We start from the raw sequence: 144,179 nt of genomic DNA, 5'->3' as shown, positions 1-144,179 counted from the left end.
TGTGGATCCCTGTTCTTTGGGCACAAAGCACCCTTCTGCCCTTCTCCAGCTTGTTGGAATGGTTCCCTTGGACCAAATCACCCGCATGAGCTTCCACAGCCTTCGTAGAAGCTTAGGGCATTTTTTGTATACTTTATATGGTATACCGCTGGGACCTGGAGCAGAAGATGATCTTGCGTGCTTGACTACCTTTTGGACCTCTCTCCATGATGGACACTCTGTGCTGAGGGATATGGTAGGTGGATCGATGTTAGTCAGCCCTTGATTACTTTCAGAAGGAATATATGGAAGATATGGAACACACAAGTTTGCCAGTCACACAAATCATAAAGGTGCACAACAGAGAACAGACAAAGGGCTATGGGGTACAGGGGTAGACACAGGTGAACTTGATTTGGTGCAAAAGAGATAAAGGAAAACGAATACACACGTAGACACACTAGGGGAAGACGAAGCGGCGGCTCAGTAATCCGCCAGATTTTTTTCCCCAGGACTGTGGCGGCTCAGGTGCGAGAATGGGGAAGGGACCAATGTATTTGGGGGTAAGTTTTCAACAGGGAAGGTTAAGGTGAAGGTCCCGTGTCGAGAGCCATACCCGATCGCTTACCTGGAGCAGAGGACTTTTCCTTCATCATCTATCACCAAATTTTTTTTTTAGTGGCAGGCTAAAATAGCAGCTACGTAGGTCCTGAGAGTACTAGGGCACAAGCCCGAGGACAACTTTTCCTGCAGAAACTCCAGCACTGAAACAATTCGGCAGTGGACTGGGTCTACCTGCTTCATCATGAACCAACTTGCGCACCCCTGCGCCTGAGACAGAAGATCCCTCACTGGAATCAACCATGGTGAGCCATCAAGGAGAGATATTAGATCCAAGAACCACACTCTGGTCGGCCAACAGGGTGCTATCAATAAGAGGTGCAGACCCAGGGGAGCTGGAAGAATCGGAGAGTAGTAAAGTGGACATTTGCTGTTCTTGTGAGAAAAAGAGGTCCACTTCTGCTACCTGAAATCTCTCCCAGATTGACTGACTACTTTGGGGTGGAGTTTCCATTCCCTGTGTGTCAGAGCTTGACTGGACAGCACAACTGCTCCCACATTCATATACCCTGGAATGTAAATCGCCCTGAGGGACAGAAACTTGTCCTGTACCCAAAGAAGAAACTGGTGCGCTAGCTTATTTAGCGGCACAAGCGCAGTCCGCCCTGGCGATTAATATATATGAGACTGCCGTAGTGTTGTCCACCTACACTAGGACATGGTAGCCTCTAACTGCTGGATGAAGTGCTTTAGGGCCAGACATGGAGCCATCATTTCGAGGCAATTGATGTGCTGTGCGAGAAGATGACCTCTCCAGCTCCCTTGGGCTGGACGGTCATCTAAGACCGCACCCCAGCCCGTGAGGGAAGCGTCTGTCATTAGCATCTTGCGATGACAAGACGGACTTAAAGTGGGGCCCAGAGTCAAAAACCGGGGTCTGAACCATATAGAAAGGGTACAAAGCCCCTGAGCGGCTTTTGGCTTCATCTCCTGGCCACCTGACAAAGTTTAATTTTAAGCGTTTGGGGTGGGCTTGCTCCTGTGGCCAATCAATGTGCAGCCGCTCGACTGCACACGTTTTGACTTTAAGCGGCTCCTCATACTCTCTAACTCCTTTAGAGTAGCGTTATGAGGTAGCTACTTTCATTTCCACAGAAGCAAGAGAACGAGTCTCTTCTACACACTCATGAGAAGCACCGGAGTGCACTTGTGAGGTGGAAGGAGACACTTCGCGATCAGAAGAGTGAGCGAGAGAAAGGAGAGGAGATTCCGTATCGTGCGCCTCGGCCAGCTCGACTTGTGATCCCCAGAAGTGCAGCGCGGCTTGTTGTTCTCTAAAGAACGCGAGGCGCGCACAGAGCACTTTTATGGGAAGAAGATCACAGTGTTCGCAGTCTCCTTGGAGCCCTTGGAGAGCGTGCTTTTCACCCAAACACTCAAAGCAAAAAGTGTGGTGATCGCACTCCAAAAGGAAATTTTCGCAAGGGGGGCATCTCGCGTTAAACTTCGCCATTATATCAATAAGATGAACACTTTGCTTTTTAATTAGCTTTTTAGTTTGCTTGTAACACATGCGCACAATGCGGTCTAAAGATAAAAGATTTGAGAAATGTTCCCGGTTTACTCCTATTTATAACCTGCAGGTGCGTCTCATCAGATGACGTCACCTGACCGAGGTTATATATGCCAAAATTTGCAACCGGCAACACGAAAAGATGTTCCCATAGTTTTTTCAGCATCGAGTGTAGCCTTTGAAAAGGAACCTAATTTGGAGCAAAAGAGATAAAGGAAAACAAATACACACATAGACTCACTAGGGGAGACAAAGCGTCCCCAGGACCGAGGTGGCTCAGGTGTGACACTTGGGAGATTTTGCAACAAACTGTCTGCCAAAACCCCACAGCTACCAGTAATGGAAGATCAAAACAAAACATGGATGGCTCAGAGGCAATTCAGAATGACATCAGAGGTGTTTTTTTGTTGAAAGGCCATTTAGAGTTACCTGACTCCGCACCTAAGATAAGAGCCTTTATGAAGGCATTACAGAGCATAAGTAGCAGACACATCTCAATATCAACTGATGAATGAGATTATTGCATATTTTCGATGCCATTAGCATTGTTTTAGGAGTCAGGGGTAGCTCAGTGGTTAAGGTATTGGACTACGGTTCAAAAGATCCCAGTTTCAAACCCGACAACCACCAAATTGCCACTGTTGGGCCCTTACCCCTTAAATGTGTAATGAGATAAAAATCCAAGTTGCCCTGTATAAGAGCGTCTGCCAAATGACTAAATGTAAATGTTTTACAGTGTGGGAAAATACAGTAGACTGATTACCTGATTGTACTAATCAATGTGTAAAATCAAATGGACTTATTTCTATATGGAGTACTGTGCTAAATTTGGGTCCCCCAGGTCTCTGTAATTAGCCAACTTTTATTTTCTCTTCTCACCATTAACGAAGGTGTAAATTGAGACGGAACAGATATTTCTGCTTATTACACGGTCTTGTACAGTTGTGATCCCTCAATTCTTAAACTACAGTCTGCTTTTAACATTTATAAATATCTCTAATAATAATAATAAAAACCTGTCTACCTGTTCTTTTTATTTGTTTTTCTGACTTTATTTGCAACAGAGTATTGCTTTTTATAATCTAAGTAACTCACCACTGTGTTCTGTACTCTAGACTCAGCTGGCCAAGTTATTGGTGTATATTAATCCACAAGGCAATGTAAGATACATTCTCTTTTCTCTCACTCTCACTCATCATCTATGCTGCTTAATCCTAAATTCACCTAAGGCAAATCTATTTATAAAAATGCTTGATTAAATAAATACGTTTTTAGCCTAGATTTAAACACTGAGACTGTGTCTGAGTCCCGAACACTATCTGCATCAATTACATTGTCCGCTTTTAAAGCCTCAATTTTATGCCTAATATTTACAATTTTATTATTTAAAAAGTTCATAAAGTCCTCCTATAACCAGAGTTCTTTCAGGTTTCTCAGCGGGTCCATCACTGAGGAGAGCAATCTTGTTGGACATGTGAAGCGCAGAAGAGGTGTGCTCCGGTGGGCTAGCCTTAGCGTTAGTTTTGGCTAAACAAGTAGTCGGTGGCTGGTTATCTCCGCCTGCGGCACCCAGACTTTCCGCTACGAGAATACTGCTGCTTTCACGCTCTCTAACCCTCTTTAAAGTCTGGATGCGCTTCTCTAATGCTGATATCTTCTCCATCAGAGTGCTCACTAACACACACCTATCACAAGTAAAATTATCACCAACGACGGAGGAAGAATGTCTAAACATCCTGCACTCCACACACTAAACAAGCTGAATATTATCCATTATAGCGTACCTGAGTTGAAGTTTAGTTGTTTGGAGCTGAAATCTGTTTGTTGTTCTTAGACGAAGAAACTCATGCGTTCTCCAAAAACTGCAAAAAATGGAAAAAAGAAAAGTCCAATAATATGAAAAACGTAAAAACTGGTTGCTATTAATATTGTTATTGTATAAACGAAAAAGCTCTATAATTTAAATGCTGATACAAACGTGAAACTTTCGCGGCAACAATACAAATACAGGAAGCATACCAGGGTACCCTTGTAAAAAAAGGTTATTAATCTCAATGTGTTCTTTTAGGTCAATTCAATGTACAACGACATTTAGTGTTCTCATCTGTTGGTTCGCCTCCAGCGAAGGGAATCACATCGTTGCTGATTGGTTGGTGCGCTGTTGTAGAGATGACGTCTGTCAGGAAAGCCCTTTGGTGAGGCGTTGGTTGCCTGGTTACCGATGGCTGCGCTCTGGAACTACTCCTGGGGTTTTCTTCATTGCGGGACTTTGGAGTTCTGGCACGAAGTCTCGTTGAGAGTTCTTGAAGAGCGTATGACGCCAGCAGCGACGGCGCAGCGCCCCCAAGGGCGGGAGCCCGAGCTGCTTGGAAGATGTTGTAGGTTGCAGTTGTGATGTTAACTTCTCGACTACTCTTCACTTCTGTAGACTTCCTTAGGGTTTTTTGTCCCTTCGGGGTCAGTCCGTCCCACAGGTGATTGGTCCAATCGAATGTGGTTGCGGGGCTCAGCCACGCCTTACTTGGTTCCTCCTTTCATGCATTAATTAGCCCGGTGTTTCGGCTGTCATGTGTGACCCATCCGGTTGGAGTTTTTAATGCTTTATAAAAAGTAATTTTGCATGAGCTTTGTTCATGCTATCAATTTCCCATGTTCACCAACATTCTTGAAATAAAGCCAACTTGAGATTGACACCAAACATTACATATCTTACCCACTCATTCCTTCCATTATCTAATAAAAGGGTTTGTAAATGCTGATTACACCTTTAAAGTTATGCAGAATAATTAAACATATACACAGGAATAAAAGGAACTGAGTAAATATATGTGAATAGGTTTTGCCCTACTGGCACACTTTAAAGATGTTTAAAATAGTTTCCATGCCGTATGCCTCTGTTCATGGAAAGGCATGTCTTCTGGAGGTCAAGAGAGTGTCCAGGTGTTTCTCCCCCCCAGCTCGGGGTGAAGCTGTAAAACTGTCTTCTTTGTTTACCGGATCGCTGATTTACACCCTCGGTTTCAGGGACTACTTCAAAGCGTCTGGCCTTGTGGAGTTTCTTAGTTTTACAAACGTCCCCCTTAAAATAGGGAACCAGATAAGGTTATCAGTTTCAAATTTTGACATCTGTAAAGATGGCGCCGGTGAGGTCGGCTGCCGTCACGACTGCTCCGACCACCTTTTCTTTGTCTTAGTTTTTTAAGTTAGTTTTTGGTGTTTTAAAACCAGTCAAATTACCACCCAGAAGTACATTAGTTATCATAGAGACACTCTTGTTTATATTGGTGTACAATGTACTCACAAATCAACGTTTTTAACTCCGGATCCGAGGGAAACGAGCATCCTGCTCGCCAATGTCCAGTCACTGGAGAACAAACTCGAATGTTCCAGAGAGACATTCGGGGCTGCAATCTCCTCTGCTTCACCGAGACATGGCTAAACCCAGCGGTGCCGGACCACGCCATCCAACCTGCCGAGTTCTTCTCGGTCTACCGCATGGACAGGACATGGGACTCTGGGAAGTCAAGGGGAGGCGCTGTGTGTTTAATGGTGAACAGCAGCTGGTGCAACAGCGCAGGCTTTGTTTCTCTTACACGCTTCTGCACACCTGAGATCTCGCACCGCTGGGACTTGCGTCAGGGGACATGGAACCGTACAAGGCTACGTCATATAACGTGCGGAAGGTGGTGAAAGAGGCGAAACTAGAGTCACAACTCCAACAGCGTGACTCTAGGAGCCTGTGGCAGAGACTAAGGACAATTACTGATTATAAAGCAACAACATCCGGTATGACGAACGTGGACGTGACTCTGGCAGACGAGCTGAACACCTTCTATGCTCGCTTCGAGGCTGCAGCTAAAGATGCTAGCGATGCTAATGCTAGCAGCACTAATGGCTGCAGACAGGAAAACACTGCCAGCACCGGAAGCGCGTTCATCATTACTGAGCACGACGAGAGGAGAGCCTTCAAGAGAGTGAACACCAGGAAAGCAGCAGGACCAGACGGCATCTCGGGTCATATTCTCAGAGCCTGCGCAGACCAGCTAGCACCTGTGTTCACTGAGATATTCAACATCTATTTATCTCAGTCAGTGATCCCCACATGCTTTAAAGAGTCCATCATTGTTCCTGTCCCAAAGAAACCTCATCCTGCTTCCCTCAACGATTATCGCCCTGTAGCCCTCACCTCAGTAGTGATGAAGTGCTTTAAACGCCTGGTCAGCTCTGTATTTAATACCATAATTCCCTCCACAATTACCACCAAGCTGGAGCACCTGGGACTCAGTTCATTAATGTGTCAGTTGATCTCCAATTTTCTGACTGGCAGACCACAGGCAGTAAGGATGGGCGGACATGTCTCAGCCTCCCTCACTCTCAGCACTAGAGCCCCCCAGGGTTGTGTTCTGAGCCCCCTGCTGTACTCTCTGTACACCTATGACTGCATGGCCACTACCAACTCCACCACCGTCATCAAGTTTGCTGACGACACTGTTGTGGTGGGCCTGATCACGAACAACGATGAAACGGCCTATCTAGAGGAGATTGGAAATCTGGAGAAATGGTGCCAGAGGAACAATCTCCTGATCTCTTGAATGTCAGCAAGACAAAGGAGCTGATAGTGGACTTTTGTACAAAGCAGGAGAGGAACTACCAGACCCCAGTCATCAACAGGAGCCCAGTGGATAGAGTGGACAGCTTTCGATACCTCGGTGTTCACATCACGCAGGACCTGTCATGGTCCTGTCACATCATCACCGTGGTAAAAAAGGTCCGGAAGCGTCTCTACCACCTAAGACACTTGACAGACTTCAGACTGCCCTTCAAGGTGCTCAGGAATTTCTACTCCTGCATCATAGAAAGCATCCTGACGGGAAACATCACTACCTGGTTTGGAAACAGCACCATGCAGGACAGACGAGCTCTACAGAGTGCCGTACCGAGCTCCCTGACCTGCACTCAATCTACAGCAAGCGGTGCTGGACCAAAGCTCCCAGGCCAGGGGTAGCTCAGTGGTTAAGGCATTGGACTACGGTTCGGAAGATCTCAGGTTCAAACCCCACAACCACCAAGTTGCCACTGTTGGGCCCTTGAGCAAGGCCCTTAACCCTCAACTGCTCAGATGTATAATGAGATAAAAATGTAAGTCGCTCTGGATAAGAGCGTCTGCCAAATGCCTAAATGTAAATGTAAATGTAAAGCTAGGAAGATAGTGAAGGACCTCAGCCATCCCAACAATGGACTGTTCTCTCTGTTGCAGTCTGAGAAGCGATTCCGCTCCCTGAAGGCCACACAGAGACTGAGGAGGAGCTTCTTCCAGCAGGCGATACGGTCTCTCAACCACAACACAACACAGGACTATTTACCATCTTTTTGTAACTCCACTGCACAAATCACTTTAAATAAGACACTTTACAAAGTCACTTTTTATGATTACTTGCACTCCATAGCCATTTAAAGGTTCTAAATTTGTTTTTGACAAATTCCTATTTCTATTTTATTTTCTATATTTCTATATTTGATATATTGATATTTTGCTTCTTCTTCTTTTTTTTTTTTTAGATATTTTGTTCTTATTTGTGCAGTATATTTTACTTTTGTACTTTGTACAGTACATTGCACTAGTTAATCTTATTTTTCTAACGTATTTCTCTTATTACAGTATATTTTACTTTGTACAGCATATTTTACTAGTTAATTTTATTTTTTTAAGTATTTCTTTCATTTATATTATTTCTTATGTATAAGCTTTTACTATTTTTTTAAGGTCACTGGCAGTCATATAAGCATTTCACTGCATATCGTACTGTGTATGACTGTGACAAAAAAAAATTTAAATTTACATTTCTAATAATAATAATAATAATACAGGTCTATTTTGTTTCCTTGTTTGTTTTTATGGATGAATATATAATATTGAATAACCTACTAATTTTTATATCTATTTATGCATACAACAAAATATATATCACTTTATAATTATAACTTCTGCTGCTGGCAGTTGTCATTTAAGCATTCCCCTCTATCTTTCTACATTTCATGTTTTTCTTTTAAATATTATTTTTTTAAAGTTTCCATACATTGTATGTATTAAATGTTTATATTTTAATACGTTTGTGAGTATAAATTTGAGCTCATATTAATTTTAGTTTTATTCAAATGTAAAATATTTTATTTGTACTTTGTTTGAGGGCAAGGCAGACCTAAAAACATTTTGCTAAATGTTGTACTTTGTATGGCTGGTTGTGTTTGAATTTTAATTTGAATAAACATTTAAATAATGTCTTTTTAAATTGTGGTACAAGAAATGCTGCCAAGCTGGAATTGTAAAGATTACATGACAATTATACATCTGTTTTTCCAAAATGCTTTTCCAATTCGCTTTGTAACATGAATAAGTTGATTTGATAGAGTTAGGTTGTAATAAATGTTATTTTACTGTAGATAAAAAGACAAAACAGATGTTAATAAGTTTACTTTCTTTGAGACACTGCCTAAATTGAGTTTGTACAGAATTTTCATAACTCCTTAACGGGGTGGTTTGGAAAGTTCAGATAGCAAAAACTGTTGTGTTCCATTTTAAATGCAAAACTAAAACTATCTGTGATTTTAATTAATGTGCATGTCTAACTTTCTCTACATGGACAAGAAACATTGTAAACACAATGACTCTTTTACTTACATTTTACTAAGGATTTGTTCATAATGGGTGGCCTTAATTAAACATTTTTATTGAAATAATTTTGAGGGTCATTGGAACAGAAAAACCCTGACACCACAACACAGCTTGAAGATTAACCTTATTTAATCAACAAATTTAAATATTTTTACAGACATTTGTATAATGTTTTCTTGTGTGTTGTGTCATTGTAAATCAGTGTAAAACAGACTGTATAGGCATATTATTTATTTATTTTTAAAATTAATTTACTTTATTAAATTTCGTTTTTTACGGCTTTTTATAAATTGTAAAATAAATGTATAATTCATAAAATTCTTTTTTTATTCAGCTAGGCTTGGGCGCATGGATGAGTACAATCTCCTTTTGGCAGGTATTTAGGCCTTCTCGAAAGTACGAACAGATACGACATCGCCAAGAAATAAAGTCTATAAAATACAATAAAAATTTGGTTATTCATTCTTGAAAATAAACAAATTAAATTTACAAACAAAAAAGTTATGAATTTTCAAACATTTTTACCATAATCATTTTCCCATCCTGGATCTCGTAGGTCGTCGTCCCCTCGTTACCTTCCCACTTCTGCACCTCTATAAGTTTGCCTCCTTCCAGGTTAAAAACAGTCTAAAACAGTTTGACTTCTGTTATTTAATTTTAAATCAGTTCTGGTTAAGAATAAAAGATAAACTCATTCAAGCTAATTTTTAATCAGAAGTTACATTTAAAGATCCTCCTGTGAAACACCTACCACCTCACCAGTGTGGTTTGTATGAAAGATCAAACACTACAAATTGTACTATAAATATAATGCATTAGAAATGTGCTCTTGTCAGCGAACTCATATGTTTAGTATACTTACCCTGCAGGCTCTGAAGTCTATGGTAGTTTCGTCGAATTCCTGTCCCAGTTTGAATGAGACAGTGAAGGTTCTGTTGGTGTCCTCATACATTTTAACTTTTATGTTTATATATTCTTCATCTTGTGAGAATGCGTACAGTACTTTCACGTTAATTCCATATCTTTTCATTACATCGGGAAGACCTGTGAAAATATATACTTAAAAAATTCTTCACATTATAAACAAAATTTCTCTCTTTTTTCATGGCAAGGGACTGCCAAGCCAAATAATAATAATAATAAAAACTCACCTAGTGCATCCAAATATTTATCGAAATTGACACTATCAACCATTTTCCAACTGCCTAAAAATGCATCCATTTTCAATTTAGATGGTTCCGTGTGTTCTACTCAAGAAATAATAATACTTTTTAAAGCAGATCTCACTTCTCTAAATTGTGCAGTTCACCAAGAGTATTTATACAGTTTTTGGTGGGTGGAGATTTATTTGTCAGACACTTGATTGGTAACTAACAGAAAGCAGATCATAATGCACTTGGCTTCAGACAGAATTTTGCAACTCCATGTTTTTTATGTTCTCCAGGGATTTTTGTGTGATGTTTCTGAGGTGACACCAAAAACAAAATTTCCCGTTAATGTGCAGATGTTATCTCAAAGACAAAAAAAAAAAAAAAACCAGAAATACTCTAAACAGCAATATAAAAAATAGTAAACTTAATACATGAACAAAAACAGCGATAAACAACACTGATCATGCATTTCTCTGTAGGGCCACCAGTTGACGAAAATAACCCCCATAGTCTTTGTTCTTCTTTGGGCTTTGCAATGCTAAGCATGTGGTACTGAGCATTGGAACTGGGTGTGGGCTTGGCATGGGGAAGGAACTGTGACTTAAAATCTTTAAACCTGGGTGGTAAACCAGGCACAAAGCCCTCAAAGCCAGGCAGCGGAACAAGCACAAAGTCCTTGAACCATGGCTCAGGCATTGCAGGGTGTGACTCAGGTGGTGCAGGGCCTTCCTCAGGAAAGCACCTTTTTCAACTATTTTGAGACAAAAGAGTGCTCTCAGAACATAGACCATTGCAATTCATGCTATCAGAGAATTCAGGTATTTACTAACAGAAATTAGTAGTTCTTTTGCATCTGTCCCTCTTTGCCACAAGATATAAGGATTCTCATCAAACTGGACATCTTCTTTCTGCCCCCTGAAGGGCACATGTTTTTTCTAGCTCTGCTACGCTGCTCACCTCTGGCAGTCTCCATCAATGAAATTTGTGATGTGCCATGGCCATGTCCTCTTTTTCTGGTGGGTAAAGAGAGGACAGTCAACCTCTTGGAGGGGATGTTCCTGGTAATATGTTGATAGTGCTAATGTAGTGAGGATCAGGAAATTTCTCTTTGGGATGTGATGTGACAACAAAGGCAGAGTTGGGGCAGAATGACAGACACAAGAGGCTTTATCTGAAAATGGTGTTGCTTGTTCAGTCAATATGTGGGTGTCACAGGAGCCAGGGCCAGCTTATGACTAAGTATTTGTGTCTTTGCCAGAGACTCTTGAGGCCAGAACAGTTTGGTGGGTAATAGGTTCCAATGAAGCACCATCTGGGTCATCTGATGGTTCATAGGAGATGCTCAGGACATAGGCAGTTAAAGCACAGCTCAGATTTAGAGTCAATCAGAGCAAGAATGGGACTTGGGGTTTGTAGAAAATAGTTACAGGTAGGACAGGGTGATGATAAGGGCATTCCATAGTAGACTGGCCCTTTGTCTGTTGTCCAAGATTGTACCGGTGAGGTCGACTGCTGTCACAACTGCTCCAACCTCTTTTTCTTAATTTTTGTCGGTGCAGGAACAGGCTGAGAGCACATGCACACCACACACCTCTGCCTAGCATCCTGCTCACCAACATCCAGTCGCTGTGGAACAAGGTAGATGTCTTCAGGGCCAGTATAAAGTTCCAGAGAGATATTCGGGACTGCAATCTCCTCTGCTTCACAGAGACACGACTGAACCCAAAGGTGCCAGTCCATGCCATCCAGCTGACTGAGTTCTTCTCGGTTCACTGAATGAACAGAACATTGAATCGGGGAAGTCAAGGGGAGGCAGCGTGTGCTTAATGGTGACTATAATGCCGGACTTATGTCAGGTGACATGGACCGTACAAGGCTGCATCATTTAACATTCGAAAAGCGGTGAAGGAGGCGAAGCCGTGTTATGGGGACTCTTGGAGCCTGTGCCAGGGATTAAGGACAATAATGGACTATAAATGCACAGTCTCTCAGCATCGGTTCATTTTCCCCGGATGTTCTAAATGTCAGCAAGACAAAGGAGTTAATAATGGACTTCAGTACAAAGCAAGAGAGGAACTACCAGATCCCCCTTATTAGCCTGGGTGCAGATGGAAGGGCGCTAACCACACAGACCAAACTGTTACCTTCTTGTAATGTTCTAAATATAAACAAACAAAATACAGCTTTTTTTCAGAGGTAAACGGAAAAGTGAAGTTGTTCAGTTGTTTAGTGTCACTATGTCATAAACAGTGAAACAACGTGGACTCATCGCTGTGCTTGTTGTAACTGAAAAAACTGCTGCAACTGCTTCAAAGTCTTTCCACTCCGTGACCACTGAAATCCGACACGACACTACGTTAGGCTACATCTTGACCGAGGGCTCAGGGGAGTGTGTTTGTGTGTGTGTGTGCGTGCATACTTTTGTACTGTTATAAAACTTCTAAATATAAACAAACAAAATACAGCTTTTTTTTAGAGGTAAACGGAAAAGTGAAGTTGTTCAGCTGTTTGATGTCACTATGCAGATGTTACACCCAGTGTAGTTACCAAAATCTTTGATTTAGTTCTCATTGTGTGGCCACTTTCACATTTCCCTCGCTTTTATTACATTATTCTTATGTGAGCATAAACAGTGAAACAATTCGCAGGTTTATAATACACTGCGGCCAAGTGAACCACGTTCCTACTGATTAGGCGCGAAGTCTGTAGCAACACTGAACGAAACGAGGCATAATCGTGGTGTTTGCTTTGGTTATGACATAGCATAGTTCATTATCTGCGGTGGTAGATCTGATTTATTCAAACACAATAATAAAGCTTTATATCCTCAGGAGGGGTCATTACATTGTTTTCGAGATCATTTCATGGAAGCTTCAAACAGAATAAACAAACTAATGAATTGTCTCAAAATGTTAAAAATTAAGTAAAGCAAATCCCCTAAATTTCCTTACAAAATATCGCTGATTATCAACGCCAGAATGAATGGCGAATTGTCAATGTTTTACGGGAGCATATATATATGGAATGAAACTTAACATAAGTGAAAAGAACTTAAAATGCACTGTTATTTTTTTTATATACATATAAATGTAATATAACATTTGAATGTGTTAAGAGTCTACTTTTATTTATGTACACTCACAATATCAACAAAACACTGTGCTTTTGTAAAATAAACCAAATACACTGGGTGCACTTTCAGCCATTTCAGTAGCCACAAATCTTTCTGTAATCTGTTGCTAAAATAAACTGAAACTCAGCAAATACTTGCCACACAGACATGAGAAATATATACATAGAAAGCTTCAAGTGTTTACATGGCCATGCCCCACGGAGCGACATGAAAACATCAGGTTTTCTCATGGATTCAGTAAGTTTCCTACACATGTGGAAGATAATATGTTCTATACAGACAAGGAGGCTCTTCATATGGTTCTGTACAGTGAGAAAGAGTGCACAAAGCAAGGTCCATAAAGACATGGATGAGCGAGTCGTGACCTCAGCTTAATTAAACATCTTTGAGATGAAGGTGAGTCAGGCCTTCTCATCCAACATAAGTGTCTGACCTCACAAATGCAATTCTGGAAGAATAGTCAAAAACTCCCATAAACACACTTCTAACCTTGTGGAAAGCCTTCCCAAGGGTGATCCAACATCATATTAACCCTTAGGGGTCTGAGACCTTTCTGAAGACCCACAGTGATTCAGTGCTCTTCTTAGATTTGTGTAAATTTTAAATCTTTACCAATATAGCAGCTAATACATTTTCCCTCATTTATGTAGAGCACATAGTGGGCTTCCATTATGTGGCTAATGTAAATATGTCAGGTTCATCTGCAACTTTTGTTAAAGTACACACACATAAAAATACAATTTCAAACTCTAGCAGAAAATCTGAGAAAAGGAGAATAAACAAACCTGGCAGATTGTTTTGAACACAGAACTGAATTCAAATCCAATTCAAATTTTATTTGTCACATACACAGTCATACACAGTACGAAATGTAGTGAAATGCTTACACGACCGCCAGTGACCTTAAAAAGAGAAGAAGAAGAAGAAGAAGTAATAAATATCAATAAAAGAAATATGATAGAAAATTTAAATAAAAAAATAAAATTTAACTAGAAAAAATAAAACTAAAAATAGAAACTGAAAATAGAAATATACTGTACAAATAGAAATATAATGGTGTGCAAGTATGCATAGAAAAAGTGACTTTGTGCAATGGTTATTAAAGTGTCTTTGTGCAATGGTCCAGAATGTAAACGTAAACGTGATGTGCGTGGAGTTGTCCATAGTGTCCATGGATGTATAAAGATTGATTGATTGATTGTGAAAATTGTAAAAATATTGTGTTAGTTCTGCATAGTGGGGTGGTTGAGAGACCTTATCGCCTGCGGGAAGAAGCTCCTCCTCAGTCTCTCTGTGTTGGCCCTCAGGAATCGGAATCGCTTCCCAGACCGCAACAGAGTGAACAGTCCATTGTTGGGGTGGCTGAGGTCCTTCACGACCTTCCTGGCCTTGGTCCAGCACCACTTGGTGTAGATTGAGTGCAGGTCAGGGAGCTCAGTGCGGATGATGCACTCAGCTGATCGCACCACCCTCTGTAGAGCTTGTCTGTCCTGCATGGTGCTGTTCCCGAACCAGGTCGTGATGTTTCCCGTCAGGATGCTCTCTATGGTGCAGGAGTAGAAATTCCTGAGCACCTTAGAGGGCAGTCTGAAGTCTCTCAAGCGTCTGAGGTGGTAGAGACGCTGCCGGGCCTTTTTTACCACGGTGTTGATGTGACAGGACCATGCCAGGTCCTGCGTGATGTAAACACCGAGGTATCTGAAGCTGTCCACTCTCTCCACTGGGCTCCTGTTGATGATGGGGGTCTAGTAGTTCCTCACCTGCTTTGTACTGAAGTCCACTATCAGCTCCTTTGTCTTGCTGACGTTCAGGAGGAGATTCCTCTGGCACCAGTTCTCCAGATTTCCAACCTCCTCCAGGTAGGCCGTCTCATCGTTGTTGGTGATCAGGCCCACCACGACAGTGTCGTCAGCAAACTTGATGACGGTGGTGGAGTTGGTAGTGGCCACGCAGTCAGAGGTGTACAGAGAGTACAGCAGGGGGCTCAGAACACAACCCTGGGGGGCTCCAGTACTGAGAGTGATGGAGGCTGAGACATGGCCGCCCATCCTTACTGCCTGTGGTCTGCCAGTCAGAAAATTGGAGATCCACTGACACATGGATGAGCTCCCAGGTGCTCCAGCTTGGTGGTGAGTGTGGAGGGAATTATGGTATTAAATGCAGAGCTGTAGTCGATGAAGAGCATTTTCCCATAATTCCCCCTCCGAGTGTCCAGGTGAGTGAGAGATGTATGGAGGAGATGTTCGATTGCATCGTCCATGGAACGGTTTGGACGGTATGCAAACTGTAGTGGGTCCAGTGTGTCTGGTAGTGAAGAAATGATGAAGTCCCTGACCAGGTGTTCAAAGCACTTCATCACTACTGAGGTGAGAGCTACAGGGCGATAGTCATTGAGAGAAGCAGGATGTGGTTTTTTTTGGGATAGGAACAATAATGGACTCTTTGAAGCATGTGGGGATCACCGACTGAGATAAAGAGATGTTGAATATCTCTGTGAACACAGGTGCTAGCTGGTCTGCGCAGGCTCTAAGAATACAGCCTGAGATGCCGCCTGGTCCTGCTTTCCTGGTGTTCACTCTCTTGAAGGCTCTCCTCACGTCATGCTCGGTAATGATGAACACGCTTCCGGTGCTGGCAGTGACTTCCTGTCTGCAGCCGTTAGCGCCGCTAGCATTAGCATCGCTAGCGTCTTTAGCTGCAGCCTCGAAGCGAGCATAGAAAGTGTTCAGCTCGTCTGCCAGAGTGAAAGTGAAAGTGTTGGGTGTGTGTCCATAGCAAAACAACGAAATTATAACACCTCATCTATTATAAATAGAAAGACCTTTATTTGGGGTAAAGTGACTGATGTGCCTAACTTTTTTTTTTAGCAGAGTCTCTGTTTCACTGAATAATCTATGACTTTTCATGAATATGTAAGACTCATTCACACCTGGCTCAGGTAACATCAGGTTTCACCAGGACTCCTATTGTCTCTGCTGTTCACACCTACACATTTAGATTCCTCACACAAACAGGGCTTTTTTTGAGATAAACAAAAATAAAGCATATTTTATTGAAATATAATGCTTATGCACACAAAAGCATATTCATTGAAATACAATGCTTATGCACACAAAAACTATAGCAAAAATACGTTATAGTATATTATGACTGAAATAAATCGTCCTACATACGCATGCATTTTGGCAGCGCTTATTTAGCGAGTATAAATCTGTGTGTGTTGTATTTCTGGGGGATTATGTGATGAATCCCTTAAAAATCTCTATATCAATGCATGCATTTACCTTTTGATCAAAACTCCGCAAATGAAAGAGCGTGCACACCGCAGGCTCACATAAACATTTTACTTTTACTAGAAGGCCTATTCATAAGCACATTTCAACCATTTACAATATTACTGGTTTTATTTATGTCTTTAAATAAACTTCTGCAAATCTGCAATTAGACCATGCTTGCAAATATGTCAATTAAGTTGTGCTCTCTCTGACAATAAGACATTTCTTATAAGCAATTTATTAACTCAAACCACTGACTGATGTGGAATGTTCTCCTTAAAATGCAGACACAAACTCTGCTATAATCTAACTCCAAAGCTTAACCTCAAATAAAACAATTTATACAAACTCTAACACTGCTGTATGTTTATTTTTTTTATAATTCTCACCCAACCTCCATTTTGTTCTCACTGATTGAGATTTTTGCCCTCAGTGTCACCTCAAAAACATCATGCAGTAAAACCTCTAGAATATGGAAAACATTGTGGGACAGGAGACGCAAAATTCTGTCTGTAGTCAAGTGCATTCTAATCTGCTGTCTGTTAGTTACCAATCAGGTGTCTGACAAATAAATCTCCACCCACCAAAAACTGTATAAATAGTCTAGGTGAACGGCACAAACTACAGAAGTGAGATCTGTTTAGATAACTAATTAATATTTCCTGATTAGAACACACTGAAACATCTAAATTAAAAAGTTACGCATTTTTGACAATTGGAAACTGGTTGATAGTGTCAACTTTAATAAATACTTAGAAGCACTGGGTAAGGGTTTTTTCATAGTTTGCCTGGCAGTTTCTTGCCATTAAAAAAGTTAATAATTTCACTATTATAATAATTTTATTTATAGCATGAACAAACTTTTATTAGGTATATATTTTCACAGATCTTCCAGATGAATTAAGATGATAGCACTGATTTTATTCTCACAAGATGGAGAATATTTTAGCATGAAAGTTAAAATGTATTAGGACACCACAGAAGTTTCAAAGTCTCATTCAAATTGGGCGGGGAATTTGACCAAACCACTATAGATTCAGAGTCTGCAAGGTAAGTATACTAAACATATGAGGGTTGCTGACATAAGCACATTTATATCGTATTATATTTATAGTACAATATGTAGGTTTTGATCTTTCATACAAACTACACTGGTGAGGATGTAGGTGTTTACAACATTTTCACAGGGGCATCTTTTTACTTCAAATGGAATTCCTGACATGCTTGAATTCAATTTCAATTCAATTCAATTTGTATAGAGCTTTTAGCAATTGTCATTGCCGCAAAGCAGCTTTACACAGTCAAAAGAATTATTTAAGTTTGTATGAGATGTGAATTTGTATGAATCAAAATGGTCAGTTTGTCCCTGGTGAGCAAGCCGAGGGCGACAGTGGCAAGGAAAAACTCCCTGAGATGATAATAGGAAGAAACCTTGAGAGGAACCAGACTCAACAGGGAACCCATCCTCATCTGGGTGAAACACAGAGCAGTAAATGATCTGCATTTATACAGTGTGTAGGGTGGGAGGCAGTTCAGCTATAATAGCTGATGTTAATTGATGTTAATATGGAGTCCAGGTAGTTATTGAAGACCCAGGTAGACTTGTAAGAAGTTCCAGTCCTGAACTATCGAACTGTCAAGTCCCCAGAGAAACAGTTGCCAACACCAGTCAAGGCCAGAACCATTTTCTAGGTAGAGAGAACCATCCCCAGACACCAGACGCATCCCAGAGAGACACACGGGGCATCCATGTGACGAGATCTTCAGCCAGAAGCGGGGCACCAGGATGGGTCAGACAGGTCCGGAGGGCAGAGGGAGTCTGGATCACTGGCAGCTCAGGAACGACATGTGGAAAGAGAAAGAGGGGAGGAAATAAGTATATCTTTCAATCTAGAACTGACCTAAAATGAAATAACAGAAGTCAAATTTATTTTAGATTGTTTTTAGGCTGGAAGGAGGCAAACTTATAGAGGTGCAGAAGTGGGACAGTAACAAGGAGATGATGGCCTAAGAGACCCAGGATGGAAAAATGATTATGGTGAGAATGTTTAAATATTTATTACTTTTGTATGTAAGATTTATTCATTTCTTTATTCTTTATTATTATTTCATGTCAATGTTTTAAAAGATAGAGCTGCACATTAATTAACATCACACATAATTTTTGTGTTCATATAAAATTCATATTTTTGCTGTCTAAACTCGCTTACAATCTTACATCAACATTTCATCATTAAAAACAATTCATTTTCAATAGAAGAATGAGGGGTTCAAGTTAGTAAATTGCTTATATGAAATGTCCTATTGTCAGAGAGGGCACAACATAATTGACATACAAGCCCTGTTTAATTGAAGATTTGAAGTTTCTTCAAAGGCATAAATAAAACCTGTAATATTCTAAATAACCTCATTTTAATTTACAGTATAATGTGAGGACCATCAGTATGAATGAGGACCATCATTTCTTCAAAATCAACTTATTTATGTAACAAAACAAATAGGAATTTGTAAAATTTGAATATATTTAAAAGTGCAAACATATACTTCATCTATACTTTAATTTTTACATTCCAAGTTTAGCAGAATTTCTTTTAGCAGAATTTTCATTTAGCAGAATTTCTTTTTTGTTTTAGAACACTTGCAAATTTCTTTGTTTTTGTTTAGTGATTTATTTTCTACATTCTACAACAATACTGGGGATTTCAAAACTATAAAATAACACATTTGGAATTAGGTAATTCCTAATTAAAAAAACAACAACAAAAACAACAGTAAGTTGTTATTATAAGACACAGAGGTCAGCCTTTCTGTAATAGTTCTTGCAAGAACAGTATTGTCAAGTGCATTTGCAAAATCCGTCCAGCACCATAATGAAACTGGCTCTCATGAAGACCATCCCAGGAGGGCGAGACCAAAACCTACCTCTGCCCCAGACGAGAAGTTCATTTAGAGTTATCAGCCTGAAAAATGACCAATTAACAGCACCTCAGATTAGAGGCGTTATGAAGTCTTTACAGAGCAGAAGTAGCAGAAACATCTCACCATCAACTGTTCAAAGGAGATTAATGCATTTTTTTGGACGCCTTCAGCATTCCTTTACAATGTAGAAAGAAACCATCATAGAGTTAGAAAGTGTTCTAAAACTTTTGAACGGTGGTGTACATTACAACAAATTATATAAATGTTTATTCAAATTAACATGCAACACAAACAGCTATACAAAGTACGGCATTCAGCAAAATGTATGTCTTACTTGCCCTCAAAAAAAAAAAAAAATAGATTTGCATTCAAATGAAACTAAAAATTTTATATACATTAAGCTAAAATTCATACTCACAAAAATATTAATACATAACTATAAAAATATATTTGTGAATTACTGTGTCAAATAAGTATTTGATCACTTGCTTATCAGCCAGATTTCTGACCCTCAAAAGACCAGTTATTTTGCTTTTAAATAGTCCAGCTACACTCCAGCTATGCTCATGATTAGTCGCACCTGTTTGAGGTCGTTAGCTGTTATAAAGTCACCTGTGCACCCCACAATCAGCCAAAGTCTAAGTAGATACATGGGGTATCAATGATGCTAAGAATGGTGAAGAATCAGCCCAGAACTACACGGGAGGAGCTGGTCAATGCCGTGAAGAGAGCTGGGACCATCGTTTCCAAGGCTACTATCAGTAATACACTAAGACATCATGGTTTAAAATCTTGCATCACACAGAAGGTTTCCCTGCTTCAAGTCAGCCCATGTCCAGGCCCGTCTGAAGTTTGCCAGGGACCATCTGGATGATCCAGAGGAGTCATGGGAGAAAGTCCTGTAGTCAGATGAGACCAAAGGAGAACTTTTTGGTCTTAACTACATTCGCTGTGATTGGAGGAAGAAGAATGATGAGTATTATCCCAATAATACCATACCTACAGTAAAGCATGGGGCTGGGAGTATCATGCTCTGGGGGTGTATTAAGGAAAGAATGAACGGGGCCATGTATTGTGACATACATGGCCAGACGGTCGTCCTGTTTAATCCAGGTTTCTGTTAAACGAAGTATATCAAACTCCTGATCCGTGATAATTTTATTAACTATAACTGCTTTAGATGCGAGAGATCTAATATTTAACAGTCCTAGCTTCAGATCAGAGGTGCCGGCTGCGCATTCAGTGTGATTTGAGTTTGTGGTCTTTATGTTAATTAAATTACTAAAACAGACTTTCTGAGTTTTTCTAAATTAGTTTTTAGCTCAGGGAACAGACACAGTCTCAATATGATGAACCCTGAGTGACGACTCTATGCAGCTAGCAGACAGTTGGTTTAGCCTGTCTGTCTGTTCCCTGGCCTGGCCTCTGGATTGTCACCGATTAACTAGGCCTTTTCTGAGACTATGAGATATACTGCAAGAAATGAGAGCAGCACCTTACCGAGTGGGATGGACACCGTCCCGCCCTAACAGGCCAGTTTTGCCCTCAAAGGTCTTTCAATTATCACTGAAGCCCACGTTGTTTTCGGAGCACCACCTGGACATTCAGCGGTTCAGCGACCATAACCTGCTGTAAGTTATGTCACCACGTCTCAATACACACTGGATGGGAAGTTCAATGCAGGGCAGAATGCAGATCTTACAAGCAAATTTCATTTAATATGTTCTTTGTATATTTACCATTTTATTTGCTTCATAAGGAGCCATGTTTTGATCTTTGCAACACAAATGACTATGGCACTGTTTTGCATTTTCTCTAGGGCTTTTTACATTTCACACTGTGGCCTCATAACTCCATGAATCTCTGTGTGGGCTTTTTCTGGCTACACTGGTTTCTTCCCACAGTCCAAAGACATGCAGATTAGGATACTGTAACTGCCATTTTTAAATTGCCCTTAGTGTTTGAGGGAGTGTGGGTGTGTGTGGGTGTGTACATGTGTGCCCTAAGATGTATTGACATCCTAACTGACTTGTTGGCAGTAAGGTGGTAATGCACAATAATGTATAATCAAATACCCTTTAAAATTTGCAAACAGTGCAAACTGGGAGTAGATCTCTGAATGAGATACAGTTTTGAAACTACTTCCTAAGTTGAGGTCATGTTAATGGACAGGGAAGATTTCAACATCCTTAAAAATTAAGTTAAGTTAAGCCTTTATTTGTCACATATACATTACAGCACAGTGAAATTCCTTCTTCGCATATCCCAGCGTAACTGGGGTCAGAGCGCAGGGTCAGCCATGATACGGCGCCGCTGGAGCAGTTAGGGTTAGGGGCCTTGCTCAAGGGCCCAACAGTGGCAACCTGGTGGAGCTGGGAATTGAACCACCGATCTTCCGGACGGTAATGTCAGTGCCTTAGCCCTTTAAGCCACCACTGCCCCAAAACGATAGCCTTCTGTCACGGGGCGCTAGAGGGCGTGATGGATCCAAGCGCAGAGTTAGACCTTGGATCAAAGAGAAAGTGCCGGTTAAGCTCTGTGCTGTGGCGTGAGCAGAGTCTCGCTGGAATGCGGAAGCGCGCGTGAGCGCTCTGTGTGCAGCGTGGACCTGTGAGGAATGCTAAAGCGCTGCGAGTCGGCGAGAGCGCCTTGTGTGTCCTGCGCAGGAATGCGGAAGTGCAAAGAGCCGGTGAGGAAACTTGGTGTACAGCGCGATTCGCGCAGTGTTGCAGAGACGTGGAGAGCCGGCGGGCGAATGGAGACGCCGCACAGGTTGGTGGCTGGTTTTGCTAAGCTTTTTCGTGGTCGAAGGTGAGCAAGGTTCAGAGCCAGAGAGACAAGAGAAGGTCCGTGATCCGAATTTATGGTCGTTGAGGCAAATCCAAGGGTAGATAACAAAACTCCGTGAGCGTGGAATCCAAACGTGAGACAGTGGCGTGGTCGAGAAGAAACGAAGCGTGGTCGGTAACAGGTAGTCGAGACATGAAACTAATGCTGGAAAATTGGGCTACGAAAGGCACACAATAATCTGGCAACGTGACTGTGGCAGAGCGTGGTTTAAATAGGTAAGGAGGATGATTGGAGATAACGCACAGGTGTGTTGAGAGCGGAAGGTGAGGTGGCAAGAAGCAAGGGGTGGTTGGGAACGTGGAGCAGGAGTGCTTACAGTAGTTGATCAATTGGAATGGTTATTACCGTCGCGCTCACCGCCGCGTAAAAACGTCAGCGGCCAAAATAAATCAGTTGCATTTCAAAGTCATTCGTAAAATGGCCGCCAGGTGGCGCAAAGTGACATTTTCGCTCGTTGCCGTAAATACAACAGTGACTGTTATACAGCGTATCTCTGTATCGGTTTATTGTTATTTAAGTTCTGGATTATTTCAGGTACTTTAAACACATTGTTGGGTTGCTCATGTTGGCTCATATGAGATGTAGTTTACAAATGAACACCTGGTTGGGTTATTTTGACCCAAAAACTGGTTTATTCATTATTCTTTCGTTTCTTCAAATATCAGCCTGCAGAATGTTTGAAATATTACTGTTTATTGTGTTACAGGTGTAGTTTTAAGAGTTGTTTAGGCAGGAATGCGTGTGTATACAGCTCAAAACCTCCATCAGTTATTAAAGATAGCGGCTATTTAGAAAACATGCCCAGTGATTTCTGAGCTTCAGGAAATCTCCCGGCGCTCTGCGCATAACACCGGGCCAACTCATGTCGGAAAGAATTTATAAACGGTTTCTAAACGTGGGCTATTGTTTTTTTTATTTATAATATTTGTTAATTTAATTTAAATGAGGTTTGGGCTCAGGACTTCGACTCGGCATCGTGATTCTCCTCTTTAATTTACTCCATAGTTTTAATCAGCGCTCAGCCGCATGCATGAAGTTTTCCAGAGCGCACGGGCAGAAGTAGACTAATAATTATGAACGCGTCGGGAAAACAGCAAGCAGACTGACTCTGAACATTTAAAAAAACGTTTGCGTTCATTTTCTGACGCGCTCAAGTTCACCAAAAACAATACAGAGCAGCACAGCTTACAACACTTACAAAATCACAACACTTACAAAATCACAACGTTTTTTCGTTATTGTGAGTGCGCTTAAATAAAAGTTGAGTCTTATAAAGGCATGTAGTCTTATATAGTTTTATTATATAGTTTTTGCACATTAATCTGACACAGTTTTTTCAGCCTGTCACGGCCTGCACCCATATCAATATCGCTCCTCGCTCACTAGTTAGGCGGCCTCCCCTTCAGACATGCGAAGCAGCGGGACCGCAGAATTACACATGACTGGTGAGCTATCGTTGCTATCGTTGCCCGGGCTTGCACCCCGCGCTATAAAATACTCGGGGTTTGTTGGTCTACAGTGGATTTGACTACGCGCTGTGTATGCAGCGCGCGTGCAACAACGCGGAAGTGCGGCATGCAAGCAGGGCAAATGGAACGCGCCCCAGGGACTTTAAAGGAGCGAGAGGTGGGAGGGGGCCGGTACGGCCATCCGCGGAGAGCAGAGTCAGCGCGAGCAGACGGATGGCCATTGCACTCACACCGCGTACTAAAGTCCACTGTAACCCAACAAACCCCAATCATCACCAGCCGTGCCTTATTCCGTCATGTCATGTGGGCATTATAAGCTTTGTATTGAAAACTTCTAACTAAAAAGAGGCAGCTGGCACGCCTAAAAATAGACGCAGGTTATTTTTTTAATAGTCTAAAAAAAAAACCTCCGATTTAATTTCCTATAGTCTAACCAGCGCTCAACCGCACACATAGTTTTCCCGAGCGCGAGGAAGTTTTTTGTGCTAAATAATGTTTATGCAGTATAAGAATTCCTATTAATCCTGTGTTGTTCTTTTAGTGTCACTATAGTGCTTTACAATGCCAGACAACATTCAAATACAAATGATTCACCCTCCCCAGGTGTGAATCGGCTGTTCTCACCTATACATTCAGAGGAACTGAAATGCACTTCTCCCCACTTTAAAAACCTCTTGAATCTGAGGCTCTTCTGGAGACTTTCAGTGATTTCAATTTGTGTAAATTTTATCTTCTGGATTCTAGATCCTAAAGTTGACATTGTTACCGTTTTTAATCATTGGAATTGAAGAAATTGATATTTTCCTTATGAAAGCATAAATTGCATTGTTTTTACAAACTATTAATTCCACCTATACAAATGTGACAAATATGCAAAGGAAAAAATTAGGAAGGGGCAAATACTTTTTCATGGCACTGCACATGTAGTCAGATTGTTCCACTGGGATCCGCAGAAACATAAACACGCGCTCTTTGTCGGCGGCGCACTTGCGCATCCATATGCGTAGAAAGGAGATGCATGGTATTATGGTTTCCGTCATTTTTTAAATATACATTAAAAAATTTAATATACATATATTTGCGTACTGACTGGGCTGCCCCACATTGGCCAGCGGCCCACCGGGAAAACTCCCGGTGCTCCAGATGGCCAGACCGCCACTGCTCCTCTTTACTTTCCTATTGTACGTAGAATCAGTGCTTAACCACGCATAAAGTTTTGTAAATTCGTTTAACTTCTATTTTATAAGGGTCTTGCCAGCGGTGGTACAGCGCAACGGGGGTCATTATTTACTATTAAAGAAACTTATGATGATCTGTCACGGCGTGCGCCTTGATGGGTGGTCCAAATCTACTATCGATACTCGCTCACTCCGTAGGCTCCCTGAATAGGCGGCAAAGGGACGGAGCCGCTTATTCGTTTCGGCTGGCGATAATTAACGTTAATATGATCTCGGGCTTGCTCCACATTATAAAAGCAAGGCGCGGAGTTTAGTCCGAGGTCAGGGAAGTACGTGATGTGGTGGAGAATAGGCAGTGGCGGTTCTACACTGAATTGCTCCCCGGGCGAGGTTTCCCCCCTCCTCCCCGTCAGCGCCGCTTCTAACCCCCCCTGCGCGATGTGTATAAATCAATGTGGGTGTGAATAATATGAAATTTTATTTGATATAGGTATATATGTATATATTAACTTATGATAGGGTACTTTTACTATGCTAACTATGAAGTCAGATTTAATTGTTACCATTAAACATTTTATATCTACGTGTTTATTTTTCTATTTATGTTTTGCTGGCGAAATACATTTTAGGCAGAGACGTCTACTCTGTCTTGTTAATTTGTTTTAAAACCCCCAATTCTGTGAATTCCCCCAGCAGCGAAACCGGTTTGATGACTTCACACCTGTTGTAAAGGTGAGATGGGGGATTACAGTAACTGTGGGTGCGCTTCACCTCGGAGCGCGCTGTCGCGTTGTATTCAATGAATAGACTAAAACTAAATCATGTTTGCTTCAGCATTGGAAACAATATTGTATTAGGCTAACTTTATTAAAGATTATACACTTTTATATTCTTTGTTCACACACGTGGGCATCTTAAATTTTTTAGATATTGATCCTTTCTTGATGCAGCGAATTTTCTGAGCAAATTAATAATAATTTCCATAAATGAAAGGAGGAAGAAGAAAAGATTACTTCTTGAAATTATTGCAGGTTATGCTTCAAATGAACAGATTCTGCCTATAACAGGTCAGGGACAGTGAGGCTGGACCCAGCAGCGCACCACATCCCACATCATAATACACTGGCTCATTAAAGTGGAGATAAATTTTGAAAACTACTTACTATAAAAGTATAACACAAAACAAAAACGTAAAACAAAGTTTCACTGAACATATATTGGGTCATATTTGTAAAACAAAGGAAAGAATAATAAGTCAAACAACATATAAAACTACAATATTTTCAGTGTCCAGTAGCATCAAAATGGGCATAGAAATATGCGTACGCATTTTTCCACGCACATATCGGGATTTATAAAAAATAAACTTGGCGTAAATAAGTGCGCACCGTAAGGATGCTCTTGACCGTGCGTACGCACTCTTTTAGAAGAGTATGTGTTTTGGCGACACCAACTGGCCTAAATAGCAATAACTATTTAAAATAGTCATCACCCAATTAATCAAATTGCATCAACCTGAATTATCATTATCAGCATTCTTAACCAGGTGCAAATACTTTGAATTAACTATTTTTTTTAAATGAATGGGCTATAAAAAGGTATGTGCGTATATAACATATCATCATAATGGATGCTCTAGCGCTGTTAGAAGACCTTGCTAATGACGCTCTATGGAGGGAGCGTGTTTTCAGAGACCATGAAGATTTCCTTGCTCATGATGATGATTGGCTTATGAGGCGATTTCGATTCCCGAGAGCCATCCTCTTGGAATGGTGTTCTGAATTACGGCCAGTATTGGATAGACCCTCGCGGAGAAACCACTCGCTGCGTGTTCAAGTACAAGTATTGGCCACATTACGCCACTTGGCCACTGGTACTTTCCAGCGAAAGTTGGCAGACCGATCGGGTATGTCGCAGTCATCCCTGAGCCGTGTCATGCCATATGTATGGGATGCCATAGTGGGGATGGCACCCCGATACATCCGTTTTCCTTACACGCAAGCTGAACAGGCCAACATCAAAATGCAATTTGCAGCAATCGCCGGTTTTCCCCAATGTAATCGGTGCTATTGACTGCACTCATGTTGCAATAAAGGCACCATCTGAGAATGAATTTGCTTTCGTTAACCGAAAACATTTTCATTCTTTAAACGTGCAGATCATATGTGATGCGCATACTGTATGTCTCTGACAAATGTAGTTGCGAGATGGCCTGGGTCAACTCATGATTCCTACATTTTGTCCAACAGCAGTGTAGGGAACAGACTGCAAACAGGAGCTGTGCGTGATGGATGGCTTCTTGGTAAGTCGGCAAGAATGCGCATGTAATTGTAATTGAATAATGATGCAAATGTGTTTAAAGCATACCTTTAAAAATTTTTTTTCTTTTAGGTATAATTATAATCTCCAATGATAAACAACCCCACACTTATTTTAATATTTTTAATGCAAAATTTCACATCAATGCAAATTTTCAGAAAACAAAACATGTTTCATAGCGTTTAAAAATTAAGTGAAATGTTATATTGAATCAATATTGCCCTGGAAAAAACAAAAAGCTATCTGGAGGCTATTACAAGCATGTACTTTCTTTAAAGTATTTTTATAATATTGTTTCTAATTGTTACCTCTGCCTAGCACTTGAAATGTTATATTAATTGTCCCACTGTATTTACATTCATTGTTTTGTTATATTTCCTTTAAAAAAATTGTAAATGTTTTACCTCTCAGGAGACAGTGGTTATCCCCTTAGAACGTGGCTGCTAACTCCACTAACTAGACCCCAAACCAAACAAGAACGGCGTTATAACGAGAAACATTGCCAGACGCGTTCAGTGGTCGAACGCACTATTGGTCTGCTAAAAGGACGCTGGAGGTGCTTGGATACGTCTGGTGGCACAGTATTGTACACCCCTGCAAAGGTTTGCCGCATTGTGGTGGCTTGCGCAGTGTTGCACAACATTGCTCAAAAGAAAGGTATACCTGTTCCATCGAATGCCCATCCTGAAGATAATGAACCCGACCCTGGCCCTTCTAATGCAGTGCATAATGCTATGGCAATACAGCGGCGTATTAATGTAATAAATGCAATGTAAAAAGGCAAGTGAATTCAAACTGTTTATTTTTTCACAAGTTCTTTAAGTGAACCACTTATTTCTGACAAAATAGTTTTAATTTCTTTCAGTTCGGAACACACCGCATTAACAGCATGAACCATGTGACGTTGGGTCTGCATGACTTCTTCCGTCAGTACACGCCTTGAGTTACCAGCGCTCGGTGGTGGCACAAAGGATGATGATGATGATGCACTGGATTGCGCACAGGATGGGGTTGCTTGGGCATTTGATGATGGTGGCACACTGGACGTTGGTGGTGGCACACTGGACGTTGGTGGAGGCACACAGGATGGCGGCGGCGGTGGCACATAGGATGTAAGCCTACATCCCTTGTCTACCCCACTTGGACCACTCACCGGGCTTGAAGGCATTCCAGGATCAACTTTTCCTTTAAATCATTAAAAAAACGTTTAATTAAAGGTTGTATTGCATATCTGTAAATGTGTGAAATAAAATGTGCACTTGATGACTTGCTTTTGTCTTTTTAAGTTAAATTTTTTGCATATGAATAAACAGGAAAATCGTCTGTTTTAATAAACGTATCTTAAATACAGCTGCATTTATTGCTAGATTTGTCACTTGGATATTTTAGGACTTTCCACTTCCGCGGAATTTGAATTGGTTGATTTAAATTATCCACAATAAAAAAGCTGAATTTTAAACAGACAAAAACTTATATAATGTGTAGATAAATAAATTACTTACCATCGTCACCGCAAATCACATCCGTATCACCTTGGAATTCTGGAAGAACTCCACTTAATCCTGTTTCCTCTATAATCGCGCCCACCCTTGCATCAAAGGCTGAGAGGTCAGTGATTCCTTGACCACCACCAGTTGTTACGACACTGCGCCTGTGTGCACATATTCTTTTTTTTACCACAACTTTTAAGTCTGACCATTTTTTTTTTGGTCTCTTGGACTGTGCGAGGCACCGATGTAACAGCATTGACTGCTTCTGTTACTCGCTCCCATTCTACCATCTTTCTTTTATTTGAAATGCCCGCAGAGAGCCCACCAAATAAAACTTTTTTTCGGCCCTCCACCTCAGACAGCAGTACCTCCATCTCGCAGCCGGTGAAGTTTCTTTTTTTTGCTTTTCGTTTTTGTTCTTCCATTTTTAGCCAAACAGATCAATGACAATTATCGGTCGTATTAATATGCAGGGAGATCATACATATTCAAAATAGGCGGTCTTAACCTCCAAATATGGTTATTTCGGGAGGAGATTGGGGTAAGCTATAAGCACGTGCACCTGCGCACAATATTCAGATAATTGTGATTTATAAAGCGAACCTTGCGCAGGTTCTGGCGTACGTACGGTTTTATACATCTGAAAACTTTTGTGCGTATGCAAATTCTGCCTTATGTGCGTACGCACACTTTAAGGATGAAATCTACGCAAAGTTTTATACATGAGGCCCCTGGTGTTGAGGGACCAGCTGAGGTCCTTCTCTAGTTGGACACCCAGGAATTAGGTGCTTTCGACGATTCCCACAGAGGAGCTGTTGATGCTCAGTGGAGAATGGTCGCCTCGTGTCCTCCTAAAGTCAACAACCATCTCCTTTGTCTGAACCAACTCTATTTAACTGTCATATTTAAAAGTCATAACGTACAGTTATAAAGTTAATGTTTTGTACATCTTTTCAAATTGAGACCTCATTTGTAAGTTGCTGCTGGTGTAAAATAAAAATCTCCGTTTTATCCCGTTTGTCTTATGTTTCCTTCCTTCACAGAATTCTGTTGACCAGGGCTTAAAATTTTAATTTACTTGAGTTGGATCAACTTAATTTACAACTGAAAAATTTGTTGTACCAACGCTATTCATTTATGTTAACAGTATTAAATTATGTTGGACACAGCTGTAGTAAATAAGTTAAATGAACCTAATAAAATTAATTTGACTGAACCTAAGATCATTAAGTTGGGCCAACAAAATTGCTTAATGCTGAAAAAGAGCCATTAAATCAGGTGGCAGTTCTTTCCATAATTTAATTATGTTTATTCAACGAGGTATTTTTTTGAGTATACTTTTCAATTCAATTCAATTTTATTTATATAGCACTTTTAACAATGGTCATTGTCCCAAAGCAGCTTCACAAAAAAAAAAATTAAAGATTTTTTTTTTATAGAAAAGAAAAGAAAAGAAAATATTTGGAAGTGTGATAATAATGAAATGAATGAATGATGAATGAAATGTCTCTGATGAGCAAGCCAAGGGTGACGGCGACAGTGGCAAGGAAAAACTCCCTGAGATGGCAATAGGAAGAAACCTTGAGAGGAACCAGACTCAACAGGGAACACATCCTCATCTGGGTGATAACAGATAGAAATAACATCAAGTGTGTTGTGCAGGTGAAAGTTCAATTTATCAGAAGTTGTGTAGATTCAGTTCAGCAGTAGGTGCAGAGGGCAGATGGGGTCAGATCACTGGAAGCACAGGAGCAGGATGTGTAGCTCCAGCCATCATAAAGCAGAATCTAGCTGGAGCAGGTCCTTCTCAAGATGCCTTAGAAACCTCGCAGGGTTGGCCTTTGTCTACTGAAGCTGGCACAATCTCCAGATGTCTCAGGATGGGTAGAAAAATACAGAAAAGATGGAGAAAATTAGCGTAGTTGCCATTCAGGATAGGTGTACTGGAGTATGAGGTTATGGGATGAGTTACGCGTATGCCAGATTAAAGAGATGCGTCTTGAGCCTACTTTTGAATTGGAAAACTGTGTCTGCTCCCCGAACAGTGTCTGGAAGGCTATTACAAAGCTTTGGAGCCAAATAGGAAATTGCCCTGCCCCCTTTTGTAGATTTTAAAATTCTGGGAATTACCAGAAGTCCAGAGTTTTGTGATCTTAAGGGACGTGGTGGATTATAGCGTATCAAAAGACTGGTTAGGTATGAGGGAGCTAAACCATTTAAAGCCTTGTATGTAAGTAATACTATTTTGTAATTAATTCTAAATTGAACAGGTAGCCAGTGCAGGGATGATAATATAGGTGTTATATGATCATATTTTCTGGATCTAGTGAGAACCCTGGCGGCTGCATTTTGGACTAACTGTAGCTTGTTTATTGAGGATGCAGGACAACCACCTAGTAATGCATTACAATAGTCCAGTCTGGAGGTCATGAATGCATGAACTAGCTTTTCTGCATCAGATACGGATAGGATACTCCTAAGTTTGGCAATATTTCTAAGATGGAAAAAGGCTGTTTTTGTGATATTGGAAATATGATTTTCAAAAGACAAGTTACTGTCTAATATCACGCCCAGGTCTTTTACTGTTGAGCTAGTAGTAACAGTACATCCTTCTAAACGCAGGCTGAATTGTGAAAGCTGTTGTGTGCTGGTTTTTGGGCCGATGAGCAATATCTCTGTCTTATCTGAATTTAGTAAAAGAAAGTTATTGGTCATCCAATCTTTTATGTCCTGGACACACTCTGTTAATCTAGACAACTTGGGTATTTCATCTGGTTTTGTTGAGATGTATAATTGGGTATCATCAGCATAACAATGGAAACTAATCCCATGCCTTTTAATGATGTTTCCCAGGGGAAGCATGTAAATTGAGAACAGGAGAGGTCCTAAAACTGACCCTTGTGGGACCCCATATTTCACTGGCATTACATCAGACGGTACTCCATTTAGATCTACAAAATGGTATCGATCAGACAGGTATGATCTAAACCATTTTAATGCCTGCCCCTAAATACCTATATGATTTTGTAGGCGGTCTATGAGAATATTATGATCTATGGTGTCGAATGCAGCACTTAGATCAAGTAAGACTAGTATTGAGATGCAGCCTTGGTCTGAAGCTAAAAACAAGTCGTTTGCAATCTTAACTAGTGCAGTTTCTGTACTATGATGGGGCCTGAAACCTGACTGAAATTCTTCTAGGATGTTGTTTTCCTGCAAGAATGTGCATATTTGAGCTGATACTACTTTTTCTAATATTTTTGATATGAACGGAAGGTTTGAAATCAGTCTATAATTTGTTATTTCATTCGCGTCCAAATTAGATTTTTTAAGAAGCGGCTTAATAACTGCCAGCTTCAAAGGTTTAGGGACGTGACCTAGATATAATGAAGAATTAATAATGTTTAGAAGTGGCTCTCCAACTGTAAGCATCACTTCTTTTAAAAATCTGGTTGGTATTGGGTCTAACAGGCACGTTGTTGATTTAGCTGAGGTGATAAGTTTATACAGCTCTTCCTGTCCTATACCTGTAAAGCACTGAAAATCTAAATGTGAAGCTCTAGGCTGAACTAGATCATGAGATGCTATTAGAGGTTGAACCTCTGTTATTTTCTTCCTTATGCTATCGATTTTTTCATTAAAGAAGTCCATTAAATGTTCACTACTAAAATGTTGTGGAGTACTCTCTGCAGGCATCTTAGGTTTTGTTAGGCAGGCTACTGTACTAAATAAGAACTTGGGATTGTTTTGGTTTCTTGGCTAAGATGCTCGGTCCTAGCGGTTTTTAGAGCCCGTCTATAGCTGCACATACTGTCTTTAAACGCAATTCGAAAAACTTCTAATTTAGTTTTTCTCCATTTTCGCTCAAGGTTACGGGTTGCTCTCTTTAGGGTGCGAGTATGACTATTGTACCAAGGAGCAAGTGTTTTATCTCTGACTTTTTTGAATCTGATGGGAGCAACAGTGTCTAATGTACTGCTAAAAATAGTACCCATGCTGCTGGTCACTTCGTCTAGATCGTCTGCATTTAGGGGTCCAATAAGAATTTGGGACAGATCCGGTAGATTACTTGTGAATCTGTCTTTAGTAGTCGGATTCATATTTCTAACAAATCGATAACGTGGAGAGACACAGCTAATCTGTTCTACGGGTAGAGTATATATCAGGAGGTGATGATCTGTGATATCATCACTTTGAGTTAAAATCTCTATATTAGTGACATCTATACCATGAGATATAATTAAATCTAGTGTATGATTACAGCAGTGAGTTGATCTATTTATATTTTGTTTAACCCCAAAGGAATTTAGTAAGTCCATAAATGCGAGGGCTAAAGTGTCGTTAGCATCATCTACATGAATGTTAAAGTCACCTACTATCAACACTTTGTCAGAGTTAACAATTAGGTCTGATAGCAGATGTCCAAATTCTTTAAGAAAATCGGCATATGGCCCTGGGGGTCTGTACACGGTGGCCAGAGTGAAATATAGCGCGGGTTTATTATGTATTTCATTAAGTGCAACACTGATGACGAGCACTTCAAATGAGTTAAACCTGGGCCTTATTTTCTGAGTAACAGTGAGTACATCTTTGTAGATAGTGGCGACACCACCACCGCGACCAATTAGACGGGGCTCGTGCTTATAAAAATATCCTGACCGAGTAGACTCATTCAGACCAATATATTCATTTGGTTTAAGCCAGGTTTTAGTGAGGCAGAGTGCGTCAAGGCAATAATCTGTTACCATTTCATTAACAATAAGTGCTTTAGGCGTAAGGGATCTAATGTTGAGAAGTCCAAACTTTAGAGGTAGACTTCGATTACTTATTTGGCCTTTTTCTGGTTTAATGGTTACCAGATTGTTTCGGCTGGATTTAACGAATTTATTCTTTTTTCTCACTATTCGGGGAACAGACACAGTTTCTATAGTACAAGCTATGTGTGTGCGTCTATTAGTATGGTGAGTTGTATTGTGGCTGATATCTAAAGAATCTGAGGTATGACTTACCGCAAGTCAGATGGTTCGTAATGTCCTGGAGATGTTGTCAGAGAGGACCGCTGCTCCAGCTCTGCTAGGGTGCAGGCCATCTGTGCGGTAGAGCCTAGGACGCTCCCAGAAAACATTCCAGTTATCAACAAAGGGTAATCTCTGTTGTTGACACCAAGATTGTAACCATTCATTGAAGGCAAATAATCTACTGAACCTCTCGACTCCTCTCTGAAATGTCGGAAGTGGTCCAGATACGACGATCTTTGTCGTGGGTGATGTGCTGCGGACCTTCTCGACCAGGCTCCTGAAGTCCTTCTTTAGGATCTCCGTCTGCCTCAGCCTGATGTCGTTGGTGCCAGCATGAAGAACCACAGCTCGAATGTTCTTCCTCAGGGCCGCAGGCACCTGTGCAGCAACATCAAGAACACGTGCACCAGGTAAACAGCGTGTGTACGCCTTACCTTTAGCCGTGGTAGTACGCACGTGCCGGACAATGGAGTCTCCGATGACCAGCGCGTCGTGTGCCGTCTCACGGAGAGGAGCGAAGCGGTTTCGGGTTGAGATCTCGAACACGGGTGGTGGCGGAGGAGGAGAGGTCCTCGCCCGGGGCTTGGCGCGCGTCTTCCGCTGCTGCAGTATCCAGGCCCCGTGGTATCCCGGCGCCGGGGTGAAGGAAACCTGGGCGGGCTGCGTCCTCAGTGCGTTGGACCTGGGCAGAGAAGCACGCGGAGTAGAGGTTGTCGGAGAATTCTCATGAGAAGCGTCGGTTCCAGCGTGGCTTTTCGCTGCTGTAGCCGGGCCAGCTTCACCTGTAGGTCGCGGATCAGCTTCTCCACGGCCTCCATCTCCAAGTCCACCGAGTGCAGCTCCAATGTCTCCTCACCCATTGCCATAACAGTTTGCTTGAATGTCCTCTGCTGGATCTGTTCTCTCTTCAAAATGCGTCAGAGCCACACAGTCTTTTTCTGAGGTAAATGTAAACTTCTTCCACTGTCCAGAACATTCTTCAGAGCTTCCTCGGGTGTGTAGCGCGCGCCATCTTCCAAACGTGCAAAAAAAACTCACTGAATCTGTGTGTAAACTCTGTGTTTTCAAGCCGGTCTGTCTGAATTAGGAACTTTTAAGTTCCTAATTCAGTTCCTAATTCAGTTCCTAATTAAGTTCCTATTTCATAATCCCACACTATCTCCAAAGATCCTTCGATCCTGTTTTATTTATCCCCTCAGAAGCCCTGTGTTAGGGCTCTTACAAATATTATAACATTGTGTGGTGTAACTCTCCACACTGCAACAATTAATCAGCGTTAATTCCAATTTTTTGAAGAAAGATTCTTTGGTTGGTAAACTAAAGCATTATCCTAGTCAGAAATAAAAAAAAAAAACATTTCTGAAAACACTGGGCAAACACAACAATACACACTGGATGGGAAACCAATCCAATGCATATCAGTGCATGGATCTTAAAAACAAACATATTTCAATTATGTTAAAAATTGACCTTGCATATTAAGCATTTTATAACTTCTTAAAAAGCTAAGTTTTAATTTTTGCAACCCACCTGACTATGTTACTGTTTTGCAGTATCTCCAAGGCTTTTCACTCTTCACACTGTGGCATCACACCTCCAGGGTAAGAGCTCCATTCCTGCCTCAGTGATCTCTGCATTTGTGCAGTATGCATGCTTTTGGTGGATTTCCTCATGGTAATCTAGTTTCCCTCCATAGTACAAAGACATGCAGATTAGGCTAACTGGCATTTTTAAATTGCCCGTAGTGTGTAAGGGAGTATGTGGGTGTGTGCATGTGTGTCCTGAGAAGGATTGGCACCCCGTCCAGGGTGTACCCCACCTTGTGCTTCAAGTTCCTTTGGATAGGCTCCAGGTCTCAAATAATCCTGTTCAGGATAAGTCGTAGGTGAGTATGTTTAGGCTGTTGGCGGTAGAGAATGCTCAATGTGTAATTAAATACCCTTTAAAAATTACATACAGTATAGTGGAAAACTGTATCTAAAAGTAAATCTCCACACTTGTTGATCTGATACAGAGTTCTCAAGTTAGTTCTCAAACACAACTTGAGACTACTTGATAATTTACAAGGATCACCTAGCAAGTCTAGAGATCGAGTATAAAATTAATGGCCAGGGAAAACCCACTGAAGATTTACGACTTCCACATCCTTAAAAATTAAATTAAATTCGGTTTTACCTATAAAGCTGTCACGGTGTACATCTGTGATGGGTGTACACCCAAATCTGTTATCGTTCCCCGCTCACTTTATAGGTTCCCTACGCAGGCGCCCCCACCCTCTGCAGGTGTGCAAAGGGGGCAGCCACCAGGTCGGGCCGGTTGGAAAATAATCAACATTTACGGACCTCTAGCTTTCTCCACATTATAATTTAATTCAATTCAATTTGAGTTGTATAGCGCTTTTAACAATTGTCATTGTCGCAAAGCAGCTTGGAGGCCAGAACCGCATTCATGGTAGAGTGAAACTGTCCCCAGACACCAGACGCATTCCAAAGAGACACACAATCACCTCACCATCAACAAACCTGAGTGATCAATGAGAGTGGGGAGGACAGCATCCAAACATACCAGTTCACCATAATACTCTACGTCCATGAGTCCCCCAGATCTGCTCCTTTACCTAAGGCTAATCTATTTATAAAAATGCTTGGCTAAATAAATAGGTTTTTAGCCTGGACTTAAACACTGAGACTGTGTCTGAGTCCCGAACACTATTTGGAAGACTATTCCATAATTTTGGGGCTTTGTAAGAAAAAGCTCCGCCCCCAGCTGTAGTTTTCATAATACGCGGTACTGATAAGCAGCCTGCATCCTTTGATCGAAGTAGGCGTGGCGGTTCGTAAGACACTAGCAGTTCGCTCAGATAAGAAAAGCCATCTAAAGTTACAGTGTGATCTAAAATGTTACTTCTTCTTACTTACGGTCCTATGACTAGATCTTCTGTCTTATCAGGATTAAGAAGGAAGTTAATTGGCATCCAATCTCTTATGTTCTGCACACATTGCTCAACTTTAGTAAGCTGTTTTTTTTTTTATCTGGTTTTGCTGAGACATATACATTAACTGTATGTCTTCATCATAACAATGAAAACTAATACCATGTTTACAGATTATGTTGTTGGTGTTTAACATTGTACCCTTTTAAATGTACCTTCCTGCCGAAGGTAGTGTCAGATTAAAGTTGATTAAAGTTGATTAAAGTTGAACAGGTGTTACTTGCTTGAATTCATATACCCTGTTTACGTTTTTGCTCTTACTATGAGCCGTGAGCAAAAAAGAACATGTGTATGTTTTCAGGTGTGCATTACTCTCTGGTGACCAGTGCCAAGGTATCCAATAAATAACAAAAATGTTTGTGTGCATTATAACACTGGGTCTTTGAGCACAAGGGATAAACACAAATGCCTGTGGAGCTGTGATCCTTCACGATTCTGTTTTACACACCAGGAAACAATATTACTTACAGTATAAATAAAATCCATAATAATAATAATAATATAGGAAGTGGTAAAAGGGTTAAGGCTGTGGTTTACTGATCGGAACGTCAGGGGTTCGAGTCCAGCATCACCAAGTTGGCTCTGCTGAGCCCTTGAGCATCGCCCTATCTGCTCCAGGGGGCGCTGTATACTGGCTGATCCCAGCTTCCTAACTTGGATGTGTGAAAAAAATCATCCCACTGTTCTGTAAGGTACATGTGAATAATAATTGAATGAATTAATTAACAATAATCTTTGTTTTTTTGACTGTTCCCTTTTAGGGGTCGCCACATCTGCCTCCATCTAACCCTATCCTCTGCATCCTCTTCTCTCACACCAATTACTTTCATGTCCTCTTTCACTGCATCCATAAATCTCCTCTTTGGTCTTCCTCTAGACCTCCTGCCTGGCAGTTCCAACCTCAGCATCCTTCTACTGATATATTCACCATCTCTCCTCTGAACAGGTCCAAAACATGAAATCATTAAGTGAATTAACAATAATAATAATAATATATGATTAGGAATTTATAAAATAATAGATTAGATAAAATATTACCTCTAATCAAAAACCCTTTATGGTCAATGTTCTATGTATCTAGAAAAAAAAATCAAATATGAGTCATAGATCACATAAATCATCCTCCTCCTCCTCATCATCATCGTTCCTACAATGATAAAAAAAAAAAAAATCCTACTACAACTAATAATAATAGTTCAGAATATAATCTGTTTTTGTCTGTAATTCCTTGACAGAAGTAGATTTTCCTAAAGCAGGAGTTTCATGCATGATCTGCTCCTTGGTGCATAGTGCACAGGATGGAGGGGGCTCTGTGTGTGTGTGTGTGTGTGTGTACACACGCTTATTGTGTAACACTTCAGCACTGCAGCTGCTGGGAGGAACCTGAAGAGGAGCCTGGAGGATGTAGACGCTTTAAGATCAACAGGACCAGGAGCGAGTCTCCTCCCGTGTCAGAGCAGAAGCGGACAGCACGAGCGCGGCTCTGGTCTCTCCTCTCCTCTCTCCTCCTCTCTCCATCTCTCCTCTGGTCTTCTGCTCGGTATCTCAGCTCAGAGATGACGCTCCGCTTCCACATCACGGCGAAGAAGAAACGAAAGATCGCGAGGCGGTTCGATCCGGTTTACTGCTTTAATTAATTTTAATTGATGTTCCGATTCATCTTTAGTGAAACCTTCGGCGGATAAAGATGAAATTTCCGGCGGAAAATCAGAGGAAACCGAGCAGTAGCTTGAGTCCTCCTCCAGGTGGGTTTATTAACGCGCGCGCGTGTGTGTCTGTGCGTGCGTGCGTGCGTGTGTGTGTGTGTGTGTCTGCGCGCGCGCGTGTGTGTGTGTCTGCGCGCGCGGGAACAAAAGCGCGCTAATGCAACTTGGACCGCTCGCATTATTCTATTACTTGCACTTATAGTGAGGCATTGGATTTCACCTTCTTATAACCATACCCTAATGTGTGTGTGTGTGTGTGTGTGTGTGTGAGAGAGAGAGAGAAAGTGAGAGAGATTGACTGTAACATAAAATAGAAACACGCATGTATAAGTATAAACATTTATGTTATTTTTAATGTAACTACAGTGATTAAAACATGAATTATTAAACTAACATGAATATTATTTATCTTTAAATCAAAGGTTTATTAAAGCACTCCGTGTTAAGTATTAAAATGCCCCCCACATGATTGCTATAATATTACAACATATATATAACATAATTTAATAATTAATATATATATATTACAACGTATTTATCGTGATTAAATATTATGTTACTATTATATTGAGCCTTAGTCACGTGACACTCTTAAACATTAACGAAATTTTGGCACATTTAACGCAAATAAAAATAAGAGCTACAAATAAATGATCTATAAGATTTATCAGTATGTGCTTATGCATTCGTTTTGATATGCAACATTGTTTACTTTATAATAAAATATTATTGATTTTTTTTATCCTATTTCATATATATAAAGATGTTACAACTATGATTAGCATATTTATTTGCAATATTTATCAGCGGATTCTGAGGCCCATGGGCACTCACTACTTCTTAAAAACATTCACCATCATGTCCAAATCCTGATCAAAAAGTGAAAATTAATAAAACACGCTTAAGTAAATTCTGGAATCTTCCCATACAATCTGGCAACCCTGCTCTCCAGCTGCTGCATAATGACCCTGAGCTCCTGGTGCTGAAATCATAATGTGGAATTTCTCTAAGCAGCATAATAAGGTGTGTGTGTGTGTGTGTTGATTACTGCTCATCATCACATTTCTCATCAGTTGTATCCAACATTTCTAAAAACCAATTATAAATAATAAAAAAAAACTATTATTTTTTAATATAATCTGGCAACCCAAATGATTAGACCTGATCAGTAAACACCCCTGCGCGCGGGCTGCGTGTGGGATTCATCAGCACTGACCAATAAACCCAATCTGGCAACCCGGACACTACGGCATGAGCTCATGGTGTTGACATCAGACATGTCACTCACGTTTCTACCGCATTTCCCGCCTCAACTGGCCCTTTTTTCTTCTCTTTCCCTCCCACACACACACACACACACACACAATGCTATCTTCTTTTGCAAAATCTTACATCAAAATACAAAACAGTGAAAATCCCCTGAGTTTAATTAACACCTGCAGTGTGTGTGTGTGTGTGTGTGTGTGTGTTAAGTACAAACTGTTTCTGTTCTTTTAGATTAATGTTTATCTGAGCATGTTTCTTTAATTAATAATAATAATAATAATCACATTTCCCACCCAAAATATCTCTTATTATTATTATTATTATTATTATTATTATTTAGTTTATCTTTTTTTTAGAAACTGCAGTATTTTATGTGAGATGAAGTCAAAAAAGGATCATGTACAGTTAATAATAATAATAATAATAATAATAATAGTGTGTTATTTGCTTACAATTTGAATGAAGGTTTTTATTCGTGTGTGTGTGGGTGGGTGAGTGTGTGTGGGTGAGTGAGTGTGTTTCTTTTACGGTCTCTCTGGGTGTTAGTATGAGTGTGTGTGTGATCTCTGCTCCCTATTGTCTTTTCCAACAGCTTATAAACCCATTACAATCTCCATCTTGTAGATGTGTGTGTGTTTGAACCTAAGCGATGCACTGTGGTGAAGTGCTGGTGATGTGGAGCCTTTACACACGAGTCAGTGTGAGGTGGTAAGACCGTGATTTCTGCTACAGAGCGCTAGGAGTTTGTGATGAGCCCTTACGGCAAGGTCACTTAACGGTAACGGACTCGCTGTGAACTGGAGCTTGATGGAGTGGGTTACAAATGTTTGAAATGGTTCAAAACAAATTCATATCAGAGCTACAGCTTTCAGTGATGTATGTCTCTATAGGAGTGTTCATGGCTTTCTGCACACAACTGTAACGAGACATGACATTCTACAGCTTGCTACAAATTGCATGGCGACCACTGTAGCTTTGTCGTGTCATTAGATTGGATGAGTTTAATCTAAACAGTCATCATTTCACTGCACTGTTGTGTTCAGCCTTTAAAACACTGAACACAACAAAACCCGATTGTGTTGGCGCCGCTGGGGCGACTCGGCCCCTCGAGGCACGACTCCACAAGACCTGTGGGACTGTGCTGTGATGTCTGGCAGCTGGCGGCGGTGTTACTGTTGTGGCTGAAACACACAGTGCTGGTGAGAATGTGTGCACTGATCAGGCATAACATTAACACCACTGCACGGTGAACTGAATAACATTTATATACCAATTACATACCAGTGGAGACAGGACCAGGGACACCGAGGGCCAGAGGCGCCCTAATGGCACTAGGGGAACCTAAAACATAGGTGGATTTTATGTTATGCTTAGATGTGAACATGCCTTCCGGTACACATATTTATTTTTATGAACAGGAACACAATAATACAATAATAATAATAATAATTGGCTTGTCCATGTTGTGGACATTCTCATCTTCAATCCTTAATTAACTAGATGTATTTTTCACCAGCACTCTGCTCCCTGTGTTGGTTTTTTATCGCTTGTGCCCCAACTCATGACCTGATTTCACATTTGACATCACTAACTTTTAACTGCATAAAAAAAAATAAGTACAATATATAAATATATAAATATATAAATACTCCTCATAGTTTAATGTCTCAGATGTGTTAAACCTGTTAAACTCTTTGTACCTGCTGTCCTCACGCACTTATCAGTTTATTTGTAAGATAAAACGTAAGTCAGTTGCAGAGCTGGAATTAGATTGTGCATTATTAGTGTTTTACATGTGCACTTACGCTCCAGACATAAAAAGTTGTTTTAAACCTGGGCGTGGTCCTGAACACAGTCTGAGGTTCTCATCAACAGCACTTAGGTCTGAACGTGATCTGCTCCTGGGAGTGAATATCAAATGTCTTTATTACAAACGAAGTAAACAAGACTGAGCCCAAAGCGCTCTCACTGAAAGGCTGCACTGGAGCTAGTTAAACATGAATAAGAGTAATAAGGGATGTACCGGGTATTTTCTATTTGCCAAAACTGTGTGTACAGCAGTATGAAATTACAGTCAATATGGGGTTTGGAGGAAATTTATCGGTCTGTAAACAAACCTGTGATGATTACACCGACATCCAAACAAGAGCGGAATCGATCCTGGGTTTGAAGTTACGTGTTATAGAGTGAGTGTTTATAGCTGCTGTAGCGTAAGTGACAACAGAAACCGATTTGTGTTATTGTTGTTCTTTAATGAACACTGGAAAATGATTGGTCTACAAGAATAATTAATCACTGTGTGTTCCTGTAGGAAAATACTGAATGATGTAAGTGTTCAGATTAAATAAGCTAAAAAAAATCTGATTATTGATAGATTCTGAAAAAAAATTCCAACCTTTATGTGGATATTATGGGATGGCAGATGAGTTATAGATTTTTGATCATATCGTTTGTGTTATTTCCCACAGTGGAAGTCCAGACCAACCTCATGCCTCCGAAAAAAGTCCAGCCCGGGATGCTGCAGTCCAGCTTGGTCCAGGCCAGCGTGGCCACAATGCAGAACCCAATGGGATGTTCACTTCCTCGCCTCTCAGTTTCACGGCCTGCTAGCATGGTAGCCAGCATGGAGGCAGGGGCAGACGGCTCGGCACTTATGTCCGTGATGAAGTGGAAGACAGTGCTGGCTGTCTTCGTGGTGGTGGTGATTTACTTAGTAGCTGGCGGTTTGGCGTTTCGAGCCTTTGAGCAGCCGTTTGAAAGAAACCAAAAGGTCACAATTACAACTGAGAAGGCAGCGTTCCTGCAAAAGCATCCCTGTGTAACACCAGACGAACTGGAGATTCTTATTAAGGTAAGTTATTATTATGTATTTATATTTTATTATTATTACAGTTTATGGTTTGTCAGTTTTGTATTAATACTTTGCTAAAAAGTTATCTGTCAGCTCTTATTATATTAGAAAACATGATGCACGGTTGAATTCAATCTGTTAAACCATCCACCTTGTTTTTTTATTTGTTTAGTTTTTATACAGTATAAGGACATTTAGAATACATTGGTACATTGATATGATGATAAAAGATCTCACCTCTGTCTTATATGTAGATCATCAACATTTCAGTTGTGGCCTACTCAAAGCTATTTTGGAGTGTCCATGATAACATAATGTGCAATGAGTATCCGAATACATTATGCTGTACTCTATGATCCAACACTGATGCAAGCTTAACTCTTGGAGAGTTCCTCTAGGGTCCTAGGTCCAGAGAAACAAGAGCATCATATCGATCCGGAAATAATCTCACACGTTTGTCCAGGCAAAGTAGAGTGGTGGATGAAAATAAGTGGAAAGGAAGATTTGTGAGCATTCGATCTGTGTTTGGTCTGGTAATTAAAATGAAGAGGAAGTGTGTTTTGACTGGTGTTTGTATTAGACGGATGTCTGATCTGATGATTGAGGTGAAATCAGATTGATGAAGGTCATGGTGTTAATTAGGAACATGGTTCTGGAAGTTTCTAAGGCTCCTTTGAAGTTGTGAAGTTTTCATACTATACTTGAGTTCCACCAATTCCACTTCATACATTTTGCCCCAAACTGGGAATCGTACAAGACCGACATCTTCACAATGCCATCTAAAAAGGACATACTGTCCTGGAAAAATGTCTAAAGATGCTGCTTCTTGAGTCAGTTGAAAAGAACACAGGCATAGGCACAGCATAAATGTAGAGCCAAATTTCCAGATCTCCTGTGGAGCCTTGAAGAAAAAAAAAACATGAGTGTCTCAGCACACTGAAGCTAATCTCAATACAGTTATGGATGCAAAATCTGGCAAAAGATGAAAACATATGCAAAAGATGACTGTTGTCCTGAGTGATTGATGTAGGGGCTGTGTGTTTGGCCTTGTGATTGACGCAGTGGCAATAATTGAGGTAGGGCTCTGTATGGTGGAGGCATTCTTGGAGGAATAGAATAGAGGTAAAGACAACATGCTTAGTTTAAGGTCTGAGGTAGAGGCCGTGTGGTTGGATTAAGGACTGAGGTGGAGGCAGTGAGGTTGGTGATTAAATGAGAGCTAATGTTTGGTTTAGCAACTAAAGCTGTTGGTCTTTTGGCTGCTTATGTCAAGGGGTCACCACAGCAGGCCACCTGTTCTGCATACAACATGGCACAGTTGTTACACCAGATGCCGTTCCTGACACCCTTCTACCCGGTCTTGGAACTGGCAATATGGATGCCCAGCAACCAATACCTGGTTTGGGCCTGGGTTGGTAATCAAACCTGCGCCCTGCTCATGTGCCACCAAATCTGTCTATTATATTTTATTTTCTATTGCATTTCTTTTTTATTCATGTTTATTATGTATTCATAATCTTTTATTTTTATGGTCACTGGCGGTCGTATAAGCATTTCACTGCATATTGTACTGTGTATGACTGTGTATGTGACAAATAAAATTTAACTGTGACTTAATTGAAGGCAGTAAATGAGGTAGAGGCAGTATGACTGTTATAGGATTAAGGTAAAGGCAGGGTAATTGGTTTAATGACTGAGGTAGAGGCAGTGTGTTTGGAGTGAGGATTGCAGGTTAACAGTCGTGTTCTGTGTTGACCTCAAATGTTTAGACTGATCTTAGTTAACTATTAATTTTCACATTAAAACAAACATTGTATCTTTACCTGTTTCTGTTTTGACTATACATTTAATACCATAAAAGTAACTGTCTGCTTCTTTTATAAACATATATTCTACATAATTCTTACTTCTTACATTCTTGGGTAAGCATTGTGTAAATGTGTTACTGTAAGTAATACACCGTGTTAGAGGCAGTGTGTTTGATGGGAGTTAATCCCAAAAGCTGTCGCACGTTCCTTATCAACATCATGAGAACCTAAAAAAAACATTCTTGAGGATGCGGGTTAGCATTATAAGTGGTAAAGTTACAGATTAAAGGCAACTAAGTGATCAAAATAATGATTAATAGATTGTAATGTCTGTCTAAAAGATGTTATTAATCAAACAAAATTTTCATAATAGCAATTTTAGGTGTTATTCTTGTAGAAAACCAGACAGAATTATAAACGTGGAGATCAGAACTGTGTATAAAACCATACAGTGATGATGTATGAGTTAAAACAGGACTGATACATCATCACTGTGGGAAGCAGCAAAAGCTTCTTAATGCACAATGTCCTGAACTGAGCAACAGCTTCTAACTGAAGGGAAAAGGTAGCGTGGTTCCTGTAAGTATTGATTTCTGTCTCAGAGCAAAATATTAGCTGTCATAGTAACTCTAGATTTCTACTCAGGAAAAAAGTTCTGAAAGGAGGCCACTTAATTTACAATCAGGGCTTAAATTCTGTTGGAGGTAGAGACTGCTTCTCATCCTAACAGCGCTGGGATTGTACACGCATGAGTGCACTAATGTAGTCAGGATTATACATTGGTCGTTAGGAGACATTTCACTGGCACCCCTTAACCTCACTGATTTGGTGCTTCTTAGTGTTTGCAGTGAGACATTGATGGATGCATCATAATGCACTTTAACCTGAACTACAAGCTGAGGACAAACATAAAAAAAAGAAAAAGATTTGCCTAAAAATGGGGCCTGTGCGCCAGTATAGCTTGACTTCTAGCCATACCCCTGGTACTGGTACAAATCTGTTTACTTGATATTACTGGTCTCTAAAAGAGCTTCTTAAATCAGTACAGTACAGTTTCAATGCACTGCACATTTTAAACTCGCCCCATTTCCCCTACCATAGCTCACTACTGGCCAGTTGTTGTGCAGGTGAAACCCTTGCTCAGACTTTTACCTCCAAAGGATAACGTCTGCCCCTTTTGTAGCAGATGGCAGAAGCAGCAGTGAACAGCTGCTGGAGTCACCTACAGACACCTGAGGACCTGACTCTCCTCAGGAAGAATGACAGCTCAGAAACTTTTCGCCCTCAGCATCTGTGTTATCAGTCTACTCAAGTCTGATATGAAACTGTACCCTGAGCTGTGTATTAGTCATAAGTAATTCAATGTCCCCTCCATTACGCAGGACAGCAGACAGAGGTCCCTGAGGTCCTTCTTGAACTCAATGCCATCTCATTTATCTCACTGATGCTGAGCTGCAGATGGTCAGGCTGTGTCATAGACTGTCACGCAGTGAAAATGCAAGAGTTATAAAAAAAATAATAATTATTATGATTATTATAATACAGTCATGGCCAAAATTGTTGGCACCCCTGAATTTTTTTTTATAAAAATCAAGCATTTCTCACTGAAAGGTATTACATTAACACATGGTTTGCTATACACACGTTTATTCTCTTTATATGTATTGGAACAAAACAAAAAAAAGGGGGAAAAAAAGCAAATTTGACATAATGTTACACAAAACTCCAAAAATGGGCTGGACAAAATTATTGGCACCCTTAAATTAATTTTTGGTTGTACACCCATTGGAAAATCAAACTGAAATCAGTCGCTTCCTAAAATCATCAATAGGCTTTTTACACCTCTCACCCAGAACTTTGTACCACTCTTCCTTTGCAAACAAATAACACAAAAAAGTAGGCTACATATCCTGTTCATACTGTATTTGTACCCCATTTTGTATACTGCTTTAAATTGCTCTTTATTGTCACTTTAATCAACTAAAATAAGCACACTTGCACTATTCTTTTTTGCACTGTTCCGTTTTTCTCTATATCAACCTTCTGTGTTGATAACTGTCTCTTTTTCCAGGACAGAAACTCAATTAACTCAGCTCTGTTGTTGTGTTTTTTTTGTTATTTGTAACGAGGAAGAGAGAAACACAATTTCGATTCTCTATATGTATGCACTGTACATGTAGAAGAATTGACAATAAAGTTGACTTTGACTTTGACTTGAAACTGCTCCAGGTCTCTCATATTGTAAGGGCACCTTTTCCCAACAGGAATTTTAAGATCCCTCCACAGGTGTGGTTTAATTGGATTTAGATCTGGACTTACTGCTGGCCACTTTAGAACTCTACAGCGCTTTGTTGCCATCCATTTCTGGGTCATTGTCCTGCTGGAAGACCCAAGATTTCAGACACAAACCCAGTTTTCTGACCCAGGGCCCTACAGTGCGGCCCAAAATCCTTCGGTAATCCTCCGATTTTATGATGCCTTGCACACAGTCAAGGCACCCAGTGCCAGAGGCAGCAAAACAACCCCGAAACATCTTTGAACCTCCACTACTCCACATACTGTACATCTGGCCAGGACTACGGTTCGGAAGATCCCAGGTTCAAACCCCACAACCACCAAGTTGAGCCCTTAACTCTCAGATGCTGGATAAGAGCGTCTGCCAAATGCCTAAGTGTACTTGACTGTAGGTACTCTCTTCTTTTCTTTGTAGGCCTCGTCATGTTTTTGGTAAACAGTAGAATGATGTATTTTACCAAAAAGCTCTATCTTGGTCTCATCTGTCCACAAGACATTTTCCCAGAAGAATGTTGACTTACTCAGGTACATTTTGTCAAACTGTAGTCTTCCTTTTTTATGTCTCTGTGTCAGCAGTGGGATCCTCCTGGGTCTCCTGCCATAGCGTTTCATTCCATTTAAATGTGAACGGATAGTTCACGCTGACACTGATGCTCCCTGAGCCTGCAGGACAGCTTGAATTTCTTTGGAACTTGTTTGGGGCTGCTTATCCACCATCCAGACTATCCTGCGTTGCAACCTTTCATAAATTTTTCTCTTCCGTTTATGCCTAGGGAGATTAGCTACAGTGCCATGGGTTTCAAACCTTTTAATCATGTTGCGCACTGTGGGCAAAGACAAATCTAGATCTCTGGAGACTTGTATCTCTGGTTACTTGTCTATGGACTTGTAACCTTGAGATTGTTGATATTTTTCCACAATTTTGATTCTCAAGTCCTCACACAGTTCTCTTTTCCTCTTTCTGCTGTCCATGCTTAGTGTGATGCACACACAGACACACAATGCAAAGACTAAGTGAACTTCTCTCCTTTTTATCTGTGTTCAGGTGTGAGTTTTATATTGCCCACACCTGTTACTATCCCCAGGTGAGTTTAAAGTAGGATCACATGCTTGAAACAGTCTTATTTATCCACAATTTAAAATGGGTGCCAATAATTTTGTCCAGCACTTTTTTGGAGTTTTGTGTAACATTATGTCAAATTAGCTTTTTTTCTCCTTTTTTTTGTTCCGTTCCAATACACACAAAGGGAATAAACATGTGTATGACAAAATGTGTTAATGCAATACTTTTCCGTGAGAAATACATGATTTTCTGGAAAGATTTCAGGAGTGCCAACAATTTTGACGAAAACTGACATTCAATATAACAGGACCACCTGTTTTGGCTGAGATCTTGTATTGATACCAGGGCAGTTGATCTGCTCCACTAAAGACCAGTTCATGTGTGAAAATGATTCTTTATCCTCCCAGAACTTTAACAATATGATGTACAGGCACTCAGAGGCAGACAAGACGACGACACAGTTGACAAGAAACGTTGGAAGAAACTTCCTGCCCAATGTTGAGGGATACAAAGAGAAACTTTACTACTGCTACAGTACTCCTTTAAACTAAGGCTCTCTTTAAGATAAAGGTATTTAACAACTTAAAGACACCTCTATAAACAACCATGAATTTAGTCAGTTTAGAAGTCTTTACAAGTCAAGCCACCCTGAAAATGAAATGCTCTCATTAAGACATTTACATTTAAGCATTTGGCAGATTATCTTATCTAAAGCGTGCTAGAGTGCTTAAGTTTCCATCATTAAACAGATCCTTCCCACTGGGTATCCCGGTTACTATATAAGTACCATCAGTCAAACACTGATGGGAGGTAGTGGGGGGATGGGGTGTAGTGGGGGGATTAGCCCAAGTACTGAAGAAACAGATATGTCTTGAGTCGTCATTTAAAGATTGCCAGAGACTCGGCTGTACGGACATCTAGAGAAAGTTCATTCCAACACTTAATGCCAGAAGAGAAACGAGTCTAGATCCTTGAGAGATGGTGGAACCGGCCAAAAAGTGCTGGAGGATCTCAGCGATCCTCCTACCAGTGGGTAGAAATGCTACCAGTGGGGCATAAATCCACACACAGAGGAAAAAAGACAACCATGTCAGGCAAACAATGGCTCACTTTTGCAACACCTGAATAAATTAGGCTGTGTGTGATGTAACTGGATGTACAAGACAATAAATTGTAACATTCACTCTCACTCACAGTCTATATTGCTTTGGTGCCACCCCATCACGGGGCACACACATACACTAAGGGCAATTTGGGAATGCCAGTTAGTCTAAATTGTGTATCTTTGGACTGTGGGAGGAAACCAGAGTACCCAGAGGAAACCCATCCCACACAGGGGAACATGCAAACTCCATGCACAGACCCTGAGGTGAGAATTGAACCCGGACCCTGGAGGTGCGAGGTTACAGTGCTAACCACTACATCATCAAGCCACCTAAATTGTAACATCTGACATGTAATTAAGGGGCTAGTGGGTGGAGCCTATTTACAGACAGATGATTGATTTGCACTGATATAACCGATGGATTTGATGTGATGGTTTTCTGATTTACACTGATTCATCCATGTCAATTGAATCGAATTCAAAACCAATTCTAAAGGTATTTTGTTTTATTACTTATTATTTCTTAATAACTGTGATTTGAGTTTCCACTCATGTGCTTGTCTGTGCACATTTTTCAGTGTTGACTAATAATATATTCAACCCCTGCCAAACACCTAAACAGTGTGTAATGGGAAACTTAGATAGTCCAGGTGATAACAGGATTTTTTTTTTTTTTTCAATTTTTTTTGCCACATTGCAGAGTAACCTTGAGTGTGTGACAAATTACTGCAGAGCGCCAAGTGCTGATTGAAAATCGATCTGGTGCATGGCACACTCAGTGTATTCTTCACACGAATAAATGATGTGCGGGAGAAATGAATAAATAAAAACACCAGATGACGATCAGACTGTGCTGGACCACCGAACCACAGAGCTGATGGTGTGGCGGTGACTTGGTTTTCTGTCGCTGTAAATACTGACGGTGGAAAGTCCGTCCGTGGGAAACTGTAATGCAGTGGGGGGTTTTTTTCAGCTCCCGTGACTCTGCATGTACTTTTTTTTTCAACCACTAAAGTGTGAAAAGGCTCAAGCTCAGAAAATACTGAACACGCTAAAAATAAAGAGCTGAACAAAAAGCTCTTGTGTGAGTCACTCAAGGAGGAATGCTTTCAATTTAATTAAAGGCTGAGACATGTGATATACGTACAGCCGTGTGCGGGTTAGTTCCGGTAAAATACTGAGAGACAGAGACAGTTACTGTTAGTACCACAAGGTTAATTAGTTTAATATAAAAGCACAACCACTCGAATACATTCCTTAATAACAAACCAACAAAGAAACCAACAAAATACTCAAATTTTATAGAAACATTTTTTAAATTTAAATTATAAAAGATTTAGGTATATTTGGATAATTTTTATTTTTTTTTATTTTGTTTAGAATGGGATTTTAGTTTCAAATGTGTTTACAGATTATGTTCTAGATTATATTATGTAGGGATAAGAAAATATTAATATTCGATATTCGAAACCTCGGATTGCGAGTAACGCTGAGCAAAGATTTTTTATAAAATTTGACTTGGAAAACCAACAAGTCTTGGTTTACGAGTACCGAGTATCATGTATCACGCATGCGCTTCATGTTTTAACGCCGAGCGTCACGTGATCACAACTGAGCCAACGGTTTTCCTCTCACTTGTACTGTGGAATTGTGGGTAATCGTCTCCCCTGCTGGGTCTTAGTGTGCGTCTCTCACTGGTATAATCAACATCCGTGCACACGTGTACTGTTTACTATAACACTGTGACCACGTAAAACATATTTTATTTTGTGTCTGTACAGGTACAGTATGTGTGTGTGTACAGCGCGTGTGTAAAGCAAAAGCAAGTCTCATTAGAGAGGTTAAAGATCTATTTTTTCTTTCTGTATCAGCTGCTCTTTGTGCTGTGTGTACGTGTGTCATTGGACACCGTGCCCCGAATAAAGAAATCAGTGCAGGGACTGGAAAGTTTGCACACCTGCAGAAGGAGAGGCCACCTACATAGTGTGGTTATGGAGTGAATGAGAGCGACAACAGCTTTGGAAGCACGCCATGACACTACTTACAAAATGCACTTGAAGAATGTGAAAGTGATTCGACCGGGCAAAACTCCTAGTGGTTTTAGCAGACACTTCACTAGAACGAGTCGTTATTTTATGGCTGTACACGTTGTACCTGACAGATCCTAAATCTCTTCAGCTGTTAAATATCTGATTTGACTTTTATGGTGATCTCAGATGTAAATAAAGCCCCGTGTGGGACTGAGCGGAGTAGAATTGCTGCCACATCTGCAGCCCAGAGATACACTTTACAGCCGTCTACCCGAGTCAGAGCTTTAAATCATCACCTGCGTCATCTACTGTATAGTCCACCTGCATGAAGTGCTCCTCAAGGCTCCTCAAGGCTCCTCAAGGCTCCACTCCATATAAACAGGAAACCTCCGTCCTCACATCACGCATTCAAAGATTCATCATTAAATTTGATCTTAAATGACATCAATTTATTCTGTAAGAGTGAAATCACTGGTGTACAGATCCTACAGGACTGAAAGTGGGAAGTGGTGTGTGTGTGTGTGTGTGTGTGTGTGTGTGTGTGTGTGTGTGTATTCGCAACTATATGAGCTGTGATTCATCTACAATGACTCAGAGCATGTTTAAACACCAGACAGGTGATTCTGCTAAAGGATTAACACACACACACACACATGAAGCAAGCACTAGCCCCCACACACACAATGACACACTCTAAATAAGTTGTGTAAATAAGTGTTTTAGAGTGTGTCAATGTTTGTTTAAAAGTGCATGTCTGGTTGTGTGTGTGTGTGTGTGTGTGCGTGTGTGTGTGTGTGTGTGTGGCAAAACAAGATGGACATGACGCTGATCACACCAATCAGTTATAACAAGAAAATACCTTTGTCCACTTTGTTTTTGCCACACACACACACACACACACACACACACACACACACACACACACACACACACATATATACACACACACACATACACATACACACACACACACACACACACACATATATACACACACACACACACATACACACACACACACACACATATATACACACACACACACACACACATATATACACACACACACACACATATATACACACACACACACACACATATATACACACACACACACACATATATACACACACATACACACACACACATACACACACACACACACACACATATATACACACACACACACACACACACATATATACACACACACACACACATATATACACACACACACACACATATATACACACACATACACACACACACATACACACACACACACACACACATATATACACACACACACACACACACACATATATACACACACACACACACACATATATACACACACACACACACATATATACACACACATACACACACACACATACACACACACACACACACACACACACACACATAGGGTAAGTGACAGACTGAGAGACTTTCTCATGATGATGTCATCATCGTCTCACCCCCATGGAGCTTGTTTGTCACCCTTGAGGTTTCTGGCTTGGAGTGTGTGTGTGTGTGTGTGTGTGTGTGTGTGTGTGTGTGTGTGTCTTGTGTGATGGATTTCTCTGAGTTCGTCCTTGTTTACATGCCCTTGAGCTTCCTTTGCTGTCGGTTCTCACACCTCACAGACTTCCTGTTGCTTCCCCCATCTGTTGCCTGGACTTCCTATCAGGCTGAGAGGATTGGGGCGGGGCCAGCATCTGCTCCGCCCACTGGGTGCCTCAGTGTGCGTCTGAGATAACGATTCATTAGTGTTAATGACATCATTACTGCAGAGCCTCAGCAGCGTGGCGCGGGTACTGTACGTCTGTACGATGGTTCACGTGTGTTTGTTCTCCGCAGCACTCCATCGACGCCTTCAGTGCTGGAGTGAGTCCTATAGGAGACACAACGTACAACTTCAGCTACTGGGATCTTGGCAGCGCGTTCTTCTTCGCTGGTACCGTCATCACCACTATAGGTTTGTATCGTATACACAAAGAGAAATGTAATGTTTAGAAAACGTAATTCTACCGTATAGATTTCTATATAGCTGATATATCACACGTTACGAGACGTGAGATTAAGACGTGTGATTATTTGTCACACGTACCTTACAGTAAAATTATTTTATTGCATGTCCTAGTTAGGAAGCTGGGATCAGAGCACAGGATCAGCCAGGATACAGCGCCCCCTGGAGCAGATAGGGTTATGGGCCTTACTCAAGGGCCCAACAGTGTCAGCTTGGTGGTGCTGGGCCTCGAACCCCTGACCATCTTAGCACTGAACCAGAGCCCACTTATACCGTCTCGTCTTCATATTGCCTTTTATGGAGTTCTGTGGGCGTGGCTAAATGTAATTTTTTTTTGTTCAGAACTTCATTGAAAGATTGATAAACAGCATCAATATGATGAGGAAAATGTACATTTTTGCAAGTACAGTATGCATAGAAATCATGGAAAATAATTGAAACAAATGCACTAATCATCACTGACATTAGCACATTAACACTGATAACACATTATAAACCAGTATACACCAATGACGATGGCCAGTCTATCCTGTCCAATCCCACAGAAAAGTCAATGCAGCACAAATCTCCAAGTAAAGTCAGTGGTGTCCGTAATAGAAAGGCACCAGAACACCCAGTGCACCACAGCCCACTGCACACGGGGCCCAGCAGGCAAAACCGCAAGGCCCCCGTCCCCCGCCTCCAAACTCCCCATGTCCCAATATGATCAAGTCCCATGGGATGTGCCCCAACACACAGCACCAAATGGATCCGCCGCCAACGTCCTGATGCCAGACACCACAGCACGCTCAGAGAGTCCAAAGTCTCTCTGGTGGCACAAGCAGAACCAACAATACTGTGCATAAAGTTTTACATTGTTATGTTAGGGCTGATTGGTGTGTGAGTTTAAAATGCTTTCACACTATTTCCAATGTTTCTCTTGTTTCACTCTCCTACAGGATACGGGAACATCGCTCCCAGCACAGAGGGAGGTAAAACCTTCTGCATCCTGTATGCTATATTCGGTATCCCGCTCTTTGGCTTCCTGCTGGCTGGAGTCGGGGATCAGCTCGGCACCATCTTTGTAAAGACCATCGCCAAAGTGGAGAAGATGTTCAGGGTAATAAGAATGAGAATAAGAATAATTTGCTTTTTTAAATCTGTTCTTCAGAGAGAATCCTCAGATCCTGATCCTCTGCACTGCTGATCAAAGAATTATAAAAATAATAAAATTCTATCTGGATTTATACTTTAATTAAGGAAATCTGAAGGTAATATGAATAAGTGTTACTAATGCAGTGAGCGAGTGGGTCTTGGAAAAGTAAAAGGCAATGCTGAGAGAAAGGAAAAAAAGACCTGCAGTACTCCTACAGTAGGTAACTTTATTACCACACCCTGTTTAAAATAGTGTGCGTCATTAAACAAACTGTAGTGAATTTCATTTTGAAACACACCTCATAGTTGAGCTTCATCTATCTAACAGAAATATGATTTTAATAAGCAATTCATATCATGTAAAGAGACTGAGCCGAGCATGTAAAGTCTTTAGTGATGGCAGGAAGGTTAAACGGGTCGTGTTGACATGAACGGAGAGAAACAACACGTTATTAGGATTAATTCGGCTTCTTCAGGACAGAGGTTCACCTTCACAGTCACAAAATGTCACTGAGTATAAAATGTCATTAAATTTATTACACAGTTCATCAACACTCACTAAACATGGTGAGATATCACACTCACACTGTCGCTGTGCATCACACTTCTATTGTCACTAAAGGTTTACTAAAAGCTTATAATACATACTACATATAATGAAGGTTGTTATGTCTGTCTTATGTTCCAATACTTTCTCATCCTGTTTAAAGTGTGTTAAGGTGAGAGAATGGTTTTAGCAGATATAAAATACTTTGCATTTAACATTTTGACATCTGCTCGTCTGGTTTCAGATTAGCTTGAATTCCTCTGTCTGTGTGTGTGACAGGTTAGACAGTTTTCCCTTTGCTCGAGCCTTTAGCCCTGTTCAGACAGCCGTACTGTGCCAGGTGGAGCTGTGGTGTAATTATTCCTGGAGGATCTCACATCAGTAATTATATATGTTACTGTTTTCCGCTTTACAGAAGATACCCAAGCAGATACCCAAGCTCTGAAATCTCTACCGATAGACCTCACTGTCCACTTTATAAGGCTCTTGTGTAGGGTTATTTAGAATTGTGCAAAATAACAACAACAACAAAAACACACCCTATGTGTGGAGAGTGTCAGGCGGAAAGACCTTGCTGTTGGAGAGAGAGATTAGATCGATGATCAGACTGCTCGGAGCTGACAGTAAGCACAGTTTTTTAAACAGGGTGAGCAGGACAAGTGGCTCTTCCTGGCAACTCAATCCAATCTGGTGTTCTCCTTTGACCTTTAATATTAAGGATTTCCAGGCACGGAACTGTTGCTTACTCAATGTTTTTGTTTTTTGCACCGTTCTGTGTATGTGTGTGAAAACCCCAACAGAAGATCAGCAGCTTCTGAAATACTCAAACCAGCAGATCTGAGACCAACAACCATGTCATGGTTAAAGTCACCGAGACTTTTCTCCACTCTAGTGTCTGATGTAAACATTATCTGAAGCGTTTAAACTTGGTACGCTGCTGCTGCTGCTGCTATGTGATTGGGTGTACAGGCGTTCCTAATAAAGTGAAAGTGTTTTCATCATTAATTTTGTACTTCAACTAAAATTTTATACAGTTTAAATATCCGAATTTCTGTTCGTGACCAACTTTATTCCCCAGACTTTCGGCTGAAATACTGACTGATGTTTTATTTATACTGTAATAGTTACAGCTATATTTTAATATCAGTATTCATATCCTGTGTGTGAGAAAGAGGAAATACACATGAATGTTTCTGATAATATATATTTTTTTAATTCTCACCATCAGAACAAGAATAACCAAATCAGCCAGACTAAAATCCGTGTGGCCTCGACGTTACTCTTCATCCTGGCTGGCTGCATCGTCTTCGTCACAATCCCTGCTGTTATTTTCAAAGAAATTGAAGAATGGACGGCACTCGATGCGATTTATTTTGTTGTTATCACACTAACAACTGTTGGCATCGGAGATTACGTTGCAGGTATCACAGCGTCTATTCAGTCTCCTTATATTTCAGCAGATGCATTAAAACAATCTTCTTATTGGCTGAAAATGCATTACACCCTATTTCCCTTTTGCTCCAGCACTACTTTAGCCACGCCCAGATGATCAAATATTAGATATTAAATATCTTGTTAGTCTTTATTGTTTTCATGAACTCTTTTAAAACACACATACAAAAGGAATGGGCTTGTGGTAACGAGTGAGTAGAATGAGCAGGACAAAGACAAGTCACAGATTTCTATTCCATGATGGACCTGAATCAGTCATTATAGATGGATTATGGAACCTGTATGTGTATCAGGCGTTGCAGAACACTCTAACGCCATCAGTCAGGACCGCTGTACACTCGATCTTATATTGATTTGGCTTTGCTTATGTTTTCAAACTGAAATGAGACACTTTAGTTTAACTAATCCCATGATTATTGGACACTTTGTGGTTGTAATGAGATACGACAGTTTATTTATTGCCACTGTAGCACACGTCTCTGCTGGTGACATACACGCCTGGTATTTTATTATAGTTCTGTGGATGCGTGTTAGTCAGAAAACCATTACTGATATCTGACTGGACTTTATATCGCCTTCCCTATACATTAAGCCCCATCCATTCCCAGTCAATAAGAGTACAGGGGTAGTTTATGTGGTTAAGGCGTAAGACTGCTGATCAGAAGATCCCAAGTTCAAACCCCAGTTAGGCCCTGAGCGAGGCCTTTAATTCTCAACTGCTTATATACTGTATGTAGTGGAACAAAATGTAATTTGCTCTGGATAAGGGCATCTGCCAAATGATGTAAATTTGCTCACATTCTAATGTATCACTCTATTGGATTTTGCAGGCGGAAACAGAGAAAAAGAATATTATAACTGGTATAAGCCACTGGTTTGGTTCTGGATCCTGGTTGGTCTGGCCTACTTCGCTGCTGTACTGAGTATGATCGGAGACTGGCTAAGAGTCCTGTCCAAAAAGACAAAAGAGGAGGTGAGCAATCTCTATTTAATGTATATTCCTGTTTGGATAAGGATATGGAAATAACATAAAAATATTGGTGAAAATGATCTGTTTTTTGACAAGTATAAAATTCCCTCAAATTATTCATTTAGATTTTAAGCTTACATTTCTCAGACTGGCAGCACTGTGGCGTAGTGGTACGCACTGTCATCTTGCACCTCCAGGGTCTAGGTTCAGTTCCCACCTCTGGTCTGTGTGCATGGAGTTTGCATGTTCTCCCATGCTTGGTGAGTTTCCTCCCACAGACCAAGTGCAGTTTAGGCTAATTAGTGTTCCCATATTACCTGTAGTGTATGAATGAGCTTGTACTGTAAGTGTGTCTGTGTGCATCTGCACAACCCAATCCAAGGTGTCCCGAATTCTCCTGGGAACGGCTCCTGGCCCCCCTCCCGTATACAGGATAAAGAGGTATAGAAGATGAGAGAGGCGAGGCTCCTCAGACCTGACCTGTGGTGCATGCAGTGTTTCTTTAGATCCAAATGCACAAATATTGTTCATTTGTGCAACAAGTTTCAATTTGGTGTCTGATACCAATAAAATGTCATAAAACATATTACTGAACTTTACCTTTATAGACATCTTCTTAGACACACACTAAAGGGGCTTTCTCAGGTCTCAAACTTTTTGCCACACTGCACTTACTGTGCTGTAAAATTCTTGGTTGCTTGTCTCTGTGACATCACGTGGCAAAAATTAATAAAAAATCATCCACACATTAGCTAAAAAATATTTACTTATTTATTTACTCATATATTACTTATTTATTTATTTATTTATTTATTGACGAGTCAGCTAGGGCTGTCAAAGAACCGTCATCTCTCAGCAGATACAACGCCCCTACGTCACATGAATTGCTATGAATTGTTCAGAGCTGTGATTTCTCACCTGTTAATTGTGGTTGCTTTTGTTTTCCTACTGTTATCGAAATGAAGGGCTTGTCCTATTTGTCTAAAAATATGAATGTAAGAATTTCTTTTAAAATGTCTGTTTTACAGTTCATTACACAACACCTGGCAATATATATATATATGAAATGAATGACACTATTTCGGTGGAGTAAAATTATTATTAAGCAAAGAAAACAATTAAGTAGATCTGAAATGATTTGTAAGTGACTTAAAGAACCCTTCAACACATTATGAAAACCAGGAAGGATAGTGTGGAACTGTCAACTGTGTGGAAGTAATGTGGTCAGAGATCACTTAGACACTTGGTGAAGTTGCATGTGTGAAGTGAAGCACCCATCATGCATAGTGTCCACTGTACAAGCCTTAAAATTTAGGTTTAATATGTGCTACTTTTTTGGACAGACAGCAATCACCACGTTTTACAAAAATGCAGCAAAATGCAACAAAAATTGTTAGAATCAATCCATTGTTATTCCTCATACTACACAGTTTGTTCTTGATCTTTTATTTCATCTCATTGCTGATCAATATAAACAATACTGATGAAAATGGATCTCACAAATTCTTCTGAGAATGTAAATAAAAGATGAAGGGAGATGATAAATTCAGCCCATAAAGCTTTCATAGGGTTTATAAAGTGTTTATCTGTCTTCTCAGGTTGGCGAATTTAAAGCTCATGCTGCTGAGTGGAAAGCAAACGTCCGGGCCGAGTTCAGAGAAACGAGACGTCGCCTCAGTGTTGAGGTTCACGATAAGCTTCAACGTGCCGCTACGATTCGCAACATGGAGCGTCGACAGCTTGGATTGGACCAGCGTGCTCAATCCCTCGACATCTTAAGTCATCCTAACGAGCGACGATCCGCAAACTTCAACATGCTGGATGCAGCAACTAACTTTAAGACGTCGTCGCAGGAGAGCATCAATGCAAAGCTAAATGACAACATCTTTAATCGGTTCGGCTCTGTCAGCAAACTGGCCAAACGGGGCAAGAACAAGGAGCTGAAGAAGAACATTCCAGGAGATGGACGGAAAACAGGCAGTGAGGAGAAGAAAGAGATGGAAGAGGAAGAGTTGGAGAAGGAGGTCAACACCAGTCTATCTGATCTGCCGTTGTTCGTCGAGAGCCCAAAATCACAGAATGGATTCATGCTTGTCCCGGAAAAGACCAAAGAAATAGAAGAAGAAGAGGGAGAAGGAGAAAAGGAGGAAGAGTTAGAAAAAGAAGGGAAAGTAGAAAAATTTGAGTTTCAGGTAGAAATGGACATCTAGATGGGAGAGAAAAACATCTTTTCTTGAAAACTACAAGTGCCTTATTTCTCATTGATGCTGATGGGAAAATTGTAACATCCCATTTTAATGTTGGTGAAACTTTTCACTGTGTCCTGATAACTTGATTTACAAAAAAAAAATTATATATCATCTGACAGATCAATAAAAGCAAAGTAGTTCTTGAACAAGAATCCTAGCAAAGTTTCAACGAGCGAACTGTAGCCAATTAAAGTGAAAGAAAAGACGGAGTGTTGATACTGTGCGCTTTCTACAGTGAACTTACAGTATACATATAAATTCAGAATGCAGAAGGAAATAAAGGACAAAACATATTTGAAACTCCACAATATACATTAGGCATGGGCTGATATAAAAGTTTAAACTGTGATATTACCTAAAGCAATTAAGGATGTGTCATGGTATCACATAGAACATGTCTTCCATTCTGGCATCTTCTTTAGTAGTCACATTGTTCAAGTGTCCCAGTTTCATTAGGCAGGGTTTTTAACGATTTTTAACTTTTGATATTTCATATGTCATCATATGTCATATATCATATTTAATCCACTGCTGGTTGTTCACTAATTTATTGGATTATATGAAGACAGATCTAGGACTAGCACCTATTTTTTGGTGCCATACACAACTAGGCAGGTCTTTGTTCAATAAGGTGAGTAGCTGTCTATCCACTATACAGTGAGGATATATAATGTAACGTCACTTAGTAACTTTGGCCTGAGAATGAATTAAAGCAATGAACAAACACATACGCATTTTGGTTTTATGCGATAAAATTTATGTTTATATGGCAAAGTGAGAATGCAAAGCTAAAAGTGGGAAATGAACAAAGTTAGTTAAAGAATCAATGTTGTTTATTAATGTTAAAGTCTTTCAAATCCAAAATGTGAAAATTTCAAGACTTTTTACTTCTGTGATATTCTCACAAGCAGGAGGATCGAAATTGGAAAACAACATGGGCCAAAGTATTGCTAAAGTGAAACAGGAAATGGGTGGGACTATCAGGTGGTCAGTTAAAATGAAAGAGTTCAATAATTATCAGACCTGTCAATCATTTCATACATTTTTTTTATAATGAAAGAAGACTGTTTTGTACTACTGGACTACTGTTTTGTAGTGATAATTAGATGATTTAAAAGGTGAAAAAAGTCGGAAGGGCTGGAGTACACGATGGTAAATAAATTATAACTAATTATTATAACATAACTTATGATTATTTCATGCCTAATGTATATTTCTTACAAATCATATTGCCCAAAGGTAGCATTGATAATTGGATGAAATTCTAAAATTTGTAACCCAATGACGTATGTGCATGATCTTGGATTTTTATTCTCCTCTTTAAAAACATAACTGATGTCCATTTTCATGACTAATGAGATCTCAGGGCTTAGAGTCCATCCTACATAACTGAACACACGGTCAGAAGCAAATGTCTGAGAGCAAAGGTTTCTGATTTTGTCAGTTTATACTCAATTTTCTTTCCATGTTTCACCTAGACTCCCTTGATTCAGTAATGTGGATATGATTGATGTGCGAGTGCAGCCAGATGAGAGAGAGGACTTGTTTATAGCTGCTTTAATGTTAAAAGGCAGAACAGCAACTGATGTTCTGCAAGATTAAATGTAATGGTCATCTTTGGGGTAACAACACCTTAATCAAACCACTTTTTGAATAGCTGATGAAACCCAAACTAGTGCACTCAGACATTCGTCTAGACTGTGTGGACACTCCACCGAAGTCACCGTTCATTGCACATGTTTTTGACAACGGAGTGGAATTGAAGCCATAGTGTCAAAAATATGATCAGATCAGGATTGATGATGCACTTTTTGAGTCGGTTAAAGAATGGCCAAAGATCAAATGTTCACGGTGTCCCCTTTACTCTAAAATACTCACAGTGTTACCCGTGTGGCTGTACACTTTACTAAACTGTCAGCACCATTAGCATCTTAACAGATCATGTGCGGTAAAGTGAACATGGTGAACATTCCAGTTTTGGCTCAAGTTTCACTTCACGCTTTGATTTAAACACATCCTCATTAACACTTAAGCACTTTCCCAAGCTGAAAAGCTTCCTGTGTTTTATTGAGTTTGCAAAAAAAAGTGAAGCTGTCCTAATACATGCCTTCTGTGTGTAAAAATACAGTATATGTGTGTGTGTCTGATGTGTGTGTGTGTATGTTGTCTAAGAGATCTAACTATGATTCCCTTGCATAAGTAGGCATGTGTCAATGTTTCATTCGCCTCATCCCAGTAGATCATGGTTTACGATATGATCACAATGTTCTGATGTTCCGGTTCTGATCCAGAGTAAACACAGAGGAATGATGATATTTTGTCTACATTAAGAGTATCGTGTGTGTTGAATATCATGATGTATCGTGTAAGCGATTATTGGCACATGCCTATGCAATACCTCACTATCGCAATCCTTCGCACATGTGCTCGTTGCTCAGCTTTACACACCTGACGTGCTCTTCTCTTCTCGTTCGCAGTAGTCTAGTGTGAATGCAGCAAAAAGACTAAATGTTTGTCATGAAGATGATGCTATGAAGATTTTAAAAAATGTTCAAAGCATTTTAAAATAAACAAACAAACAAAAAAAGAATGTAAAGATATGGAATCTAAAAGCATGCCTTTTGTGCTAATATATTATGGTATGGTATTGAGTGTACTGCTATGTGCTTCTGAAAAATGAGCGTTTAGCAGCGTGATGAGTTTATCAAGTTAAACGCTGAATGTCCTCCGTTTTAAAAATCTATATACAAATTTTAAAAGTTGTGCAATGAAATTGTGCATAATAGACTTGTGCAAGCATTACTTTCAATGTAGTGAGTGCCTTTTTAGAAAAAAAATAAAAAATAACTACCAAATGAAGTTTCTGTGATGATGTCTAAATTTCTTTGTTTTCCCCGAGTTCAGTTTCACATCAAACACATCCCAGGTAACGACTTGCTACATTTATCTGTGTAAGATCTTTACTATCCAACAGGTGCATTGTGAACACAATCATAATCTTTATTTATCAAAATAAAAGGTGTACAGGACAGTGGTGAGACCAGCGATGCTCTACGGCTTAGAGACAGTGGCGCTGAAGAAAAGACAGGGGGCAGAGTTGGAGGTAGCAGAGCTGAAGATGTTGAGGTTCTCTTTGGGAGTGACAAGGATGGATAGGATCAAGAATGAGTTTATCAGAGGGACAACCCATGTTAGATGTTTTGGAGATAAAGTCAGAGAGGCCAGATTGAGGTGGTTTGGACATGTTCAGAGGAGAGATGGTGAATATATCGGTAGAAGGATGCTGAGGTTGGAACTGCCAGGCAGGAGGTCTAGAGGAAGACCAAAGAGGAGATTTATGGATGCAGTGAGAGAGGACATGAAGTTTACATTTGGCAGACGCTCTTATCCAGAGTGACTTACATTTTTATCTCATTACACATCTGAGAAGTTGAGGGTTAAGGGCCGCGCTCAAGGGCCCAACAGTGGCAACTTGGTGGTTGTGGGGTTTGAACCTGGGATCTTCCAAACCGCAATCCAATGCCTTAACCACTGAGCTACCCCTGGCCCCCAGTTAGTTGGGGTGAGAGAAGAGGATACAGAGGATAGGGTTAGATGGAGGCAGATGATTTGCTGAAAGAGAACAGTCAAATGACGAAGAAGAAAAAGAAATAGAAGAATCGGCTATTAAACACTGAATAATCCAATATTCATTATTCTTGCTTATTATTATTATTGAATACTTTATTTAACACAGAGGTCTACTGTAGCACATCAAGCAAAATGTTTCCAAATGTTCTGTTGTCACACTACATGTATATTAGATTATGAGAGTTTTTACTTTTTATTAAAAAAAATCATTCTTTTTTTTTTTGTCTTTTGCTCATTGGTGAAATAAGTTCACACTCATTACCTCAAAGATCTCACCTTAATGTACCTTGCATTTCATTATCTAAATTTTTCACTGTTAATTAAATAACCCACCAAAGACACCATCAGTGAGAACAGCAGTGTGAAATAGTATTTCTCAGTGACTTGGAGAATACACCAAGCAGCCATATCATTAAAACCTCATAGTTTATAGGTTCCCTTAGTGCCACCAGTTCATTTGGGTCCTGTGGTTTGGGAGTGGACCTTTTGATGATCAGACTTATTTGTCCATTGCATCCCACTGGTGCTTGATACGGACCTGGGGAGTTTGGGAGAGGCTGGATTGTTGGCCTTGGGCCTCATGTCTGCAGGGCTCCGTGTGTGGTGAGCTGTGGCTCCCAGTTGTTTACCGTATTAAATTTTTAATTCTTCTCCTTGTTTTCAAATCTATACATGGCTTAGCCCCACTTATCTTTCTAATCTGCTTGCCCCCTACATTCCGACTCGTTCACTACGCTCCTCCGATTCTGGTTTCTTTGCTGTCCCTCGGTACCGCCTCTCTTCAATGGGCGGCAGATCATTCAGTGTTATCACTCCCAAACTCTGGAACTCTTTACTACACTCTCTCCGTTCTGTTAATAACATCTCAGTATTTAAATCTCTACTCAAAACTCATTTGTTTTCAGAATGTTACACTTCAATCCACCTGTCCTCTGCGTGTTTTTTTTTCTCCTTCCTCATTGTAGCTCTGGAAAGGCACTATATAAATAAACATTATTATTAAAATTATTATTATTGGACTAAACAGGCAGGTGTGAAAGCGCCCCGGGACTCCATGCCAGTTACTACCACATAAATGCCATTTGTGCCACTTTAAGGCCCTAAAGCAGTGCTGCTTGACACTGTGTGGCTGGAAGTGTCTCTGAGTTAACTGTTGGTTTGTTGCTTGTCACCCTGATGCGTACTGACCTGTCAGTGATGTCACCATGTGGCTTCTTGTCTTGTTGCATGTTGCCTGTTGCCATGGCACTCTCACCATCTATTCTGATATTTTTGTGATTGCATGTTTCTTAAAATTTTCTCACTTGTGCCCTGTCATTTCTCAACTTGTTGCCATGTGGCAAGTGTCCCTCTCAGCTGTCACCCTGTCCCCATATGGCTTTTAGCCCTGTTGCTTGTTTGCATGTTGTTTATACCCCGGCACTTGTTGCCCTCTTGCTTATTGCCCTATTTCTTGTTTCTTTGACATCATGATTGTCAGATATGACTTCTTGCCCTGTTGCATGTTACTCTGTTGTTTGTTGTCTTCATATTTCATGCCCTGTCAATTCACTTGTTGCCCCAGATCACTTATTGTCCTGTCACTTTATACCCCGTCACTTGTCCTGTCTCCTTGTTCCTGTGTTACTTGTAACTGGTTCTCTTTGTGCTTGTGACAAAATATAAATACATTTAAGTGACAAGTGAATATTCCCTCTGTGGGCCTATTCACGCACACACACACACACACACACACTCTCTCTCTCTCTCTCTCTTCTCTGAAATGCGACGTTTAGACTTCACATAAATAAAGATAAACACACAGACACACACACACACACACACAGTCCTTGAGCATAGTGGTCTGGCATGAGGCCCGACACTGCACAGTGGGTTGCCATGGTAACACTTGTTGGCAAAAGAATTCATCCTCATGTTCGTTTTTCAGCTTCCAAATGAATGTGTGTGTGTGTGTGTGTGTGTGTGTGTGTGTGTGTGCGTGTGAGAGAGAGAGAGTGGAGGTGAATGAGTAATTTCAGTAGTGCATTGTAGGTATCCAGTTTTTCTTTGGCTTGATGCCTGACTGGTACATTTTTAAATGTAATCTGTCATTTTCCAACAGGACAGCATCAAATGTACATCCCTTTTAATCATTATTATATTTTTATATTATATATACATGTAACTCAGAGAAGCTGTCTGTATCTATAGTTATTTAATCCAGATGTGGGCGTGACCTAAAGGGTGTACTTTAATATATCAATATGCTTTTATTATTCCCACTAAGGACAAAAAAAGAGTTGCTTTTGTCCCTTAGGGAAATGATCTCCTACCAAACGGTTGAGATATGTCGCTTCGTGGTAAAATTAGCAATACATTTGCAAAAACACTAAAAAGCCCAAAGTGATACAATTCTAACTTTTTAAAGAAGTAAATCAGAATCAAGTGCACAAATCTTTATTATATTATTGTACATTGCTCACTGTGAGAGGCTGTGAGGCAGGTGAAAGAGCATCTTCGTATAGACACACCCACATCCAGTGAGTGATAGAGATGTCTCAGTCAGGATGAGGTCAATACATGTTTCAATAACATACACTAACTCAAAATGTGCTCTACCATAAGGCTGAGCCTGACATTAAAGGGAGGGAAACTTTCCCATCATGTCCCATAAGGAATAAAACACTGCTACTGACACTGGAGACTCCTTCCATAAATGTTAAATTAAAATATATTTGCAGAAACTTCTCCATATCATTTACTGTAGAAATGTGAACATGTTAAAATAAGCTTATTAATATAAACCTGTGAATTGAAGCTGTTTGGGGAGAATGCAGACATTCAGATATTTATGTCTATAATAACAGAACGATACATAAAGCTGCATTTTCCTCATAAGTCCTCCAACCTTAGTGCCGTTTGACACCAACTGAATCTGATCGAATGTCCTGTCTTTGTCTGTTAGCACAACCAGCAAGGTTACTGCATTATATTTAGACAAATTTATTCAGATAAATGTCTTGTATTACCCCATGACCTTCTTTCACCAGCCAGACTGAAACACAAGTTGCACTGATACGTGTCTTATTGAACTGTTTTTATATTGTCATTCAATAAAAAACACCAGGTTTTGTCGACATTATAATCCTAATAGGATTTGATTACTTTTTATAAATGAAAGGGATTTATTTAAATCTCTGAGTAATTAGGAGAACACTAATATACTAAGTACTTTAGTATTTAGTATATTAGTCCTGTGTATTTTGAAATAATGAGTAAAACTGGTTTTAAAGGTTTTATGCAAAACAAAATGAAGGTGCCGTGCAGGATGTTCTGTGAACCTGAAGGTCTTCTGCAATGAGGTTAATATTGATCAAGATCCATTACTTATTACACACACACACACACACACACACACACACACACAGGGCAAGAAAGAGCTTTTATCGTCTTTCTTAAAGTGGACACACACACACTTTCTTTATTGCTTGTTGTCCATTGTAATCCAATGATCAGGTACACTTCTGTCTCTAATGGTGTGTTGTAAGAGTCCAGGACTGGTGGGGAATGAATAAGTGCTAGTGGAGCGGGCAGCACCCCTCTGTGTGCATCATGGGTTGCTTATGCTGTCTTCTAGCAGTTCTGTCCTCCTCTAGCCTGCAAGCCTCTTCAAGGGCAAGCTGTCACCATGGGTCACACTTATCTCACACTTCCATTAGTGACGCGTCCAAAACAGTCTAAGTGGCCATAAAGCACACTGCAGGGCAGCTGGCTGCAGGGCATCCTTATAGCATTGCCCAGAGTAGCATTCTTCTGCACTTTTTTTTCTAGTCTCTCAGCATGAGGCACACGACTCTGCCAAGTGATTGCCAAGATAACATAAAGGCCTAAAGAGTTTACAGTAAACTCTTCCCTTAAGGGGTGACAGATCAGTGTTTATGAAGTGTGTTTTCACTGCAGGTAAGAAATCTAGACAGATAACTTAATTAAAATAACAAATTGAAATAATAAGTAAAATGCATAAATGATGATTTTAAAGATTGTTTAATTTCAGGGAGAAAAAACTGTGTTTTGAAGGTTATTGGGAAGTTCATTTTACCCATATGTACTTTATAGGGATAAAAGTGTTAATTTTTGGATTTTTTTTTATTATTGTGGAACAGCCTTATAAAGCAAATGTAATAGAGTATTAGTGCATTATTATATGTATTAACAGAAAGACAGTCTCGTATGGGATAATTGAGAACATATCACCAAACCTACAGGAGTTATAGGATAATTCCAGCCATTGTCAGTAGAATCTAAAGGTTCCCAGCCTGTCTATATTAATTTACTTGCTGCGATCTTGTATATGATGTTGAAGTGTGTATATCTTTAAATTTTAGTAATTGTATAATTATTATCTCAGTCCTAAACTATAAAAACATGCTTTTTAGATAAGGGCAAGATTTTTTATCAACCAACTGCTACTGGAACGATTATCTTACATAATAATTAATATGTAATAATTACAGGGTAATTTTGGCCATGTGCATGAATGAACCTCACATACATGTAAATTTTTTTTTGCACTTTGGTTAAATTATTTGTTCAATGGAGTTTGTTTACAATTTTTCCAACTTCAGTAATATTATTATTGTCAGTATTTGTGCAACAGTAAGCACAGGCCCTCAGACAGAAGAGCCGGTTCTATGGTGGCACCAACACTTTGCTGTGCTAGCACAAAGAATGGCTTAACTTACATCAGGGGCTGGGGGAACGATTATCAGAACCAATTAAAGGTTCGTGACTGCCATCTATAAAAAATGTACTCAATACGCTGAGAATCTCAAATGCTTTCTAGTAACGAGCCAGGAAAACATGTTGAGGTTTGCCAGTGGTGCTAGCATTGTATGGAAGTATAATAGTGCCAAAATTCCTCAAAGCAAAATAGCAGGTTGAATTACATGAACTGAAAAAAACGTGTTGCAATAAATATGTTTGAATTTTTCTGCATTGCAATTTGATCTGAATTGAAAAAAATCCTTAGAGCATTTACAATGTTTGAAATTTTTGCCACTGCAATTTATTGTGGTTGTATATTTCAAGTGAAAATGTAATCCAAGCATTTAAAATTCAATGCAAAAATATTCAAGTTACTAAATTGCAGTTCAAAAATATTTTCAAGTGTTAAAAATACAATCTCCATTATTTTTCAATCTTACAAATTCAGGTAATAAAATTCAGGTAACAAAATTCAAGTCGCTAAAATTCAGGTCTTTACATCCGGGATATCACAGGAAGAGCAGTGGAGAGCCGATTGCTGCTGTCCGTGCCGCAGTGTACTTTAAAGTGTGCTTCCTGCTCCCTGTGTAGTCTACTTCTCACAAACTACTTACCGATCGGAACACAGCCCTCTTAACTAACAGGCCGGGTTGCCAGTTGCACAATAAAGTGTGTATGTGTTAAAATTACTCCTCTGCCGTAAACACTATATTCAAAGCAAAGCCAGCGCTGTTTCATTCACACGCGCGAGCGATGGGTTTCCCGCACTGCAATTTAACTTGAATATTTTTGCATTGAATTTTAAATGCTTGGATTACATTTTCACTTGAAATAAACAACCACAATAAATTGCAGTGGCAAAAATTTCAAACATTGTAAATGCTCTGAGGATTTTTTTTCAATTCAGATCAAATTGCAATGCAGAAAAATTCAAACATATTTATTGCAACATGTTTTTTTCAGTTTATGTAATTCAACCTGCTATTTTGCTTTGAGGAATTTTGGCACTATTATACTTCCATAGCATTGCCTTTAGCATTGCTGCTAAAATTAGGACTAGTGGACATTACCACAGGACACCTGCAGGGGGAGCAGGAGCAAACACACATTTAACTTTATACAGCACTGCAGTTAGTATCATCACTCACAGTACGGAATGTCAGGACATAAACCATGTAAACAAATAAACTGTAGAGTTTCACAGGAATATCTCAGTCTTCTGTTCTGTATGAAATCATAAAGAATAATATATACCCCTCCCCCCAGGGGAAAGGGTTTAATGTACAGTAGAATTGACTATTGATTGGGAGAGTGTAATGTCCTGATGCTCAAGTAAAAAAAAAAAATAATAAAAAAGCTTAAAAAAAGTAAATGTGTGTTATTTGTAAGAAAGTCAGGTGTCACTGATATATGTTAGCCCCCCCCCCCCATGAGAGAGTGTATCATCTGTTTCTGTGTATCATTTTAATGTGACATAAAAGTTTATTGTGTTTATAATTGTGATGGCAGTTTAAGTGTATTAAAATTGCATGAAGTATTAAATATAATCCAGAAGTTAAACCAGAAGGAGAATATAAAGGCGGAAATTACCTCGAGATGAATGATAGATGTACAGTATAATTAAAAAAATCCAAATAAATAAACAAATCAATTTATATTAACATATTTTACACAAATACTTGAATATATATATACTGTAAATACTCGTCTAATTGTAAATAATCTGTGAAACCTTAAATGAAGTTTCATTTGAACAGTAACTCCAGTAAACACCGCGCTGTAATTTAATCAGAGATGTAATCAGAGATGTAAGCCCTTATGACGCTGCTCTCTCAGAGCTCCCATATGGTCTAGCGGTTAGGATTCCTGGTTTTCACCCAGGCGGCCCGGGTTCGACTCCCGGTATGGGAATGAAGTTTTGTTTTAATATCTTATTGAAATATATAAATGTTTTATTACAATCACGTCGTTGTTTAAACGGCTCACGTTATATTCCGAACACGCAGATTCCCCCATGCGGGCAGTCTGAGTCACGTGATCTTGAATCGTCACAGTGTGTCGTTGTACAAGTGTATATATATATATATATATATAACGGAATACTCAATGGTACTGAAACATGCAAAAAAAACCGCCAAAAATATTGTATTAAACCCCCTAACACGCAGTTTATATACACCTCCACTGCTGTAGAACCAGCTACTAATTACAAACTAATAGCATGGCTGGTGTTTCACAGGTGATTCTGTTAACACCTACAAACACCACCGTGTCCTATTGTATGACTCACGTCACCTCCTCAGACAGTGTGTATCTAATCATCTAATCATCACACTCAAAATCAACACATCAAAGGAAAATATATATTATATTATATTATATTATATTATTTACAGTGGCCGTCCCCTGTTGTGGCAAATGTTGAATTTATAGTGAAATACCTTTTTTTTTTTTTTTTTAGGTGTTTTGAAGGTTAAACACACTCTTGCAGTGCCTCTTGGTGGTCAAACTCTGTCACTGCACTCTTCACTGTAAACACCACTGTGTGCACACTGACTCTCCATTTACACAACACTAACTTTTATTAATTCACTTTTGTGGTAATGCAGTAAGCAGATGGCATAAGATGGAGTTTAACTAGTTTCCAAGTAACATTGTGTTTTGTAGCCACGCCCCTTAGGAGAGCAGTGTAAATGTAAATGATGTATGATTAAATTTATGTTAGGCCACGATTCTACAGATAACCGTCTAATATATAAATATTGTTTAAGTGCACAAATGTGTGTTTACTGTATGTGTTAAAGCACATTTGGGTCTGTGTTAATGAAGTTTGCATGTTCTCCCTGTGTTTGGTGGGTTTCCTCTCGCAGTCCAAAGACATGCAGACTAGGTTGATTGGCAGTCCCCAATTGCCCTTAGTGTGTGTGTGTGTGACTGTGTGTGTATGTGTGTGTGTCCTGTGATGGATTGACACCCTGTCCAGGGTGTACCCCGCCTGGTGCCCTAAGTCTCCTGGGATATACTACAGACCCCCTGCGACCCCGTATACAGGATAAAGCGGTATAGACAATGAGTATCACTACAGAACAGTATATTCTGTTTCGACTGTTTGTAGGTTTTATCTTGTGTTGTTGCCATAAGCATTAGCCCTGGTTTCTAGCTACAGTTCCTGTATTCATGTTTGTTTGAGCATTGTGTTTGTTTTATTTATTTATGTCTAAACTTCACTTTAATAAACAACGGTTGGTGATTGCATGCCTCTCCTCCAAAATGATTCCAAACTAATACTTCAATTTTTACCCAATGCCCAAACCACAGACACTGGATGCTGTGCCGGTCCCAAGCCCGGGGAGAAAAAATATGGGAGGGTTGCATCAGGAAGTGCACCTGGTGTTAAACCTGTGCCAAGCTGTTGTGCTGATCAGATGGCCTGTTGTGGCGACGCCTCGACAAAAGCAGCTGACAAAAACAAAATTTTATTTTCTATTAAGTTTTTAATGTATTAAGAAAAAGTAAAAAAAAATCCATGGAAAAAAAAAATGTCAAGAACTAACCTGAGATGACCAGAAGACGTAGCTTTAGCGGTTAGCCCTGTGTAGCGTGACTGGTAAACCCAAACGCGGAGTGACACGAATAGGCAGGATAATCACGCAGTTAGTCTAAGGACTCTCACGATTGGGGAGCAAGGGAAAGACACAATCTAACCCGCGTCCTATAAATACACACTCAGCAAGAAAGCGAAACCAAAAGGTGAGTACTCACAGTTAGATGACCGCAAACGAGGCAACATCGGGCAACTCAATGACTGAGCGTTGTACTGTGGTTTGTTTACTCCTTTTATACTTCCTGGTTTGCGACCGCCTTACTTCCGGGTCCTAGTGCCGGTCGCGGCTTGAGTGTGCATGACAGTACCCCCCTGTCCAGGACTGGCTCCTGACGGTCCTGGGGTGGAGGATACCCGACGACGGTAGTCTCGAATGAGTTCGGGGTCGAGGATGAACCGGGCCGGAATCCACGATCGTTCCTCGGGGCCGTAGCCTTCCCAATCGACCAGGTACTGGGTGCCTCTGCCCCGAGGGCGTGAATCGAGGATCCGACGCACGATGTAGGCGGGACCACCGTCAATGATGCGGGGAGGAGGAGCAGGGGGGGTGGGTGGAATCATAGGAGAGGTGATGAAGGGTTTGAGTTGAGATGTGTGGAAAACCGGGTGGATCCGGAGCGCCGCAGGCAGCTGGAGCCGGTAGGTGACAGGGTTTATCCTTAGGGTGATGCGGTATGGTCCTATGAAGCGAGGTGAAAGTTTCCTGGATTCGGTATGAAGGTGGAGGTTCTTTGTGGATAACCATACCTTGTCACCTACTCTGTACAAACGTCCTGGAGGGTGTCGACGGCGGTGTTGAGTGGTATATTGTTGATTGGCCTTCTGGATAGCGAGGTTGGCTTGGTTCCAGAGCCGTCGACACCTACGGACCAACTGTTGGGCTGATGGTACGTCGACCTCCGGTTCTTGATGGGCAAACATCGGAGGTTGGAAACCATAGCATACCTCAAATGGGCTTAGATTGGTGGCTGAGGAGACGTGTAGGTTGTGGGAAAGTTCTGCCCATGTGAGGTAGCGGGCCCAGGAGCGCTGGCGGTCAGCCACAAAACATCTTAGGTAGCGCTCCAGTTGTTGGTTGGTCCGTTCCGTCTGACCATTAGTCTGAGGATGGTATCCGGATGACAGACTACTGGTGGAGTTGATCAGACGGCAGAAGGCCTTCCAGAACCGGGCGGTGAACTGGGGCCCCCTGTCCGAGACGATGTCTTTGGGGAACCCATGCAGGCGGACTACGTGTTCCAGTATTAGCTCAGCGGTGGTTTTGGCTGATGGGAGTCCGGTGAAGGCCACCAGGTGCACAGCCTTGGAGAACCGGTCAACAATGGTGAGGATGGTGTTCTTCCCTTCGGAAACCGGCAGGCCCGTGATGAAGTCCAGGGCGATGTTCCTGAGGAACAGGAAGTGGTTGAAGCTCTCCCGGGGGTGGCTGATTGGTGTCCTTGGCCCTGGCGCACACCGGGCACGCCTGGACGAACTCGATGATGTCCCTTCTCATGGACGGCCACCAGAACGCCCGTTGGATGAACGAGAGGGTCCTTCTCGTCGCTTGGTGTCCGGCGACCGCGGAGGAGTGGCCCCATTGGAGGACGTCTGACTTCACGTTCTGGGGTACGTAGAGTCGTCCAGGCGGCACGCCTGCCGGCCCGGCCTCTGCGGCCTGTGCCTGGCGGACCCTTGTCTCCAAGTTCCACTGAAGAGGTGCGATGATCCGGGAAGCGGGGATGACAAGCACGGGATCCGCCCGGGGAAGGTCTTCGTCATGTTGTCTTGAAAGTGCGTCGGCCTTGGTGTTTTTGGATCCCGGGCGGTACGATAGGTGGAAATCGTACTGTTCGAAAAATAGAGCCCACCGTGCCTGTCGTGGATTCAGTTGTCTTAAGTTCCTGATGGTGATGAGGTTCTGATGGTCGGTCCAGACGATGAACGGCTCACTGGCGCCCTGGAGCCAGTGACGCCATTCCTCCAAGGCCCACTTTATGCCCAGCAGTTCGCGGTCCCCTACCCCGTATCGCTGCTGAGTGGGGTTGAATTTTTTGGAGAAGAAACCACACGGGTGCAGTTTCTGGTCTGGACCTCGTTGAGAGAGAACGGCGCCGGCGCCCACATCCGACGCGCCCACCTCCACAACGAAAGGTTGGTTGGCGTCTGGGTGGAGAAGGATGGGAGCGGTGGTGAAACGATGACACAGATCTTGGAAGGCGGAGATGGCAGCAGGCGTAAGGCGAAACGGGTGAAGCGAGGGCCTGGTCAAAGCAGTTAATGGTGCTGCAACTGTACTGTATCCCCGGATAAAGCGACGATAGAAGTTCGCAAACCCCAGAAAACGTTGAAGCTGTTTGAGGGTCCTGGGTAGGGGCCAGTGACGCACAGCTTCGAGCTTCTGAGGATCCATGGCCACACCCTGGGGCGAGATGACAAAACCCAGGAACGTGGTGGAGTGCTTGTGGAAAGCACATTTTTCCAGCTTGCAGTACAGTTGGTGAGTGAGCAATCTCTTAAGAACCGCCAGAACATGTTGGATGTGCTCCTGGAGGTTATGGGAATAAATGAGGATATCGTCCAGGTAGACAAACACCCATCGGCCCAGCATGTCTCTGAGGACGTCATTAATAAATTGTTGGAAGGCCGAGGGTGCGTTGCAGAGTCCAAAGGGTATGACCAGGCTCTCGTAGTGTCCAGTGGGGGTGATGAACGCCGTCTTCCACTCATCGCCCTCTCTGATACGCACCAAGTTGTAGGCGCTCCGGAGGTCCAACTTCGTGAAAATGGTGGCACCAGAGAGGGCGTCCAGGGCAGAGTTGGTGAGTGGCAGCGGATGTCGGTTCTTTATTGTGATCTTGTTTAGCCCCTGATAGTCGACACATGGGCAAAGTTCGCCCCCTTTCTTCTTCACGAAGAAAAACCCCGCGGCGGCTGGTGAGGAGGAGGGCCGGATGGTACCGTGGCGCAGGGCGTTGGCGACGTACTCCTCCATAGCTTGTGTCTCGGTGGTCGATAGAGAGTAGAGATGGCCGCGGGGGGGGGCGGAGCCTGGCTGAAGTTCAATCGCCAGGTCGTATGGGCGATGAGGTGGTAGGTGAGTATCTCTTTTTTTGCAGAATACTTCAGCCAGGTCTCGATACTCGGGTGGAATGGCGCCGGTGTCGACGTCGGGGACCTCGGACTCCTTGGAACACGTCCCAGCCGGTGCCCAGAGGCAGAGCTCGGTGCAGGTCGGCCCCCACTGAAGGATCTGGTTCTGTGCCCATGAGATGAGAGGGTCGTGCTGCAGTAACCAGGGATAACCGAGGATGACCGGAGGTGATGAGATAGGTGTGAGGAAAAACTGTAGCTGTTCGTGATGCTGATCGATGATAAAAGAGAGAAGTTGGGTCTGGTGAGTGATGGGGCTAGATGACAGGGGCCGACCGTCGACGGAGGTGATGTGAAGCGGCTGGGATAACGCCTCGATCTTTACCCCCATTTCTTTGGCATACATGGAGTCAATGAAGTTCCCCGCGGCACCGGAATCGATGAACGCGGTCCTTCGGACCCGTTTGTGGCCAAATTGGAGGGTTACCTGAACCGTGAGACGCGAAGTGGTGGTGTGGGTGGTGGTGGAGAGGTGGATGGCGGTGAGTCTCTCCCCTTGTTTACCGGGGCTGCGCGTTTCCCGGGCGTAGCGGGCAGATCGCTCGGTGATGGGCCGCTGACCCACAATAGGCACACAGACCTTCTCGGAACCGGCGTTCTCGTTCTGTCACGGTTAGGGAGGCGCGTCCTAATTGCATGGGTTCCCCGGCTCCGGTGTTAACCACGGCAGGAGGTGGAGATCCGACAGGTTCAGTGATGGCGGGAGTGAAGGTGGTGGATGGTCGAGGTGACGTGTAGGCGTGGATTGGAGTAGGCGGCAGGGTCCTCGGGGCTGGCTTCGGACGAGAGAGGAGGCGCTGGTCGATGCGGAGGGCGAGCTGGATTAGCCCCTCCAGTGTGGCGGGGAGTTCTCGTCCGGCCAGTTCATCTTTGATGCGTGAAGCCAGTCCCTCGTAGTAGGATGTCCGGAGCGCGGCGTCTCCCCAGGCTGTCTGTACTGCGAGGGTGCGGAATTCGGCAGTATAGCGACTCACAGACAATCCTCCCTGCCGCAGGTGGTAGAGCTTTGTGTCGGTCTCCACCTCGCCCGCAGGATGTTCAAAGGTGAGTCTGAGCTGGCTGGTGAATTCGTTGTAAGAATGGGCGGTATCTGTGTCTGCTTGAAGCACTGCCGTGGCCCACTCAGCTGCCTGCCCGGACAACAACGATACGAGAAGAGCAATGCGAAGCCGATCGGTGGAGTACTTGGTGGCGTTGAACTCAAACACCAGATCTAATGCTGTCAAGAACACATTACATCTTCCGTCCGTGCCGTCCCATTTATCTGGTAGAGCTAGAAAGACATCTGTCAGCAACAGCCGCGCGGAGATCCGCGTTCTCCCGCCGGAGCTCCGCCACCTCGCGGCGCAAGGCCGCGACGTCTTGGACGCTCTGACGCAGAGTAGCGAGCTCTCCGGTTAGCTGATTGATGAGCGTGGCATGCTGATCCACCACACCGCAGAGACGCGCATGCTCCGCTGGGTTCACCGCGGAAGGCTCAGTCATTCTGTCAAGAACTAACCTGAGATGACCAGAAGACGTAGCTTTAGCGGTTAGCCCTGTGTAGCGTGACTGGTAAACCCAAACGCGGAGTGACACGAATAGGCAGGATAATCACGCAGTTAGTCTAAGGACTCTCACGATTGGGGAGCAAGGGAAAGACACAATCTAACCCGCGTCCTATAAATACACACTCAGCAAGAAAGCGAAACCAAAAGGTGAGTACTCACAGTTAGATGACCGCAAACGAGGCAACATCGGGCAACTCAATGACTGAGCGTTGTACTGTGGTTTGTTTACTCCTTTTATACTTCCTGGTTTGCGACCGCCTTACTTCCGGGTCCTAGTGCCGGTCGCGGCTTGAGTGTGCATGACATAGTCTATACTGTAGCACCTTATTCATGGTTCTGGCATGGTGGGGCTTGGCAGTAGCTTATGTGCATAGACACTGATATGATTCCCTCTGGACACGAGTGAAACAGAGGGAGCTTGAGGCTTGAAATTTACACACTTTAGATGACCTCTGTGACTAAAGAAATTGTGACATCTGGAACATCTGGTGTACGTTAATCAAATATACTGTATCACCAATGTCCACTTGTACATCATTTATAACTCATGAATATCGAAAATTGTTCTGCAGTGACACTGAAAGATTCCTTGGCTTTCCTACACCTTGAGCGATGTTTAATTGACACCAAATTGAAGCTGAGTTTGTTGTTGCAGGTTGTTTTTGTTGGTTAGGTTGATTAAAATATTATTACTTATTTGTATTTATATCTGCTGTGTACAGTAAACAATAATTTCAGAAAATAAACATTTAACGTGAAAAATTATAAATTGAATGAAAGTGAAACAGTATCTTCTAAATACTACTGCTACTGCTACTACTAATAATAATAATACGGTTGTTAAACATTATTACGGGTATACTGTAAATTTAAAATTCTATTCTACATTTTTTATTTGTGCATTTAATTATTTATTTATTTGTTATTATTATTATTATTATTATTATTATTATTACCCTTTTACTGTCATTTTATCGTTCACTCCCCTTTTATCTCCTTGTTCTCAAGAATCTAAGACAAAATGAGAATTTCATTGTACCTAGGTATATATGACAAAGAAATCTTGAAAACTTGAACCTTGAATAATTACAATAATAATAATAATAATAATAATAATAATGGCATAAACTAGGAGAGCAGCTACTGTCTCATGAACATCTGAAACAGTTGTGGCCGGTCCCTGAGCGCCCCCTCGGCGTCCCTCACGTCAGTTACACACAGAGTGAAAGTGAAACTCATCTCGGAACTTACATAAGGTTCTAACGGAGGAAAGCAGGAGATAATGAGGTAGGTATATCCACCTCTACACTGTTTAACTGTATTAATGTTGCGCGTGAAGACGATCCCGAACAATAAAGTGTTGTTTTAATGAAGCGGTCACGTGTGCAGCGGATTTCCCGCTTTTTAAGCTGCTATTTCTTTCTACCGGCCTGAACCACCACAGGGGGTTACATAACACTCAGAGACGCCCAGGGCCGTTAGACACACAACGGTGGGATTAAAGAGATTTATTACTGTAAAAGCGACACTACAGGTTATCTGTTTAAATAAAGTATTAAAGCTTCTCCTCGATTCACCTTCCAAGCTTTAGTTACTGTACTGTAGAGCAACATTGTGAAGGAATATAACCCTATAGTACTGTTAGTTATGTCGCCACGCATGTTTTAACTGTTAAAGGACATCGTATTGTCTCGTTACATGGTGTTTTAGTGTAAACAAACTAAAAGTTTTTACATTTTAAAGTGAAACATTAACTGGAAATATATGTCATAAATTCAGTTCAGTTTATTTTATTAAGTTTAAAATCTACATTTATAGCCTATAATGCTAATAACAATAATAAAATAATAAATATAATTACATTTATTTCTAACAATTTATATTCATTTATAATAAATATAAATAATTAATATAAAAATATAAATGAAAGTTACATTGTTTACTGCTGAAAAAGTAACTACAAAAAAACACTCAATTATTAAAGAGGCATATAAGTATTCAAACCAGTTAGTACCAAGAATCACAATTATTAGAACTTAAACTGTGTATATGTTACGTGGTGCGGTATGGAGAGCCGCACCACGAGATGTTATATTGGGTTATAAGAGCCCTGACGCAGGGCTTTAGAGGAAATCAGTGAAATAGGAGGCTGTGAGAGTGCTTGTGATACGCACGGAAAGACCTTCCCGTTTGGAGATAGCGTGGGATTATTAATTAAGAGAACTTAAAATGAAACAAATGAAAACTAATAACACAAAATAAACAGAGCTCCGCCGTCTACGTGAGAATGGACGGGGCTCTGGAAAACAAAACAAAAACTATACCCTCTCGGGGCGTTCGCCCTTACCAAGGATTTATGAGGAGAGAGGGGTTGTGTTTTATGCACACTTTATACTTTACCCAAGAGCGCCCGCTACACGGCTGCGTGACGCTCTCTCTCTCTCTCTCTCTCTCGCCGGCGTCTTAAGGAGGCAGAGGCTGGGGCTTTGTCTCTGTCTTTCTTTGCGCGCTTTTCTTTTTTTTTTTTTTTTTTTCTTTCTTTCTTTCTTTGTCTTGGCCCTGATACCTTACCGGTGCTACCTAATATTCGCACGAAGTGCGGAGGTATCAGGGCCCTTATATAGACGTGCTGCCAGGTGCGGCTCATTCAGGCTAATTGCCTGACGGCGGCGTTGCCTGGCAGCCGTGTGCATAAATGGCCGCGTCTTTGCCTGTTCAGAACCCCGCATGGTAGCAACCTGCGGATCTGCCCGTTCTGAACAGTTTAAGAGCGGCTCTGCCTTTTGCGCGAGCCGCATCGTTACAGTATATCACAGGTCTTGGAATATTATGTGTGACTTCTTAACATGAACCAACTTGTTAAAACAGCACTCCTATAACAAGAGTGCCTCAGCAGTTGTGTTCTTTTTTATCAGCTATTTAAAATTTTCAGGAATAAAAAAATCCTGGGATAAATGTCCCTGTTAGTTTTTTATCATATTTAATCAATCAATCTTATCCTATTTTTGGTTAGTCAAGTTTTAGTCAACTAAAACTCTGTACATTTAGCTTAGTTTTAGTCAGAGGGATGCTTAAATATTTTAGTCTAGTTTTTGTCAATGAAACATTTTTTTCAATAGGATTATAATTAATTAACCCTACAGTCAATCTGGTCTAGCCAAAACAATTTAAGGCTTTTCACAAAATAATTATATTAACATTTAAAATGTATCTTTTCATCTGATGTTTTCAGCTAATAATATTTATTGTAACAATTACTACAACTGCTGCATGTTCATATTTTTAACTACAAAACAATAGCAGCAGTACAGAAATACAGTGTTTTAAAACCTTTTTTTATCTTTTAAATATATTGATATTTATACAGAATATTTATCTGATCTCTTTTATCATATTAGCTCTAGAATGAAAAAGAGAAAGAGAACAGTCTTACCAGAACCCAGCTGTGTGTCAATGAAGAGTGATGAGTCAATGCATCGTCCAACTAACTTTAGAGATAGAGAAAGTTCTACAGATCCCAGGTCAGTATCATTTTTTATGTAGTGTTTAATGACAGAGTTTTAGTCCTTGTGAATATCCTCAGTAGCTTTGCCACTTTCTAAAGCAGTAAAACTCTAAACTATGCATTGTTGCAGCTCCCAGACTGGCAGTGAGAATCACTGCTTTAAGCATTTAGTTCAGCCTGCAGGCCCTGAGCTGGAGGACATGACCATCGACACAATTATTTATTCAAATAACTTTTTTCAAATATGTTTTTGTTAGTTAGCTAACCTAAAATCATTGTTTTATGGAAATAGTATTTATTATTTGTGTCTGTATGGGTTGTTTAGCGATGAATAAATACAACATATTTTTTCATTCATAGGCCACGAAGGAAGAAAGCAAAGAAAGCAACTGAAGAAAGTCAGTTAGAATTAATATTCCAGGTAGGAGTCTTTTTAGCATATGTGTGGCAAGTTTTTGTATTTTATGTTTATATAATCACCTATTTAAAAAAAAAATTGCTGTTTCATAAAGCATGTCTCATCTAACACAAAAACATCTAGACCTGTTCTTGTCTGTTTTTAACCAGGAGCTGGAACACAAAGTCATCACTCTCATAAAGAAAGAGCTGAAGAGGTTTAGGAAGCTCCTGAGTCCATTCACTGAGAGTGAGGTGGAGGATGAGAACAATCTTCACAGTGTTACAGAAGGAGCGCTTAACATCACACTGCACGTCCTGAAGACCATGAACGCCACAGATCTTGCTAACACACTGCAGAACCGTAAGAATTATGAAAAATTTACCACTGATCTAGAAGTAAATGACTTAGCTGCAAAACATGATAAATACCATTTTCAGAGTTCCGCTTATTCTGAAAATGTACACACCCTTTATTTAAAAGCTTTAAACTTACAGACAACACCAAATTTCACACCAAGAAAAGTATGTTTACCAGTGGCGGCTGCTAGCTTTTGAAACAGGGGAAGCTCATATTAGGACTTCATCATAAAATTCATTATGTTATTTGTACGTAAATTCTGGCTAGTTTCCCCTTCAACGAGCTACTTTAATTATATGAACGAACTAACTTTACAATGCTGAAACACTGAGCAAAGTCAAGAAGGCTATAATATGTTTTTTAAAATTATTTAAAGAATGATTTGTACAAACAAAAATGGTTTATATCACCAGCAAACAATACAGAGTGCAGCAGTTCATCGTAGCACTTCACCTGCAAATCCACATGGGCAGTGGCGGACTGGCCCTCTGGAGTACTGGGGTTTTCCCAGTGGGCCGCTGGCCAGTGTGGGCCGGCCCAGTCAATACGCAAATATATAAAAAATGACGGAAACCATAATATTGCATCTTTTTCCTACTCATATAAATGAGTGCGTCGATCGCACGGGCGCCGCCGACAAAGAGCATGTTGTTGCGGGAGAGAGAAGTTGATTTACGACAGCTGTTTACGGGAGTGTAGTACAGTGCGGGAGATGCATTGTGGGTAATGCAGTCCGGTGTGTGTGAAGTTAAACGCAAATGCGAGATGTAAGTTGGGATATAAAGCCTGAGTTTTGTTTTCTTTTCAGTACTTTTTAGTTGGATTTAAGGGCGGGAGCCACCCGAAAGTTTGTACTATAACCTGACATTGGGACTGAACTTGAATCTCTGTAGCGCTGATGTATACTTAAGACATGCTGTCAATCAAAAAAGGGGTTCCGCCCTTTAAACAGCTCCTCCAATCATCATGCAGCAGCCCAGCGTCCTGGCCTGCTCTATTAACCCCCAGAGATGCTGAGCGTCCGTGGGCGGGACATAATCGCAGCATTTATCCAATGACCATCTAGTTTCAAAGCACTGAAAAAAAACGTTTAAAGCAGCCGCATTGAAGTCAATGGGAAAATGCACTTCAACAGGGAAATGCACTGTGACGCTACGAGAATGTATGAGAAGAAAATCAAGCCGACCTGCTATATCTAACTGATTCTAAACGAACTCGTCTTTGAGATGAACGTTTTCTTACGCATTTTCAGTCAATAAAATGTTACAAATACAATAGTACATAATTTGACCATTAATTTTGTGACATTATAGGGGAAGCTGAGCTTCCCTTGCAGTCTTAAAGAAATCGCCACTGATGTTTACAGTCTTGACTACCACTGCAGTTACCCCATCATTCATGGATCTTTATAATAAAGTGCTGAAACTAGCAGAGGTGTCAAGTAACGAAGTACAAATACTTCGTTACCTTACTTAATTAAAAATCTATACTTTACTAGAGTAATTCTTTTTCAGCCGACTTTTTACTTCTACTCCTTACATTTTCACGCAATTATCTGTACTTTCTACTCTTTACATTTTAAAAATAGCCTCGTTACTCCTATTATTTTATTTTAGCTTGTCATTCAAAAAACAAACAAACAAAAAAAACATCCGAATAAATCGCGCCATCCGGATGGAGCGAATTTGATTGTGGTTGGATGAGAAGTATAAACATACCATTCTGACACCCTATTGGTTGGTACGCGATCCATCGCACCTGCACATGACGTCACGTCACACACTCCAGCAAGGACGTTTGAATAAAATAGCATTTTCGGTTGATAAGGTTGTGATAAGTAGACGAAGATGTCCGTGATAGAGACTCAAGATTTGAGCAGAATGTCACAACCAAGCACCAGCCTGGAAGGTAACAGCACCAGGAAGCTAACAGGAATGATATATATACTGTATATATATATATATATATATATATATATATATATATATATATATATATATATATATATATATATATATATTTTTTTTTTTTTTTTTTTTTTTATTAATCACTTGGATTAATCATTTATTCTGACAGCACTAATGTTTATTGTAGACAACCATACAAGGGTAATTGTTACTAAGCCTGCCCTGGGTGCACTAATTTTCCTGTATGTTGCCCTCACAGATTCCTGCAGCTAAGCTTGGATGTAAATTTAAATTCCAATAAAGGTTACCGATGACATGCCTCTGAAGTTTGACTTTTTGCACCATTAAAATACTTATAGGCAACTAGTTATCATATCTTCTTCTCCATAAAACATGTTAATGCTCAGTAGTACACTTATATAGTTCTTTAATGTATTTGCATCGTACTAAAATACATTCTTTTTCAATTGCCATATACAGAATCCCAATTCACTATAGCCATTAAAAAATACAACAAAAAGACATCTTTTTTTATGAGGTATTAGTGCAGTATATAGGCACAGCCTGAACTTTTATCCTTAATGCTTTTTTCCCCTCACGTTAATTTTACTTTTATACTTTAAGTAGTTTTGAAACTTCAATTCAATTCAATTCAATTTTATTTGTATAGCGCTTTTAGCAATTTTCATTGCCGCAAAGCAGCTTTACACAGTCAAAAGAATTATTTAAGTTTGTATGAAATGTGAATTTGTATGAATCAAAATGGTCAGTTTGTCCCTGGTGAGCAAGCCGAGGGCGACAGTGGCAAGGAAAAACTCCCTGAGATGATAATAGGAAGAAACCTTGAGAGGAACCAGACTCAACAGGGAACCCATCCTCATCTGGGTGAAACAGAAAGCAGTAAATGATCTGCATTTATACAGTGTGTAGGGTGGGAGGCAGTTCAGCTATAATAGCTGATGTTAATTGATGTTAATATGGAGTCCAGGTAGTTATTGAAGACCCAGGTAGACTTGTAAGAAGTTCCAGTCATGAACTATCGAACTGTCAAGTCCCCAGAGAAACAGTTGCCAACACCAGTCAAGGCCAGAACCATTTTCTAATTAGAGAGAATCATCCCCAGACACCAGACGCATCCCAGAGAGACACACGGGGCATCCATGTGACGAGATCTTCAGCCAGAAGCGGGGCACCAGGATGGGTCAGACAGGTCCGGAGGGCAGAGGGAGTCTGGATCACTGGCAGCTCAGGAACGACATGTGTAGCTCGACAGAGAGAGAGAGAAAGAGTGAAAGGGGGAGACAGGAGGAGAGAGGAAAAAGAAAGAGGGGGGGGAAAGAGAAGAAGAGGAGAGATGGCAGTTAGGTATGGTCACAGTCACACAATGTATAATGTGAATGTATATTAACTGTAGAGTGCAAGCAGAGACTCCGGCAGGACTAACTATGACAGCATAACTAAAAGGGAGAGCCAGAAGGAAACACAAACATAAGGGCTTCCTGACATGTAAAGCAAACAATCGCCTCACCGTCAGCAAACCTGAGTGATCAATGAGAGTGAGGAAGACAGCATCCAAACATACCAGTTCACCATAATACTCTACGTCCATGAGTCCCCCAGATCTGCTCCTTTACCAATGGAAAATCTATTTATAAAAATGCTTGGCTAAATAAATAGGTTTTTAGCCTGGACTTAAACACTGAGACTGTGTCTGAGTCCCGAACACTATTTGGAAGACTATTCCATAACGTTGGGGCTTTGTAAGAAAAACCTCTGCCCCCAGCTGTATTTTTCATAATACGCGGTACTGACAAGCAGCCTGCATCCTTCGATCGAAGTAGGCGTGGCGGATGGTAAGACACTAGCAGTTCGCTCAGGTACTGCAGCGCGAGACCATTTAATGCTTTATATGTCAAGAGTAGTATTTTAAAATCAATGCGAAATTTTACAGGGAGCCAATGGAGTGAAGATAAGATAGGGGTGATGTGCTCATATCTTCTGGTTCTGGTGAGGACTCTCGCTGCTGCATTCTGGACTAGCTGAAGCTTATTTATGCATCTAGCTGAACAACCAGACAGTAAGGCATTACAATAGTCCAACCTAGAGGTAATAAAAGCATGAACTAGTTTTTCTGCGTCGTTTAGCGACAATAAATTTCTTATTCTGGCAATATTTCTGAGGTGAAAGAATGCTATCCTGGTAATATTATCTACATGTGCTTCAAATGAAAGGCTGGAATCAATAATCACACCAAGGTCTTTCACTGTTGCATTTGATGGAACAGAAAGGCCATCTAAAGTTATGGTGTGATCTAAAATTTTACTCCTAGCTGTATGCGGTCCTATGACTAAAACTTCTGTCTTATCCGGATTTAGCAGAAGGAAGTTAATTAGCATCCAATTTCTTATGTCCTGCACACATTGCTCAATTTTAGTAAGCTGTTTTTTCTCATCAGGTTTTGCTGAGACATATAACTGTGTATCGTCAGCATAACAATGAAAACTAATACCATGCTTACGGATTATGTTGCCCAGAGGAAGCATGTAAAGGGAAAAAAGCAGTGGACCTAAAACTGAATCCTGCGGAACGCCAAACTCCACTAGAGAACATGCAGAATAATCACCATTTAAGTCTACATACTGATAACGATGGGTCAGATAGGATCTGAGCCAGGAGAGGGCTGTACCCTTAATTCCCACTACATTTTCTAATCTGTGAAGAAGAATAGCGTGATCAACGGTGTCAAAAGCTGCACTGAGGTCAAGTAGTACAAGCATAGTTACACAACCCTGATCAGAGGCCAATAGAATGTCATTTACTACTTTAACGAGTGCTGTCTCTGTACTGTGATGAGGCCTAAATCCTGACTGATACAGTTCATGTATGCCATTTCTATGTATATATGAGCATAGCTGCTCCGCTACTATCTTTTCCAGAATCTTAGAGATAAAGGAGAGGTTTGATATTGGTCTGTAACTGGACAGCTGACAGGGGTCGAGGTCAGGTTTCTTAATTATTGGTTTGATAACTGCTAATTTAAAAGATTTTGGAACATATCCAATGCTGAGTGAAGAATTAATTATTCTCAACAGGGGTTCTATTATTGCTGGTACTATCTGTTTAAGAAAATGTGTCGGTACAGGATCTAATATACAGGTTGATGAATTTGAAGAAGAGATGAGTGAAATTAGTTCATTCTCTTTAAGGGGAGTAAAGTATTCTAGGTTCTGATCTGACATGGCTAGATTAACATCTGCATCAATTACATTGTTTGGTTTCAAAACCTCAATTTTATGCCTAATATTTACAATTTTATTATTAAAAAAGTTCATGAAGTCCTCACTATTGCATAATGTTGTTGTGGAGATTTCTGCAGTGGTCTTATTTCTGGTTAATTTGGCTACTGCATTAAATAAGAATCTAGGATTATTTTTGTTATTTTCTATAAGAGTGGAGAGATATGTTGATCTAGCTACACTAAGAGCTTTTCTATAGTTCAGGATGCTCTCCTTCCATGCTATTTGAAATACTAGTAATTTAGTTTGACGCCATTTACGTTCTAATTTCCGAGCGGTCTGTTTTAAAGTGCGCGTGTGATCGTTATACCAGGGAGCAAGTTTCTTATCTCTAATAAATTTTCTTTTGACTGGAGCTACATTATCTAAGGTATAGCGAAATGTCGACTCTAAATATTCAGTCGCCTGATCGAGTTCTGTGGGGTCAGACGGTGATCTAATCGAAGTTGGGAAATCTGGGAGATTACTGATAAAACTCTGTTTGGTAGTTGATGTGAATGTATGTTTCATACGGTAGCGCGGCGCTGTGTGTACATTATTATTGTGACACACTTGAATTGAGACAAGATAGTGATCTGAGATAACTTCAGATAGTGGTATTGTAAATAAATTTCTTATACTTAATCCAACTAATATTATTAAATCTAAAGTGTGACCTGCTTTATGAGTGGGTCCTACTACACACTGATTTACTCCTACCGAGTCCAGTATAGACATAAATGCAGTTCTCAGAGGGTCTTCTGGGTTTTCAAAATGAATATTAAAATCTCCAGCAATTAACACTTTGTCTACAGAAACGACTAGATATGAAAGGAAATCTGGAAATTCACTAAGAAATTCAGAGTACGGCCCTGGAGGTCTGTAAATGACAATTAGCGGGATCGACTGAGCTGACTTAATATAGTTAAATACACTTATGTTACTATAAAGAATTTCAAATGAATTAAATTTGTGTCCGTGTTTTTGTACAATAGTCAAATTATCATTGTGAATAACTGCGACGCCTCCTCCTCTACCAGTTAACCGAGGCTGGTGTATGTAGCTGTATCCAGGAGGACTAGCTTCATTTAGAGCTACATACTCGTCCTGTTTAATCCAGGTTTCTGTTAAACAGAGTATATCAAACTCCTGATCTGTGATAATTTCATTAACTATAACTGCTTTAGATGCGAGAAATCTAATATTTAACAGTCCTAGCTTCAGATCAGAGGTGCCGGCTGCGCATTCAGTCTGATCCAAGTTTGTGGTCTTTATGTTAATTAAATTACTAAAACAGACTTTCTGAGTCTTTCTAAATTTGATTTTAGCTCGGGGAACAGACACAGTCTCAATAGAGTGAACCCTGAGTGACGACTCTATGCAGCTAGCAGACGGTTGGTTTAACCTGTCTGTCTGCTCCCTGGCCAGAAACCAGTACTTTTACACTTTTACTTGAGTAAAAAGCTTGAGTTGATACTTCAACTTCTAAAGAAGTCTTTTTAAACCCTAGTATTTATACTTCTACTCAAGTAATGAATGTAAATACTTTTGACACCACTGGAAACTAGTAAAGGAGGAGGCTAATAATGCACTGCACACATTCTCTGTAGCATTTTTCCCACAACATTTATTTCCAAACAATGCTGCATTCATTTTTAGAAAAATCTTGTGTAGCCAAGCCACTAGGATGCGATGTTGAACCTATAATGGTAGACAGGACTCTTTTTAAATGCGCACTTCCGATTAACAGCATTTCAATTGTTTGGCATGCATGTGGTTGTCTGTCGCTGGAAGAACAATTGCGGTTGATTTTTAGATGTGCGTTTTAGACGTTTTCATGCTGGTTATTCTAAATTAAATACGTTGTGCATACTGAATGATCAACACTGCAGATTGCACGCAACTGAGATGTTTTGAGACTCTTGTATTATTTGGCTTGGTATAGTGTGCTGCATGTGGGGCTTGACGATTTGTGGAAGTGTATTGTGATGATTATAGCCCCTTTATGGTGTATGTGTATGGTCAGCATTTTAAAGAATTTGTTTCCGTCCCGCTTAAGTTGATTACTGTTTTTCCCACCTTAATTTCTTTTCTTTTGTATTTTGTTTTGTGAATATTATATTTTTGAGTGTTGCCCAGGACTTGTCTTTTGTATTTGTATTTTGGTTCTTTTTGTGCCCTAGCAAGGCTTTGACGTATAGGCCTGCTCAGTGTGATTACAGGAGAGGGTAGTCTCACTTCCACATGCATAAGTGTGGGGTGTTAAGAGTGTTTGAATTTTCTCTTTTTCATATGAGTTAGTGTGCCGTGTAATAAGATTTTCAATTTTCAAACTGAGGTAGGATATTTGGGTCACGTGATATCAGCGGCCGGGTGCGGAATGGAGCCGTCCTAATTCGATAAGAGAGTTAAGGTCATTTCTTGGTTTTGCATTATATTATCGTGAGTTTGTGGAGGGGTTTGCGGGATTGGCGGCTCTCTTGCATAAATTAGATGGGTTCTACAGGGCACCCGAAAGCGGGCTGTATCCTCTGGGCAGAGTTTTTTTTTAACAGCATTGGAATGAACTTGTGAAAAGTCTTTTAGTGACTTAAAAGAACGGCTTATCCAGGCTCTCGTTTTGGGATATGCTGATTTCACTCATCCTTTTATCCTAGAGACTGATGCCAGTAAGCTAGGTCTGGGCGCAGTACTATCTCAAGAACGGGGGGGGGGGGGGGGGGGTTTCGGAGACCTATTGCTTTTGCTAGTTGAGGACTTCGGCTAAGTGAGAGAAATATGACTAATTATAGTGCAATGTAGCTGGAGCTTTTGGCCCTTAAATGGGCAATGACCGAAAGGTTTAGAGAATTCAATTTAATTCAATTCAATTTTATTTGTATAGCACTTTTAGCAATTTTCATTATGAATAGAAGAATATCTCCTTGGTCATAAGGTGAATGTTTATACTGATAACATTCCATTGCGTTATCTTGAGTCAGCAAAATTGGGGGCGGTTGAGCAACCCTGGGTTTCTTAACTTGCTTTATTTGATTATGAGATCAAGTACCGGCCAGGTACAGCAAATTGCAATGCAGATGCGCTTTCAAGGCTCCCTTTACAGTCTACAGATCAGTCTGCTCATGTGTCATCATGTATTGCTGTCCCTTTATATTTTTCTATGCAGGAGAGACCACCTGGACTGGGCCCCCAGGTGGTGGAAGCATTAATGGTGGATGCTGTCCTGGCTCGAAACAAGGCTGACCTGAGAGCATTGCAGGCTGCAGATGCGTATATCGAGGTATTCTTGCAATTTTGGGTACCGGAGCGGCGTCCCACAGCTGCAGAGTTGAAGGGGATGTCAAGGGGGGTTTAACAGTTGGTAAGACAGTGGCCTTGGATGTGTGAGGTAGATGGGGTCCTGTATAGGGTCGTTCAGATTCCACCTTCTAGAGAGTTTGTGTGGCAGCTGTTATTGCCAGAAGTGCTCATAAGCCTTCATGACAATCACGGACAGCAAGGAGTAGAGCACACTACAGCTCTTATATGTCGAAGATGCTAATGGTCTAATATGTGACAAGATGTAAAGAAATGGTGCATGGAGTGTGAACGTTGCAGTGTGGCTAAGGCCTTACAACCCAAAGTGAGAACATTTTTGGGGAGTTTGTTAGTTAGCAGACCTCTGGAAATCATTGCAATCGATTTTATAGTCTTGAACAGAGCGACTAATGGGCAGGAAAACGTTCTAGTCGTGACAAATGTTTTTTCCAAATTTACTCAAGCTTATCCCACGCCTGACCAAAGAGCAAGTACAGTGGCTAAGATCTTAACAGAGAAGTGGTTTTATGTGTATGGGGCACAGTTTTGAGGGAGAATTGTTGAGGTGGTTGTGTGATCTGTATGGCGTTACAAAAAGTAGAACAACTCCACATCATCTTGAGGGGAATGGCCAATGCGAAAGATTTAATTGGGCATTAAGATCCGAAAGTCAAGGCAGAGAATTGGGAATGAGAGCACACAATAACCTGGCGAGGAGTAGTGTTTTGTAAGAGTGTTATATAGAGCGGAATGATGAAGGAGATGAGGAATAGGTGTGCTCGAGATGGTGAATGAGGCGGCAAAACGGAAGCAGTGGACTGGAGTGTGGAATGGAGTCATGCGTGATCATGGCTCGAAACATGGGTGTGACTTGGCGTACCGTGACAATATTTGAATTTAACTAATTTTCTAGGCAAACCCTTGAATTGCACATAGACTACTGATCGGAAAATTGGATTATTTTAGTGACTCGGTTCTTTGAATCTCGTTTATCAAAATGAACAAATCTTTTTTGAGTCTTTTAGTTCATTTAATTCTTTTAATCAGAAAGAAAATAAAATGTTACATTTTCGATAAACAGACCCCCAACACAAATTCTGGCTATAGTCCCAGTGATGAAAATATTACAATGCAGCTAAGGACATATTATAATAAACAAAATGAGTAGATCACCATTATATCATCTCGGCCGAGTTGGTCGTTCTTTTATCACGTGACTTCCATAGACACTATGCAGTGCATTACACAGGAAACAGAGTTGAGTGTTTTTTCTCATGAGTCTTCTTATCCGAGTCATTTGTTCTTTTGAATCTATTGCACTGCATAGTGTCTGTGAGAGTCACGTGACATCTGTGGCATTTTGCTGTGGGACAAAACTCCACATTCCAGGGTGGCCTTTTATTGAGGGCAGTATAAGGTACACCTGTGCACTACTCATGATGTCAGATCAGCATCTTGATGTGGCACACCTGTGAGGTGGGATGGATTATCTCAGCAAAGCAGACGTGCTCACTATCACACATTTAGACTGATTTGTGAACAATGTTTGAGAGAAATGGTAATAATGTGTATCTGGAATGAATTTTAGATCTTTAAGTCCATCTCATGAAAAATCGGAGCAGAAACAAAGGTGTTGCGTTTATATTTTTGTTGAGTGTATATTTATAGGTAAAGCTATAACTTTTCAGAACTTAAGTGAAATATCCAGGTGGAGTTTGCATATTGCAGACTAGTGATAAAATGATAATGTAACAAAATTGATAATGTTGAATGTTTATTTTGCTAAGACATCTGTTTTTTGTTTTTTTGTTGTTGTTTGTTTTTCCTTTATTTTCTTAGAGCTGTACCCAGTTGTTACTTGTCAGCAAATATTAAAATCCAAACTGAAAGAAAAATGCCAAAGAGTTCATGAAGGAATTTCACAGCCTGGAAGCTCAGCTCTTCTGAATGATATCTACACAGAGCTCTACATCACAGAGGGCTGGAGTGGAGACGTCTGTAATGAACATGAGGTGAGACAGATTGAGACAGCATCCAGGAGAGCAGCAACACAGGAGAAACCCATCAAATGTAATGATCTCTTTAAAGACAAGTCCATCAGATGTGTGCTGACTAAAGGAGTTGCTGGAATTGGAAAAACAGTCTCTGTGCAGAAGTTCATTCTGGACTGGGCTGAAAGAAAAGCAAATCAGGACATCACCTTTATGTTTCCACTTCCATTTAGAGAGCTGAATCTGATGAAGCAGGAAAATCTCAGTCTGATGGACCTTCTTCATCATCTTTTTCCAGAAATTAAAAACCTAGAGTTAATAGATTGTAATAGTCACAAAGTCCTGTTCATCTTTGATGGTCTGGATGAATGTCGACTTTGTCTAAATTTCCGGAACAAGAGAGTGTGTGATGTGACAGAGTCAGCCTCAGTGAATGTGCTGCTGACAAATCTCATCATGGGCAATCTGTGTCCTTCTTCTGTCCTCTGGATCACCTCTCGACCAGGAGCAGCCAATCAGATCCCTTCTGAGTGTGTAGACCAGGTAACAGAGGTACGAGGGTTCAGTGATCCTCAAAAAGAGGAGTACTTCAGGAAGAGGATCAGTAATGAGAATCTGGTCAATAAAATCATCTCACATGTGAAGTCTTCAAGAAGCCTCTACATCATGTGCCACATCCCAGTCTTTTGCTGGATCTCAGCCACTGTACTAGGGAGAATGTTGGGTGAAGCAGAGAGTGGAGAGATCCCCAAGACTCTGACTCAAATGTTCACACACTTCCTGATCTTTCAAGTCAAACACAAGGACAAAAAATACTATCAGAATTTTTACCCTGATCCTGAGAAGACCAGAGAGAGTCTCATGGCACTGGGAAAACTGGCTTTCCAACAGCTGGAGAAAGGAAACCTGATTTTCCATGAAGAAGACCTGAGAGAGTGTGGCATTGATGTCAGAGAAGCATCAGTGTACTCAGGAGTGTGTACGCAGATCTTCAGAGAGGAGTTTGCGCTTCACCTGGGGAAGGTGTTCAGCTTTGTGCATCTGAGTGTTCAGGAGTTTCTGGCTGCTTTATACGCATTACTTTCCTTTATCAGCAGAAATGTTATAGAACAACAATCCTCTGAATTGTCCAATATTTTAATCAAGTCAAACATGCCTGATTTCCTCAGGAGTGCAGTGGACAAGGCCTTACAGAGTGAAAATGGACATCTGGACCTGTTCCTTCGCTTCCTTCTGGGTCTCTCAGTGGAGTCCAATCAGACTCTGTTACGAGACTTAATGCCTCAGACAGAAAGCAGCTCTCACAGCAAACAGGAAATAGTTGAATACATCAAGGGGAAAATCATGAATAATCCATCTCCAGAGAAATCCATCAACCTATTTCACTGTCTGAATGAACTGAATGATAAATCTCTAATACAGGAAGTGCAAACTTATGTGAAAAGAGATTATTACTGTAGTCTCAGTGGAACAAGACTCTCTCCTGCTCAGTGGTCAGCTCTGGTGTTTGTATTACTGAACTCTGAACAGAGGTTGGATGAGTTTAATTTGCGTAAATATGACCCATCAGATGAATGTCTTCTGATGCTGTTACCGGTGGTTAGAGCCTCCAGAAAAGCTGAGTGAGTATATTATTTAGAAATGTTTTACTGAATGGGTTATTTTAATGTAACTCAGAACTGAACTTTCAGAGTTAATATTTTTAACAGTTACTCTAAGTATCTTTAAAATAATCTCTTAACTATGGACGCTGCCACAAAGTCATTTTTGTTTGATCTGTCTTAGAATATAATGCTCATTAAAAGATTCTTTAACCATACTTATACAGTTACAGATCTGAGTGACTAATGGTATACTGTAAGGAAGTTCAAATGTTAATGCAACACTTTGAATTGAGATTATCATTAATCAACAACAACAGACAATAGTGAGTATCCCTGCTACAAGCTATCCAGCAGACAATATTTGTGTTCATGTTTGTTGTATGTGCAAATAGATAAACCCTGTGCAATATCAGGCTGAGGTAGTTGTGGTTGTATTTGCAAACATAAGTAATGAACGAGTATTTACATGGGGCTAAAGCTTTGTGTAATTTCAGGAATGTAGAGGTATTTGGGTGTTTTAAGTTGAGGGATTAGTTTAAGTTGTTGTCTTTGACCAGAGCCCGAATGGCCTGTAGACAGAAGCTTCTTCTTGTTCTCTCTGTGTTAGACTTCAGGGAGAAGTAACATTTCTATATGTAGGAAAGAAAAGTGTTTAAGATAATAAAAAAATGTCCTTTACAATGTTCTGTAGATAGAGTGCAGATCAGCTGATTGTACCACTTTTTGAAGAGTTGTTGGGGGATGATAGTGTTGAATGCTGAGCTGAAATCTATGTACAGCATTCGAACGTATGTGTCCTTATTGTCCATGTGTGTGAGGGCAAGATGGAGCATAGTGGAGATGGCGTCGTCCGTTGAGCGGTTAGGACGGTACACAAATTGCAATGGGTCCAGTGAGGGGGGCAGCAGGGTCTTGATGTGTCTCATGGGCACGGGAACGATGGTGGTGGTCTTGGAGCATGTGGAAACGACGGCGCTGCTCAGAGAGATGTTGAAGATTGTGAATTCTCTGTGCGTGAGCGCGCTTCGCCTCTCTGATGGCGCAAGAAAGTTTGGCCCTTGCTCTTCTAAGGGCCACCTTGTCTCCCGCTTTGAAGTCTTGGGTCCTCAGAAGTGCTGGTCACTGATGATGTGTACTCCTCCGGTGAAGTTGCCATAAGTTGCAGCCTTCCTAAACATGTTCCAGTCAGTGTTCTCGAATGTATGCTGGAGTTCGCATAACAGAGATGTGGTCTGAGGAGCCGAGGTGGGGGCGGGGCTCTGCCCGATATGCGCCAGGGATGTTAATACAGTAGTTGATCAATTGGAATGGTTATTACCGTCGCGCTCACCGCCGCGTAAAAACGTCAGCGGCCAAAATAAATCAGTTGCATTTCAAAGTAATTCGTAAATCGGCCGCCAGGTGGCGCAAAGTGACATTTTCGCTCGTTGCCGTAAATACAACAGTGACCGTTATACAGCGTATCTCTGTATCGGTTTATTGTTATTTAAGTTCTGGATTATTTCAGGTACTTTAAACACATTGTCGGGTTGCTCATGTTGGCTCATATGAGATGTAGTTTACAAATGAACACCTGGTTGGGTTATTTTGACCCAACAACTGGTTTATTCATTATTCTTTCCTTTCTCCAAATATCAGCCTGCAGAATGTTTGAAATATTACTGTTTATTGTGTTACAGGTGTAGTTTTAAGAGTTGTTTAGGCAGGAATGCGTGTGTATACAGCTCAAAACCTCCATCAGTTATTAAAGATAGCGGCTATTTAGAAAACATGCCCAGTGATTTCTGAGCTTCAGGAAATCTCCCGGCGCTCTGCGCATAACACCGGGCCAACTTATGTCAGAAAGAATTTATAAACGGTTTCTAAACATGGGCTATTGTTTTTTTACTTATAATATTTGTTAATTTTATTTAAATCAGGTTTGGGCTCAGGACTTCGATTCGGCATCGTAATTCTCCTCTTTAATTTACTCCATAGTTTTAATCAGCGCTCAGCCGCATGCATGGAGTTTTCCAGAGCGCACCGGCAGAAATAGACTAATGATTATAAACACGTCGGGAAAACAGCAAGCAGACTGACTCTGACCATTAAAAAAAACTTTTGCGTTCATTTTCTGACGCGCTCAAGTTCACCAAAAACAATACAGAACAGCGCAGCTTACAACACTTACAAAATCACAACACTTACAAAATCACAACGTTTTTTCGTTATTGTGAGTGCGCTTAAATAAAAGTTGAGTCTTATGAAGGCATGTAGTCTTATATAGTTTTATTATATAGTTTTTGCACATTAATCTGACACAGTTTTTTCAGCCTGTCACGGCGTGCGCCCAAATCAATATCGCTCCTCGCTCACTAGTTAGGCGGCCTCTCCTTCAGACATGCGAAGCAGCGGGACCGCAGAATTACACATGACTGGTTCGTTGCTATCGTTGCCCGGGCTTGCACCCCGCGCTATAAAATACTCGGGGTTTGTTGGGTTAAAGTGGATTTTACCACGCGCTGTGTATGCAGCGCGCGTGCAACAACGCGGAAGTGCGGCATGCAAGCAGGGCAAATGGAACGTGCCCCAGGGACTTCAAAGGAGCGAGAGGTGGGAGGGGGGGCGTTACGGACATCCGCGGAGAGCAGAGTCAGCGCGAGCAGACGGATGGCCATTGCACTCACACCGCGTAGTAAAATCCACTGTAACCCAACAAACCCCAATCATCACCAGCCGTGCCTTATTCCGTCATGTCATGTGGGCATTATAAGCTTTGTATTGAAAACTTCTAACTAAAAAGAGGCAGCTGGCACGCCTAAAAATAGACGCAGGTTATTTTTTTAATAGCCTAAATAAAAACCCTCCGATTTAATTTCCTATAGTCTAACCAGCGCTCAGCCACACGCATAGTTTTCCCGAGCGCGAGGAATTTTTTTGTGCTAAATAATGTTTATGCAGTATAAGAATTCCTATTAATCCTGGGTTGTTCTTTTAGTGTCACTATAGTGCTTTACAATGCCAGACAACATTCAAATGCAAATTATTCACCCTCCCCAGGTGTGAATCGGCTGTTCTCACCTATACATTCAGAGGAACTGAAATGCACTTCTCCCCACTTTAAAAACCTCTTGAATCTGAGGCTCTTCTGGAGACTTTCAGTGATTTCAATTTGTGTAATTTTAATCTCCTGGATTCTAGATTCTAAAGTTGACATTGTTACCTTTTTTAATCATTGGAATGGAAGAACTTGTTATTTTCCTTATGATAGCATAAATTGCATTGTTTTTATTCAGTCTATACACAATAATATTCTTTGTTTTGTTTTTTTTAAACGGGTATGGGGGCTATCTTGGTTCAATAATCTCCGTGCCTGGCTTAGGTTTAGTATTCAGTGTGCATCTGTTATATTACAACTATCATAACACTCAAATACCTTTTATTGGGGGTTAAGTGACTGATGTGCCTAACATTTTTCAGCTGAGCCTTTGTTTCACTGAAAACGACCGCGACACCCCTCTCTCTCTCTCTCACACACACACACACACACACACACACAGAGCCAAATCATTAGCACGTCCCTCCCCCAAACAGCACAGACATTACTTTCTATCCATTTACTTACACCTGAACTGAGTTGTTTGAGTAACATGGGTCGAACCCGTTACAAATCATAACAGTCTACTGCATTTCATTCTTATAATAACGCAAAAACACAAGCGGGGCTGAAAGACCGACATCTGCTGACGCAGTAGAACGTCCTAACACTGTTTTAATTTTATGGTAATTTATTTCAGTTAATAAATCTACTATAAATTTAAAGAACACAAGAAATAAGATGACACAAATCCATACACGCTTTTTTTCTAATTACAAGTGATAAAATCAAAAGGCTCACTGTGTTAACATTTATTGTGCTTAAATTTGATCCTAATAAGATTTGATTTAATTTGAATTTTAGAACAGTGGCAGCTGGAACACCTAAAACAGATGCAGGATTATTTTTTTATAATCTAAATAAAAATGCTTTTTTAAACGTGGGCTATTGTTATTTACTTGCAATATTTGTTCATTTAATTTAAATGGGGTTTGGTCTCCGGAATGTTGAGCATCAGGATCCTCTTCTTTACTTTCCTACGTAGAATCAGCGCTTAATCGCACGCATTAAGTTTTGTAAATTCGTTTAATGTTTAATAGTAAATAATGACCCCCGTTGCGCTGTACCACCGCTCGGAAAACCTTATGAAATACAAGTTTAGGACAATTATTATGATCTGCCACGGCGTGCGCGTGTGATGGGTGTACGCCCAAATCTACTATAACTACTCCCTCACTCCGTAGGCTCCCTGAATAGGCAGCAAATGGACGCAGCCGCCTATTTGTGCCGGCTGCCGATAATTAACGTTAATATGATCTCGGGCTTGCTCCGCATTATAAAAGCAAGGCGCGGAGGTTTGTCTGAGGTCTGGGAAGTACGTGATGTAATGGAGAATATAAAAAAAGCATGTCAGTGGGGAGATGTGACGCGGCCCAGAGACTTTAAACAAGGACACTAGAATTCCGCCCTTTGATCTCCGCGCTGAGGACAGCGCGAGAAAGAGCTGCGCGAGCTCCCGCGGCATCTACACTCCCGCACCGTGCCCGCCCTCGCAGCCCCGCTGCCGAAGAGGAAAAGTGTGGTTAGGTTTTTGCGTCAGCGAGAACTCGCGCCGGCCATCGACAGCGGGAGAAGCGCCGTCACGAGGGAGCGTGCAGGAGCGCTGCCTCCGCGTGCTCAGTTCTGCCACTCCGTGCACCAACACTTAGCATCAGCTGTGTGCCCGCATGCCAGTGTGGCACAGCCCCCGGAACTGCACATGCACAACCGTTATCCCATTCTTTCCATTCTCCCTCCTTCAACACTTTCCTTCCCCATTTTACCTCCTCCTTCAACACTTTCCTTCCCCATTTTACCTAAATAAATTACCCTTTTCCCGTAAGACCTCGCCTTGTGTCCGTGCTTTATGGTGCCGCCCGTGCAACATGGGTCGAATCCGTTTACAGATCATAACAGTCTACTGCATTTCATTCTTATAATAACGCACAAACACAAGCGGGGCTGAATGACCAACATCAGCTGACGCAGTAGAACGTCCTGACAATGTTATAATTTTTATGGTCATTTATTTTAGTTAATAAATCTACTATAAATTTAAAGAACACAAGATATAAGACGACACAAAACCCTACACGCGTCTTTTCTAATTACACGTGATAAAATTTAAAGGCTCACTGTGTTAACATTTATTTGGTTTAAATTTGATCCTAATAAGATTTAATTTAATTTAAATTCTACATTTGTATCATCATTTTAGTTCTGTGATTATAAATTAGTTTAACTACAATGTTTTACTTGATTTTATCCGCTACTACCTGCAGTTCTAAAACTCTGTCTCATTAATCCAGCAGAGAATGAACTAAGGCATGAGGCGTCAGCCTGTAGTTATATAGCGCCACTCAACGGTAAAAGCCAGCAAACGCACAAAGCCAAACGGTACCGCCGAGCGCGGCGACGGTAGGACCTACATTCCGATTGATTAACCACTGTATTTAGCAGGTTTTCCCATCTTGTTGCAAAGTCCACATACTGATGGAATCTAGGAAGCACTGAGTTGAGATTTGCATGGTTGAAATCTCCAGCAACAATAAACAGTCCATCTGAGTGTGTATTTTGCAGTTTACTGATCTTTGCATAAAGTGCCGGTCCCAAGCCTGGATAAAATGGAAGGGTTGCGCCAGAAAGGGCATTCGGCATAAAACCTGTGCCAAGCGGACTGGGTATTCCACTGTGGCGACCCCTTGCCAGGAGCAGCTGAAAGACCACCACCACTGATCTTTTTATACAGTTCCCATAGCGCTTCCTTAGCGCTAGGTGGAATGTACACTCCGATAATGAAAACAGTGGTGAATTCCCGTGGTAAATAAAATGGTCTGCATTTAACTGTCACAAACTCAATAACTAGAGCAATAACTAGAAACTAGCACAGAGTTCTTGCACCATTTCGTGTTGATGTAAACACACAAGCCGCCACCGCGAGTCTTACCGCATAGAGCTACATTTCTGTCGGTGCGAAACGATGCTAGCCCGTCTAGCTGAATAGCGGCGTCCGGTACTCTGTTGCTAAGCCATGTCTCCATGAAAACAAAGACACAGCAGTCTCTAACCTCACGCTGTGTAGCCTGCTGGAGTCGGATGTAGTCCAGTTTATTGGCCCGGGGGCAGATATTGGATAAGATGATAGACGGGAGAGGCGGCCGGCTAGGGTTTGTTTTTAGCCTAGCACAGACTCCCGCCCACTTGCCGTGCTTCCGCTTCCTCGCACACCGCATCAGCAATGCAGAGACTTCAAGGCCTGGTTCACGCAGCAAGCCGAGGTCGCGTAGCTTTTCCCGCAGCTCATTGTGGATGCCTTTAACCTGGTTATTTAGGTATAAAAGTGTCTGGTGGTTGTATGTACATTTACATTGAGGCATTTGGCAGACTTATCCAGAGCGACTTACATTTTTATCTCATTATACATCTAAGCAGTTGAGGGTTAAGGGCCTTGCTCAAGGGCCCAACAGTGGCAACTTGGTGGTTGTGGGGTTTGAACCTGGGATCTTCCGAACCGTAGTCCAATGCCTAAACCACTGAGCTACCCCTGGCCTCGAGATGTACAGACACGAGTCGCAACAATATCCATACACAGAGTAAAATAAACGCGCTACACACAAAATGTAAACAACATAGCACCATTTTGGCTCCGGAGTGGCCGCTGCTACTGCCACGCTACCATCTTGGATCCAAGGTGGTGTGAGGCAGTTAGGAAGTTAGAAGTTAGGAAGTAGTCACACAGTCATATACCATACAGTAAATACAACAGGACATTAACCTAGGGTATTGGGGGGCAGTGGTAGCTCAAAAGGGTTAAGGCACTGAGTTACTGATCAGAAGATCGGCGGTACGATCCCCAGCTCCACCAAGTTGCCACTGTTGGGCCCTTGAGCAAGCAACCCTAACTGCTCCAGGGGCACCGTATCATGGCTGACCCTGCGCTCTGACCCCAGTTACGCTGGGATATGCGAAGAAGCAATTTCCCTTTGGGATTAATAAAGTTCTAATTATTATTATTATTCAGTGCTAAGAATGAGGGAATCTGCATAATGTCTGCCTACATTCTACGTTGCGAACAACTTGCCCGCCATCTTACAATTAACGTTACCACACTCTTGTTAATGTGACCGAGCATTCATGCCGGGTTCGCTTAAACACTTTGTAATATAAAAAAAACAAGAGCACACAAAATCCTTTTTAACTGTTTATTCTCCACCATTCACCAAAACTGAACTTAACACTCACGAAGTGCGCATGCCCCTTGCCCTTTTACGGCAAGCCCAGAGGGGAAAAATGCATCACACACATATGCACATCACGAGCGCCCGTGCATTTAACATTAACATATGACACTTACTACTGAGAAACGTCCTGCTCTAGTTGTGCTAGCAAAACAGTTTCTTGTCGATGTGCCACTTCAACCGTGATCCAGAGCCATCATTCAGTTATGGTCATGGGCGTTTCGTTTTCCGACACGCTGTAGCGGTAGACCAATCATAAAGGACTGTGCCATCTGACCAATCACAGCAGTGAGGGCTCATGGAAAGGAGGGGTTTAGTCAGACTGATTCTTCGAACTGCGAGACGAGACGTTTACATAATTAAATAAATTAAATAATTTTAAATAATTTTTTAGATTAGATTAGATTCAACTTTATTGTCATTGCACATAGTTACAAGGCAACAAAATGCAGTTAGCATCTAACCAGAAATATAAGTTAGCAGTGGGGTATAAACATATATACAGATCTATATATACAATACAAAAATAAATAAAAATAAAGGCTATGTATGAATTGGCTTTACAGAAGAATATACAGGATGTATATATTTAAATGAATATACAGTGTAAAGTGAGCGGAGATGGATGAATTAATTGACTGAATAAGTGTAGATATACAGATATGTCTAAATATAAGTATATGGGATAAGGATATACAGAAACTATATATGGTTGAATTTACAGAAAGTGCAATAGTATGAAAATATATACGAATAAATATGAATTACTTAACAGCTGGAAGGGAATGCAGAGAGTATATCTATACACACATATATACATATATCAATACACATATATTAGTGTACTGTCTATGTGCAGATTATACAAGTGAATTTACACGGAATATTTACAGAAATATTATACGGGGATGTTGGGATATCAGTGATGATGCCGTGCATGTAAAGGGGTTAGGTGGATGGTGAAGTGTTCAATAAGGTAATCACTGTGGGGTAAAAACTGTTTCTCATCCTGCTGCTCTTGGCTTTTAGGCATCTAAACCTTTTTCCAGAGGGAAGGAGAGAAAACAGTTCATGTGCAGGGTGAGAGGTGTCTTTCACAATGCTACAGGCCCTAAGCAGACACCTTTTCTTGTACACCTCCTCAATGCCATGAAGAGGGGTACCAATGATGCGCTGGGCGGTTTTCACCACCCTTTGGATGGATTTACGGTCCGAAACAGAGCAGTTACCGTACCAGACTGTAATGCAGCTGGTTAGGATGCTCTCTACTGCACAACGATAGAAATTGTTTATTATGTCCTTAGAAAGGTGATTCTTCCTCAGTAGTCTCAGGAAGAAGAAACGCTGGGAAGCTTTCTTGAGAAGACTGGAGGTATTAGTGAACCAGGTTAAGTCCTCAGAAATGTGTATCCCCAGGAACTTTAGGGTGGTAACACGTTCGACCATTGTCCCATTGATGTAGACAGGGGTGTGTGTATTACCTCTTCTTCTGAAGTCCACAATGAGCTCCTTGGTCTTACTGGTGTTCAGGAGCAGGTGATTGTCAGCACACCACTCGGCCAAGTGCATTACCTCTGCCCTGTAGTTGGTCTCGTCGTTGTCATTGATGAGGCCAATCACTGTTGTGTCATCAGCAAACTTAATTATGGTATTGGAACCATACATAGGACTGCAGTCATGCGTGTACAGTGAAAACAGGAAGGGGCTCAGTACACAGCCTTGTGGAACGCCGGTGTTTAGAATGATGGTTGAGGAGAGAATGTTATTGGATTTAACATTCTATGGTCTGTTGGTCAGAAAATCCAGTATCCAGCTGCATAGAGAGGTGTTGATTGCGAGATCAGCGAGCTTCGTAATCAGCCTGGAGGGGATGACTGTATTGAACACGTAGTGTTAGGGAGACAGCATCTTCAATGCTCCTATTTTCACGGTAGGAGAACTGATGAGGGTCTAGTGTGGGTGGAAGGCTTTTCTTGAGGTGAGCTAGGACTAATCGCTCGAAGCACTTCATGGGTATGGGTGTGAGTGCAATTGGTCTGTAATCATTAAGGCACATGGGTTTGGAGTGTTTAGGCACAGGTACGATAGAGGTGGATTTAAGGCAAGTCGGCACTGTTGCTTGGGATAAGGACAGATTAAAGATGTCCGTCATGACCTCAGACAGCTGTTCAGCACAGGTTCTGAGCACACGTCCAGGTATTCCATCAGGGCCAGCAGCTTTACGTTTATTTATCCTGCTGAAGGCAGCAAAGACTTCTGCGGTGGAAAGTGAGAGAGGCTGAAAGTTCACAGGTGGTATAGACGTAGTGATTGTTCCTTGGTGACTCCGATCAAAACGAGCATAGAAATTAAGTTCGTTGAGGAAGGAGACTTCAGTGGATATGAGTGCAGAGTGGGTGGGTTTCTAGTCACTGATGGACTGTTTGCCCTGCCACATACGCCGAGGATCATAGTTTTTGAAATGATCTTCGATCCTCAACTTGTAGCTCCACTTGGGCTTATCAATACCCCTTTTCAGGTCAGCTCTAGATGCACTATAGGCTTGCGCATCTCCTGATCTAAAGGCAGCATTCCGGGCCTTGAGCAGGAGCCGAACTTCCCTGTTCATCCATGGCTTCTGATTGGGGTATGTTGTAATCTGTTTCACAGTTGTTACACTGTCAATGGTGGCTTTGATGTGGTCCAAAACAGAAGAAGTGTACAGATTAATGTCCGTGTGAGAGTCAGAAGTAGCTTGACAGGCAAACCTACTCCAGTCAGTGTGATGGAATTGGTCCTGAAGTATAGTGTCAGTTTCTCCAGTCCACACTCTGATGGATGTAACTGAGGGCTTCACACGTTTGATGAGCGAAGTGTATTTGGGGAGCAAGAACAATGAAAGGTGATCAGACTGTCCCAGGTGGGGTAGGGTTAAAGCTTTGTATGCCTCAGCTATGTTTGTATAGACATGATCCAGAGGTTTGCTTCCTCTTGTATGACAGTCTACATTTTGAAAAAAATTGGGGAGTACTGTTCTCAAGTTAGAGTGATTAAAATCCCCTGCAACAATGAAAGCAGCCTCAGGATAAGCAGTCTGTTGTTTGCTAATAGCTTCATGCAGTTCTTTCATAGCAGTCTTAGCATTAGCATCAGGTGGTATGTATGCAGCAGTTATAACTGTAGTTGTAAACTCCCTCGGTAGATAGAAGGGTCTGCATTTAATCGTTAGAAATTCCACATCAGCAGAACAGTGACTTCCAATGACCGTGCACTTAGTACACCAGGCTTTGTTTACATAAATTCATAAACCTCCACCTTTGGTCTTCCCGGAGCCCTCATTTGTCCTGTCCGCTCGTAGGATGAAGCGTCCAGTTAGTTCGGTTGCGCTGTTGGGAATGTCGCTGCTTAGCCATGTTTCCGTAAATATTAGAATGTTGCAGTCCGTTAATTTTTTGCTGTTGGCAATACAGAGTCGCAGTTTGTCCATCTTATTTACCAGAGACCTCACATTAGCAAGGAAAATGCTGGGTAAGGAAAGCCGGTGTGGTGTTAGCCTTAGCTTAGCACGGAGCCCTCCGCGCTTCCCCCGCCTTTGTTTACGGTCATTTCGCCGCCTGCGAGCACTTCCGCCTGGCCGGGGATAGCCCGTAACCTCCGATGGCTTGTAGATCTCAAGAGGAATGAGACGAAAGTCTACTATGCCACTGTTTATTTCTTGTAAATTGATGTCTAAAAGTTCCTGTTCCTCTACTACTATATGACGTTAGACAGAAAGCGTTTTGCGTAAATAAACTGAATATGATTAAGTAAATAACTACTAAACTGCAGTTTCTGGAGAGACGCCGAGCCTCGCGTTGCGCACGCGCCGCCATCTTGGTCTGTATCCCATTTAGGTATGTTACCCCATTTAGAAATGGGGTAAAATTAAATCTATTTTTGGAAAAAACTAAAGTGTTTTTTGACCTTGCATACATGTAACCATGTTTTAAGAGACTCATTAAGCAATATTAGCAACCTTTAAAATGGCATAATAGGGGCACTTTAACATAATTTTTCCTCCTGTTGTCCAAATGGCGTTAAGTCAGTCCAGTGTGTGAATGAAGACACGATGAAGTCTTTGACCAGTTTTTTAAAGCTTTTAATCACAACTGAGGTCAGGGCTACAAGGTAATGGTCATTGAGGCAGACCAGTGCTACCTGGTTGGTGCACGCTCTAAGGAGTTAACATAAGATGCCATCATGGTGTTTACTCTGCTGAAGGCTGTCCTCACATTGTACTCCAAGATGCTGACAGTGTTTCCCATACTGACAATCTTATTTTATGAGCACTGCTAGCACTATTAGTACTGCTGGCACCATTAGCGCGGTTAGCTGCAGCCTCATAGTGAGATTTAAAAAAAAATCACCTTTTCTGCAATATATGTGTCTGCATACTCATTTGTTTAGATATTGGTAAATTAGTCATTCTTAGTTTTTGCCACAGCCTTCTAGAGCCACATGTTTGGAGCTGGAACTCTAGTTATCTCTGTAGTGCTGCTTTGCCTCCTTTACTGCTCTGTGAATATTGTATGACATACCCTTATGTTCTTCTGTGTTTCTGAAAGAAAAAGCCCCATGTTATAGGCAGTGATATGTGATCTCTGAGTATTGTGGATGGCTTTGTCCTTTTTCAGCTTATGGTTGCTTTCCTGTCCCAAATAGAGCAGTTCCCTTTCAAAGGCTACACTCGATGCTGCGTGAAAACGCTATGGGAACATCTTTTCATGTTGCCGGTTGTAAAACATGTGTGTATCAAACACGCCAAATGTTGGCCTATATAACCTCGGTAGGGTGACATCATCTGATTAGACGCACCTGCAGGTTATAAATACAGGTGAACCGGAAACGGACCCCCTCCTTTCTCTCGCCCTCTCCCTCGATCCTGAACTCTCTCCTTTCACTTCATGAGCACACTCCGGTGCCTCTCGTGGGTGCGTTGAAGAGACTCACTCCCCTGCTTCTGTGGAAATGGAAGTAGCTTCCTCAGAACGCTCCTCTAAAGATGAGAGAGAATATGAGGAGCTGCTTGAGGTTATAACGCGTGCAGTCGAACGACTGCATATTGATTGGCCACAGGAGCAAGCTCACCCAAAACACTCAAAATTACACAACAGATTCCTGTCGAGTGGCCAGGAGATGGAGCCAAAACGCTGCTCTCTTCCATTCTTTGATGACCTCCACAATGAAATGTCTCGTTCTTGAAGGAATCCTTTTTTCTTTCCGTATTTTTGTTCCATCGACTTTGTTTTATTTGAATATCGTGGATGCAAAAGCATAAGGCTACACTGTGATGCCCCAGATAGAAGAGACGCTTGTGGGCTATCACTCTCCTGCGGCATCATCTTCATGAAAGAAACCAACACTTCCCTCCAAGCCGTTTAGAACTTCTTCTATCCTTGCAGGGAAAGCGTTTTAAGCAGCAGGTCAGGCCGGCGCTTCCTTGCACATCATGGCGGTTTTGCAGGCGTACCAGGCTGATCTGCAGAAAGATCTGAGCACGAGCAGCACGGTAAATCAAGCAGCATTCACTGAATTATGCGGGGCTACTAATTTATTCCTGCGTGCGACTAAACAGACAGACAGCCCGTGCTATCGGCCGTTCTATGGCTAAAAGACACCTATGGCTAAATCTAACAGGCATCAAGGATAAGGACAGAACTTTTCTCCTTGATGCTCCTGTTTCACCTTCCGGCCTATTCGGGGACGCTGTTAAAACCATCGCAACTAGGTTCTGAGAGGCTAGATTGTATGAACAGGCCTTTGGGAAATTTCTCCCACGTTGTGCTTAGGAGTCGAGGCCGTCGGCCACCCAGCCTGGACCAGATCTGATTCTCACCAGACGAGAGGCGCAGAAGGAAAGCGTCAGCAGTCGGGCATCCCCCCCCGTAAGGACTGGGGTACGGCTCGTCGCCCCTCACAGACAGCCTCCAAAAGATCAGATCGCCGCACTGACTTCTTCACTAAAAATAAGTCCTGATAGCCTACGCGCTCAGGACCCGGGGAGCGGCACTCAGCGCTCTTTCCCTTAAGAGTATTTCTGTGGTACCGGAAAGTGTGCATCTGTTGACAGAAGTTGCTGGGGAATGGGGCCATGGAACATGTTCCCCTACCAAACTGTGATTCAGGCTACTACAGTCAGTATTTCTTGGTTCCAAGAGGAACGGGGGGCTGCGTCCAATTTTTAGATTTCGCTGGCTGTCCCAAGTTAGACCAGAAAGTGACAATCACTTTCAGAGATCTTGACTCTTATGGCAGCTGTATCCACGGTGACACCTTTGGGCCTTCTGCACATAAGAGCATCTCAGTTGTGGTTAGGAACCAGGGGATTTCACTCTAGGGCCAATACCCAATAAAGGTACGCGTCAGGTGCTTCATACCCTTCCTATGTGGTCAGACCCCGGTTTTTACTCTGGGTCAATCTGGGGGAAATTTCATGTAGCAGAGGTGGACCTCTTTGCCTCGCAAGATTAGCAAATGTCCCCTTTACTACTCACTGACTCTTCCAGCTCCCCTGGTTCTGTACGGCTTTGCCCGTATGTGGCCCAGTTTACGCCTTTATGCGTTTTGCCTGATAGCTCCGCTCATGGAAGTCTTGGCAAGGGTCCATCAACAGCGTTTGTGCCTCTTATTGATAGCGCCCTGTTGGCCGACCAGAGTGTGGTTCTCGGATCTAGTATCCCTCTCACCATGGGGGGATTCCAATGAGGTGGGATCTTCTGTCTCAGGCGCAGGGGATGATATTTCACCCACAGCCCGAGTTTTGGAACCTTCATGTTCAGTCCCTGAACGGGACCAACTAAGTCAAGCTGGTCTCCCAGCCAGCGTAATTAAGTCTATTCTAAGTGCTAGGGCTCCCTACCCTAGAAAAGCTTATGCCCTCAAATGGAATGTATTTAAAAGTTTGTGCATGATGAAGCAGGTAGGAGTTTCTGCAGAAAAAGTTGTCCTCGGGCTTGTGCCCTACTACGCTCAGGACGTACGTAACCGCCATTTCAGCCTGTAACCAGGCTAGTCAGTGCCATTTTGCATCCTCACTGAACTATCTTCGGAAAGTTCCATTAACAACATGCACCCTATTACTGTATTTTTGAAGCCTTTTGTTCTCTGCCTTTACAGCTTCGGAGCAGGAAAGACTTCACTTACTGTCCAGTACATGCTCTTCAGATTTACATCCACCGCATCAGCCAGTGGCGTAAGTCAGAGCAGCTTTTACATGTTTTGGGGCCGCAACCGGGGGGCTCATTCAACCAAGGGGATCGCCTCATCTATTGCACTAGCAAGAGGTATTGCCCTGCAGCAAGTGTGTGACACAGAGGGTTTCCTCTCCGCACACATTTGTTAGATTTTATAGTCTGGATGTTCATGCCACTCCGGGCTCACGAGTCCTCGAGTCGGCTTCCCAGACGTAGTTCTGAGACCTCTCGGCCTTGTGCGCACACGCTACACAACTCAGGGGTCCAGAAACTTGCAGTGCGGCGACATTGGTACTCTCGTTCCCATAGCGTTTTCACGTAGCATCAAGTGTAGCCTTTGAAAGTCTTGGGTTACTTTGCTGTAACCCTGTTCCCTGAAAAGGCGGGAACGAGATGCTGCGTCCCAATGCCGCACTGCCTCGTGACCAGACGTCCGTTCAGACAAATCAATCTGAGGAATGTTTCCGGTTCACCTGTATTTATAACCTGCAGGTGCGTCTAATCAGATGACGTCACCCTACTGAGGTTATACAGGCCAAAATTTGGCGTGTTTGATACACACATGCTTCACAACTGGCAACACGAAAAGATGTTCCCATAGTGTTTTAACGCAGCATCTCGTTCCCGCCTTTTCAGGGAACAGGGTTACAGCAAAGTAACCCGAGACGTTTTTGCACCAGACAGTGATCCTCTCTATGATACTTATGTAGAACAATTCAGGATGGATGTACACATATTACCTTTTGTCATTCTCCTTAGAACGTTAAGGCCTTGTTCAAATTATTTGTGATGTATACTCCAAGGAACTCCAGCAACTCTTTGCAGGACTCAACATGTTGATAAAGAGCCACAACCAAGTTTGTCATCAGCAAACTTGATAATGTATTTGTTTTAATGTTTAGCAACACAGTGTCAGGAGACATGCAAAGTCCTGTGGAGTTCAGTGTCCAGGATTCAGGGCTAGTTGTCTGAAAGTTTATAATTTGTCTTCCAGTCTTTGCTGGTGTAAACTGACAAATGAAAGCTGTAGAGTTCTGTCATCAGTTCTCAGCTCAAACTTCTCCAGTCTGAGGGAACTGGACCTGAGTCACAACAACCTGCAAGATTCAGGAGTGAAGCTGCTCTCTGCTGGACTGAAGAATCCACGCTGTACACTGGAGACACTAAAGTAACATCTCCCCCCTAACTCACTAACTAAAATAATGCTGAGTTGAAGATGCAGTTTGCCCACTAAAATTAATAATAATAATAATAATAATAATATTTTTCCCCTTACCAGGTATAAATTCTTACATTATATACTATATTTTGTCTTTTTCAGTCTAAGTGTGTGTAATCTGACAGATGAGAGCTGTAGAGTTCTGTCCTCAGTCCTCAGCTCAAACTCCTCCAGACTGAGAGAACTAAACCTGAGTTACAATAACCTGCAGGATTCAGGAGTGAAGGTGCTCTCTGCTGGACTGGAGAATCCACACTGTACACTGGAGATACTGAGGTCAGAGCATCACTTTATCTCGAAAGTTTACATAGTGTCTGTTTGTTTTTCTCATATATTGAGTTACTGTATGTGTTATTTTATACTTCTTATCAGCAGTGAATGCTTGTCAACTGGACATTTGAGAAAACATTTTAGTGATTCTTGATTTGAATGGCACCAGGTGTTGTTGACAAATGTATAATTTATTATTTGTGCTTGTATCTGTCTAGTGTTCATAATATTCAAACCTTTTTTTAAGTTCATATTTGAAAGAAGTCTACAATATGTGTAGTTTTATTTGTAGAAATTTGAGCCCAAATTAGAGTCTGGTATTTGTAGGCAGCTGCTCCAACATGTGTGTCTTTTGTATGTGACTGAACAGTCTTATAATAAACTGTATATTAGATTTTGCCGAATGCAGAAAGACATCCCCATTCCTCTGCTGTTGTGGTGTCCTGTCTTCTATATTATAGCTGTATTATGTCTGTTTTTACATGTGTGTGTGGAATTTACCTTTCAGGCTGTGGGAGTGTAAACTGACAGATGAAAGCTGCAGAGTTCTGTCCTCAGTGTTCAGTTTAAACTCCTCTAGTCTGAGAGAACTGGACCTAAGTGACTATAAACTTCAGGATGCAGGAGTGAAGCTGCTCTCTGCTGGACTGGAGAATCCACACTGTACACTGGAGAAACTACGGTGAGCTTCTGACTTACTGTCTGTCCATACACACACACACCTGACTTACTGTCTGTCCATACACACACACACACACACACACACACACACACACACACAACTTACTGTTTGTCCATACACACACACACAGAACTGAGGCTTTTTTTTTTGTTTTCTGTTGATGTTTACCTTTATTCATTTGTAGCAAATTATCTACTCTCTATTAATTACCTGTATTATAGTGCAGGATTGGTAGATGCTGGCCTCAGTCTATCTGGCTTTTACTAGTTGGATTTGAGAATCATCTGTTGGTGTGTGGGATGGTTTCGGATAATCACTGTTGTTTTGCTGCAGGGATTTTAGCAATATTTTAAAGCTCATATTGACTATCCGCTGCAGCATTTATTGTTTTTCATGCATAGTGAACTCAAAAGTGTAGGGGTGAAACAGGCAGGTCCGGAGGTCGGAAAGGGTCAGGACCACTGGTACCCCAGGAGTGCCATGTGTACTTAGTGAGAGAGATAGAGCGAGAGAGAGAGAGAAAGTAAGAGAGAACAAGAGAAGGGGGACAGGGGTAAAAGGTAGTGGAGAGTGAACAGGTAGGTATCCTCACAGTCACATGATGCATAAGGTGAATGTATATTTAGTGCAGAGCAGTGACTCTGGCAGTGACTCTGGCAGGACTAACTATAACTGCCTAAGAGCCAGAGGGAAACACAGACATGAGGGTCTTCCTGAGAAGTAAATCAATCAGTCACCCCATCGTCAACAGTCAGTGGTGATCAGTGAGAGTGGGGAAGACAGCATCTAAACATACGAGTTCACCATAATACTCTACGTCCATGAGTCCCCCAGATCTGCTCCTTTACCTAGAAATAAGCCTATTCTCAAAAGACTTAACAAAATATGTTTTCAGACTTAATTAAACATTGAGACTGTGTCTGCGTCTCAATCAATGATTTAAAAGCTATTTCATAACTTTGGGACTTAAGAAAAACTCTGACCTCTGTTGTAGTTTTCATTCCACCATGAACCATCAAATAGTCTGCAAGTTTTGATAAAAGTAGACATGAGCTTCAAATGAAACACTAGGATTAATATTCACACAAGGTCTTTACTGCTGCACATGATGCAACAGAACAGAAAGTTTCTTCTAGCTGCATGTAGTCGCAGCACCAGTACTTCTGTCTTGTCAGAATTACAGAGAAGGAAGTCAATGAGCACCCAATGTCTAATGTCCTCAACACATTCCTCATCTTTATTAAGTTATAATTGTCTCTAAACTGGCTTTCCTGAGACATATAACTGTGTGTACACTATGCTCACAAATTATGTGACACAGAGGAAGCATATATAAACAGTATACAGTACAGTATCTCACAAAAGTGAGTACAACCTTACAAAAGTAAATACACCCCTCACATTTCAGCAACCACTTTATTATATGTTCACAAGGGACAATACTATAGAAATGGAAATTGGATATACAGTATTCCCCACGGTTGCACATGTTGTGGCTGGGATTCTCTTCCACTCCCCCAAAATGATATCACGGAGCTGCTGGATGTTCACCATCTTCCGCTTGAGGAGACCCCACAGGTGCTCAATAGGGTTCAGGTCTGGAGACACACGTGGCCACTGACAATCACATGAACATGATGAATATGACATGTGACTTTACATGGGTAAAGATTTACAGACGGGCAAAAAAAAAGGGATGTACCTACTTTTGTTGCCAGCTATTTTGACAATAATGGCTGTATGTTGAGTTATTTTCAGAGGACAGTAAATCTGTACTGGTATACAAATTGCACATTGACGACTCTAAAATATATCCAAGTTGAATTTCTATAATAATGTCCTTTGAGAAGATAAACTAAAATGTTTGCTGAAAGTGGAAGAGTGTACTTTTGTGAGTACTGTAGGTATATACAGTATATAAAACCAAAATAACCACTGCCTCTTCTACTCTTTTGTTATGATTGCTTTGAAACAACAACAGGTTCAGATGCTACTGTAGAAGTATCCATTTGTTTTTTCTGTGTATGAAGGTGACAACAACACATCTTTCAAATTTTATTAAGAGAATGTAAAGGCCCGCATACGTTACCTTCTGGAATTTTGTCTGATCAAGAAAAAAAGGATCCAATATGCTTTCCCAAACATTCTTGTCAAAAAGCAAGATGTCCATTTTAGAATGCTTCTTGATTATAGACACAAAAAGACACAGTCCCTCTACTTTGTGTAGAGAAGTTGGATGGTCTCTCTGGGGCACAGATGTTTTCACAGATGTTTTACCATTGACATAATTATTGGACGCAGCCATGTGAGCCAGTACCAATGGCCCATAGGCTAAAGACTGTGTTTGGCAAGTCGCTTGGGTTGTTTGGGTGAAATTGTATTTCCTCTGGCATCAGTATTTTTACAACTTTTTAGTGGCTGTTGCAGAGACTGTTTGGGGTTCAATCAATACAGTACATATTCTTGCTGTACTTGGACAACAGGCTTGTCTTCACTTCCTCTGTAACTGTATTTGGAGGATAAGGAAAGAGACAAGATCAAGCTTGTCTTCTTTTTCTAGTTTTTGGAATTCGTATCAAGTTAAGGTGTTTTCACTAAAACATGGAAGTTTGAAGCTGTGTCCCTGAGTTGCTGTCATTTTAGGGCTTTGCCAGTTATCAATGATTTATGGGCTGTCCTTTTTGGCACAGATTTGTTGCTGAAATAGGCAAACAAAAATGGGGACGTTAGGTAGAACATGCAGTGGTAGCTGGCTTGGTATAAGGATAATTACCTTCCATTAAAAAAAAGCTCATCACAGGCTGTAGACTGGCAAATTTTAACCTTTCTTTTACCTAAATTTTGAGGGTGATGCCTTTGCAATCTTTGCTGTGAAATTGCTGGTGATATGGAATTATCAGTCATTTTGTTTATATACAGTTTTAGGTAAAATTTTAGGAAGTTCATACATTTTTATTTGGTCAGTTTTCTTTATTTGCTTCACTCCTAATTCTTCAGTGTGCAAGCCTCCTTCCATCTCCCTTCCTCCTTATCCATTGGGTGCATCATCCCCTAATCCCTTTTACACAGTGACGGACAAAAAAAAAAAATCTGACTTTATTAGAATCCAATTAATGACCTGCATTACAGTAAGTACAAAAATCAATTAAGGAGAAGTAAAATTACTAACTGAATAAAATACTGTCTAACACACCATTAAACCCTGTAAGGATGGTGCTGAACCTTCAACTTCGTGGAACAAATGTGGCAAAAAAAAATCATTAAATGTAGATCACTTAAACACTAAGTAAAAATGCATGGTAAAAAAAAACCTACATCAGAGATATGTTTCATAGTCAAAGTAAAGCTAATTGCACACACATTGTGATGAGAACTCACAGCATTGGGATTAAACAGCTCTGTGTCAATTAAAAAAAAAAAAAAACACTTGTTAGTGAGAGTCATTAGAAAAAAAAACACACGTGCTAGGGAGCGGAAAGTATTCACAGCGCACCACTTTTTCCACATTTTGTTATGTCACAGCCTTATTCTAAAATAGATTAAATTTATTTTTTTCCTCAAAATTCTACACACAACACCCCATAATGACAACATGAAAAAAGTTTACTTGAGATTTTTACTTAAGACAAAGTTATTAAAAATAAAAAATTTGAGAAAGCACATGTACATATGTATTCACATTGTTTGCAAAATTAACCTCAGACGCATCCTGTTTCCCCTGATCATCCTTGAGATGTTTCTGCAGCTTAATTGGAGTCCACTTGTGGTAAATTCAGTTGATTGGACATGTTTTGGAGAGACACACACCTGTCTATATAAGGTAACACAGTTGACAGTTCATGTCAGAGCACAAACCCAGCATGAAGTCAAAGGAATTGTCTGTAGACCTCCGAGACAGGATTGTCTCGAGGCACAAATCTGGGGAAGGTTACAGAAACATTTCTGCTACTTTGAAGGTCCCAATGAGCACAGTGGCCTCCATCATCCATAAGTGGAAAAAGTTCAAAACCACCAGGACTCTTCCTAGAGCTGGCCGGCCATCTAAACTGAGCGATCGGGGGAGAAGGGCCTTAGTCAGGGAGGTGACCAAGAACCCGATGGTCACTCTGTCAGAGCTCCAGAGTTTCTCTGTGGAGAAAGGAGAACCTTCCAGGAGGACAACCATTCCTGCAGCAATCCACCAATCAGGCCCATATGGTAGGGTGGCCAGAGAGTCTCATCAGACCTGAGAAGTTAGTTTCTCCTGGTCTGAGAGTCCTTCAGGTGCCTTTTGGCAAACTCCAAACTTCCGTCTGGCCACTCTACCGTGTGTGAATATGTACTTTCTTAATTTTTTTATTTTTTTTTTTATTTTTAATACATTTGCAAAAATCTCAGTTCTTTCCTGTTGTCATTATGGGGTGTTGTGTGTAGAATTCTGAGGGGAAAAATTAATTTATTTTATATATATATATATATATATATATATATATATATATATATATATATATATATATTTTTTTTTTTTTTTTTTTAAATATTAATCCATTCTAGAAGGCTGTGACAAAACAAAATTTCTTTGGACTTTGGAGCAAAAGGTCTTGTGGTCGGTGATCAGTGGAATCTTGGTCTGTGTGACTTTTTTTTTTTTTTTTTTTTTTTGCCAAGCAGTATACATTTTGCTTGTCAGGTATATGTGTATGGGTGGCTTAATGATTAGTGTGTGTGTGTGTGTGTGTGTGGCATGTGCACTTACTGTATAGCTACATTTTTGGTCAAATCAAACTTTTCCTTACATCCCAATTTAGGAGTCTGGAAATCTATTCCTTTTTGTACTGTATATATATATATAAAAAAAGTATAGTTGATGTTATCAGCGCCTAAACTGAGCGGTTTTTATGTTTCCATTTTTTTGGCAGGATGTTTAACTGCAGTATTACAGATGAAGGTTGTGCTGCTCTGGCTTCAGCTCTGAGGTCGAACTCCTCATCACACCTGAGAGAGCTGAACCTGTTCTGTAATAAAACAGGAGAAACAGGAAGGAATTTGCTCAGTGTTCTTACAGAAGATCCGCTCTGTACACTAACCACACTATGGTGAGTTACTGTATTACTGTCTCTTATTACACACACTTTAAATGAATGATGCTGGTAACGCCTCTGATGACCTCTTGTGATTAATGTTGTCTGTCATTCTGTCCTGTTCTCTGTCTAACAGCTTTTAGTCACATGACCTCACCAGGACTGACATATGATGCTTTTCTGCTCAACATGGCACTTGCAGTAAAACATTAGATTTCTATTACAGGAGTGTTATTGAGTTAATTTTTTTTCTCAAAATAATTTTCTTTTCTTTATGATTATCATGTAAACAACTCTATTGCCTGATTTGTTGCCAGGGGTATTTTCCTAGAGACTACTGTTTTTATATAATTATACATAAACTATTCAGTGTTGTGTAAATGTCTCGCATTTGCAATTTATGGCAACTCTTCAACTCTTGGACATGATTTGGAACGGCACACAGAGTTGTGCCGTTCCAAATCATGTCCGAATCAACTGAATTTACCACAAGTATACTCCAGTTAAGCTGCAGAAACATCTCAGAGATGATCAGGGGAAACAGGATGATCAGGGGAAACTGTGATTAAATACACTTTTGTGAGCATGTTGACATATTCATCTGCACACAAACAAACTCCAACACAACAGTAACACAAGAGTTTATATGATTCATTAGAATAATAGTTTTGTCTAAGTAAACTTATTTAATAAAAAAACTCAATGAATTTTCTGTCCTAATGTCATATTTCCATGAATGTGTGTATATATTTTGTGTATGTTTTGTGTGTGTTTTCCACAATACAGTAGTATTATAGTAGTGTATGACTTAAAGACCTAGAAGGCCTTATTTTCCTGTCTGTATTTGTTGGTGTGTTTTTCTATGTAGATTCGATGTGCTATATTAAGGTTTTACAAAAACAGTATTTGTTGTATGTAGGGAATATCTGATTTTTAGTATGTTTTATTGTATTCTGTGTGCATGAGAACAGAGTGATTTTCTTCCTGTTCTCACGACATAAGCTGTACTTTCAATAAACACATCCTATAGAAGTTTATGTTAAAGGTCGTAAAACTGTTAAACGCTCGTAAATGCAGAGCTACTCCTAAATTTATGTTCTTCCTTACCTTATCTTTTAAAAGCATTCCAGACTGGATGTAAACACTCCTGCATCCACCTTTTCTTTGGTTCTTTGTGTATGTGCGTATATATACTCCTGTCTCCCACAATAAACTTTGAACGTCTCACTGAGCACTGACTTGTGTGTATCATTGAGGGGTTCCCTGGTACCAGGCGGGACAAGCAGAATACAGGCTGAGCACTGAGTAGACAAAAGGAGGTCTACCAAAATTCAAGAATTCCTTACATTGTAATAGTGTGCCCACAAATGTGTTTGTGTGTGTGTGCAATAATAAGGTACACTGTATACACAATTATGAGGCAAGTCAGTATATAATAAGTTATAATAAGGTTTTTTTATGTATATTATTTCTTGACCATACAAACTTATGGAAGTCTAAAAGCAAAACAGAATGTTGAATTATATGAACTGAATAAAAAAATTTATTTATTTTTTTACAAATTTGATGTAATGGAAATCAATCCTTACAGCATTTATAATGCTTGCAATTTTCTGCACTGCAATTTATTACGGTTGTATATTTTAAATGAAATGTTACTCAAACAGTTAAAATTCAACGCAAAAATATTGACCTTAGTAAGTTGCTGTTCAAAAGTATTTTTAGGTCAACAAAATTCAGGTATTAAAATTCAGGTCCTCACATTCAGGATATCACATGAAGAGCAAACATTTGTATTGCAACAAGTTTTAGTTCAGTTCAGTAAAAAAAAATGCTATTTTGCTTTGGTGAATTTTGGCACAGTTATTCCTCCATACAAATCTCTAGGAAAGTCAAGTGACTTGAGGAGTTTAATTAATGAGGGTGTGGCTTTAAATTACCAGACCCTATAAGTTGTGCATAATTAATAAAAAGCTTTTTTTTTTTTATCTAAAGTTTGAAATACCCAAAGACTAAGGTTTTATAGACATCAGTTGAGAGTGATTTTATATGCCTGTGGGTGGATCACTAATGGGCACAGAGTACCAATTCGAGCAACGGATTTTTTTTTTTTCACGCTTGATTTTTGTTCTTATCAAGCGTGTCCTGCTGTAATTGGAAGTAAGAAACATGAACTTCAACATAAGTGTGTCTGGAAAACTTGAGTTTCTTTTACATTCACCAACAATATACACATAGTCTCCTGAGAACGGGCCTTTAGGGAAACCAGTGGTTCTGGAAATTGGTTATACTGTATGTATAGCCCTGTAAGGCTATGTACAGTTAAACAAAAGAGTAATATATTGCCCCTATTCATTTTTTTTAAGCTAAGTAACGTTTGGAAACTACTGTGATTTTGACAGATAATATTGTGCATGTTTTTTTTTAAGAGTGCTGTTCTTGTAACAATCAGCTACTAGCAGAGGCACTCTAATTGGTACACTAGGCTGAGAATTGGGCGTGGACGCTAATAGAGTGTAAGCGTTCAGCATGTAATGAGTGAGTTCAGGTGTACACGCGATAAAGAGTGCTCCTGGTTTAAAAGTATTTTCATTTAACTATTTTACAGAAATAAATGTGTTGCCCAAGGACGAGCACTGTCTCATTCTTGAAAGTGTAACATGTAATAATAAAGTCTGTTTAAACAAAAGCAATATATGTAATACTCACTCACCATCTATACCACTTTATTCAGTATTCAGTGTCACAGGGAACATGGAGTCTATTCCAGGAGGCTAAGGGCACAAGGCGGGGTACACCCTGGGCAGGTTGCTAATCCATCGCAGGGCACACACACATACACTCACTATGGGCAATTCGGGAACATCAATAACCTAACCTACATGTCTTTGGAATGTCAGAAAAAACCCACCAAGCATGGGAAGAACATGCAAACTACATGCACACAGAAACGGGAATCGAGCCTGGCCAGGAATTGAACCCAGACACCGGACATGCAAGGCAACAGTCCTAACCACTACACCACCGTGCCGCTTAATATAATCCTGTGCAAAAGAATAATGTATAAATAATATATTGTAGTTCTACAGTATGTAGGAATTCTAGGTAGGACGTGCATTTTATTAAAAAAAAAAAGTAGCTACACTTACAATATCTTGTTACAGTGACATTTGGAAATGAGTGGGCTATATTTGGCAGGTAAATGTTTTGCCCCTAAAGTTGATGTCAGTGAACTGGTGACAAGGTCATGGGCGGCCAAGACTCGCTGATGCACATGAGGAGCGAAGGCTGGCCCTTTGTAGTCCAAGCCAATAGGAGACCTGCTGTAGCTCAAACTGTTGAACACGTTAATGCCGTTCTAATAGAAAGGTATCAGAACACACAGTGCGCCACTGTTATGGGTACAGAGAACACATCTCCACTGCTCTAGAGTCCAGTGTCTGGACTCTAGAGCAGTGGAGCACCACTGCATTTGATGCTTTTCATTGCACGTGGTGATATAAGGCTTGGATGCAGCTGCTCAGCCATGGAAATCCATTCTATGAAGCGCTCTACACACTGTTCTTGAGATAATCTGAAGGCCACATGTAGTTTGGAAGTCTGTAGATATTGACTCTGCAGAACGTTGTTGACATCCTCTGACCCTGCTCGGTGATTTTACATGGCCTAACAATCTGTGGCTAAATAGCTGTCAATCCAAATCACTTCAACTTTATTATAATACCACAAACAGTTGATTGTGTGATATTTAGAGAGGAAATTTCAAGACTGGACTTATTGCACAGGTGGTGTCCTATCACATTACCATGCTGGTATTCACTGAGCTCCTGAGAGTGACACATTCTTTCACAACAGTTTGTAGAAGTGGTCTGCATGCCAAGGGGCTTGATTTTATACACCTGAATTCAATGATTTGGAAGGATAAGTGAATACATTTGGCAATATATATATATATATATATATATATATATATATATATATATATATATATATATATATATATATATGTATGTATGTATATGTATATATATATATACTCAGCAAAAAAAGAAACGCCCCTTTTTCAGGACTGTGTATTTCAACAATAATGTTGTAAAAATCCAAATAACTTTACAGATCTTCATTGTAAAGGGTTTAAACAATGTTTTCCATGCATGTTCAATTAACCATAATCAATTAATTAACATGCACCTGTGGAATGGTCGTTAAGACCTTAACAGCTTACAGAAAGTAGGCATTTAAGGTCACAGTTCTAAAAACGCAGGACACTAAAGAGACTTGTCTACCGACTGTGAAAAACACCCAAAGAAAGATGCCCAGGGTCCCTGCTCGTCTGTGTGAACGTGCATTAGGCATGCTGCAGGGAGGCATGAGGACCGCTGATGTGGCTAGGGCGATAAATCGCCACGTCCGCACCGTGAGACGCCTAAGACGGCGCTACAGGAAGACAAGAAGGACAGCTGATCATCCTCGTGGTAGAAGACCACGTGTAACAACACCTGCACAGGATGGGTACATCCGAATATCACACCCGCGTGACAGGTACAGGATGGCCACAACAACTGCCCGAGTCACACCAGGAACACACGATCCCTCCATCAGTGCTCAGACTGTCTGCAATAGGCAGTCCATGAGGAGGAGATGCACTGCAGTACTTCAAGCAGCTGGTGGCCACCAGATACTGACTGGTACTTTTGATTTTGAGCCTCCCTTCATTCAGGGACACATTGGGAAACATTTTTAGTTTATGTCTTATGGTGTTGACTCTTTTAGTGTTCATACAAATATTTACACATTAGGTTTACTGAAAGTAAAAACAGTTGAAAGTCAATTTCTTTTTTTGCTGAGTATATATATAGGTAGGGTGAATAGTGGTAAAGTGGGACAATGGGTAAAGTGGGACAGTTAAGCTTAATAATTTATATCTTTGCATGGATATGTTTTTATTACTAAAAATCAACAATGAGTTCATCATTAGCAAGTATGTGATAAAAAAAAATAAATCTGTGGCTATGACATCACTTCCGGGGTGTGGCACATCATATTTAACAACCTTGCAGTGAACTGTGATGGTAAGTAAAATGACATAGCATTCTAAGGTAAATAATGTTAAGGTTATAAAAATAATAAAACTCATGGATCATTTGTAATTCTTATATATTTTGTTATAGGATGTAATGGTGAATCAGAATTGTACGTGCATGTTATTCACAAGTTCTGACGCGTGTCTTTTGTTACACAGTGTCACTGACGACTCCAGACGTTTCGTTGATTTCTTTGTCTCTTGTTTATTTTCAACATCAAAGTACAACGGTTGTTACAGTTTCTTGCATAAATCCACTGTAGTCACGACAAGTCGCTTGCTGTGTTCTGTAGCTTCGATAGATTACAGTTACAACAACTCATTTTACTGTATTCCTTTTAGCTTACTGTCTCACGGTCAAAAGCTTGTGTGCTCCACACCTTTCTGTATCCTTCCGTGTCTTAACAACAACTAACAACTAACGTGCGTGATAGACATGCAGCTACATAACTGTGAGATGATGTCACAGAACAACTCATGAAATGATGTCACAATACAAATTATGAGTATGATACTTAATGCTTAATGCTTAACTAATAGACTGAAAAGAAATAAACACAACAACAAATCACAAGAATGAAATATGGCCCTTACATTTCCAGCCCCTAATTGACAGGCAGGAAGACTAATGATTACACACATTCTTTTTTTTTTTTTTTTTTACAATTGGGTCACAACATTTAATATTAGATTAAAATTCAAAATAACTTTCTTAACACTTTAAACATTTGTTAACGGTTTAACTTAAGGTATTCATATCGCTGCGTACCAAATGAAAGGAACATGACTACTTTATAAGGTAATTAACAGTCCATTTCACATATGAGGCACAGCTTATCGATGGGTCTTTCCAGTGTACTGGTTTTAGTTTTGACCAGTACACGTCTCACAAATCCTTTTTTATCTCCGATCGTGAGTTTTTTTCTCACCTGAGACCATTTTTGGCGCTCCTGAAGCAAGGGCAAGTATTCACGCACCCATCGCTTCCAGAATAGGTCGGCAAGGTACTGAATTTGCTTCCACTTGCGACGTGCGTAAATGTCCTCTTTTTTAAAAAGTCCAGGAGGCAAGTTTGGCTGTTTTTTCATCAGCAGCAGGTGGTTAGGTGTCAGGGGCTCCAGGTCTGTGGGATCGTCCGTAGCAGTGGTAAGGGGACGGTCATTCATTATAGCTTCCACCTCACACAGGAATGTATGCAAGCTCTCATCGTTTAGTGTTTGTTCTTTTAGTACGGACCTCAAGATTTTTTTAACTGATCTTATCTGCCTTTCCCATATTCCACCAAAATGAGACCCAGCAGGAGGATTAAATATCCATTGTATCCCCTTTTGCATGAGGACGCCTTCAATTGTTGACTGATTCCACTGTTGGATAGCTTTACGCAATTCAGTCTCAGCGCCTATAAAGTTTGTTCCATTATCACTTCTCATAACTGACACCTGGCCTCTTCTGCACATGAAGCATTGAATAGCATTTAAGCAGGAGTCTGTATCTAATGACTGCGCGACTTCAATGTGCACGGCTCTTGTTGTCAGACAAGTAAACAATACGCCATATCTTTTAACGTTACTTCTGCCCCGTTTGACCTCAAAGGGTCCAAAATAGTCAACCCCTACGTTAGTGAACGGTGGGTAATCTGGTGTTATTTTATCACGTGGCAGTTCTGTCATTTTTTGTTTACTATTCTTTGCTCTAATCTTTCTACATGTCACGCAACTGGACAGAAACTTTCTTACAAGGGAATTTGCAGTCGGAATCCAGTATTTCTGCCGCAATTTTGAAAGCATATAATTCCTTCCACAATGTCCGACCTGTTCGTGAATGTCTCTTAGGATTAACGTTGTAATGTGTGAGTCTTTGGGTACAATGACTGGGTGTTTTACATGCTCAGGCATTGCAGACCTACCAGGACGTCCTCCAACTCTTAGCACTCCATCCTGCAGTACTGGATCTAGTTTGGAGAGACAACTGTTTCTTTTTACGGACGCATTACCCTTTTGTAACATGGAAATTTCGTCTTTGAATTTTTGGTTTTGAACGAACTTAATGACTTCGTTTTCTGCCATTGTTAAGTCCTTAATTGTTAGAGACCTTGTTATTGAGTTGTTTGCCTGTCCCTTAATCCTTTTTGTTTTCTGCTTAAGCATATCCTTAACGCAAAGAATCCAGGCAACGGATCTTTTTAACTTGAACCAGTCAGAGTGATAGTTAATCAATTTACTCACGGCATCTGTGCTCTCTGTAGACTTTACGAGATTCACTGAGGCTGAGTGTTTAATCTCAATGTCATCCTCTTTCGTTGATAGATCGTGAATGTTCTTAGGCCATTTACTCTCTGGGTTTTTAAGAAAGGGGGGACCATGGATCCAATTGTTGTTTTTCATGAATTTTTCACAGGAAACTCCTCTGGAAGCAGCGTCAGCTGGGTTTTTTGAAGTGTTGACGTACCTCCACTGCAGTGGCTTGGTTGACTCTCGTATGATGGAGATTCTGTTAGCGACGAAGGTTTTAAAGCGAAGTTTTTCATTGACAATGTATCTCAAGACAGTTGTGCTGTCGGTCCAAAACACAGAGTCCAGCAGTTCTATTTCCAGTTGACCTTTCAACATTTTGTCGTTGTTTACAGCAACCACTGCCGCTGTCATTTCCATTCGGGGGATAGTAGTTTGTTTCAAGGGCGCTACGCGAGAATTCCCCATCATGAATGCACAGTGTGTGAGTCCATCAGCATTTACTAACCTAATATATGAGACAACTCCATATCCCATTTCACTTGCATCCGAGAAGTGGTGAAGTTGTGCTGTAGTTGTAACTCCAAAGTCAACTGGTTTTACGCATCTTGTTACACTAAACTCAGACAATTGATGCAACTCTTGTAGCCAGGCCCTCCATCTTTTTATAAATTGTTCGGCAACGTCATCGTCCCAAGCGAGTCTCTCTTAACACAACTGCTGCATTAAGATCTTAGCTGGCAGTATGACTGGTGCAAGGAAGCCTAAGGGGTCATATATTGAACTAGTGACTGACAAGATTCCTCTTCTAGTCACAGGCCGCTTTTTTAAACTAATCTTAAACTTGAGCGTGTCTGAATTAATACACGACAGCACCCCTAGAGCTCTCTCAACAGGGAGTGCGTCTTTACTCAAATCTAAGTCCCTCATGTCTTTCATTCTTTCACTCTCAGGGATGGAAGTTAGTAATGTACGACTATTACTTGCCCACTTGGTGAGGTGAAACCCTCCACTTGCGCACAATTTGGTGAGATTACTATATAGCGCAACTGCTTGATTGTGATTAGAAACAGACTTCAAGCAGTCATCTACATAAAAGTACTGTGTTGACTGCCTCGGCAGATGCATTGCTGCGGTTTTCTTCTGCTGTTTTCCTAAGAGCGAAGTTAGCTACACTTGGAGATGATTTTGCACCAAACAAATGAACAACCATTTTATACTCGACCAAGTCCTGACTCACGTCTCCATTCGGCCACCATAGGAAACGCAACAAGTCTGTGTCCTTTTCCTGGACTCTAACCTGATAGTACATGGCTTCCACATCTGCCATCATGGCAACTTCTTCTTGTCTAAAGCGTGCGAGCACCCCAATGAGTGAGTTTGTCAGGTCGGGTCCCTGCAGGAGCTCGCTATTTAATGATATTCCCTGATAGCTGGCAGCACAGTCAAAGACTACCCTTAGCTTTTTCTTTTGAGGATGGTATACACCATGGTGAGGTATATACCACACTTGCCCATCTTGTCGATTTAGGTGAGGTGTGGGGACCTTGACTGCATGACCCTTTTCAAACATGTCGTTCATGAAGTTTAAATACTCTTCGTAAAGGGAGCGGTTATTCTTAAACTTCCGTTTGAGGTTCAGTGCGCGCTGCATGGCTGCGCTTCGGTTATTGGGCATTTGAATAGCTGCTTTCTTAAATGGGAGGCCGATGTAGAAGTGATTGTCAATGAACTGCAGGGAGTTAGTTACATAGTCTAAAAACTGATAGTCCTCTTGTGACAACTCAGCCTTGTCATCGCAGTTCCGTTCAGGAAAATCGTGGTTGTACTGTTGAATCAGCATTTGTTCTACACTTTCGATGGAAACTCTGTTGACTGCAACGCACACTTGCTCATTGTCACACGTGCCTTCCTCGACCGACTCTCGAAGAGGTCCATTTATGGTCCATCCAAGAGCGGTCTTTACTGCATATGGCCCATTGTGCCTGCTGTTAATTACTCGCCATGGTTCTAGGAGCCTATGCTCTTTGTTACCTATGAGAATTTCAACTCTAGCATTAATCTGAGGCAATTTTACTTCGCTGAGGTATGGCCACTTATCAATGTCGTGCTGTTGTGGAATGTTTTTCACTGAGACTGGGATACTCTTTTGTGTGAACACTTTGGGGAGTTCAACAAAAGTGTTTTCTTCCAGACTACTAACCTCTAGGTCAGTAAGCATGTAACTTTCTACTTGTTTCCTCGCATTCATGGTGCTTAACATGATGTCAATTTTTTTACCTTGTACGTTTAATCGCCTTGCTAATGACTCTTGTTACGTCCCCAGGTCTAGGGTCCCAGGGCGTAATAAATAATAAAATCTTAAACAACAACCGACCAACTTTGTCTTTGTTTTTCTCTTTTTATTTTTCACACGCACACACCGGAAGCTCTTGGCTTCAGGGTTGGGCCAAGGCCAAAACAATAAACAAAAACCCTGCCCTATCTCCTCCCAGAAACTAACTAAACTACAAAAAAAACTAAACCAAAAACACAGCTAAACTATCTCCCTAACTAAACATTCAAAAACAGGAGAAAACGGGTCTAACTAAAAATGGCACCCAACCCCTACTGCTTCCATAAAAGAAATGGATATACTAACAAAAATAACTATTTACAATATTTACAAACACATAACAATTAACATAAACAAAAGAGAACAAAAACTCAGACCACACAAGCTCACAAACACAGGCGCGATCCAACAGTTCTATTTCGTAACACAAACAAACAAGCACAAGCAAACATCTCCCAACACATCACACAGCGCGCGCTTCCGGCTTTCGTCTGTGACCTTAAAAAGACGCGCAGGTCCAAAGACGGCCAATTCTGGCGCACGTCACGCACGTCCAATCAGGGCGGGGCCACCTGCAGGAAAGGGAGAGCGAGAGAGAGAGAAAGAAAAAAGCGCGCGTGCACGCCGCCACCAGCATCCGCGCCTCTACACCTACATGCCACACACACTGGCATGTAACACTCTGTACAAAAAGTAGCAGAACTACCTGGGTCCATACAGGCAGTGTTTTAACTGGTTCAGTTTCGTCACCCTTTACGATTGCTTGAGCTGTGTCTTGTGCTGAAATGTGTAGCATGCGAGGATGTTTCTTTGAGCACAACTGACATGTAATTTTCTTTGTGCAGCCTTTGCTTAAGTGTCCTTTTACTAAACAACCAAAGCAGAATCCATTCTTTTTTAAAAAGTCCAATTTGTCCTTATGTCTTATCGTTAAACTGGTGGCATTCATCTAGGGTATGATCTTTCGCACAGAATGCACAAGGTTTAGTGAAGGCACTAATAACTGTTGCACCACTACTCTTTACTGTAATCGAGTCTTTATGATTTTTACCAACCTGTTTTACGCCGGTTGCAAAGCTGCTAGCTCTTTTTCCTTCCATTTTGAGCCCTGAAGGAGGTTTGTTGCAGTGTTTTTTATCACTAGTTGAAACGTTCAGGTTGCCGAAAAGTGGGTAAGCCATTACAATTGCTTCTTGCTCTACAAATTCCATTAGCTGCACAAACTTGGCTCTTTTCTGGGTGCGCCTTTCCTGCATGTATGCATGGTTCCTCCATCTTTCACGCAATTTGTAGGGCAGTTTTGAGACTATAGTCCTCAAATTGGTAGCATTGTCTAGCTCATCCATGTAATCGATGCTTGACATGGTATTGTAACATTTTACCAGAAATAGGGAGAAAGTCGTCAGCGACTTTCCGTCCTCTGACTTTATTTCCGGCCAGTTGAGTGCCTTTTGCATCAGCGTTGTAGCGATTATTTGTCTATTTCCAAACTTGTCATGTAACAGTCTCATAGCTTCTGCGTAACCGCGATGTTCTGGCATGAGCTGGCAGCTTATCACGAAGTCCCTAGGCTGTCCTTTAGTATACTGCTCAAGAAAGAACAGCCTATCCAGATTGCTATCAGTTTTGGTTTCGATGACATGTTTAAAGGCTCTTACAAAGGACGTGAAATCAAGAGGGTCACCATTGAATGGAGGAACGTCGCGCGGAGGTAAGGAAAGTTGCCTCTGACTCTTCGCAAACATTTCTGTAAGATCTGCCTGAAGTGGCATCCTACCCTGAGGCTCCACTATGTCAGTGTTGTAAAGTGAGTGTTCGTTACCTTGGGTAGTCCGTTCCATTAGGGTGCTTGACATTATGGGTTTGGCACTCCCGGGCATGCTTAAGTGGGTTGCTCGGAGGCGTGATGGCAGTTCGAGGTATTCCGTTGCCGAACTGTGGTCGTAGTGGTCATTGTGCTCCGGTTCGGGGGGGCATGCACCACTCGTTTCGACGACCACGCTCTGTCTCGCAGGATGTCGTTTTTTATGGTCCTGGTAAGAATTTAGTTCAGCATCGGCTATTGCAAGCGCCGTTTCCATTTCCACCCTTTCCTTTTGTGCCTTTAATTGTGCTTGTTTAGCCTTTAGTTGTGCTTTCAATTGCTCTTCCTCAACCTTTAATCGTGCTTTCAATTGCTCTTCCTCAGCCTTTAATCGTGCTTTCAATTGCTCTTCCTCAGCCTTTAATTGTGCTTCCTCCAGTTCCAGCGCTTGCCGATCTCTCAAGGTTGCTGCTCTGTTGGCTTTTGCCTTTTTTAGTCTAGCTTCGGATGCTGCTGACGTTAAGGACCTCTTGGATGCCGCTGACGTTACGCTTCCGTGTCTTTGGGGGGCGGGCATCTTGCGCTCCAGCATTGACACACTGTCGTTTGGCGAAACTCCATCGTCAACTGTTTGGGACACTGTCAGGCAAGTCCTCTTGTCGCTTTCGGTTGCTCGTTGGCAGTCGATGCGCGTTTTTGAAGTCGCACGCGCGCTCTTCACTCCACGTTCACACTCTTAAATCACTTATCTTCATTTTTGCAGCGGAGCAAGCTTTTGACTTTACATGTACGTGCATGTTATTCACAAGTTCTGACGCGTGTCTTTTGTTACACAGTGTCACTGACGACTTTAGACGTTTTGTTGATTTCTTTGTCTCTTGTTTATTTTCAACATCAAAGTACAACGGTTGTTACAGTTTCTTGCATAAATCCACTGTAGTCACGACAAGTCGCTTGCTGTGTTCTGTAGCTTCGATAGATTACAGTTACAACAACTTATTTTACTGTATTCCTTTTAGCTTACTGTCTCACGGTCAAAAGCTTGTGTGCTCCACACCTTTCTGTATCCTTCCGTGTCTTAACAACAACTAACAACTAACGTGCGTGATAGACATGCAGCTACATAACTGTGAGATGATGTCACAGAACAACTCATGAAATGATGTCACAATACAAATTATGAGTATGATACTTAATGCTTAATGCTTAACTAATAGACTGAAATAAAATAAACACAACAACAAATCACAAGAATGAAATATGGCCCTTACAAGAATGTTAAAAAATCACATTTATATGAATCTTTTTTTTTGTTTTTTATGTTATTTTGACACTGTCCCAGTTTGCCAATAGCGTATTGTTAAACTGGGACAGGCTATTACTGGCAAACTGGGACAGCCATTCAAGTAATTTTAATGGGGGAATTGAGTTTTTATATGTTTATATTCCCTTGCACTGGCTGTATTGATGTGTAGATTAACCTACCATACAGAATTGAAATTTAGCCTGTGTGCAATTAATTAGCCTACAAGAAGAGATGTTTATGAAGGTTCCGTTTTTTTTTTTTTTTTTTTAATTCGTATGAAATAAATAAACCCAGTATAAAATTTTGTACCTGCACTCCTTCTTAAAAAAGTGATGTTTATATTATTGTTGTTTATATTGTTGTTTATATTGTTATTGTGTATTTAATTTATAAGGCTTACACTTGAATACCCAATTGAATGGGTTTTAAGTGTCCCAGGTGTCCCAGTTTGACAGTAGCGCCTTGAAAAATGTGGTTTGGGGTCATTGTGTGTTTGGTCGAAGAAGGAGAGGAGGAAGGCGTGTTCGTAAGCAGAGAAAGAAGAGGAAAGGCAAGAGTTTAGGAGTGATAGTAGGGACTTTGAATGTTGGGACTATGACAGGGAAGGGAAGAGAGTTGGTTGATATGATGCAGAGAAGAAAGGTGGATATACTGTGTGTCCAGGAGACCAGGTGGAAAGGTAGCAAGGCTAGAAGCTTAGGATCAGGGTTCAAATTGTTTTACCATGGTGTGGATAGGAAAAGAAATGGAGTAGGAGTTATTCTGAAAGAGGAGTTTGTAAGGAATGTTCTAGAGGTGAAGAGAGTATCAGATAGGGTGATGAGTCTGAAGCTGGAAATTGAAGGGATAATGTTCAATGTTGTTAGTGGTTATGCCCCACAGGTAGGATGTGAGTTAAAAGAGAAGGAGAAATTCTGGAGTGAGTTAGATGAAGTGATGCAAAGCATCCCCAGAGGTGAGAGAGTGGTGATTGGTGCAGACTTCAATGGACATGTTGGGGAAGGGAACAGAGGTGATGAAAATGTGATGGGCAGGTTTGGTCTTCAGGACAGGAATGTAGAAGGACAGATGGTGGTGGACTTTGCAAAGAGGATGGAAATGGCAGTAGTAAATACTTTCTTTCAGAAGAGGCAGGAACATAGGGTGACATATAAGAGTGGAGGCAGAAGCACTCAGGTCGACTACATCTTGTGTCGACGTTGTAACCTGAAAGAGATCAGTGACTGCAAAGTGTTGGTAGGGGAGAGTGTAGCCAGACAACACAGAATGGTGGTGTGTAAAATAACCCTGGTGGTGAGGAAGGCGAAGAGGACAAAGGCAGAGCAGAGGACAAAGTGGTGGAAGCTGAGAAAGGAAGAATGTTGTGAAGTCTTTAGGGAGGAGTTGAAACAGGCTATGGGTGGTCAGGAGGTGCTTTCATTTGACTGGACAACTACAGCCAATGTGATCAGGGAGACAGGTAGGAGGGTACTTGGTGTATCATCAGGTAAGGGGAAAGTGGACAAGGAGACTTGGTGGTGGAATGAGGAAGTCCAGGAGTGTATACAGGGAAAGAGGCTAGCTAAGAAGAAGTGGGACACTGAGAGAACTGAAGAGAGTAGACAGGAGTACAGGGAGATGCAGAGTAAGGTGAAGGGAGAGGTGGCAAAGGCCAAACAAAGAGCATATGAGGACTTGTATGCTATGCTGGACAGTAAGGAGGGAGAGGGGGATCTGTACAGGTTGGCAAGGCAGAGAGATAGAGATGGGAAGGATGTGCAGCAGGTTAGAGTGATTAAAGATAGAGATGGAAATGTACTGACAGATGCCAGGAGGGTGATGGGAAGATGGAAGGAGTACTTTAAGGAGTTGATGAATGAGGAAAACGAAAGAGAACAAAGAGTAGAAGAGGTGACTGTTGTGGAACAGGAAGTAGCAAATATTGGTAGAAGTGAGGTGAGAAGGGCGTTGAAGAGGATGAAGAGTGGAAAGGCTGTTGGTCCTGATGACATACAGTGGTGTGAAAAACTATTTGCCCCCTTCCTGATTTCTTATTCTTTTGTATGTTTGTCACACAAAATGTTTCTGATCATCAAACACATTTAACTATTAGTCAAAGATAACACAAGTAAACACAAAATGCAGTTTTTAAATGATGGTTTTTATTATTTAGAGAGAAAAAAAATCCAAACCTACATGGCCCTGTGTGAAAAAGTAATTGCCCCCTGAACCTAATAACTGGTTGGGCCACCCTTAGCAGCAATAACTGCAATCAAGCGTTTGCGAATAACTTGCAACAAGTCATTTACAGCGCTCTGGAGGAATTTTGGCCCACTCATCTTTGCAGAATTGTTGTAATTCAGCTTTATTTGAGGGTTTTCTAGCATGAACCGCCTTTTTAAGGTCATGCCACAACATCTTAATAGGATTCAGGTCAGGACTTTGACTAGGCCACTCCAAAGTCTTCATTTTGTTTTTCTTCAGCCATTCAGAGGTGGATTTGCTGGTGTGTTTTGGGTCATTGTCCTGCTGCAGCACCCAAGATCGCTTCAGCTTGAGTTTACGAACAGATGGCCGGACATTCTCCTTCAGGATTTTTTGGTAGACAGTAGAATTCATGGTTCCATCCATCACAGCAAGCCTTCCAAGTCCTGAAGCAGCAAAACAACCCCAGAACATCACACTACCACCACTATATTTTACTGTTGGTATGATGTTCTTTTTCTGAAATGCTGTGTTACTTTTATGCCAGATGTAACGGGACACGCACCTTCCAAAAAGTTCAACTTTTGTCTCATCGGTCCACAAGGTATTTTCCCAAAAGTCTTGGCAATCATTGAGATGATTTTTAGCAAAATTGAGACGAGCCTTAATGTTCTTTTTGCTTAAAAGTGGTTTGCGCCTTGAAAATCTGCCATCCAGGCCGTTTTTGCCCAGTCTCTTTCTTATGGTGGAGTCGTGAACACTGACCTTAATTGAGGCAAGTGAGGCCTGCAGTTCTTTAGATGTTGTCCTGGGGTCTTTCGTGGCCTCTCAGATGAGTTGTCTCTGAGCTCTTGGGGTAATTTTGGTTGGCCGGCCACTCCTGGGAAGGTTCACCACTGTTCCATGTTTTTGCCATTTGTGGATAATGGCTCTCACTGTGGTTCCCTGGAGTTCCAAAGCTTTAGAAATGGCTTTATAATCTTTACCAGACCTATAGATCTCAATTACTTTTGTTCTCATTTGTTCCTGATTTTTTTTTTGGATCTTGGCATGATGTCTAGCTTTTGAGGTGCTTTTGGTCTACTTCTCTGTGTCAGGTAGCTCCTATTTAAGTGATTTCTTGATTGAAACAGGTGTGGCAGTAATCAGGCCTGGGGGTGACTACAGAAATTGAACTCAGGTCTGATAAATCACAGTTAAGTTATTTTTTTAACAAGGGGGGCAATCACTTTTTCACACAGGGCCATGTAGATTTGGAGTTTTTTTTCTCCCTTAATAACGTAAACCTTCATTTAAAAACTGCATTTTGTGATCAGTTATGTTATCTTTGACTAATAGTAAACGGTTTTTGATGAGCAGAAACATTTACGTGTGACAAACATGCAAAAGAATAAGAAATCAGGAAGGGGGCAAATAGTTTTTCACATCACTGTACCTGTGGAGGTATGGAAGTGCTTAGGAGAGATGGCAGTAGAGTTTTTGACAATTTTGTTTAACAAGATCTTGGAGAGTGAGAGGATTCCAGTGGAATGGAGGAGAAGTGTATTGGTGCCAATTTTCAAGAACAAAGGAGATGTGCAAAGCTGTGGCAATTATAGAGGTATAAAGTTAATGAGTCAGACAATGAAGCTGTGGGTAAGAGTAGTGGAAGCTAGGTTAAGAGTAGAGGTGAGCATTTGTGAGCAGCAATATGGTTTTATGCCTAGAAAGAGTACATCAGATGCAGTATTTGCTTTGAGGATGCTGGCGGAGAAGTACAGAGAAGGTAACAGGGAGTTGCATTGTGTCTTTTTAGATTTAGAGAAAGCGTATGACAGGGTGCCAAGAGAGGAGCTGTGGTATTGTATGAGGAAGTCTGGAGTGGCAGAGAAGTATGTTAGAGTGGTGCAGAGGAATGAAGGTTAGCTGCAGCAAGACGGAATACATGTGTGTAAATGAGAGGGACCCAGGAGGATCGGTGAGGCTACAGGGAGCAGAGGTAAAGAAGGTGCAGGATTTTAAGTACTTGGGGTCAACGGTCCAGAGCAACGGAGAGTGTGGAAAGGAGGTGAAGAGGCGGGTACAGGCAGGTTGGAATGGGTGGAGAAAAATGTCAAAAAAAGAGTATCAGCAAAAATGAAAGGAAAGGTGTACAGGACAGTGGTGAGACCAGCAATGCTCTACGGCTTAGAGACAGTGGCGATGAAGAAAAGACAGGAGGCAGAGTTGGAGGTAGCAGAGCTGAAGATGTTGAGGTTCTCCTTGGGAGTGACAAGGAGGGATAGGATTAAGAATGAGTTTATCAGAGGGACAACCCACGTTAGATGTTTTGGAGATAAAGTCAGAGAGGCCAGATTGAGGTGGTTTGGGCATGTTCAGAGGAGAGATTGTGAATATATCGGTAGAAGGATGCTGAGGTTGGAACTGCCAGGCAGGAGGTCTAGAGGAAGACCAAAGAGGAGATTTATGGATGCAGTGAGAGAGGACATGAAGTTAGTTGGTGTGAGAGAAGAGGATGCAGAGGATAGGGTTAGATGGAGGCAGATGATTCGCTGTGGTGACCCCTGAAAGGGAACAGCCGAAAGACAAAGAAGAAGGTCATTGTGTGTTTGAGGAAGAGTCATCCATCCTGTGTTTAATGTTTCTTTCTTTTTTATTGTGTATAGTACAGTAGAGCTCCTAAGCTATTTAGAAAAGTATCATATGAGCGGCTAAGACATTTGGATCATAATAAAAAAGTATGCATAATATACATTTTCAGAAAGTGTCCCACTTTACCACTATTCACCCTATATATACCTCAGCAATTTCAGGACAGACCTGAGGTCTTGCACGTGCCGCTGCAAATCATTACTGTGAAGAAAATTAATGTGGGTCAAAAGGTGAAAGGACTGAACTGCTTCATGGGCCAACACCCTGATGAGAGGAGAGAATGTCCAGATTTCAGCGACCCAGTGGCCTTTTTTACTGTTTTGCCCAAGAAAACCAATGCTACTTTACAATTTCTCCAAGATATATATATATCTGCTTTTATCCTGATAATGACAAATAATGATTCAGTAGCTTTAAAGTACACATGTAGTCTGTTTGTTTAGGCCACTAGTGGTGTTGATGATTGGGTGTACAGTACAATCTGATTACTATGATAAATAGCTTTATATTTCTTTTTAAAATACCTCTGAGGCATTGGGCCTCACTACTATGTCAGAGGAAGTGATTTTTTTGCTTCCTGACAATTTGCTTTTTTCACAAATGTTTAGGGAAAATTATATCGGGTACATGCAAAAAAGAATTTTTTATAAATAAACATTTTTGTTGGTTATTTTTTGAGAAGTTACAGTTACTGTAAAATAAAACTGTTTATTTGAACTGTTCCTTTGCCAAAATTTAATTCGGTTTTATTTGTATAGCACTTTCATTTTATCCATGGACATCAAATTGTAGAAAGCTGTTAAAATTAAACTATACAATAAAAGTAAAAAGGATTTAAAGTTGTGAGGTTTACAGTCCATAAGTTAGCAAGTCCAAGGTTAGAACGGCATGATTCTGCAGTTAATAAAATTAATTTGATAATTACACTAATTGTTAGGTTTAGAAAAAGAAGAAATGTGTTCGAGATAAGTTTTAAGCTAAGAGAAGAAGAGTTATTCTCTAATCGACCGGGAGACACACACACACACACACACACACACACACCGACATGATGTCTGAAGATCTGTTTATTCTCGGTAAAGAGAGCACATTTAAACAGTGCTACGTCCCGAACATCAAAAGAACCATCAGTAACATGTCAGTCATAGAGAGACCCGGAGACAGACAGGTGAGAGGAGATACATTTACATTCTCCTGATTAAACTAAAGGGTTCTAGAGGAGAAGAGCCATTTGAATGTATCCTCGTCTGGGTACAGGGTATAGAAGGTGTTACTACAGAAGGCATGAAGAAGCACAGTGGGGGTCTGTTCTCACAGCACAGGAATCTTCTTATTAGATTACAGTGTCTTACAATATTATAAAACCTTACACGGACCGAGACCTACTTTTTCAAGTGGTGAGAGGTTCTGATGGCAGTGTTTACATTTGTTATTCACTAGTGAACCAGGTTGAACATGTATACATCAACAGAGCAACTGCACCAGAGTTCATTTTAATCGAATCAAACATGACAATTGTGAATGCACCCTCATACTCTAGTCTCTCTATTCTGATGGTTAGATAGAACTATAAAAATTCCATACTGAGTTAGAGCAGACTGGACACTGCATGCATTTGCTGAAATGGTTCAAAAGTCAGGTATCATTATTAGATGTGGAAACAGTTAATTAGTTAAATGCTAAAACTGTAAGTGTAAATATACTGTAATAAAACTGTGAGTGTAAATATAATAAAACTGGGAGAGTAAATAAAAATTAACCAACTGTTTACTTACAGATGAATAAAAGAAAATGTTATACTGATACAAGCATAGATTTAGGATGCATTTAGGTACAGATACTGTAAATGTGTGATATCAGAATAACTACACAAAAGCTTTCTATTCTATTTAAAGACATCTTTGTGGTTAATTTTATAATTACGAAAAAAAAAAACCATTTCAAATGCAAACAAATGAACTGTAAAAGTCAAAAAGCTAAAGATCAGAAAACTAAAGAGAGGAAAGCAAGTGTAATTAATGTATTTCTATTGACAATTGAGAGGTTTTGTTGTAGTCTACATACGCAGAGGCATCACTATTAATATACAGCTTTAGAATATCCTGAAACTCTTGGTCTGTTAAAGTACTAATTAAGAAAGCTGAAATATTACACACACTCTATATCCTCATACTAAAAATTCTACACTACAAAATACACACTATGTGAGATTTAAGGACCTCATGTTCTTCTCATGAAGCACCACTCCATCTGCTTGCTCTCTCCATTTCACAGTGATGTTCCCAGTTCCATTGGCCACCAGTTTCTGCTTGATCTTAAGAACAGAAGCCTGACTTTAATTACTGTACTACTTCACTTTACTTTAATAGAGCCTCTCTTGTGAGATTGGTGAAAATGTGATGTATTACAAGTAATAGACAGTATGCTTGTATGACTGTTTGAGTCTGGCTGCAGTAATGTTACTGTGAACCCAGTGAAGATTAAACCCACCTTCTCTAGGACGGCGGTCATTACTGCAGGATCATCAACATCCTGACTGGACTTGACCTTCACTCTCATGATCCACTGCTTTGTTAATACTGAACACAGAAATGTGCATAGAAATAAACATACAAAATTAACACAACATAATAATAATAATAATAATAATTATTATTATTATTATTATTATTATTATTATTATTATTATTAGCCTAAATATCTGACTTTATTTAACTTTAACTCACAGTAACAGTAGAAAGGCATTACATTTGAGCACTGTGCTCTATTAGCCACACTGTTAGTTAAATAGCCACAACTTTTATTCTGTGTGTAATCATTAGCGTTTCCAATCGTTGACCCTTTAATGAAGGACACATTGGTGGTCTGGTCTGACCATCTCCAGGGGTCTCTGGTGAGCCCCAACCAAGTCCAAGTCCCAGGGTTCATTGCCCCCACAACTGAGTTCTCTGTTGAGTTTGATATACTGGCCAGGTCTGTGTAATGCAGCTTGCAGTAGCTCTGAGCATCATACCATGACTTGGCCACAAAGATGAAGATGAACCTGTCATTGCCAGTCTTCGTCACTGTTATAGTAAAAAGAAAAAAAACAAACAGATGATTTAAACCTCCTAGCTATTTTTTACGTACAAGTACAAGTATATTTGTATATCCTGTACTATTTAAAGTTATACTGTTTAAGGTTATACTTTTAAAAATATTCCTTTTAACTAATTGTAAATATTGTGATGCAGTAACAGTGGAACAGTAACAGTGTCAGGGGAAATGTTGTGTGTCTTATTATTGTGCTAAAATTAATTAATTCAAATTCTATTTGTCACATACTGTACACAATCATACACAGTACGATATGCAGTGAAATGCTTATAAGACCGCCCATGACCTTAAAATTTTAAAAACAATTAACAAGAAACAGGAAAGAGAAATAAATAGCTGAAACTATAAGAAAGTAGAACTGTCACGTACTGCTAGGTGTTGGACTGTGGGCATGGTGTTGAGGCATATACGCTGAGGGGGATGATGTGTAAACCAAAAGTCTTTTAATGATAACAGAAACAAAACATGAACAAAGGAAGTTGGATTTACTTGGGAGCTAAACACACACCAGACAGGCTTGGCTAGGCCTACTAGCGGTTATGCACATTAGCTGCTAAGCTAGATAGTAGCTAAACAGACTAATTGCTAAACTGGTAGGCCTAGCCAAGCCTGTCTTGTGTGTGTTTAGCTCCCAAGTAAATCCAACTTCCTTTGTTCATGTTTTGTTTCTGTTATCATTAAAAGACTTTTGGTTTACACATCCCACTCATCCCCCTCTGCGTCTATGCCTCAACACCATGCCCACAGTCCAACACCTAGCAGTACGTGACAGAATGCTCGACGACCTTATCAAAGGCATAGAAGAGGGGCCCCCCCGGGAGAAAATTTTGGTGGGGGCCTGGGACCATAACGCCCGGGCAAGCTGACAGGGGATAATCAGCTTGCCCCACATCAAAACCGGGGACTGAACTGGAGGCGAGGCTCTGGATCGTCGGCTAGCCTCAGTGGAGGCTCCAGATCGTCGGCGAGCCTCAGTGGAGGCTCCAGATCGCCAGCGGGCCTCAGTGGAGGCTCCAGATCGCCAGCGGGCCTCAGTGGAGGCTCCAGATCGCCAGCGGGCCTCAGTGGAGGCTCCAGATCGTCGGCGAGCCTTAGTGGAGGCTCCATGCCTCCAGAGCCCAGCCAGGAGCCAGCCAGGGAAAACCCTCACCACACTCTCCAGCTTCGTCCGCAGCTGCCAGGCTTCAAGGGAGGAGCCACGACTACCTCCGCCGCCTGGCTGCTGGGATATCGAATCTCTACCACCTAACTTTGAGGGAGGAACCAGAGCGTGCTACTATCGCCACCCGGTGTCGAAGGAGGAACCAGCGCTGCATCGGCCGCCCGGCGTGAGGAAGTCTCAGTACTGCATCAGCCGCCCGGCTTGGAGGGTGACCCAGCGCCGCATCCGCCGCTCACCTGCAAGATCAGCATAGTGCTGCCTCCGCCGCCGGGTCTACACCAACCGTTGTGGTTACAAGTGTTGTTTGTGTGATAAATGCCAGTTAGTAAAAGATATTGTGTTTGCCTGTTTCCCAGGATTGAAAAGACTTAGAAGTCCAGGGTTAAAACCCTGTAGAACACTCCAGTGGAGACAAAGACTTTAAGTTGAGTTTTGTTTGAATGACTTTTGTGTTTCTGTTAAAATCTAAGAATAAACTATACTTGTGCCATCACCTGCATCTGCGTCCGACCTTGGTGTGACAAACATGACAAGAACAACATAAAAACATTTTCAAAAAATACATAAGAAATATAAAACCTATCTGTACAAAAGACAAAAATAGCTAATTTAAATAAAAATAAATAGAAATGTTCAGATAAATGCAAATGTCCATTAAGGGAAAATATTCAATTTTTTTGAAAAGTCCACTTCCTGTGTTCATATTCACAACCCAACTTACCAGGGTTGTCACAGTGTTATATATAAATCACTAAGATTTTAAATAAAAATTTAAACGTCTTATGGAAATATAAATACATTTTCAAAGTAATATTCCAGAATAGTTTATTTTGAAGAAAAAAAATCTTCCTCACCATCCAAGCAGACAAAGGTTGTCACCCCTGTACACCCCATATCTCCCCACACGTTATAACGTATAACGCCGCACTGCTCATTTCCGTCCCCATTGTTAGGCTCTCCATCAAGCCATGGTACATAACTTCCCAGTGGAACATTTCCAAAGGACCAGTGCCAGCTGTTAATGTTACTGTACAGTCCAATCCAAGCACTGGAAGTAAATTTTTGGCTCTTTGCTTCATTTTGAAGTGAGACCATGTCATCATTGTTGTTGATGGTAGCCAGGTCAGTGTATGTAGCTCGACAGTAAGCCTGAGCATCATTCCATGTTTTCGCCTGCTGGATCAGATAGTACTTATAAGGTACAGACAGGGCGAGGGGAAGGGTTCCTGCAGAGGAGGATTTTGAAGTTTAGCTTGTATAATTTCTGTCCTTAGTGCTACTTTTCTTTTTTATGCTTGTATATAGCAAATTAGGAACTATGTACAGTATCTCTTAATTCCTATCTGGGAATGTACTGTAAGTGTGATCATATTTTGTATCATGTGACTTATTTTCTCTTACCTGTAAAAAGCAGGAGTATAAACAGACATTGCTCCATCACTGATGTGTTGCTGGAGAGCTGACTGTGATATAAGACCTGGTGATAACAATTAAACTTACAATAAAACTGACAATAAAAATATAAATACCACTTTGCTACAAGATAACACATTAGAAGTTAAACACGTCGGGTATTTTTTCTTAAATAGTGGAAAGCATTTGTGACAGAACTCACAGCTCATAACACAGATATTTTTGGAAAGATACATTTCAAGCATTTTTCTTTTTCAAGTTTTAAGATAATGACTTACATAAAAATCCTGTTTGCTGTATTCAAGCATGTTTATGGAACTTTGACTGGAATGGAAAGTGTGGTAGCAAATAGTGCACAAGCAACAGGAATACTGCAGCCTTCAGGTAGTTATCAGGTAAATTCAGTTCAAGACAGTTAATTTGCTCCAAGTGTGTAGTGCTGATCAAGAGGATGGCAAACAACTGTTGCATTCCTAGCAGTGCCACAGTATGATTGTCATGCATGCATTTTAAATCCTTTTTTAATTGATCTTAATTACTGTAATATCTTAAGATACTGAATTTTAGATTTTCATGTGCTGTAAACCACAATCATTAAAAATAACTCAAAGTTTTACTTTATCTGCAGTTAATCTAAATTATTTGAGAGAACAAATTCTATACACACACAAACACACACATATACACACAAATATACACACAAGGGTGAATCTAGGCAAAACTTGAGCAGGATTTAGCAGCAGATTTGAGACGCGTTTGTGATGTTTAATGATGACACATTTAAAATTCTCAATTTTCTTTCTTAATCCAGACTTATATTTTACATTTTTTCTCTTACAAAGAGTGAACACATAACAGATAAGTATCCTATAATATACGCACTCGAAATGCTTTTGATATCACTAGTTTCAATTGTTTTCCAGAACACCAGCTTCTAGCTGGCTATCCCATTCGCATCACTAGCACATTATCCCTGTTATTACGGTTCCAAAACACCATATCAGTTGTGTGTCTGCCTCTAAGTGGAAGCCATGCTGAAATCATCATGAAATTGACAGTTACATGTCCCAGATAAATTTGCGGGATAAAACAAATCCTCCCACAACCTCAACCCTGCATGTTTCTCTGCCCAGGTCCAACGCACCAAGAACACGGCCTGCCCAAGTTGCGGTCGCTCCTTGGTTCGACGCGGATGTACCAAGGAGCCTAAATGCAACTGCTCGCGCAGGTTTTCCTTGCGCTGTCCTCAGCGCGGAGATCAAAGGGCAAAATTCCAGTGTCCTTGTTTAAAGTGCCGGGGCTCATTACATCACCCCATTTGCATGCCACTCTCTTATGCTCCACTGCATCACGTACTTCCCAGACCCAAGACTAAACTCTGTGCCTTGCTTTTATAATGCGGAGCAAGCCTGAGCCTCAACATTAATTATCACCAGCTTTGCATACCTGCAGAAAGGGAGTGCCATCTATCTAGGGAGCCTACGGAGTGAGCGAGGAGCGAGAATAGATTTGGGCGCACGCCTATCACAGGCGCACGCAGTGACATTGCCCCTTCCTCAGCTTCGAGCTCACTGTTGCCACTGACACTGCCGGGTAAGACCCCAGCCTCGTTCGGGACTCAACACAAGGTCCATGCCGGGTGCCCCCCCATGCCCGCCTTCTCCACCAATGTAACGGGTTCGACCCTATGTGCACTGGTGGCACAATGAAGCACGGACATAAGGCGAGGTCTTACAGGAAAAAGGATAAGTAATTTAGGGAAAATGGGGAAGGAAAGGGTTAAAGGAGGGAGGATGAAAAGAAAAGGAAGAAAAGTTGTGCACATGCAGGTCCGGGGGCAGTGCCTAGCTTGCATGTGGGCACATAGCTGGCGATAGGTGGTGGCGGGTGGAGTGGCAGAACAGAGCACGCGAAGGCAGCGCTCCTGCACGCTCCCATGACGGCACTTCTTTCGCTGTCGATGGCCAGCCTGGCCCCTCCCAGCTCTCTGTGGCCGCAGGCTCAGGTGGGGGTCCTCGCTAATGTCTGTTGGCTGGGCGGCTTTCCCAGCTGGGATCGGGGGCCTTAACGCAATCCTCCTTGCGGCCTTGTCCTTTTCGGTTATTCCTCACGCTGTCCTCAGCGCGGAGATCAAAGGGCGGAATTCCAGTGTCCTTGTTTAAAGTCCCTGGGGTGCATCACATTGCCCCAGTCGCATGCCACTCTCTCCTGCTCCACCGCATTACGTACTTCCTGGACACCGGACTAAACTCCGCGCCTTGCTTTTATAATGAGTAGCAAGCCCGAGATCCTCTTAACGTTTATTATCGCCAGCCGGCCCGAATAGGCAGCTCTGTCCCTTTGCATACCTGCAGACTATCTAGAGAGGCCACCGGAGATAATAGGAGAAATAAAAGATTTGGGCGCATGCCCATCACACTTAAATCTCCATCACTAAACTGTTAATAACTTTGGTTTGATACTTTGCAACTTTGTCACAATAGCCATAAAATTGCCATAAAAATAAAACTGAATTGAAATAAATATTATTACCATATGTTTTACAGTATAGTTCTGGAAATTATATATTTTTAACACTAACTAATAAAACCAAATATATAAAAAAGATATACAAACTACTGTACCAATGAAACCTGAAAAATGTCCCATTATTAATTAGAAGAAAAAAGCAAAATACCTGGAATCTGAGGCAGGCAGATGATCAGTCATACAGCACTAAGACACCTCACTGTCCTTCTGCTGTATATTTTCACCTGGCTAGATGTCTTATGCAAAGTGTTTGCGCATATTCCCCCGCTCCAAACAGGATTACTGACAGTCTAAGTGGATGGAAATTGCAGTCAGTTTCACCAAGGCAGATGAAAAGGAGACAAAAAAGTAAAGTTTGTATTTTTTAGCTAATTGAAAAAGGATGATTTCATTCGAAATAATTATTTCACCAGAAGTATGGGCTCCTGCAAAAATGCTTAATTATTAATCATCAGTGGCAATCCGGAAGCCCTTTAGAGAAAAGACAGATGAATCATTTCTCTTTATGTCAACTAACTTTTTTTATATTAACAATTTTAATTAAACGCTGGCAAACAGATCCAAAACACTATCAAAAGATGTGATTAGAAAACAGACAAACAAGGGCAGTGAATCGACAAACTCACAAATGTAGGCAAATTCATAATCTCAAAGAAAGAGTTACAAGGTCAAGATCAGAGAGCGATTACATAAATGCAAAGGACAGATCTACAGCACAGTCATGTGAGCAGTGAAGGGACCGGCTGTAGCCCTGCTTAAAACATCAACAAGGTTGTAGTCTTCAGAATGAGTTTCATCCAGTACTATATTTCCCACTGAGATGGATGTGGACTGAGACGTTAGTCTGGTCAAAATAGAGTGACCTCTTTGTGTCATACCATCAGCTAGTGATTAAAAAATATTTGCCCCCTTTCTGATTACTGCCAGACCTGTTGTATCAAGGGATCACTCAAAAAGAACTGTTTTGACAAAGTGAAGCATGCTAAAAAATCTCAAAAAGCAACACCATCTACAGAAATTCAAGAACAGCTAATAAATAAACTAATTTACATGTATCAGTCTGGAAACAAATACAAAGCTATCTCTAAGGCTTTGGGACACCAGCAAACTACGGTGAGAGCCAACATCCACAAATAAATAATTGAGAGCCGTTATACACAAATGGAGAAAACTTGGAACCAGTGGTGAAATTACACCAAGAGCACGACAAGGCCTTATCCAGGAGCTCATAAAAGAACCTGAGCAACATCTAAAGACCTGCAGGCCTCACACGCCTCAGTCAAGGTCAGAGTTCATGTTTCATCAATAAGAAAGAGACTGGGGGCAAGCATGGTGTCCATGGGAGAGTTCCAAGGTGAAAGCCACTGCTGACCGAAAAAACACAATGGCTCATCTTACATTTGCCAAAAAAAACCATCTTGATTATCCCCAAGACAAAATATTCCACAACGTTTGGAAGGTGTGTGTCCCGTTACATCTGGTGTAAAACTAACACAGCATTTCATAAAAAGAACATCATACCAACAGTCACACATGGTGGTGGTAGTGTGATGGTCTGAGGCTTTACAGCTTCAGGACGTGGACAACTTGCCGTACAGTAATTGATGGAACCATAAATTCCATGTTCTACCAGAAAATCCTGAAGGAGAATGTCTGGCCATCAGTTCATGACCTCAAGTTCAAGAACAGTTTGGTTATACAGGACAATGATCCGAAACACATCAGCAAGTCCACCTCTGAATGGCTCAAAATAATACAAAATACCTTTTTGGAGTGGCCTAGTCGAAGGTTTTAAGGCCAATCATGCTTGAAAACCCACCAGCATGGCTGAATTAAACAAATCTGTAAAGAAGAGTGGGCCGAAATTCATTACAGCGATGTGAAAGACTCAGTGCCAGTTATGGCACAACCAGTTATTGAGTTTAGGGAGCAATTACTTTTTCACATGGGGCCCGGTAGGTTTGGACATATATGATGATCTCAATCATTTAAGTGTGACAAATATGCAAGTTTGGTGCAGTTACATGAAGTGACCAGCAGATGGTGGTATGAAATAAAACTGTTGAAAAAACTTTATTTCAGTTTTATTTGTATAGCACTTTTAAGCATGAACATTGTTGAACGCTATTAAAATTAAATTATACAATGAAAGTAAAACGTTTATACTTTTAAGAATAACTGAAAAAGGTCCGTGAGTTATCTGAAGATTAGGACTGCAGGACTCTCCATCACAGTAATGCAATTACAGCCGTGTACAGATGGCCATTAAACTGTATTTAACTCAGTTTAACTCCATCACTGGCCTGTATGATGGACCAGATTAGCAAGATTAGAAGAAAAGCTGAAAACAAAAGGTAATAATAATTATAATAATTATAATAATAATAATAATAATTATTATTATTATAATTATTATAATAATGAATGAAGAAAGAAGAATCAAAGAAGATTCATTACTGATACAAAAGAAGGAGATACGAAAAGAAAAAAAGAATAAAGATAGTGAATATGTTTTGTGTTTGGACTTTTATGGTGATGTGTATTTCAGGAGTTTAACAGTGAACTTTGCACTAATCAGGTCACTTTATGCTTTTTGTCTTGCATAAGCTACCTGTTGTCTGATCTGCTCATCTGATTATTATCTTACAGTATATCCACTTTATAATAATTAATATCTTTGTTTTAAAACATTATTACATAAATTGTCATTACTTTTTTGTTTGCTCTTTTTCTAAGTAGATTTGTAAAAAATATTAATTTGTTTTCCGAAAAAGTCAAACTTTTTGCTTGTTTGTTTTGTTTAGCTTTTTCTTAAAAATTATAAATGTTTAAAACAATGTTTCATCATTTAAATTTTTTACCCAAAAAGACTTTTTGCTTGTTTATATCTGGACTTCCTTTGTAAATTCAAATATGTCGAATAATTTATTATTGTATTATTATAAGTGCCCTAAAATTTGCACTTTTAAATTTAATCTAGTAATATATGCATATGTAGTTTATTTCTTTTTTTTCTTTTGTTGCATTGGTTATTTATACAGTTTATAATTATTTTTTATACAGTTGATTACTTGCAGTTGTTTTGCACTAATAGGCCAATTCAATTGTATTAATTTTTTAGCATTACAAAGGGAAGAAGTCAGTTGAGGTGGTTCGGGCATCTAGTAAGGGTGTCACAAGGATGCCTCTTTAGGGAGGTGTTGTTTTGTCAGCCCCCCCCCCCCCCTGGAGATAAATAAAGTGCTTTAGAATTAAATTGTGTATATTAAAAAAAAAAAGGTCTGGTCAGGACAGAGAGAGTAGCGTACAACTACCTGGTCCTAATGGAAGGTACAGTCCTCCCTGGATAACGAGGGCCTGTAGGGTTGTGCTGATCTGTGTTTCCATAGCCCTCAGCAAGACACTGGCTTATGCAATGAAACTGCAGATATCAGGCTGGTACATCAACAAAATTTGACAGGAGCAACTGTGTGTGAACGATTTCCCCAGGGTGGTTATCCAGTCCCCAGGCCAAGGTTTGAACTCGCGACCTTATGATCACAACCCAAGGCTCTAACTGCTAGGCCACTAATAAATGGTAATTAATGCTAATTAAGGCTAATGTTAGCCGCAGAAGGCAGATGTCAAAAGAGGTATCACACACTCACCATATGCAGGAAAGATATTTTGGACCTGAGGTTAATAAACAGTTAGCTACTGATGTATGCTAATGCTAAGTTATAAAAATAATGAGCTCAGAATATTTTCACTCTGATGCTGGCAACAAAAAAGTTGAGTGTAAATGTTTGCAATAATTAAACCAAGCTAAATTTTGCATTGTAATTGCATAAGTTTTTTTATGAATGCTAAATTTTTGTCATCTTTGTGTGTGTGTGTGTGTGTGTGTGTGTGTGTGTGCTGATTAACAGTAAAATACAAATAAAAGTGTATTCTCTAGCTCACTCAGGATGAAAGTTTAACTCTACAATGTATTATAAATATAAAAGTGCAGTAATCCTGCAGGTTATACAATTTAAAGTCAATGTTTACATAAATTACTTTTTTTATTCAAAAACATAAAAACAGGAGCAAGAAAATTACAACTTTTTAAACATTTTTATACAAATAAAATCATAAAAATGACTGACAAATAAATATATTTTTTATCTCTATTTTGAGAGCCGAGGTTCTGGTGTCCACAGCCAGGATAACTCAGTGCATGCTAATGGAAAACTAATCCAAAACCACTCAAAGCAAGAGAAACACACAGTAACTCACACGTTCCAGACACTGGACTTCATGGAGAATAGTCCTTTTTGTACATGGGATAAAACAACAGTTTTACATAAATAGTTCTTTTTAAACATTGCATAGTTTCAGATAAAATGTAATGCCCTTAGTGAAACGTCAGTCACATAAATGTCCACATTCATGGCAGCGTGTTGAGATTTATAAGATGTTTTGGCGAGATATGTACAGACGCTACGACTCTTTTATCGATCACAATCGAGTCTTTTCGGGTGTCGCTGCACCTGCTAGCTAGCGTGC

General features: G+C 40.9%; 5 protein-coding genes and 1 non-coding gene across 6 annotated transcripts in view; 3 read left to right on the top strand and 3 right to left on the bottom strand.

Moving 5' to 3' along the window:
• Positions 1-8,943: 8,943 nt before the first annotated feature.
• Positions 8,944-10,060, bottom strand: LOC128514806 (fatty acid-binding protein, brain-like). The gene is made up of 4 exons (XM_053488689.1): positions 9,938-10,060; positions 9,649-9,830; positions 9,312-9,413; positions 8,944-9,217 (listed from the first exon to the last, which is right to left on the bottom strand). The coding sequence occupies exons 1-4, from the start codon at positions 10,005-10,007 to the stop codon at positions 9,167-9,169; spliced, it is 405 nt and encodes a 134-aa protein (XP_053344664.1). The 5' UTR covers positions 10,008-10,060; the 3' UTR covers positions 8,944-9,166.
• A 17,819-nt stretch (positions 10,061-27,879) lies between these two features.
• On the bottom strand, positions 27,880-112,891 carry LOC128514933 (myb-related transcription factor, partner of profilin-like). Its single transcript, XM_053488848.1, is given in 4 exon segments — positions 27,880-28,265; positions 28,583-28,787; positions 28,789-29,301; positions 112,831-112,891. Coding segments are annotated over 3 exon segments (798 nt in total). The 5' UTR covers positions 28,996-29,301; positions 112,831-112,891.
• On the top strand, positions 37,945-61,896 carry kcnk10a (potassium channel, subfamily K, member 10a). Its single transcript, XM_053488652.1, has 7 exons — positions 37,945-38,325; positions 42,021-42,403; positions 52,568-52,685; positions 53,675-53,835; positions 55,646-55,838; positions 56,700-56,842; positions 58,438-61,896. The coding sequence occupies exons 1-7, from the start codon at positions 38,268-38,270 to the stop codon at positions 59,047-59,049; spliced, it is 1,668 nt and encodes a 555-aa protein (XP_053344627.1). The 5' UTR covers positions 37,945-38,267; the 3' UTR covers positions 59,050-61,896.
• On the top strand, positions 69,301-69,372 carry trnae-uuc (transfer RNA glutamic acid (anticodon UUC)). Its single transcript has one exon. It is a non-coding gene; the product is annotated as a tRNA-Glu (tRNA).
• Positions 76,976-115,109, top strand: LOC128514775 (NACHT, LRR and PYD domains-containing protein 3-like). Its single transcript, XM_053488628.1, has 10 exons — positions 76,976-77,034; positions 79,146-79,268; positions 79,613-79,673; positions 79,820-80,012; positions 90,328-92,101; positions 107,642-107,815; positions 107,969-108,142; positions 108,645-108,818; positions 113,717-113,893; positions 114,015-115,109. Exons 1-10 carry the CDS (start codon positions 77,030-77,032, stop codon positions 114,019-114,021), a joined length of 2,862 nt encoding a protein of 953 aa, XP_053344603.1. The 5' UTR covers positions 76,976-77,029; the 3' UTR covers positions 114,022-115,109.
• Positions 115,110-143,737: 28,628 nt separating this feature from the next.
• Positions 143,738-144,179, bottom strand: part of si:dkey-63b1.1 (B2 bradykinin receptor) — a 3,073-nt gene continuing 2,631 nt past the window's right edge. The window contains exon 2 of the mRNA XM_053488678.1: positions 143,738-144,179. This exon is cut by the window's right edge and continues 998 nt beyond it. Within this exon, the coding sequence (XP_053344653.1) occupies positions 144,061-144,179 (119 nt within the window). The 3' untranslated portion in view covers positions 143,738-144,060.

This window comes from Clarias gariepinus, chromosome 27 (genome assembly GCF_024256425.1).
Source record: "Clarias gariepinus isolate MV-2021 ecotype Netherlands chromosome 27, CGAR_prim_01v2, whole genome shotgun sequence".
Classification (NCBI taxonomy): Eukaryota; Metazoa; Chordata; class Actinopteri; order Siluriformes; family Clariidae; genus Clarias; species Clarias gariepinus.
This window is presented reverse-complemented; position numbering and strand designations above follow the sequence as displayed.

Coding starts and splice junctions, on each gene's coding strand:
- LOC128514806 (XM_053488689.1), bottom strand. CDS start 10,007: ATGGATGCATTTTTAGGCAGTTGGAAAATGGTTGATAGTGTCAATTTC. Junction 9,414..9,648: donor TAGACTTCAGAGCCTGCAGG/GTAAGTATACTA, acceptor AAACTGTTTTAG/ACTGTTTTTAACCTGGAAGG. Junction 9,218..9,311: donor AGGATGGGAAAATGATTATG/GTAAAAATGTTT, acceptor TGTATTTTATAG/ACTTTATTTCTTGGCGATGT.
- LOC128514775 (XM_053488628.1), top strand. Junction 108,143..108,644: donor TGTACACTGGAGATACTGAG/GTCAGAGCATCA, acceptor TTTACCTTTCAG/GCTGTGGGAGTGTAAACTGA. Junction 108,819..113,716: donor TGTACACTGGAGAAACTACG/GTGAGCTTCTGA, acceptor TTTTTTTGGCAG/GATGTTTAACTGCAGTATTA.
- kcnk10a (XM_053488652.1), top strand. CDS start 38,268: ATGAAATTTCCGGCGGAAAATCAGAGGAAACCGAGCAGTAGCTTGAGT. Junction 42,404..52,567: donor AACTGGAGATTCTTATTAAG/GTAAGTTATTAT, acceptor TGTTCTCCGCAG/CACTCCATCGACGCCTTCAG. Junction 52,686..53,674: donor TACCGTCATCACCACTATAG/GTTTGTATCGTA, acceptor ACTCTCCTACAG/GATACGGGAACATCGCTCCC.